The sequence below is a fragment of the Chenopodium album genome, chromosome 13 (genome assembly GCF_948465745.1).
Source record: "Chenopodium album chromosome 13, dcCheAlbu1.1, whole genome shotgun sequence".
Lineage (NCBI taxonomy): Eukaryota > Viridiplantae > Streptophyta > Magnoliopsida > Caryophyllales > Amaranthaceae > Chenopodium > Chenopodium album.
Genome location: NC_137846.1, coordinates 2,963,731 through 3,079,549, shown reverse-complemented (window position 1 = coordinate 3,079,549; position 115,819 = coordinate 2,963,731). Strand labels below are relative to the sequence as shown.

The following is a 115,819-nucleotide window of genomic DNA, read 5'->3' as shown; positions in this document are numbered from 1 at the left end:
AAGAATTCGTCAGGGTTGCCAAATTTTCATAACCCAACCACCTTCATCAGAAAAAAAATAAATAAATAAATAAATAAATGGAGACCTAAAAGACTCTTCTTGTCATTAAACTATAGTCTTCCATTTTCTGCTACTATCAAATGTAACTACGCTTTTTTTTTCTTTTTTTTTTTTTTAATTAAACAATATGATTTTGCAATTGCATTATTTTGTCTTAAGAGGATGTGACATGATTTTCCAAATTTTTATGAGTAAAAAGAATAAAAGATTATGAGTAGAAATTTAATCTAATAATTACATTGTTGTAAATAATTAAATCGAAACTCAAAAACATTACGGAATTTCATCTCTTATGTCTTATTTTCGTTCTCTCTTAGCTTTTCTTAAATTACCTTGATGTGTAACCATTATTTTTTTTTCTTTAAAAAATATAAATAAATAAAAAAAGAAAAAAAAAAAAAACCTTTACCATGTATATACAAAATCGCTATCACATGTTATTATTATCTATCTCTTCATTAAGCATATTCGTAAAATCAAAGTATATTATTATCTAAGAGTATTATGAAAGTTGATCTATCAATTCAATTTCGAATTTTTTAGTATCAATATATTATTCATAAACGTGCTTACGTGACTATTAATTTCGAACGAATACGTATGCATGGGAGTTAAGTGGGGGGTGAAGCTAAGGCTGAACAAATAAAACAAGGGAGTAGGAGTTATAAGAGTATAGAGCGCATGCTAGGGGAAATGCGTCATCTACCAAATTGTAAGGATGGATGGATCATTTCAATGGAGAGCATTTAAAGGGGGGCAATTTGTCATCATTACTTCTAGTACGTCATCATTATTAGTCTTTTTATTTTGATAATATAAAATGTTTTAATTTGTATGTGAATTTATTTTGACTACGTCTTGAATGACAGGATATCAGTTCGATAGTCGAAGTGTTATACTACTACTATTGTGTACTGTTTTGCCTTTATAACCCTTGTCTTTAACTGTCCTATGTAATATTACTATCAATAATAACATAACTTATTTAGAGCAACTTCAATGGTTGTAGCTAGGGACTTGCTTGCAATTTCAATAATTTCCTAGCTATTAGCTTGACCATTGGAGCTAGAAAACTCAATTAGCTTTGCTAAGCAAATTAGCTTTGCCAATCTAATTTGCTTGGGAATTAAACTTGCAAAAATAAAATGCTCATTGCACCAATTAAGCTCTTTTCATGTATTTTCTATCCAACAACTACAACTAAGCTAATAGCTAGCCATTGGAGCAAAAATTAGGTAAAATGATAATTAGCTTAAAAGATTATGTGACATGGCAAGTTAATTGTCAAATTAGTTTGCCATTGAAGTTGCTCTTAGTTTTAAAATATTAATTAGAGACATAAATTTACTTGCTTTAATCTATATCAAAATAGCCTATTTAATAACCTATAAAATGTCAATTATAATATAACAAAGGTGCACCATTATTATTATTATTATTATTTTTTTTTTTTTTTGACAATCAGGTGCACCATTCATGCATGCAAGTAATATATACTCGTACTTAATTAAGTAGACATTGATAGATTTTTGTGGATCAAAACTTTATGTCAAAGGTTGTGTTTGGTGAAGAACTTTTTAAAGAGCTTTTAGCTTATTTTGTCCAATTAAATGTTTGACCAATTAAAAAAGCTAATTTGGGTTTGGTAAATAGTTGATTAAAAGAGCTTTTGGGGCTCAAAAAGCTTTTTTAGAAAAAGCTCATCATAAGAGCTTTTTAAAATTAGCCGTACAATTAGTTTTTTGTCTCTTAAATATATTAAAACAGCTATTTACCAAACATTTTTACACAATCAGCTAATCATAATCAGCTAGTCAAACCAACTAATATAATCAGCTAGTCAAACCAGCTAATACAATCAACTATGTCAATCAGTTACCAGCTAATTACCAAACAGGCCCAAGGAGCGCATTGGAGCGAACATTCTCTTACTAATGAGCTAGTGTTACGGTTGTTACCCTTAACCCACTCCCTCAAGACCTTGTCTAGCTACCACACCACAAAGTTTCGGACCATTAGAGCACTTGTTGTTACCTCTTTAAAAAAATCAGGCACATTATAATGTTAATATACAATACACATATGCTCGGGTGTATAAGTGTATAACCATATTGTCTCTGAACAAAACCTACTCCGTAATAACCTACGGAGTATAATAATAATAATAATAATAATAATAATAATAATACAAGTACATCTGTACATGGTATATATATAAAAGGAAGAAAGTAGGTTATTATACAAAATGAATCGTCCTAGTAGTAGCTTCTGAGTTAAATAAGAGTCATTGGAATTTGAATGAGAGCATTACAGAGCATTGCAGTATTGAGTCATAAATGCAATCCCTTGCTTTCTCTCTCTTTCTTCTGCAACGGTCTGTCATTGCCTCTCCCTAATGAAAAGGAACTCTATTTAATTCTTCCTCTTTTCTTTTCCATCCTTTTTTCAATTCTCCTCTTTTTATAACTCTGTGTTTTTATGTTTAATCTTTTTATACTAGTATTAAAACTTCCTATTTTTAGGAGAATTTTGTTGTTTTTGTAAGTGATGATCAAAATGGCATGTTATTATTACCTTTTCTAGTAAAGTTTAGTCTTACATTTTACTCTCCATTCTCAAATTTTTTTTTTCTTGAATGGGTCGACATCGAATCCATCATTTGATTCAATATACATGTTTAAAATAAATTTATTACGACATAAAAAATTTATGAGCTACACCCTGTCCTAAATATGTACGAATATAAGATAAGTACGTATTTTATCAACGTATAAGTTTAATTTCTTTGAAACTTTGAAAACTTATGACCTGTGTGATTTCCGCTCTCTATAAAAGTTTAGTTCGTGTGAATTACATTAAATCAGGTTTCTATTCTATTCAACGTAACAAAAATAAAAGTGAGCTTGATAAGGCAAATTTGTCCTCATTTACTATGTGTGTAGTGTTATTTTTAGTCGTGCATGCATTTCAATTCATGTAATAATAAACACATACTACTTGACATTCATTCAAACTTAAATGTGGTGAAGAATTGAAATTGCATTAAATTAAAGGCATCCATATATATCATTCATATAAATCAAGCTTTGAATTGAAATGAAATAACATACTCCCTCCGTCCCATATTGATAGTCCCTTATGGTCAAATTTAAGTCCCAACATGATAGTCTCATTTGCTTTTTTCAAGTACCATTAATATTAATTTTACACAAAATTCTCTCCAATTTACAACAATATTTGTGTAAATTTAACTTTTTCATGTAAATTTTGTTTTTCCATATACTTTTTATTACTTTCTCTCTCTACTTTTTTGCATACCCAATATAAATTTACCTTTTCAATGTACTTTACTACTTTTTATTTATGTTTATTAATTTCCCTAAAAATTGCCCATAAGGACTATCAATAAGGGACGGAGGGAGTAATAAGTAGAAGAGGATAGCATTGAATATAAAGATCTTTGTCCTGGACACTAAAAAATCATCATCATGGCCCTGAAATCAACTAACACAGCTATAGCAATAGGCTAAAGCTAGCAGTATACATTAATTAATGTGTACAATATAAATACATAATGCTTTCTACCATCAACTTGAATGAAATTATTAATATAGATGCTCCTTTTTTGGTAATCTTCAACGTATGCATGGATCTATGAATTTTAAGTAAACATGAAATCATTATTTCATCAGAACCCTTTTCTAGCTTAGCTTCTTCTTTTTTCTTTTTGTTGTTTATAAAGTATTTCATTTTATATACGTATGATACAAGTGCAATTTCCATTTATTATACAACGATGCTAAGAGCTACCAAATTTTTTTATATGCATGCAGTGTCCTATAATATGAAGTATATCTTTTAAATTAAACGAAGGAAATGTATATATTTTGAAACGAAGAAAATGTTAATTGGCATATGAATGGATTTTTTTTTTTTTTTTTTTTTTTGGTGAAAGTAGTAAAATATTTGTGGACTCTTCAATGTTCCTTTAGAACACATTTGGTCTTGGATTCAAATTAGGATCACAGTGTGCTATTATTGGATTATTTTCCTAAAATAACACTTTGTAATAATTTAGATCTGTGGACTTTCGTTAACGGGGATAAGGGATAGAAAGATAGGTTTTGTTACAACAATTTTAGGCCTGATTTACTTACAAAATAGTGTATATCGAACCCTGTATTATATTACTACATTTATAGTGTGACCTTGGAAAATTATTTGTAAGCCAAGGAAATATTGAGATAGATTTCTTGAGCACCTGAGGTAATAAGTCATGAATTTGGTAGACTTGATAGGGGTCTCTCTCTTATTCATCAAGAAATGAATTTTGGAGTACAATAATCTAGGTGAAACAAAATTTATAACAATCCTTTTTCCAGAAAAAAAAAAAGAAAAAAAAATTATAATAATCCTAGTAGGCATTACTTATACAAGTATCACCTTAAAACGAGTAAATTAATTTTAAATACAGTGTCAACTACTCAACAATGCTCCTTTATCGACTTTCAAAACATCTTGTTATTTTTTGACAATACTCCGTATCTTTTGTTGATCCTATAAAGTATCATATGCATATATACGTTATACGAGTACATACAACTTTATTTCACACTGCACGTACAAACATATATATGTATGCGCATGCACACTAATTACATGCATGCGATGTATAATTAAGTAATCATATACACTCTAGATGGGAAAAACACAGCTTTGTGGCTGTTCAAAAAAAAACGATGGGAAAAACACAAGTACTATCTATCATTGCAATTAAGCATTGTACGTACATACACAGATCCTTTTCCAAATAAACTTTTAACTGTTTTGTAGTTTGTACTAAATAATCAATTCTTTTTTGTAGAGATCAAGTCCGGCTACATACTCAATTAGAAATTCCTAAATAAATGAACCCGGCAATATCAACTTGAACTTTGTAAAATGTCAGTGGGAAATAATTTTGGCACACCCTTAATTGATGTTGGCACACCCCTATGTGAGAGCACAGTTTTATATGCTCTTCTTACATAGGGGTGTGCCAAAATCAATAAAAGGTATGCCAAAATCAATTTCCAATGTCAGTGATCGATCATATAAGTATATATGTATATCTAGAAGTGATCGAGAAAAATATACTTGTATGAAAAAGGGTCATGAGAAATCTTGAACAAAATGACAAGATCAACTAAAAATACCAGAACGCATGCATGTATTTGTCCCATAAAATATGACAGAATTTAGAGTTCTTAGAAGAAAAAAAAAGGGAAAAAAAAGAGATAAAATAGGTACACATATATGGCAAAAAATTTCAATGTAAAGATGTTAATAATATGGATATATGAGGACATCAACTTCCTCTATCTCATTTGTCTTGCTCATTTTGATCATTTCTATCTTGCTTGGTCTCTCATTTTCTCCTTTCAAAATAGTGAATTTCATTAGATCTTCCATGTTTACGAGCCTGTGTAACACATAAAAAGTACTTCGTTAAAACAAACTAGTAACTTCATCTTGATAAAAAGAAGAATCAATTAACTGATTAACCTCTGTTAAAACAATATTTATCACGTCAAGTCAAGATATCAAAGAGTACGTAAATATTTACAATTTCAATTCTTATCATGTCTGTTCAACATTATGGACAGAAAAACTGGTGCAACAGTTTATTACAAACCAATACATCGATTTTAACTTAAAAAATCTACATTTATCATATAATTTAGAATCTATCCCGAAATATGAATATTCGCAAATATATATAATTATTATGACAACGGTCTTTAAAAAAATTATTAAAAAAAAAAAAAAAAAAAAAAGACAACGAGTATATAATTTCAATTTATTTGTAAAATAAAAATGAAAAAGAAAAATGATAACTGCTGGGGACTACACCAGCTAATGACCAAGTGACAAAAGGCACATACATAGCAAAGATGCAAAGTACAATGTCATATAATGTACATATATTGGTGTATTGCAATTTTTTTTTTTTTTTTTTTACGTGGTCGAGCGTATTATTTGCTGTCTAATATTAGTATTGTCAGTACAAAAAAGGACACTTAATATACCATGCATGACCTCATCATCGCTAAATTATTATGGCTTCTTCTTTGTTCATCTTGCTCTTTTAATTTTGTTTTTATCTTTTCAAATTAAACCCTAATCATTCTCATCTTGATTTATATTGAAACCCTAACTTGTGTGCTAGTACATGTTCTTTTCAATGAAACTAAATCTTTTTTAGGAGGCACGAGTAAATTATAGGCAATTCAAATTCGGATCCTCTCAAACATCAACCTTTCCCATGACGCGAATTAAAGTTTATATAATTACATGTTAAAAATATTAAATTTTCAATTTTACTCCGTACTATTTATTAAAACAGGTGATTTATCATTAATTAATTGAAATGTTACCTTTTAAACAAGAAATTTTTTGAAGAATTATGGTCAACAAAAACCTAATTTTAAAAATCAATTGTACATCAATAAATCATCCGAGGAAATATTATTATCATTTTTTTTTTCTGAGTAACAAGAAATATAATTTGTGATCATCTAAAATAACTAATTTTCGAAAATGATTTATAGGATTTTAGAAAGGATTGGAAATGAATAAATTAAAGAGCAAACATACAGCACTTTCTTAAAATAGCTTACATCTGACCTTATATATTTCTTAAAAAAAAAAAAAAATCTACTGTAGTAATGAAACTCTTACTGTATATTGAGGCAATTAAGCCACAAAAGTTTTAAATTTGACTATTTGTTATAAGGCCAGGATAATAGTGTTTGGATAACATTATTATGTATCATAATTGATGAATTTGATTTTATGTTGCTGTTCTTTGAGCAATTTTATTAGACACACCATGTGATGATAACTATGTTTTCGTAAAATTAGAGGAAAAAGAGGAAAATTTAGTAAATGAGTTCATAGTTTTATGAAATTCTCGGTTATTTATTGAAGCATAATTTAATAATTCCCACACCCAAAAAAAAAAAATGATGAAATTTTTCATTAACGTGGACCAACTTATAATAAATAGGTGAAACATAAAAAAAAAAAAAAAAAAAAAAAAAAAAAAAAAAGAAAAAATAGAAATATGAATAATTACCTATGGTAGGGTTTGAGAAGAAGCCATGGCATGAAACCCTAAGGAGATTAAGACGGATCAATACTACGGCGGTCATCGCCACCGGCAGTCCTAGCAGTAGGCTGTTGATGGAGCTGACTTAGCTGTCCGATACCGGCTGCGGCTGAGACATTCATGTTCATGGCTAGAAGTCCAGCATCATAACCATGACTTCCACTACCACCGGCCGCCATATCGAACCCTCTTATACTATTAATCCCAAGTCCAGCACCCGCTTGGTGGTTACTTGGGAAAAATTGGTGGTGGGAGTATAAGTGCTGCTGGTGTTGGTCCCTCGCACCAGCAGAAAACCCACCACCACCACCTATTCCAAGAAGGCCAATTCCGAGGGACTGGGAATGGTGGTGGTGGTGGTTGGCGGCCGTGGATGTGGCCGGCGTGCTTGTCATAGCAGAGGCCGCTATGACCCCACCACCCCCGCTACAGCCTCCTGTAGCGGGGGTGGGGAAAGCAAAGTTCTGGTACTTAGACAGCTCGGTCCTAGCACAAGACAAGTCCACTTGGAGCTGTCGAAGCTGGTGCTGAAGCAAGGAAATGACACCCACACAACCGTAGACAGGATCACGAAGGCGCATGTCCGCTTCGTAAGCCAACGAGTTGACCGCATCCTCCCTTTGATGTGGGTGGAGCTCATTGAGAAGCTTAGTAACATTACTAGCACCAAACACTTTGTGCACGTTGGCGAACTTTTGAGGTTGGTCTGGTGGAAAATAGGGCGCAAAAACACATTCTGGTTGACATTTTCTCCTTAGAAACTTGCACGCTGCACACGGCGAATTCGACGACGACGCCATTTCCTTTATCTTCTTCTTGATCTCTATGTCAACTTCAAGCTTACCTATATTTTAAAAGAAATACGTATATCGATCAAATGACGAATATAGAAGTAAAAAAAAAATACTAAAAAAAAGTATTTTGTAAAAATAATGAAAAAAGGAAGAAGAAGATCTACCCTTAAAGAGAAGATATGATGTGAAAAAAAAAGGGCAAAGATATTCTCTCACTTAGAAAAACAGTTGAGAAGGATTTTCTCCTTTTTGAGTAGAGCAGCTAAAGCGAAGGCAGGTATGTAGCTGTGTTTTTTAGTGATTTATCAGCAGCTTTCACCAGATTTGAACTGTCAAACCCAAAGTCAACAAATTATACTACTACCCCTTTGCTCAGACTTTCCTTAATTATAAATTAAAATACAATAAAATAGGTTACAAATTCATGAAGGTAAAAAAAATACAAGTGCTTATATGGTTCTTTCACATGATTAGAAAAAATGAAAACCTATAACCGACTGTAGACACCTGATTGTTATGTATCTAAATTTGCGACTGATAAATAATTCAGTCGCGGAAAAGAAAGATTATAAGTGATCGTATCGTATTGTGTAACGAAGTGTGTAAATTTATGTGAAGGACGGGTTTAGGGAAGGGAGAAAATGTATGTAATGAAGAGGTTGATATACCGTGGGGAAATTAAAGGGGTGATTGAAGCAAAGGGGAGGAGTACCGTGTTTGGATCTCGTGTAGGGAAAGTAAAAGGGAAGAGAGATTTACACCAATTTCAAAGTGAAAGAAATAATGTATCAAATTAAACGAGATCTTGCTTGAAATTCATAGATATTATCAAACTTTTATAATAATTATTGCTTACTACTACTGCTAATAATAATTAATCATAATTCTTCATTCTTCACATACACTTGCTAATTCTCATAAATTTGACCTGTAAAAAGCTAAGAGTTTTAGACTTTTTATGAGGGGAAGAAGATGATTTTATAATATATAGTCTTGGGATTACATAAATTTCCCTAAAACCATGTAATAATATACAAATTTATATAGTACTAGCAGCTAGGTAGTCATAGAATTGTACGTAGTACTAATGGGAGTACTATATATTACTCTTATTATAGTTGTAATTAATTTAAGTAAGAGTGAAGTTGCAATAATAATAATAATAATTAAACAAAGTGAAACTAGTACTTTACTCTAGTATAAGGTATTATTAAGGTCCTAACAAAGAGAAATCTTATCACACTCTTTTGACTATTGAAAGATTGGGAGTAGTGAAGTTAGTTCCTTCTTAATTCTCTAATTCTTCCTCGGGATTGCAAAATAAAATCCCTAATTAACATTTTTTTTTTTTTATTTAATCAAAAGTTATAACAATTCTCCATCTCTCTTAAACAGTTAATGTGAAATAGAAGAAGAAGCAGTTATAATAAGCTAAGTCATGATGAATTTTTTCTCGGTTCATTCAGTCAAACCTTAATTTACTTAAATTATTTTTATTACATAATCTTCCTCCTTTTTCAACCTCGATTTGCAAACTTTTTGATGAAAACTATGAAGAAAAAGACCCTTCCAAAATTATTTTTATAACAACATCAAAAAAATAAATTAAACAAATAAACAAAATTAAATAAAAAAAAATGTATACCTTAAAATTAGTAGTTGTAGTAGCAAAGCTCAAAGCTTTTGTTTTGGTGAAGAGGAGAAAGAAAGAGAGAAGATCATGCAAGTTTGTGGGGTGTGTTTGGTGGAGCAAAAAAATCTCTAACTTCCAAAAATTTCGCCGTGAAATTATCTTACTCACCGGAAACCTTTGCAAGAAGATAAAGATGATGATAATGATGAAAATGATATTAATATTATTAAAAATGGGAATTATTTATTTTCTTTTTTTTTCTAGAGAGAGAAAGCAAGAGCGAGTTTTAGAGAGAGAAAGAGAATAAGATGGATGCACCCCCAAGAGCAAAGGCTAAGGAGGCGTGGAGAAAGTGAAGTGAAGATTTATAGTGAGTGAGTGAGTGAGTGAAGTGAAGTGAAGTGAGTGAGTGAGTGAGAGTGAGTGAGTGTAATGTAGACAGCTAGCTATTGTTAGGGCATAGCAGAAGGGGTTTTTTTTGTTTTTGAAAAATTAAAAGAAATAAATAAATAAATTATGTGGTATTTTTTTTATAAGGATGACAAAGAAATTTAATGATGATGATGATGGATTGATGGGGAGTAGCAATAATAATATTATGGAGAGAGATAAAAGCTTCATTTTAATTTTGTGGTGTGGTGCATTTAATTTTTTTGATGTACTATTATTAGTTTTATTTGTACACGTAATTAATCATCATATCATGTGTGTTATAAATTTCATGGGTTTTATACTTTTGGCATGTACCACTATTTATTCATTCATTCTCAAATTATAAGTAATTGAGAGGAAGTATTAGAGTGTGTGATTAAGGAAGGAACAAATAAAAGCTTAGTATATGAAGTGCTCGTTGATCTCATCGTGTACTTAGACAAGATATTAGGTCACGGAAATTGAAGTGGGTGGAAAGGCAGAGAGAAATAAAGGAGGGTGAGAAGATGGTGTACATATATGGCAATAATATGAGAAGATCGGGTACACCGCACACTGTTAAATACTCTTTCCATTTTAATAAATGCTTATTAAGATTATGCATCCAAGTATCAATCCAACTATTAGTTACTGTATTGGATCTTAGAATCGATGAATAACATGTTATGTAGCATGTAAAATTTTAAACCCACATATAAAAGTTACTATAATATACTTTAAAAATAAGAAGAAAAAAAAAAAGGATGTTAGATATATGAGTGGACATCATATAAGTCATCAAAATGGATGAGATATTCTAATTTTGATCAATTTATCGTACATAAATAATACAGTTACGTACCCACAAATAAGATTATTTATATCTGAACCTAAGTGATATTACGAAAACGATCAATACAAAAGATGATATTGATGGGTGCAGCTAGAAAGGGAGAGTTGAGGGTAAGAAGCTAAGTAGGAGGAGATAAGCAACAGGGTTGGGTCGTACTTGTCGGCTGTCCGACTGTCCCTAGCTGCTTGCCTCCTAGTCCGGCGTGGGGTGGGGGCTATTGCCTTTTCCCCCGCCTTTTTATCTTAATAATCATATTCTTGTACATACTTACAAATTGTTATCGATCATTGAGACTCTAATATAATTAATGCAAGCTAATATTATGCTACTTGTATCAATTATATTATTTGTGATCATCATGATTTTTAAGCTCCTAAATTCTAGCTCCACTTACATCAAAGTACAAACTTAAATCATGAACATGGTACATACTTTTTTTGTTAAGTCATTTTTATCGATAAAATAAAAGCGAGTTAATTTAATTACAAAGTAAAATTAAATAAGAGGTAGAGTTGTACGTGCGAGTGATCTTATGTATGTACAATAAATTGTTTTTTTTTTTTTTTTTTTTTTTTTTTTGAGGAAATGTACAATTAATTGTTCTTGATCAACATAATTAATCTAAAACTCTATTGGTTATTGATTACTTGATTAGTGTGTTGATAAGTTGTACATGTTAGTTTATATTCTACTTATAACACTATTTATAAAGTTTCTATAACCTCGCTCGCTCGTAATTTTAATCGTTGAAATTGTGCGTTGGGTAAATTTGATTAAAAAAATTTGCCAAATAAAAATGAACGGAAAACGTAACATTATTAGACAAGATTTCATTGTCGTTATGTTAGTCTAATAGCATGCATTGATACATAACGTATCACTAACGATAGAATGCAACAAAGGACTCCGTGGCCCAATGGATAAGGCGCTGGTCTACGAAACCAGAGATTCTGGGTTCGATCCCCAGCGGAGTCGTTTTTTTTTTTAATTTTTTTTTTTTTTTTTTTTTTTTTTTTGTACAATCTCCATTTATACAAGTATGTGTATCATAAATTGGTTCTCGTAAGTGATCAAATTTATATTTGGGCCAGCAGATTATGATCGTCTCTTGGTGGGTCAGCCCAAAACCACATACTCGTTTACTTTTCTCCTTTTCACTTTGTCATCTTACATCTTTTAGTTTTCGATTCGAAGCTAACTCTTTTTACAATTAGATTTGGATTAAGTGTTGAATAAACTTCATCTATGTCGTAGTTGGTGCATGATCTCTATTGTAGTTGAAAATATTGCTAATCACAATTTTGAGATCGTCAAGACGTTAATGTCAAAAGCTCGATGCAATTCATGAGTTCAGTAATGTTATGTTGATGCTATACAGGAGTGGTTTTAAGCATGTGTAGGGTGCTTGATCGCACAGGGCCCCTAAGTGAAAATATTATAAAAGGGCCTCGGTATATGAAATTTACTTATACAAAGTAAGGAGAAAATTTGTTAATCAATAATTTATTCTTCAATTTTACCATAAATTTTATAATTTAGAAAAATATTTTTCCGTAAAAAAATGATTTTAGGGTTCAATTTAACAAAATTACAGCGGGCCATTTTCAGTGATAACATTTATACCCCCAGCCTCTGATACTATATAAAAGCTTACATAGAAGAATTTTTCCTTTCTTTTTTTTATTTTTTTTTTATTTTTTTTTTATTTTTCTTTGTGATCGTTTTAAGTAGAGGTGATCCAAAAATCGGGTCGGGCCAGGCGTTAACACAATATGTCATGCCCAAACCCACAAAGGGCTTAACGGGTTTTTTTCGGACCAATTTCAAGCTTTTAAATAAAAATGCGTTTTTAGGTTTGCTCAAACCCGTCCTATTTTCAGGTCGAATCGGACCAATGTTGATGACCTTTAGCATTAAGGGATTACACTTTCATAAGGGACTCATCACCACCAACCTACGTATTAACGTATGCGTCGTATTTTGGGCTTAATGTTGGGCCTTATAATAGTTCAGCCCAGTCAACCATGCAAACGGTATCGAAAGATGTATGTGCTAATTTTTTTAAACGTAATCCCTATAGTGTGAAGACCTTGATACTAGTTAGCTTCTAATAATCATATAATTCATATTGTAGTTAAGAACACATGCTAGCCTCAATTCTTTCTATCTTATTGTCTTTAATTCTTTTTCTTCTTTTTTGTTTTCCTCCATTTTGGAAGAGTTAATCTCTTTTTTTTTTAATCTGATGAGAACAGGGGCTAAATTATAAAAGTTTCCATCATAATCTAAAACTTCACTAAGCTTGTAGAACAATATTTGGTAAAGTAGTAGTGTTTTTTAAGTTACTTTTAGTACTAAAGCTATAATTAGGAAAACTTTTATAAGATACTAGGAGCTTTTGTATGTAGAGGCAACTTTTACAACTTGTAAATAACTCCTTTTTTGTTTTTTTTTTAATTTCAATACTTGGTAATAATCCAATCAATTGTCTAGTCAGAAACTACTTCTACCTAGTCTATTACTACATACTACCAATATTCTAATAACAATTATGCTAAAAATACAAGTAATTTTTTTTATAGATGTCAACTATTTTAATGAATTAAATTATAAAGCCAGTATTCAAAACACGTGATCAATCCTTTTCTTATGGAAAACACCTCACTAACATATTAACAATAATATGTTGATGCTTTTGTCTAGGATAACTTTGACTCGTTTATTGGGATGTCGAGTGGTACTTGAACACTCCAATAACCAAAATAATTGTCTAGTCTTTATAAAAATCAAGCATATATAGCAAGTGCACTTAATTATTATAGGAATGCTCTCCTCATGTGCAACAATTTTAATTCATGATTATTAAATTTCAATCAAGAAAAAGGGCAGAGAGATGTGAACTTCAAGCCTTGGGCACAAAGGACGACTCCAATAATGCCTTTGTGTATATATAATGATGATTTGCCCATTAATCTCAAACTATTGGAATCATAATTATAATAGTACATGCTTTTATTTTAATTTTACTTTTTAGGTACTTAATAAAGAAAAAAAAATCCATTTTAAAACTTAAACCCCTCACCCTTTTCTCTTAATTCCCTTCCTTTGTTTATATTATTATCTCCTTCTTTCTTGATAACTAAAAAATCAAAAAAAATTAAAGCATGATTCCTTTCTCAATTTGTAATTTTGCATCTAAACATCAACCTTTGTTGCTTGTCTTATTGTATATAGTACGTTTTTTGCAATAAACAAGTATATGATCAACAAAAGAGTCAAGTTTAAGTGCATATCATATCATATCATATGAAATATGAAATCCAATACAGAGTAATAAATACATGGTACGTTCCATATGTAGTTAACCACTTGATCGACCAATAGTCATGTGAGATGTAACACAATTGTTCAATGTACACCACTTCAACAAATTCAAGCTAGTGTATTCGCATGTAATAAGAGTTTGAAAATAATGGAAATCTCTCTTTTTTATCCCTTTTTTTTTTTTTTTGAAAGGGTGAATCAAGGTCAGATGTTTGGTTGATTGACTCCCACATGTTTGGAGTTCTTTATCTAGCTTATTTCAATTATTCAATACTCACAAGAGCTTGGTTAACAAAATACCAAGTGGTAGTATGAATCATTGGTATTATGAATCATAATTTTTTTTTTCTTTTTTTTTATATATATATGTTTAGAGAGTCACGAGGGTAAGTTGATGAGAATCGATCCCAAAATCGTCTAGAATTAAGAGGGGAGTTCTAACCACTTGAGCTATCCCTCCCTCTCATGAATCATATTTGTTGATTTGCAATGATTTTTCTTTACATACATAATGTCATAATATCATTGTCATCACAAATGATTTTTTGAGGAAACATAGTACAAAATATATAGTACTCTGTAATATTAGACATACAAAATGCGCGATCTACAGAGTATTATACATTTACGGAGTAAATTGACAAGATATTTAACATCATTTAAAAGGAACAAAATAAATTAAGGAAAATAATAAACATAACCCTTAGGGCTATGTATAAGAAACTTAAAGAGAAAATATTGAGGATAAATTAACATTGATTACACCGATGTGCGCGTGATTTTATTCTCAACTTATTTTCATTTTAAGAAGTATATTTAATGCTTATTTATAGCCCTAATGGCTACATAAATTAATATCAGCAATCAATTGTGATACATTTTCTTACCCACAAAAAAGTCAAAAGAAGCAAGGAATGCAAATAATTTGTTTCCATTAATTTACAGCCAGCATTTGGGGTGTCAATCGGGTTTTCGGTTCAGTTTTGGGTTCGATTTATCGGTTTATAACGGGTCGGTTTTTAACGGGCTGGAATTATTAACGGGTCAGTTTTAAATAATTTCCGGTCAGTTCGGTTTGGTTTATTTTTATTGCAGTTTCTTTTCGGGTCGGATTCTAATCGGATCAAGTTATAATTGGTTCGGGTCATAATCGGTTCGGGTTAAATTCGGTCGGTTTAAAAACGGGGTTTGTTAGTTTAAAGCGGGTTTTGGGTCAACACATATTGGGTCCTAATCGGGTCGGGTTGTAATCGGTTCGAGTTGAACTCAGTCGGTTTGACAACTGGTTTTGCCAGTTTTAAACAGGTTTCGTTAACGTATATCTTCTAGTATATCCTCAATATTCTTTAATTAGTTATTCCAGTAGATCATACGGAGTATTAATTAGTTGTTTATGTCCCTTTTTTGTATAATGATTTAAGTATCAAATAATAATAACAAATCTAGAGTTAGTTTTTGATTTAGATTTTTAATTTTTTTTAATACAATATAGTGTTCCTTAAGCCATTACTCGTTAGAGGACGATAATATTTTAGCATAAGAGTTTCAATGACTTCAAAATTCCAAACCTTTTCAATATAAATACTTTGTAATTCAAATTAAACCCTTTTGTTTTACTATTGATAAAATATACCCAAAAAAAGGGAAAAAAAAACTCTACGGTCATAACAGGTTACGGACTTACGGATTATAAACAATTCGGTTATAACCGATTACGGGTTGTAATCGGTTCGGTCATAACTTATTATAGGTTATAAACGGTTCAATCCTAATTAACCAGTTACAGGTTGTAAACGATTTGGGTTTATCGGGTTTAAACGATTTCGTTTTACAATAGGTCAGATTGCTATCGGGTTCGGAAGTACTCGGTTCGGGTTGTATCACTTCGGCTTGATAACGGATACGGTTCATTAACGGTTCTCAAACATTCGGATCGGTTCAGTTTCAGGTTTTAAAAAATCAGATCGGGTCGGTTTACGGTTTTAAAATAACAGGTTTTTAGCGGTTCGGTTCCTTTTCAAAACAGTTCGGATTCACCAATTCAGGTCGGTTTTTACAACTCTAGCTAGCATCAGAAATTACTGTCAATGATGAACCAAATATAGCCTTTATTACAATGATTACGTTGATTATGATACTTTGATTTAAACCCGCATTAAATGTCACAAATTGCGGTCCAGATTAAAAGAATTATACTGTAAGTCTGTAATAGTATCCTATTATGTCGATTACATCCTCTCAAAATCAACTCATTATCAAATTTCCAATTACATTAAACCAACATTATTACAATTATTTCCTCATAAAATCATATCATCCAATCATAATCTAACCACATGAAATCCAATGTTCCTTTTTATATATCACATCAATTCATAAACCCATTACATTTAACACAATTTTACTACAACTAAAATTAAATAAAAAAAAAAAAGCCAAAAAGGGGCCCACCTACTCTAAACTCCTACTAATAAAATTAAAATACTCTTAAGCATGCCTTAAGATCCTCAGCTTTTTTAAAAAAAAAAATAAAAATTCCTACCAATCAGAAACTAAAGTTTTCTTTTTTTTTTTTAAAGTTAACTTTAATTAAAAAAATAAAAATACCCAAAATAAAATTAGTTGTCATCACAAGAATTTACCCCCTTTTTTTTTTTTCCTTTTTCTTTAACTTTTTTTTTTTTTTTTAGTCTAGAGATTCAAAAGGCATGTAAAAACAAACACAACTACACCATCATTATCATCATCACCATTTTTCCTCCTCAGAACAAATTTACAATTCTACCCCAACCAAACCCTACGAAATTACCGTTATACCCCTCAAGACTTCCTCGGACGACCTCTACCCCTCTTCACACCACCAATCCCGGCCCCACCACCAGTAACACTACTCACACTAACTTCCGAAGGATTCTTCCTGGGCCTGCCACGTGGCCTACCAGAAGAAGGCGGCTTAATGGGCTGAGTCACAGGAGCAAGTGGGTCCCTCTCCTTAGGTGGCCTACCCCTGGGCCTAACAGGCTGGTTTGGGCCCGGCCCAGTTGGAGTGTTTCCCTTGGGCTTTGGTGGGCGCCCACGTCCTCTCTTAATGGGCTCACCAAGCCCATTAGATGGGTCATCATCAGCTAATTCCTCATCCTCTTGTTGCTCATCATTGAGAATATAAGTGTCATCTTTCAACATCATGAGTTGACCTGTTTGTCTCAGCTTTTCCAACGTGTACCCCACATGCGTCGCGTGAGTCGGTGGCAGATCTGCATAGTTTGACTCTATGTAGTTGGTTATTGCCTCTTTACTCGCACCTTCCTTCTCGTTTAACCCTTCTATTGCCCCCATTATCATCTACAACAACAAAATCAACACCAAATTAATCAACAAAAAATACCAAAATTATAATAAAAAAAAATACATAAAATTGAATTGTTTTTACCTGGGGGTAATCTGGGAAAGAAGGGTGATGATCTTCGAAAGCCATGATTTAGGAGGAGAGAGAAAGTATGGAGGAGAAAGAAAGTGGAGTGAGAGAGTGAGTGGGTGAGGAAATAAAGGGGGTGAATAATATTTATATTTATAATAAGGGTATTTTGTTTGTAAGAAGATTAGATGGATGAGGATGGGAGATCGGACGGTTAGGGGGAGAAGAAAGGGAGGGCGATCGGACGGTGGAGAAGAGGGGGGATATGGTTGACACAGATTGATGACATGGCATTGGAGGGTAAAGAAAAAGTTGTCCAGGTGGTTGTTAAAGGGGGGAGTTTTTGAAATTGAAAAATGAAATGAGATGAGAATATGAGATGGTCATGTGCAATGTGGGGTCATTGATTTTATGAAAACTGGTTATTCATGCTATTATGGGTTGTTTTTTACTCTTCTTTGTCTTTTTCGATTTTATTCAAGTTTTTTGCTTTTTTTTTTTTTTTAATTAATTACTTCAATAGTCTCTTGTTTATTAATACGTGGTCGTTTTTCGTTGTTTTACGGAAATTAAGAAAATTGATAAGGTTATAAAATTATGTGTGAAGTAAATTCAGAATCATTATATGGAGTAAAATATACTGTATTTTGTTTTCTATTTGACTCGATAATGTGTAGTAAAAATGCACTTAATTGACCTTGTTGATTTGTGCACTTATTACATGTGGATATCGACTTTAAAAGGATGATTATGGAATTTTAGTTTGAATATAAGGAAATTTTGCATGAAACAAGATTTGAAATAAGCACAATGTTTTGGCCCTTTTGGGTCACCAAATAAAGAATGCAGACACCGGTAAAATGATAAAGTGAGTAGTATTTACGTTATTGGGTTTTGTCTAAAACTTGTTTTAAAAATATTTATTTAAAAAACAGCATTGACTCATGTCAAATTTGCATGCAATTGGGTTGGTAGTGCCCTGGCTACTCGGCATGTTGATTGTGGGTTGTTTATTGTCGCATGTTCAAATGGATTCCTCGTGCCTGTATATGGTTTATTGGCCAATTGTCATGTATATAGTGAGTTTGCTTTGATTAATTTCAGTTGGTGTGTCTGTTGTGCCTTTCCAATAAAAACAACAAAGGAAAAAATTATTTAACACGCTACACAAGTACACAATAATATGTGGTGATATGCACTTACGTATTAAATCAAATACTCAAGCTGGCTTGGTGTTTTTGATCGACGACTTAATTGATTTGATTAGGGTTGCATAAGGAATGTTATGCATTTGCAATAACTAATAATTGACACAGGTAACACATAGTTAGCTAAAATTATTTAACACGCTACACAATAATATGTGGTGATATGTACTTCCATATCGAATCAAATACTCAAGTTGATCTGGTGTTTTTGATCGCCGACTTAATTGATTTGACTAGGGTTGCATAAGGAATGCTACGCATTTGCAATAACTAATAATTGACACAGTTAACACATAGCCAGCTTTAGCTAGATGAAGATAGGTCAATTAATTGTCAAATTATCCTCTTAAATTTGGAAAAGAATTTACGGTGAATCAGGTTAGTCAGCTGTGATGATTTTGTTAGGTAAATAGGTTAAAAGGTGCCCCTAAACATATCTATAAGGCAGACAGCTTTAGATTGGTTAATTTGACTGGAACTGAGTCCAGATTGTATCTCATGCAGGGTGGCCAAATCTATGCTCGATTGTATCTCATGCACGGTGGCCAAATATATGCTAAACAAGGCTATTTGTTATACTTGTAGGTTTTTACTCATTCAGGGAGATCAATGTGATGGATTCGAGGCTAAGCTAATTTAATACCTTAAGCTACATTCCACGTTTATTTTTCTATTAGTAAGGAGCTAATGTGATCTATTGACATTGTTTTTCTTTTAGTAATAATCATTATTGGACAATATTATAGATACGCATTAATTAATAAAAACATACTCTGGTACTCTAAAAAGAGTATAATCTATCAATAAAGTGGTACTATATATTATGTCCTTACTTGCATCTCTGTTAATTTAATTACAGCCATGTTAAAATTCATTAAAATTTGTCAAGTGGTTCGTTTTAGATTGCAAACTTCAAACACCACTATTAAGTACATACATCATCAAACTCATTGACATATCTGTACACAATCCAATTGAGAATTTAATTATGTTACATTCAACTATCATATATAAATCAACTCATTAGGCGCGCAAAAAATAATCATCAACTACCAACATAAGCTAGCCAAATAGTTAATGCCTTTGAGATTTATATATCAATTACAATTATCCAGATAACTCATCTAGTCATTTTAACACATATAGTAAGATATTAGGTCGTAAAAGTCATGTAACTAGAGTAAGAATGAACTATTGTCTCCAACAAGGTCTCTTTTGTTATGTACGAGTCATATATATTAGTCCAATAGCATCCTTTTAATTCTTCTTTCTTTCCAAAATGATGGGTTTAATGAGCTAGCTATTCACTTTGATCAATCTAGGTCTAAGATGAGCTATTCAACCCTAAGTTGAATCCTTTTTTTTTTTTTTTTTTTGCTGAATGATCCTTTTCGTAGGCTAAATGACTACATCACCATTAGGATATTAGATGGTTGCTTTCATTTAAGTTTATTTTGCTAATCTTAACTTAACTTTATTAAATTTGACTTTTTTATATTGATTATTACTTCAGAACATTACATAGCTACAATTTTTTTCAAGATTCATAAGTCATGACACGTCATGAGAAAACCGGCACGAGTCATTAAGCCAATCCTCAAGTCCACAATGTAGTTCAAAGTTTCAAACTCCAAAACCCTTCTACCCCATGGGTGGCTACTGGCTAGCCAAGCGCGCTAGACCATATCTTTACACAATCACCCAGCAGCAGGCTAACCCCTTAACCCCTGCTAAAACCCCCAAATCAACCGCAAACACCATAGTCGGGGGAGAGCGATGCAAGGCCATAACCTCCGCCGAGCAGTCCACACTCTAACCTCTTCACTCTCTCTCCTCCACTGTCTTCGCCGTCGACCCCTTCTTTCTCTCTCCTCTTTCTCCATTCAAAAACCTTACTCATTTTCCTCTTCTTCAAACCCCACTTCATTTGTCAAAGATAATTGCTTAAATTTCCCCAAATGTGATGTTACTGGGGCAATTAATAATACCCATGTTCCCAATTTGTGCAAAAATGATGAGAATAATGATGAATTGGATGATCATGAAGTGGGGTTTGAAGAAGAAGAAGTTTCTGGGCATAAATTGACGGAGACGGATGTTTATGCTGCAGTTGAATTAGCTCTTGATTCTGTGATTAAGATTTTTACTGTTGCTAGTAGTCCTAATTATTTTCTTCCTTGGCAAAATAAATTGCAGCGCGAAACTATGGGTTCTGGTAAATTTACCCTCTTTTTCATTGAATTGTTACTCCAATTTATGTTTATTTATTCATTTTTTTGTTATATAATTGTGGATTCCATTTATATTTATGTTTGAATTTTGGTAAAGTTATTAGGTAATGTAATGGTAATTGTTATGATTGTTAAATGTCAATAGAAGTTGGGTTGTAGTAATTGATTAAATCTCTTAGAGCTGAAAAGGGTAGATAATTTGTAATTGGAAGTGAAATGTGGTCTCTTTGCAATGATAATCTGATCGGACAGAAGACATGTTAACTCGTAGTTTCGCCGAGTGAGGGGGGGGGGGGGGGGGATGTCAAGTCTGTTGGCAGTGAAAAGTAAAATGGGAAAGATTTGACAGTTGTGTAAAGTAAATGATCACTCTTGTTCAATGAGAATTTTAAAAAATATTGTCTCATGTTCGAATGCTATCGAGGTTTTAGGGTAAACTCAATCTGATTGCTTGATTGCTAGTATTTATTTGAAATTCTGTCATATATAGAGAAATAAACTTTGTTTATGATTTTGTTTTCTTTTAGGGTTTGTAATCTCTGGAAGAAAGATCCTGACTAATGCTCATGTGGTGGCGGATCACACGTTTGTCCTCGTTAGGAAACATGGATGCCCTACTAAGTATAGAGCAGAAGTATTGGCAGTTGGACATGAATGTGATTTGGCTGTCCTAGTTGTTGAGAATGAAGAGTTCTGGCAGGGTGTGAACCATTTGGAACTTGGAGATATTCCGTTTTTGCAAGAAGCTGTTGCTGTTGTCGGATATCCCCAAGGTAATGCTACATGGTAAATCTATTTGTATTTTCATATTATGGAGTATTGTACTAAATAAATGTCTGTTGCATTCTTCAATCTCATCGAATACATATTAACCGTGTCTTCCATACAAAGTCACAAAGACACAAAGTATTAGTGCACGTGCAATCTATGGTCTGGGATGAAGACTTGGACTTCTCTTGTTTATTTATAACTGTTAAGGCTTACAAGCAATGAGGAGAACTGAGCTATAGCTTGCATACATGTTGAATTTTTAAATGATTTATTATATTTGCTTGACCTTGGCAGCTGATAGCATTTTATACTCATCTGCAGGAGGTGATAATATATCTGTAACAAAAGGTGTTGTTTCCAGAGTTGAGCCAACGCAATATGTTCATGGAGCTACTCAACTCTTGGCAATACAAATTGATGCAGCAATTAATCCGGGTAATAGTGGAGGCCCGGCAATCATGGGAGATAAAGTTGCTGGAGTAGCTTTCCAGAACCTTTCAGGTGCAGAAAATATCGGGTGAGTATGCTGTGTGATTTCAATACGTATCTAGCTCTTGGACAAAGGAAAATCACTTCAGCTAGGTGAGAGTGCTGATGTGGGAAATTGTTCTTTCTTTTGCCCCTTGCCTAGCACTTGTTACTACCTCTGTTCTTACTTAAGTATTGCTTCAGCAAATCAATTTATTGACAAGTTGAATTATTCTATAATTTTCAATGGTTAAATATCCGTAGTTACTATGTTTTGTTTTACTTATTATATAGATAGGGGTAATGTAGCTGATTGGCTTAAATAATTAGTTCTTGTTCATGACACACACACATGTAAGTAGATGGGTTACAAAGTGAAAACTTTCTTTCGGCTTCATCCGTACATAAATATCCACACTATTATTAATGCATGATTTTACAGTCATAGTCTTCATACGTGTCATAAACAAGTGGGGTTCTGATGGTATCTTGGGTAGCTTAAAACACAATCTTCTAATATTTTGAGAATGCTATAATCTTCCAGAGCATTTCAAATAAATATGTCGTATATGTGATTATTACTGGATAGATAGAGTAGTATCCTAACCAAAGCATATATAATGAAAGCACATAGATAATGTAAGCATCTCCTATGTTGTTCTTTTTCTTATATGTGCATAATCTGTTGCAGTTACATAATTCCCGTGCCTGTGATAAAGCATTTTATAGCTGGTATAGAAGAACGTGGTAAGTATGTGGGATTCTGTTCTTTAGGTTTGTCGTGCCAAGCAATGGAAAATCAGCAGCTCCGAGAGCACTTTGGGATGGACACTGGAATGACTGGGGTGCTTGTGAGTAAAATTAACCCAATATCGGAAGCTCACAAGATTTTGAAGAGAGATGATGTGATTCTTGCGTTTGATGGTGTGGCTATTGCCAATGATGGGACAGGTACTTGTTCTCTGCAACTTTGTGATATTGTAAATCAAGAAAGCTTGTGCTTTGACTATTTATGTGTGATAGCCAGCAAAGAACTTATTGTATAAGGGATTCTCCATAAAAGTAGTGAAGTATTACATAAATATTTTTTTTACTTATATTGGTGAATGAGATATCAATTTGTTTCAGCATGTTGTGTAATTACGAGTGAAAAGGAAGGTGTGTATATAACTTCTTGCCTGTTTCCTATTAACAAGTCTTTTGAAAACTTTATTATTTTCTTTTGTGCTGGCATGTAGAGTGCTTGCTGTTTTTCCTTTTCTGATATCCTGAAGTGATTACTACAATGGTAGTCCCTTTCAGGAATAGAGAGCGAATAACTTTTGATCATCTGGTCTCCATGAAGAAACCAAATGAGAAAGCTGAGCTGAAGGTGTTAAGGGACGGCAAAGAGTGCAACTTCTTGATAAATGTTCATCCTGTAAGTCAGAACCTTTTTTGTATTTTAACTTTTTTAATGATATGCTCTTAATATATGAATGACCACACCTATGAAGAGCAGAACCTCACACAAATTCATGCAATTGTATACATGCACACTTGAACTCAAAGGGGATAGATCAGTCACTACTGGATACTTATGATCTAGTTGGGTTGCTTTAATGACCTAACAAAAATATTATGATGGAGCAGGCCCTGAACCTCATGAACCCAAAGGGTGCCATATACCTTTATTTAGAGAACTAGTGATTGGGTTGTGGTTTTGGTATTGTGCCTCTGGTGTTTTTGTGAACTTGTTTGAATTTATACGTTTATTGCATCTATCATGGCAACAACTCTCTACAGATAATATTTACATTGGCTTAAAATTCTCTTGCAGTTGCAACCATTGGTTCCTGTCCATCAATTCGATAAGCTGCCTAGTTACTACATATTTGCTGGTCTACTTTTCATCCCTCTGTCCCAGCCATACCTCCATGAGTATGGAGAAGAATGGTATAATGCCTCGCCACGTAGATTGTGTGAACGTGCACTCAGAGAACAACCCAAGAAGGCTGGTGAACAGCTTGTCATATTATCGCAGGTATTTTTTTACAAGAGACAAATTTCATATGTAAACATCAAACTGTTTTTGAATGTGTCAGAGAGCCCTTCTTGGATACACTACAGTTTTCTTATTCATCTCTGCATTCCTCCCCCTTTCTTCTGTCTTCCAGCAAGATCTTTTTGAAGTTGGGCGGGTTTAGGCCTAATTATATCTATTACCTGAATATACATCGGCAGATTGCGCTACTGCAAAATCCACCATTTACCTAGTATTGTTTGAAGGCAAAATTCAATATTCTAGGTAAGTGAGATTGAGAATCGGTGAGGAAACTGTGTATCTGACCTTGAAGATAAACTTGTGATAGCTTTTCTGAAGAAATTATCTAGCTTTTTTAGTGGTATTTAGAAGAGACTGCTGGTATCGCATGCCCTTTGTTCTTGCTGTATCTCATCTTTCAGTCATTGCAAAATCTAGCTTTCTGACAAGTTGACCATTCAAATCTTTCTGGTTATCTCATAGTAAATCAAAGGAAACCAAACTAAAACACAATTGGTCAAGCTTTCACAAAAACTGTGAGCTACCCAACTCACTCTTTTCCTCGTGCCCCCCTCTTTTGTATCTACATTGGTTTCTGCTGTAAATTTTCTACTTTGAGTAACTATTAATCAATGGTTTGCTGCTGATACTGACCTTCTATTTCAGGTTCTGATGGATGATATTAATGCAGGATATGAGCGTCTTGCAGAATTGCAGGTACTGTGAGAAACTTTTTATGAAAAGATTTATCTTATATTTGATGCTTCTAGCCTGCAATTCCCAAAATGATTGTGAACTTTCTCTGACATGATGTTAGTGATTTCTCCTTACATTTTCACCTTTCGTGTAAAACCTCGTTGATTTTTACTAGCTTGAAACATGTCTAATACTCTAATACTGTCTTCGTTCCAGATTAAGTGGGAATTCTGACTAGAAATTTATCTCTCTATTAGCCACTCCATGACATGGGAGTTGCATTCTGTAGTCCTTATAAAGTTGACATCATTGAAGTCAGCTAAAAGGAGTTAAGGCTAGTATTAGATGACTGAAGACCACGTATATACATTTCACTTCACACTAGTGACCAACTAAATGTGCCTTGTGCGACCCCCAAGGTTTCGATTGGCCATTAAGGGGCATTCATTCTTGGAACTTTATAGGCCTATTGATAGGCTTCGTATCCAACCAACTTATGTGACATTAGAGGACACCCAACACACTCACTTCAATTATGGAAAAATTTTCCAAAACTGCCCGAAAGCGTGGACGTGGATTATAGCCTTTAATTTTGGACGATTTTTGGAAACAAGTTCGGGTGCTTCTCACAGACCCCAAGACCCCCCCCCCCCCCAGGAATCCATTTGGGTGGTTGAAAGCGTCCACTTTGCCTTTAAAAATGCCAATTTACCCGTTTACAACTTATGCTCCCTTTATTTGCTGAAGGCCACGACAAAACTTTATATGACCTAGTAGTGGTCATATATGGTTTCCAACAATATAATATGACCCCAATATCTATCCCATACAATCTTGACATTTTTCGACATCGGGTCCCAAAACCTCTAAAATTGGTCCAAAAATGTGGATTATAGCCTTCAATTTTGGACAATTTTAGATTTTATCGGACTCGGAAAGAAAAGTGGTTGAGGTGAGGTTCTTTTCATAGATCCCCCGACATTCTAGGAGGCCATTAGGGTGGTTGAAGTTATCCACTTTGCCTTTAAACCGTCAATTTAGCCATTTTCATACACGCCTCCTTTAATTAACTAAAGGCTACCACGACCTTTATATGGCCAATTACTAGGCATATATGGTTTCAAACAACATTATATGACTATGGGATGCGTTCGCTACAATCCTGAGATTTTTCAACGCCGGGTGGCGGGTCCCGAACCCCCAAAATTGGTCCAAAAGCGTTAATTAGTCTTTAGTTTTGAAAAATTTTGGACTTTTTTTTAGGATCTAGAAATGAAACAAGCGGGGGTATTTCCCATGGACCTCACAACACCTCGGGAGGTTTTCAAACTGTACGTTTTAGCTGATGTCATTTGAGTGATATCACATATGCTTAGATCTACTTTAGTTCAGCTTTAACTTTTGTGGGGATATTGAAATGAAGAAGGCAAGGAGAAATAAACTTGTTGAATGCTTGGGCATTATTTTTTCCTTCTGTTGACCATAAATAAAGGTTAGTTTTACATGCTAAAAGAACATAGCCACCTTCCCAAACTATGTTTTTCTTAGTTGATTGCTCTTTTGTTCTTGTACATGCTACGGTGTACATGCAATACCTTTGATTCCTCTCTGTTTCAGTGTCTGACAAAGATGTATGTTGAGCAGGTGAAAAAAGTAAATGGAGTGGAGATTGATAATCTAAAACACTTATGCCAGCTTGTAGAGGAGTGTAAAGAAAAGAACTTGAGGATTGATTTGGATGATGATAGAGTTGTTGTATTGGACTACCATAAAGCTAAGCTTGCAACTTCTCGTATTTTGAAGCGACATAGGATCCCTTCTGCTGCATCTAGTGATCTCATTGAGAGTGAAGAGGAAGAAAATGTTGCTACATCTCAGAACTGATACATTCTTTCCAGTTTTGGTCTATAGGTTTTGTAATTCTATGTAATTCAAGAACTCGATAATTCAAATTATTGTACCAATGATATTCATCCTTTCCTAATGAGCTAATGGTGAGGGAACTTGCAGAAATATTGGTGAAGCGCCTTGTTTCCTATAAGGTGCTTAATCAAATTTTTGAGGCAGTCAAGGTAATGTATCTTATGCTTACCTGTATACTACAGTACTACTCCGTATACAGAGTACTATTCTGTCAAGCTTATAACTTCATTTTTGGCGAACAGTGAAATTAATATTTCATTTCTTAATACATGCAACAAATTGACTTTATTATACATTCATTAACAGTCAACATATTACTTATATTGAGATGCGGAGGAAAATTATGAACATAATCCAATTTACAACCTGAATATTACATGGGAAAATGCCAACAGTAGCAAGGTTTTTGGAAGTTCAACTATGACTTAAATCCTAATAGTAGATATACCAATAATCAGAAAAATAAAAACATTAAATTTAATCGAATCATTATTTAATTTATACATCAATATATATAATACTGTACATTTTTTTGCTATGTTGGTGTATATAATTTTGATACTAAGCCATACGTTCAAAAGACTACAATAATACTCTGTAAACTTCTTCTTCCTCTTTTTTTTTTATTTTTTTTATTTTTGAATAGCTGTAATACTTCATTTAAGATGATTTTTTTTTTTTTTTTTTTTTATTTCTTTATAATCCTTAACTTATAAAAGACTTAATTTCTGATTTTAGAAGTGCAGTGGGGGGAGATTGTTGTTGACCATGTCAATTCAAGGTAGTTTGAAATTCCACAACCAAATTACCATAATTGCACATAAAATACAGTACTAAATATAGATTAACAAAAAAATGTCAATCTTCCATTTAAAGACAAAAGAAATTGAGAGGCTTTAGGACAATACAACCGCAAAATTAGAAAAAGGAAAAAAAGAGAAAAAGAACAAATGTACTAATCTTAGATTATTAACCATACTTGGAACTTTGATGATGAGAAAATCCAAAATTAGGAAGAATTTGGAAGGCTACCCTTATTATTAGGAATATCTCCATCTTCAATACCTTTAGTATAAAGAAGGTTAATGGCGATATTGAAGCTTGAGCTAACAAGCCTCGAGCAGGCTAATCCTCTTAAATAACATACTAAGCATTATAAAGAAGAAAATTTCATTTCAAAGAATATAATTTAAGGGAGGCCTTAAGATTAATTTATCTTGTTAGCTCTGTTATATATATGTATAATAATATGGGAAAGAGTATAACCACCTTGTCTTTGTTACCATGGTTACTTTCCATGGTTGTGATGATCGTTCGAGCTGAGGATCCTTACCTGTTCTTCGATTGGAAGGTTACCTATGGTACTCGTTCTCCCCTCGGAGTTCCTCAACAGGTTGTTCTCATTAATGGAGAATTCCCCGGTCCTAATCTTAACACAACCACCAACAACAACATCGTTGTCAATGTGTTCAACCACCTCGATGAGCCTCTCCTATTCCACTGGTTTGTATAGTCTTGTTGCTCATTTGGTTTGCACAATTCACATTGTTTTTCCTAAGACCATATTCATATTCACCTCTGTCAAGGCAAATACCGCGAATTAATATTATACAAGAATGAATGATACCATAACATCTATATATGTAAGATCCAAATTGAAAATTTTACAAAAAATATTTTTTTGACTTATTTTTCATCTTGTTAAATTTTTTTTGGTAGGAGCGGTATTCAACAGAGGAAGAACTCATGGCAAGACGGTACACCCGGAACCATGTGCCCGATTCTACCGGGGACAAACTACACGTACCGGTTCCAGGTTAAGGATCAGATTGGAAGCTACTTCTACTTCCCAACAACCGGCTTTTTGAGGGCAGCTGGAGGATTTGGTGGGCTAAGAGTGAACAGCCGTCTGTTGATTCCTGTCCCATTTGCTGATCCTGAGGATGACTACACCGTCCTTGTAGGAGACTGGTACCAGGACAGCCACACCGCGTTGAGGAAACGCCTTGACAGTGGCAAGTCTCTTGCTAGGCCTGATGGTGTGTTGATGAATGGTAGGCAAGGCAAGGTAGGTGATGCTAAGGAGGAGCCTCTCTTTACCATGAGGCCCGGGAAGACTTATAGGTACCGAATTTGCAATGTTGGAATGAAGAATTCTATCAACTTTAGGTTCCAAGGTCACAACATGAAGCTCGTCGAGGTTGAAGGGTCTCACACTGCTCAAAATGACTACGACTCCCTCGATATCCACCTTGGACAGTGTTACTCTGTGCTTGTCACTGCTGATAAAGACCCTAAGGACTACTACATGATTGCATCCACCAGGTTCAACTTTATAAATTATAACCAACTAACAACTTAGACATTTAACACAGTGTACAATAAAATTTTCAAACTATTTAAGGGATGCGACGACAGAAAAGTAAGGACATTGCAACCTTACAATATCACGGTGTTAGATAGATGTCTAGCTTGACTCTTAATGTCTCGGTCACTTCAATTTTGGGCCAAGCACGCAAAGTTGTTATAAAATGTGACATGCTAACATTGTTACGTGACCTTAATTTTTGTAGGTTCACCAAGTACCACCTTCAAGCTACAGGCATTGTGCGTTACGAAGGTGGAAAGGGTGCACCCTCAACAGCCCTTCCCGAGGCACCCGTGGGCTGGGCCTGGTCCTTGAACCAGTTCCGATCCTTGAGATGGAACTTGACCGCTAGCGCAGCCAGACCCAACCCACAAGGGTCTTACCACTATGGCCAAATCAACATCACTAGAACCATCAAGTTGGCTACCACTGCTGGCACCGTTGATGGGAAGCTTCGCTATGCCATCAACGGTCACTCCCACACTGACGCCGACACCCCATTAAAGCTCCTCGAGTACTACCAAGTCGCGAACAAGGAGTTCAAATACGATGTCATCAAGGACGAGCCACCATCCAACATCGATTCCTTGGAGAAGTTCGCCACAGGGCCTAATGTACTAAACGCCACCTTTAGGAACTTTGTTGAGATCATTTTCGAAAACCACGAGAAGAGCATCCAGGCCTTCCACTTGAACGGCTACTCCTTTTTCCCGGTCGCGTAAGTATACATACATACATATATACATATATATATATATATATATATATATATCAACCACAATAATTCGTACACTACTAACCTTCTAACAACGAACAATTTTAATAAAGCCTAATAACAATATTCGTACACTCTAGGAAAGCCTAGTAATATATATTTGTTGTCATACATGTTATATTATGCTAACAATTAACAATTGTAACATACTATTTTGTAACAAAATGTGCAAAAACAGGATTGAAGTGGGCGAATGGACCCCGGAGAAAAGAAAGAACTACAACCTCCTAGACGCGGTGAGCAGGTACACGGTCCAAGTGTACCCGAAGTCATGGGCAGCCATCATGCTAACATTCGACAATGCCGGTATGTGGCAGCTAAGGAACGAGTCCCCGGAGAGGGCATACTTGGGGCAGCAGATGTACGTGAGTGTTTTGTCCCCGGAACGATCGCTAAGGGACGAATACAACCTCCCGGACAACTCCTTATTATGTGGTGTTGTCAAGAACTTGCCAAAGCCTCCACCTTACAGCATCTAAGTTGACAATTTAATAATTCGAATCGTACACAAAAATAGCAATTTTTTTTCCTACAATTTTTTTTTTTTGCTTAAGAATTTGTTATGGGGTTCAAAATTTTTTCATGGAAGAATTTGTCATTATTAAGATTTTAGTAGAGAAAATTGAAAAAGGAGGTGCCATTATTGGCATCAACTGAGTGAGGCATTCTGTTGTATCTGTATTAGTCTTGGAGTTATTATAACATTGTATCCAAGCAATGTTTTATTTCAATGCCAAAAACACAAAAAAATTTGTTCAATACTTTTATCTTCCATGAATAAATGCTAAACTTTTGCAATAATTTGTGATATATATAAATATATAATTTTATTTTCTATTGATTGGAAATGATCATGGATGTATAAAGTACTCAATTACTCATCATAGCTATATAGTGCTATTTTATTTAATAAAAAAAGTATATCACAAAAACAAGAATCAATTATCATAAAAATCAACACATATATATTATAACTTTTTTAATAAGAGTTTTTATTGGCCCTTTCGTTTCACTCTTTATACTTACTAGTTTCTTTAATTTATTGAACTTATAAAAAAAAAAAACAAGTGATAATATAAAGAGTGAAACGAAAGGGCTTCTAAAAACTTAGATTATGGGCAGAGTGCACAACAGCACAATGATTATTATGTTCAAAAGTTACAAATGCTTAAGCAACATTAAAGAGCAAAAATGACACATCTCAAGATCTTTTATCACAAATTCACAATGACATGTTCTTTTACATATGCATTTGTTCTCTTTTACATATGAAGTTGATTTATACTTATTACAAAGCATGAAATTTGAGGAGATCAAATTTGTTGTATACAAGTATACAATACACACACTATTTTTATAGAGTCACGAACACTGTTATGTAAACATGTAGTATCTCCGCATTTAATTTTTATATCAATATGTTTGTAGTCTATAAAATTACAAACCCCAAATGTTTTCCTTAATTTTTTTTTTTTTTTTGTTTTTTTTTTTTTTTGTTTTTTTTTTTTTGTTTTGGAATAAACCACTCTTTTTTCACTTCTCTAACCAATTCGTTTGTCTTTGAATGATAAAATCTCTCTCTTTCAATCATCATCTATTGTAATATGATAAAGGTTACAAAATTGATAGCTTACAATATATACATCATCCGAAATAAAATTGTAATTACTGAAAAGTAGGATTCAATCCTAATTGTATTAGCCTCAATCAAATGAAGAAATAAACACTTTCATTGACTCAAAATATTAATGAAGAAGTTTTCTAAATCTAAGCCGTCAACTCAATTAAGCACCATTTGATTTTCGAAAACTTCTCAATTTTTCCAAAACTTATACTTTAATTTCCTCTATCCCAAATTACTTGTTTTATACCCAATTACTTAAAACTTTATGCACGTCAAAAACTAGGGAGATAATAAATACTTGTAGATAGGTGAATGTGAGACCCAACTCGAAAAAAATGTACAAAATAAAGCAAGTAATTTGCGATACCCAAAAAAAAAAAAAAAACGACAAAGTCTATTGGGTGAAGACTACTAATCTCAAACAAGAGACTAAGGAAATACTACATACTTGTATATATAATCGGAGTGATTACTACGTAGTATTATTTATATGTTAATGATTTTATAAGTTTATTTATAAGTTTTTGGTCAAATTATAATGTATGATCATATGACTATATGAAGCCTTATTATCATGGACAACATTACTTGCGATTAATTTTAATTTGAGTTTTTCGTCAAATTTTAATTTTATCTATGATCGATTGTATGATAATTAAGATGGTATTTCATGTAAACTCGGTTGTAATTTTGCAGACTAATACAGTTTTAGACAACTGTAGAAATTCTATGATTATTAATGGACAGATTAAAAGTTTGAAAAACCCCAAAATAGAAGAAATATTGGAAGGGAGAACGTAATATTAGGAACATTACTAAATGAAATGCATGGAGTTAAAAACAGACATTATCAAGTTAACGAATATATTGTTGTCATCACAAATCAAATTACCATTTTTCATATTTATAAATAAGTCAACAATCGAAGAAGTTTAATTAAAATTCAAAATTATTATCCTAGAGTGATCATCTAGATCTCTCGAAATTTTAAAGATGGGTAAAATAGCGATAATTTTCTCATCTTTACCATTTCTATTATGTACGATATTCATGGTAGCACAAGCTGAGGATCCATACTTGTACTTCGATTGGAAAGTTACGTATGGTACACTTTCTCCCCTAGGCGTTCCTCAACAAGTTATTCTTATTAACGGGAAATTTCCAGGACCGAACTTGAATACCACCACCAACAACAACATCGTTGTCAATGTTTTTAACCAACTCGACGAGCCATTATTGTTTACATGGTATGTATGATGTATCTTCTTTAATTTGGCTCATTTTTCTTTTGTATGTAATTCCATCTTAGCAATTCGAATTGATTTAACTTGATCAATTAAATCTAAAATTGATCAAATATGACTCGAATTGATTTAAGTTTAATTTGGCCGGCCTAAACACTAAATTAAATAATTTTCTAACTAACATGTATGTTTCTCCTTTGAAATTGTTATAGGGCTGGGATCCAACAAAGAAAGAACTCATGGCAAGACGGTACACCAGGTACAATGTGCCCTATCCAACCGGGCACAAACTACACATACCGTTTCCAAGTGAAGGATCAAATTGGTTCCTACTACTACTACCCAACCACCGGCTTCCTAAAGGCAGCCGGTGGGTATGGTGGGCTACGAGTGAACAGCCGTCTTCTCATCCCTGTTCCTTATGCTGATCCCGAGGATGACTACACAGTACTAATCGGTGATTGGTACAAACAAAGCCACAAAGCTCTTAGAAAGACCTTGGATCAAGGTAAGTCTATAGGCAGGCCAGATGGTGTCCTTATAAATGGGAAGCAAGGCAAGGTGGGTGACGAAAAAGAGGAGCCACTCTTCACAATGAAGCCAGGAAAAACATACAAATATAGAATTTGCAATGTAGGGTTGAAGAATTCCCTTAACTTTAGAATTCAAGGTCACAAAATGAAGCTTGTTGAATTAGAGGGATCACACACGGTCCAAAATGAATATGACTCTCTCGATGTTCATCTAGGCCAATGTTTCGGTGTTCTTGTCACTGCTAACCAAGACCCCAAGGACTACTACATGGTTGCATCCGTCAGGTAAACTAATTACCATTATTAAGATAAATTTAGGACCGCGCTAGGTATAAGAGTCACATTCATTCAACCTTATATTTACATGCAATATGCTATAGTTCAAAGATTGTTTGCTTAAACCCTTGATTTATCTATATACACAACTAATTTTGGTAACATGATAAATAAGAAGTGTATAGTGTATAATACAAAGTCCTTCATTTTATACGTGCCATAAATTATGGGACAGAAGATTTTGAGTCCAAAATTTAATACATATATGTAACAAGTAACATTGTGGGGATACATAATAGGATTTCATATGCATAAAAATCTTAATATTTACACTTGTGTCTTTCTTTGTCCCTAGGTTTACTAAGTACCACCTCCAAGCCACGGGAAAAATTCGATACACCAACGGTAAAGGTCCCGCTTCCAACGCCCTACCGGAAGCACCCACCGGTTGGGCTTGGTCCTTGAACCAATTCCGGTCCTTCAGGTGGAACCTAACCGCGAGTGCAGCTAGGCCCAACCCTCAAGGATCATTTCATTATGGTCAAATCAACATCACTCGTACGGTTAAGCTCGCAACCAAGGCCAACACTGTCGATGGCAAACTTAGATACGCTGTCAACGGTGTCTCCCACATTGATACCGTGACACCCTTGAAGTTGGCGGAGTACTACGAAGCCGCTGATAAGGTGTTTAAGTATGATAACATTGGCGACGATCCACCAGCAAATGTTGACCAACTTGACAAGATTACCCTTGCACCAATTGTGCTCAACTTCAAACATAGGGATTTTATCGAGGTCATCTTTGAGAATCATGAGAAGAGTGTTCAGACTTTTCACTTGGCTGGATATTCCTTTTTCCCTGTCGCGTAAGTTTTCATATCACATATATTTCCTCCGTCTCATAATACACTGCATTTAAAACACATGCACAAACATATTTAAAAATCTACATAGAATATTACATACAAATACTCTTTATAATTCTCTTAAAATGACTTGTATTCATTACTTTCATTATTATTCTTAAAAGTTCGACTCACTTGTTTTATTATGCATGGTCTCCAATGCGCATCTCTGCATGTGCCACGTGGTATTACATTATATTCCCGAGTATTTTCTATCAATAAACCATACGTAATGACGCAATACTATTGAAATGATTACAGGATTGAAGTAGGAACATGGACTCCAGAGAAAAGGAAGAACTACAACTTATTGGATGCAGTAAGCAAATACAACATACAAGTATACCCAAAATCATGGGCAGCAATATTGTTGACATTCGACAACGTAGGGATGTGGAACGTAAGGAACGAGTGTATGGAGAGGGCATACTTAGGGCAACAACTCTACATTAGTGTTCCTACACCCGAACGTGTACTCAGGGATGAATACAACATCCCTGATAATGCTGTTCTTTGTGGCATTGTCAAAGATATGCCTAAGCCTAAACCTTACACGCCGTAAACCTCTACTTAATTCGTTTTAATCTCATTCGTCAATCTTTTGTAGAAATTATTTTTCCTGTTACAGTAACACCAACGTACATGATGACAGACATACCCTCTTTCACATTGCTGTTTAATTTTGGAGGCGAAGGTTTAAGTGACACTAAATCATGATCGAACAATGTTACTGTGAGGATAAAAAAAATTCTAAATCTTTTGTATCGATAGATTTTAATTTTTTTTTTTTTTTTTCCCCTAATTCGAAGATAGTAATATAGTTAGACCGATTAACATGGGAGGTGCAATGGTACAATTACGTCCGGAAAAGGTTGTTAAACGGGTTAAAAGCAGAAGATACAATGAAGAATAAGTGAGGGTAGAGGCAGCATAATCATCATCTTGTATTTCTTGTGTTGATTATGCATTTATTTGTATCATTCCTTCCCAAAAAAATGCATGTACTCCGTAATTAAAAGTAGATATTTACTTTGCATATCTTTCATTCTTTCTCTTGATTATTTATCATCAATACTGTGCAACTTAATTTTGTAACTATCCTTTTGTAACTAAGAGATGTACAAGTACAATAATTTCGATCTTTAGCTCGATTATATATATTTGAGACTCCTCATTCAAAGTTTGTCTACAGTCAAACGTGTTGTTATTTGTTTGGATTTAATACTCTAATAAGACTATAAGAGGATCGAAGTTTAGTGTTGGAACTTTTCGATTAATTTTCACAAAAACATATACGCAAACAAGTAAACTCGAGATGCTATGGCTTGAATTAATAATAGGACACTCAATCAAGACTACTAGTCCTATATTGTTACTTCAAGCCACAACTCAAGTTCGACTATAAGCTCAAATTCCCTAAAAATTTGCCCTCAGCTCAAACAGTTCTAGCTCATCAAACTACTATTAAACCTTCTCTTTTAACAGCCTTAACTCGAAGCCTAAATACATATAATAAAGATGTACTAAAACTTTACTCCGAATCTCTAAGTTCACACACTAAAAATTAATCATGGAACTCTAGAATGCAAAATTCGAGAATGATTAGCGTAAGAACTAACTAGGATCATATGGAACCAAACTTATGCAATGCAAATATCACTTTAATTAGTCAGATGCCTTGAACAAACTAGACTTTATTTTGCTTTCATAGACCATTTCAGCCACTATATTTTATGTTATATATTAGTATGAATTTCACTTATGACCACTACTTTGTCATCACGCATCCTTGTGGCTCTCTAAACACCAAAAAAAAATTATAAACAGTAAGATTATGGCGAAGCTATTCAGTAAACTCAGCAGGGATGCATAAGGGCATGGATCTTCTCACATAAAGCTCATTAACCAAAAAGAGAATCATTTAATACATCAACATGACAACATATACTCCAGAACTCTCTGATTGTGCAAAATAACCTACACCAGTACATCAATCACCAAAAGCTCCTGCAAATTTTTTTACCAGACTATATCTCAGCTTCACTGAAATTGCAGGGGTTGTCATCACCATCAGTCACCAGAGTATTTGCTAGCAAAACACGGCAGCTCTAGTAGCCCGATGCTCATTGCAAAGCATACTATTCTGTTTCCTGTTGGGACTGTAAGATTACTGCTGCCAACCATGCGGCTGATTATGTTTCCTGCCCATCATGTTTGATCCTCGGCCACCACCAGAACCATCATAAGGACCACCTTGCTGGTAATTTCGTCCACCATCATAACCACCTGCAGCACCACCTCGTGGGCCGGCAACTGGCATGCTACTTGGACCATATCCTTGGCCTCGTCCATGTTGCATGTACGGGCCACTGCCATAGCCTCTATCACCACCTTGATTTCCACGGTTAGGACGATTACGTCCCCCACTAGGGTTTCCTCCCTGCGCATATCTAGAGGGTCCTCGTGGCTTCCCATGATGGCCAGGCCCAGAAGGAACAGAATGTTGCAAGCCATGCATGGGCTGATTAGGACCAGCTTGCATCTGACCATGGGTTTGACCAGACTGAATGGGCGCACGAGTATACAGAGGGGGATGCTGCAGTTTCTGACGTTTTGCGGCTTCCTCGTGCTGTCTTTGCTTTTGACGTTTCTGCTTTGTCTGGTATTCATGTGATGATTCATATTTTGGTAAACTGTTTCACCAAAGAGTTGTGCTTAGTGAGGAACTAAAATAGCACGGAGTAGAACCCATTTTAGCATATGTTTTACATGCAAATGCTGAAAATTTTCATACGAAGGAGGAAAGGAACCTCTTAGGATCACAAGGCAAAGGATCAGTCCAAAAATACTCAGCATCAAGTGCATCTCTGGTAGAGATCCTCTGTATCAACATCAACTAGAGAGTTAAAAATGTGAAATAAAAATAAATGATTGTCTTGTTAATTGTTGTAAAGCAAGCTCGAAACCATGAAATGAAGTTAAAAAAAAACAGATTACAAACAAATGATAATAAATAATACAAGGTCATTGTAGCCAGCTATTATCAGGTTTCAATTCCTTCTACAAGGGGAAAATCATAAAAAGCAATAACCAACTTGCCCACGGCATGGCAAATATTGGCAGGATGCAAGATGAACCTCTTGTCTATCATTTCTTCTCTCCCCCTGGCCTGACTCAATGCTACACTAACGAGCTCGCCAACTGCATTGCCATGTTGGATGGCAACTGATCACTACTTGGGGGGTGCTCAAGAGCAGCTGATCTGCTCCAACACTACTATCTACTGCACTAATTTTATTTCAGCTATTTTCTTTATGTTCATTTCGGTTTTAGTAGGTTTCATGGCAGCAATTTTCACTGCTACGTGTGCCATGGCAGCCATCTTTTGTCCACAAACAATGCTCTTCCTAGATGTTTTTAATCTAGTTGTAATATAAGCTCTTCTGTTCTTGTTAAAAAAAAAAACCTATTGTTAATGAAAGTAACCCGCATTTTCATACCTGTGCAGGATCAAGAATCAGCATTTTCTCCAGCAATTCCAAAGCATGCCGATCAAGGCTACCAGAAAGAAAATTAGTTTTATATTTATCTTAACAAGTTTATTCACAATTTTACAGCACCCAAACTTACAGTCTAAAATGATCCCGAAGGCGCTTCTTCAATGGCCTGTTTGGTTTGAAATTGGGATACCAAGGTAGTTTTGTGACCCCAGGCCAGTTGGAGTCATCTGGCGCTCCACACAGCTCAAAGATCTTACTTATTTGCTCTGGCTAAAATATCCCAAAGCACAAAATAACAAAAACATAGAATTCAATGATTAGCAAATATTAAAAGGAAGCAGGCCCCCAAATATCATAGGTTTGCATCTCAGGACTAAAAGTACCACATTACATGGTAGGAAAAGCATGGTGCGCGCATCATAATGCTGCAGTGCACGCAGTCATAATGCTGTAGTGCACTCAAGTTAAAGTTTGTCCTTGCAGTCAAGAATAGCTCCTTAACAAAGCAAGAGACTAACCTAAATATCTAGGTATAGAAATACTCTATTTCAATCCTCAAGCTCTCTCTATTTCTGGTAAGTGATAGATTTTACTTATATATATTCATTTGTAAGTGAGAGAGGGCTTCTTTACCTCATCTTTCCCAGAAAATAAAGGTTTCCCATCCAGAAGCTCTGCAAAGATACAGCCTACTGACCACATATCAACAGCAGGACCATACTTAGTACTGCCAAGTAGCAGCTCAGGAGGTCTGCAACAGTTAATATACATCAGCAATTGATCTAGAATAGAATTCTGAAAGAAACCACATATGAATTTTGACTTTGTATATAAACAAAATTTACTAAGAGATACAATCATTATTCAACGAATCAAATAAATACCTATACCACAGGGTAATGACACGATTGGTAAGATTTCCATTATGCTCATTTGCAAAAAACCGAGCAAGGCCAAAATCTGCAAGCTTCAAAGTTCCCTTGTTATCTATAAGAAGATTTGCACCTGGCATTACAAACAAAACAGCATATATATCAATATTAATCCACGTATACGTGCGGTGCCAATCAGGAAAACGGAGAATATCTGCTTCATTGAAACCTTTTATATCACGATGCAGTACTTTGTTCACATGACAATAGTGAAGTCCCATCAAAAGCTGTCTCATATAGCACTGAAGTTCAAAAAAAAAAAAAAAAAAAAAAAAAAAAAAAAAAAAAACACATCACTAGATAGTTGTTTAAAAAATCACTCTTTTAATTAATATTTTGAGAAGGATCCCTAACCTTGATCTGTGGAACAGAAAATATCGAAGCACAACGCGCAAGGCCAGCTAAATCATGATCCATGTACTCAAAGACCATGTAAATGCCACCTTTACATAGATAGTTAACAGAGGAAGCACACAAATTCCATTTAGACAAAAACAATGAATAATGTTATAATGTGGGCGCCAAAATATGAAAAATACAAGGCACTGCCACAGTGCCACATATACTTGCCTGGCCTCCCTTGCTCATCTTTCTCTTGACCTGAGAAAAAACATACCATGAGAAAATGATCGATCCACGTATAAATAATAATTATCCAACATATATTTAGGTGACAGCAATACTGTTGACAGCCAACATATCTCACCTGGAGAAGCCACAATCTCTTTTAATTTGACTACATTTTCATGTTGCAGCTTCTGCAGAATTTTGATTTCACGAATGGCAGTGATCGGAAACTGGAAACCAATAAAATGAATTACACATCTTGTAGACTAAGCACTGAGCATTGCTTCTTAATGCATAATGATATTTAAAATTTATTAAGTTTGACAGTCAACATAGATTGTTTGTTGCCGGAATGCATACCCCTTCCTTTTCATTCTCCATTCTAATTTTCTTTAAAGCAACAGTTTCCCCAGTTTGAATTTCTGTAGCCTTGTACACTTGCCTGCAAGTAGAAGAAAAAGAAAAAACATAGGAAGTTCGTTCATACATTGTTTATACACTGATACAGGAAGGAGAAAGCAAATAAATTAATACTGGCTTCAATGCAAATTAGAACCATGATAGTGAGTAAGAGTAATAGAGAAGATATGATGTAAGACAAAAAATCATCTATGGTTCCTGGAGAAGCTACAGAAAAGGTAGGCTAATATCAGGTAGTTACCATACACATACACATGAAAAGTATCAAACGAAAATTGAAAAGCCTGTCCAACCCAGTTGATCAAACCGGATGCCATCCATATCAACATACAATTGCAACTTCTTTTGTCTGTCTTACATTTACAATAATGAAGGAATTCTTTAACCACAGTTTCTACCAATACATTTGACTATTTTAGTGTGACCAAAAAGTATTGCCACAAAGCCTGCAATAATTATAATCTCCATCCTGTCAAGACAGAAAAAGCTAAAAAAAACTGATCCTAGAGCACATTACATGTGGATATTTCAACAAAATGATTAGGAATTTGGGATAGATATGTATAAGCTCTCTAAATTCTGAACAAAGCCCATGAATAGGCCTGACAAATGTAATAGGTTTCAGGTGCTATGTCAGGGTAAAGGAAATGTACTCTATTCTACCACTACCCCAGTCACACTGCAAAACGGTTGACCAGCCAATTCAGAAGTTACTAACATAACATCTTATTAGTTTCCTTTAAATTTGTTTAGGAAAATTTTCTAGTGCAAAATTAATTAGCCAACATAGAAATGTTACAAATCTCAAAAAAAAAAAAAAAAAAAAAAGGGGAGAAAAGTAAACAAGCAACTGTTTCACTTAGAATGAAATCTCAGTAATACCTGGAATCTACACCTAATTACAGTTGCTTCTTGTGTTTTAGAACATACCTAAACACCCTACATTCAATTATCATAGAATAAGATGAACATCTAAAAGCTTCCCCTTTCTCTAGCCATCTAAGCCGCCAATCCCCATCCCTCCACCTTTTAATTAACCCGTCTCAGCCCGATCCCATATCCACCTATTCCATCTCCTGATCGCCTGCCTCTTTCTAGCTAATTCGCAACCCAACACACCACCACCACTGTTTCTCTTTGAACATACACCACATCCCAAACCCCAGTTCTGGCCAAGGCAAACTCATGCCTCTTTCCCAATCCACAATTCCACACCTTTATAATTTTAAATTAATTCGATAAACCTCAACAAACAAATAATCTAATAAATACCCAGAAATGTTAAAAACGATTCAATATCAAAGCCTAAAATTTAATTTTACCCTAATAATTCAAAATCACACATTTTAATTTTACCCTAATAATTCAAAATCACACATTTTAATTTCATAATAAACTAAAATTTAATTCTAATGAAACCCTACTTTTGTATACCAGATCAAAAATTAGGCAATCAAAACAACTATAAAAAAATCAACCCAGAAATCAACATTCAACAACATGATCAAAACTCAAAACCAAAATCAAAAATTGAAAAATAAAAGGAAGAAGAAGAAAGATGATTACGCGTAAGTGCCTTCTCCAATTTGTTCCAATTTCTGAAAACAATCGACGGTTCGGGAGCCATAGGATGGTAACTCCTGCAAATTGATTTGACCAATAGCAGCAACCGCCATTAAATTAGGGTTTGAGGAAGTAGAAGAGAGGAGAGAGAGTGGAATTGAGGAATTGCTATGGCATGCTGAAACAAGTAGTCTAGCAGAAGTAGTGAAGAAGATGCTAAATTAAAAGGAAAATAAATAAATAAATAAATAAATAAAAAAAGGACCTTGCTATAAATACCTTTTCCCTTATGTTTGATGTTGGCCAAATACCATATGGACCATTGTTAAAACCGGTAAAGCCCGTATGAAAGAGTAACGAAGGCTACGTTTGGCAACGATATCCGATACAATATCCGAAAACGAGGTAAAAAGTGAAACTGATAAGTTAATTGAAATTATTAAGTTTATAGCCGAAATTGATAAGTTAGTTGATTAGTATATTAGACATTTTGAGATGGTATTAAAAATGAAATCTTACTTAAGATCTTCTAAAATTTTATTTCAGGTGTTTTGTCAAAAGTTTTAATTATTTAACATGTCTAAAATGTATTGTCAAATATAGTCGAAGTTAAGTGAATATATAATGGATTTAGGGATAAACGGATCAGCATATCAAATCATGATTATTGTTCCATTAGCTAGAGAGGATCTTCAAAACACCATGATCTGCTATCGAACTCATCCCATTTCGCCAAGTTAGACTGTATCAATATCAATTTCGAGATCTTCAACTTAATCATTCAATGAAGGTACATAATCAATAAATTGTCTTGAAAAGGACTAGAAGTAGATGTCCACACTCTTTTATCACGAGAATTTTGAGTCTCACGTGTTTAGCGTCACTTGTGAAATCCTATTGTAGGTCCAAGTGGAATCTTATACAAATCTTTGATGATCATACTCTCATGCTACTCTCCCACCGCTTTTTTCTAGCAATTTAGCAAAGAGGAATGCAATACAAGTACATTATGATCACCTATTTACTTCTGGAAATCTAATAAGGTGTGATAAAATTAAGACGAAACTGAGCATAGTTATGTAAGTTATGGTACATAAACACATGAAAATATAACAGCATTTCAAGGCAAAATCTTTGCTTGCCTGCTGCTGAGAAGCCGATAATCTATAATGATGCTTACTGCTCATATAGTCAGACCGAATTCAGATGAAAAGGAAGAGTAAAAGAGTAAACAGAATTTCTGACTCAGATTTTTCATACTAAAAATGTTCTGCTATTCAATATCTGTAATGTCTGATCTACAGATAAGCTGGTTATACTATAAGTTAACAAACAAGAAGTTTTTGCGTGGTTGATGAGATTAGACTTCAAATCCGCTGCCTCCTTTGTACCCAATTTCAAGAGCTTAAGCAAATCCCTGTTGCATGGGAAAAATGCTTCTGGTCGAGCACATAAAGTCTTGAAAGCAAAGAACAAACCTTGCATATCAACTATCAATTGTTTAGCTCCCCTATCTGAGAATCGAACATTAAGAGAGAGAAGACTGCGAAATGTGAAATGGTCAAGTCCATCAGCTATACTTCTCCATGTATCCAAGAAATCATTAACATTAAGATTTTCTTTTAGCAGAAGAAGCCGGCTTCTCAAGTAATCTAGCGCTCCCACAAGATGATCAGATATAGTTGTCTCTCCTTCAGTAACTTGCTCAAACTGTTCCACATCATGGAAGTAATAGTACGAGTGATTTTCAAACTGATGAAGAACATGAGTGATTAACTCCATGAGCCAAGTGGTCTCCATCTCAATTAAGTTATCGATCTCTTCTTCAAAGAAGCAACCGCCATTCGCTGCATCAAACTTAGGATTGACATTTAGTCCCTTTTCAGCAAGTCTCAATTCCAAAAGATCAACATCATCACTCCATTCTAGCAATTTGAATTCAGAAAACCTGGCTGCATTGATCAAACGACAGACTTTAACTATACTCTCTTCACCATCATAAGCAGAAAAGTCAGCACTCTTACGCCTCGAAAGCAAAAGTTTAAAGAAGCGCCAAAGGAATTTTCCAGGTGCTGATCGAATGAACTGTATTCGACGTGCAGTACCTGGCAGAGTCTGACAACGCTGGATCATTTCCCAGGCTGTCTTCAGAGCATATTCTGCAGCTAAAGGAGCTTTATGATCTTCTCTTGTAGACAGAAAATACTGATCAATTTCTGTCTTTGCTTTATGATCAGTACACCAAGCTCGCTCATCCTTCAGTTCCGGTTTTAGTTTTTTCCATGCATCCTTTAGCTCTATCTTAGCCCATATATGGACCCAATCAGGTCTATCACAAAATGCAAACAAAGCAGACATATTTCTTAAAGAACCCGGAAAAAGATATGTTTCTGAACTGATGAATGATTGCATTCGGTTATCAAATCTTACAATTTCATCAATCAGGTGAAGCCAAGAAGAAATAGCATCTGATTTAGTATTTTTCTCTTTGTACCTCTCAGCAAGAAGAGGGAACACATTTTTTCCCAAGAATCCAGAGAGAACTTGCACCATTGCCGACACCCAAGCTTCCTTAGCACTACAACTGACTAGCCTTGCCTCATCAATTAAAGGCTGCAAAACATCATCCACTCCTTCAATAAAATCACGTGTAATTTTATAAACAAGAGCAAACATTAGCTCAGGCTGATTAATCCATTTGAGCAGATGATGCTCAATCCTTGATGCTATCGAAGACACCAATTCATCGATGGCCCAAAGCCCTAGAGTCTCTTCTTTCTTTTGTCCCAACAAAATTAGGTGTCGTTCTTCCCTCTGCAACTGCACATGCTGCAATGCACAAAGTGCTAAAAAACTTTGTGAATAACTCTGTTTCTTTTCTCCTTCCATGAGTACTAAAGGATTTGGGATGCCTGTAGCCTCCCCATATTGTGTGTTTGATGCCAAAAATTTGGGAGGCCATCCTAGAGAAGTGAGAAGATTCCGATGATCAGCAATTACCTGAGGCCTAAGCACGCCTAAAGTCTTATCCACTCTGGTATCAACAGCCTTCAAAAGGTTGCACCACTGAGGATGATCTTTCAGTAAACCCAACAGAAGTTCCTCAATATTGCTGATGGCCTTCACGGCCCTCTGAACATTGTCTAACTTTGTGTGAAAATACTGCAATTTCATAAACAGAAGGACATTAATTTGCAGCTGTCCCAGTGCCTCTTTTCTTCATTTTTCCATTTTATTTTGTAAAATATAATGCTTATCATTCCAAGTCTACATGCACATACATGAAAGGAGAGAGTACAGAGCAAAGTCGATCATTACTCCTGGGATTGATGGACTTGGATCAAGTTTTGAGAAAGTATATCCAGTGCGACGATTCAAAGCAGATACAGCATCCTCAAGATCACCAACCAGTGTTTCTAACTTTAGCGCAACCCCTACATTTAGTCATAATTAGCAACAACTTCAGCAGGCATGCAACTAACAAATTGTCTAATTATCCCTTAGTGAGAAAGCAACAAAATCTCAATTGCTGGGGTGCATCTTATACGAGCAAGTCATATAGTTAAAGACGCAGAAAAGATAACAAAGCAAAAATAGAGAGAGAATACAAGCATTACTTTGACCTTTGATATTTCTGAAATGTCCTTGACAAAGCAAGTGGGGCATATATTGCAAAACTAAGTATGACATTGCACACTTGCACCAATATATTACATTTTGACAATAGATAAAAAAAGATAAGCTTCATCGCATCAAATGCAATATAAACAAACATTAGACAGACCACATGAGGAGTTCTTATCTAACACCAAACATACATGAATCGTACACTAATGACTACCTCTGACACAATGGATCACTTGATTTCAAATATTGAGATGTGAAATGCTCAATAATCAAGGCTCCTAATTTCATTACAAGAAAAAGAAACACCACAAAAGAGGGTTAATATAAGTCCAGGTTACCTAACCCAACACATAACCTCCCGATGACCACAGTCTTATCATCCAAAGACAAGCCAGAAATATACTACACATCGACAATACAAGTGAAACGTCCAACAAGACAAATTACTATCACAAAATGAGCAGAAAATACGTACTAGCAAAGCCCAAAAAACAGGATTGCAATTACTAATAAAACTTCACAAGCTAGATACATTACACGTTTACAGTCGTATATAACGTTTTACAGACGATAACAAGCAGGATTAAGCCAGTAATATGTCAATATTGTGAAAAGGGACAAATCGAAACACACCAAAATAGAAAAGGAATATAATCAATGAGCAATTGCCACTCTTATAAGATAGAACTTAACCAAAAATAAACAGGCATTCACATCATCTAAAGCCATCATATCATCAAATTTAGAAAAACAGGAAATCAGAGAAATTAAGAAATCATGTTCACAATTCTAAAAAAAAATCCCACCTTTCAAAATCAAAAATATCTATAAAAAAACAAAAAGACAAAGAAATTACCAAAACCCACCTGCATAATCACGTATGCTATCAATACGCCGCAACTCTCTCGCAATGTATTGCAAATCCTTGCCTACAATCTTCTCAACCCTCCTACTTTCAGCCCTATTTCCACCTATCAAACAAAATTAAAATCTGGGTTAAATCTGAAAATTGATAAGTTCAAATTATTACAACAAAAAATTAATTAAAAGGGAATTTGTGAATTTGAAAATATAACTTACAGTAGGAAGATTTAATGCTGAGATTTTCCAAATTAATGGTGAAATCTTGTAGAGAAGATTTGGCGCGAATTGAGCGAGAACCCCATGAAATTAACAATTTACCGAGAGTATTGTGCAGATTTTGGAGATGAGTTTGAAGATGGGTAGAATTTGTATTGAGTTCAATTGTTAGATCTTCAAAGTTTGAAGGGTTAAATCCTAGATTATTGATAAACCCCAATATATTTTCTGGGATTTCATTGAGTTTGGGAAGAACATCTTCCTCACACAACTTTTCCATTTTTTATTACACTGGATTTTGCTTGTCTTTTCGGTGCTTTTTCAGTGGTGAAATTGTCTTAGAATATGCGCAATGGTGTGACATTTTATTGCACCCAAAAAAGAAAAAAAAAAAAGGAAAGGAACATTCGACGAGTAATATAAAAATTATTAAAGGGGTACCAAATGACAATTTCACCTAAATGCAGAATAAGTTATTTTTTTAAAAAAGATTATATTTCAATTTTGTCCTTGTTTTAACTTAATCCTCCACTTTTTTTTTAAATAATTAAAATTAATCTTGTATACTCCTAACTATATAATCATCCCTATTTCCCACCGTTTAATTTACGACCAAATTCTAACGTATTCAGTCTTGTATCCTATTTAATATTGGATACTATACAAATTCAAAGACAATAATAAAGTGCACTATGACGATTTTTTTAAGGTGCGAAAATTATGTGCCGTAATAGATAAATAATCAAACAAAATAAAATTTCCATCTTGTACGGCTAAGATTTTCGAAGGTCTCCAGCACCCCCCGTATACGATTTTGGGGGTCTCTAGTACCCCCCGGCTAAGATTTCTGGGGGTCTCCAGTACCCCTCGTCTATGATTTCTGGTTGTCTTTAGTACCCACTTGATAAGATTTCCGGGGGTAAACAGTACCCCCCCCCCCCCCCCCCCCGCGAAAAAATAGACGGGGGTACTTATAATGAAAAATTACAACAATTCAACAAAAAAAAATTAAACAAGAAAAACCTTAGACCGGATGGTTTATGAGCAGTGAACGACTTCTTCGTCTCTAAGGCTCAAATTGCAGAATTTTGAGGGAAATGGTGAAATGAAATGAATTGGGAAAAAAAAAATGGTGAATGAAATGGAAAAAATTGGCGAGTGAAATGAATTGCAAAATAAAAAATGTAAAAATTGAAAGCCTGGTGAAATGGCGAATGAGTTTTTTTATTTGAAAAAGACTATTTCAATCTTTTAATTGTTTTCACATCATTAATTAATTTCTGCATTTAGGTTATTTTGTACTGCATTTAGTACTTGCGTTATTAAATCAATTGAGTTCCGCCAAAGTTAAAAAGCTTTGGGCCGGGGGAAATTGTCAAACCATCCAAACATCAACTCACTATAATTATATCTAGCTACAAGATGTGTTAAGGTATTACTCGCTCTATAAATATGACTACATTTAAAAGAAGAAAAACCATACTTCAACCGCTTAACGTCTTTATTATAAATCATCAACGGGGAGTATCATGTAGCCTCTTGTTCAATGTTATTCAAATGGGTATTTTGTTGACAATGAAATGAAAATTTGATGTATTTGGAAGAAAAATACTGGACAACCGCCAAAATAATCCTTTATTATTATTATTGGTCTTGTAGAATGTACATTCAAGTTTGATTCTTGGCAGGATTCAGGTCCATTGTACTTTTTTCTTATCATAAGAAATAAAAGTATAATGGACCTGTACATGATTCATACAAAATCGTAGAAATTACGTGTTTAATTGAATGAGGAATTAAAGTTCTCCTACTAATGTTAAAACCATGACGACTTCTGCTCCTAAGATCATTGGATCATTGATGATTTGCTCTACAGATATGCAAGGTTGTTGAAGAAGAGTGTTACACTATAGTTGCAATGTGGATCCACTATACGGAGTAATATATCAATTGAGAGAGGAGTATTAAACTTAAAGTTAAAACTTAAGTGCATTTAAGGTGTTTCATGTGCACAACACAAATTCACCATTTTAATTATTACCTTCGTTCCACATTGCATTAATTCATTTAGGTGATTGATGACACGTCGAGAAAAGAACATTGAGAGTTTGAAGGCTTTTTAAGGCTTAAGGTTTGTTTTGTTTAAATTATTTTCACTCATTTCAAATGTAATAAGTTTACATAAGTTCAAACAAGTTAAATTTAAGAAGAAAAAAAGTTCGAATAAGGGTCATCCAAGTACAAATTACAACTAAAATAAGTTATATTTCGGAATAAGGTATAATAAGACATATAAGTTCTAAAAAAATGCAGGTAAGTTGTGATAAGTTTAGATGACTAGATAAGTTTAGATAAGTAAAAATCAGGTGAATAGAACACACTTACACACCCTTATACATCTTACTCGAGACCCTCGGGTCACTATTTTTTAATCAATACATTCTTTTTTTTTTTTTCTCTCTCTCATATCATATGAGTCCTTTTTGTTTCTATATATCTCTATCATCTTAAAAAAAAAGATTTTTTTTGGTAAATAACCACCCTAAAATGTACCATGTATTGAAATAACTACCTGTTTTTTTCGAAATTAAAAATACCACCCATTAATGTAAAAACCAGTAGATTTCATCACCCTTTTCCAATTCCGGCCAATTTTCTGACTAGTTCGGCCAGTTTTCCGACCTAGGGGCTCACAAAATTATAAAAAAAAAGAAAAAAAAAACCAAACCCACCACTACCACCTCTGGAAGGCGGTAGCTCTGCTACCCCGGCACCCCTCCCCTTCCCCGTTTTCATTTTCGGCATTTACTCCCTTCCCCGTACATGTTCCTGCAATCTCCTCCACTCCTCAATCTCACCACCACCTTCACAACTACCATAACCCATCTCTTCTATAGTTCTATCCATAGTCACAAACTCACCACTGTCAACCCATATCTCCAGAATAACCAACAACTCTCTAAATCTCCTCCTCTTCCTCTTTCTTCTTTAATCAATTACAAAACTCACTCAACAATCTTAATTATCAAGCCAACAAATCAAAACCCTAAAAAACAGAAAATTAAATTAAAAAACAAATTGAAGAGTGCAACCTTGGAATGAGCAGAGGAAGCGGCGACGTGGGTAGGGGTATTTTGAGGAAGCGACAAAGTGGGTGGGGTTTGGTGGTGAAGCGGCGATGTGAGTAGGGATTAGGGGTGGGGGCTAGGTGGTTGGGGCTTGGTGAGGTTCGCCGGCAGGAGTGGTGGTTGGTTAGGGTGAGGGTGGTGCGGTAGGTGGTGATTTGAGTGGGGTGGCAGGAGATGGGGGAGCTGCCAAGGGCCGGGGTTAAGGGTTTTTTTTTTTTTTTTAATTATGTCGTTTTTTTGTTTTTAGCAATTATGTGGTGACACGTATACTTCAAGTCGGAAAACTGGCCGGAATTGAAGAAGGGTGGTGAAATCTACTAGTTTTGATATTAATGGGTGATATTTATTAATTTTGAAAAAAAGGGTGGTTAATTCAATACAAGGTACATATTGGGTGGTTATTTACAAAAAAATCCTAAAAAAGAGTCAGTGTTTTTACACATCCAAATAAAAACGGGTTAAAAAAAAACCTTCACAAAAACCAAGTGACAATTGGATCGTTCTTGGATTCGAGTCCGGCTCGGAATCTCTTTAGATCGCATCGAGTAATAAAGTCATACAGTAGGTCCAAATATGTTGAACAGAACTTACTCCTCCGACCTCTTATTACATCCACCCAATTTATTTATTCTTCCTATTTTCAGAGAAAAGAAGAATTTCAATTTTACTAGTTTGATACTCTATTCCATTTTGCTTTACTTACAAATTCCAATTCATTTGATTTGGTAGGAACTTAAGAACTTCAAACTTCGATTATCCACATTTTTCCTGCAAATCAATTCAGCAACAATTTTTAGGTAATTTCTGCTCTATCTCATTTTTAAATTTTGTAATATTACAATTTACAGATAATTATTTTGATTTGTGTAATAATTTTGTAGAGTTAGTTAGAAGGTGGAAATTTTGTTGTTAATTACCGAGATTAATGTGGTTAATCTCATTGATTCTTTTCACTGGATGTTCGAGTTGTTGAATATATATGAAATATTTTGTTGATGATTTCGTTATGTTGATTGATGATTTAATTATGTTATATATGAAAAGATTGTATCATTTTATGCCTTTTTGTTTCCAATCTGAATCATAGCTATAATATTACATTGATGTTTGCAAGAAATTTTACATTTTGATAATCATTTAGGGATTAAAATGTTCAATAAACATTTGGTGTGATCATGTTACTCTAATGGCTAAAGTAATGCGCGTTATTCTGGTTGTAAATTGAAGTAAAATAGTGTAAACATCTGAAAATAATGAGGGTGTTTGATTGAGGTTGACAAAAATGTTTAAATCGAGGATGTTGCTTACCTAGTTCGATTCCCCTTAGGTAATTGAAATTTCTCATAAGAAACCGAACACATTGAGGTCTACCATGGAGTATACCTGACATCTAAACAGGATTGCATTATCGTGTTTGTGTTTTGTGTATTGAGCTTTGAACCTTAGCATAAGCATTAAATCTTGGGATCTGCCATAGTTTTTCTTTCATTTTTGGTTCTTCTAAAGAGTAAAGAGCCCCATTAGAGCCACTGGTTGAATTCACGATATGGATGTTAGGCTTGGTAGCTTCTTCAATTGGTCGTATAGCAGAGATTATAGTTCAGCAGTATCTCTCTGCTTGATTTTGCAATGTGATATTGAATTCTGCTATTTATTTGATCAGGTCTATTCAATAGCATTTTACCTCTGAACTGAACAACTTATACTTATCCTGTATTGACTTGAGATTCTGACACTCTGAGAGTCGCTAAGATATTATCCTTGAAGTGCCTGGCACTGCCTGCTTATGCAAATTTTTATTGTAATGCTAGATTGTCTACATCTATGTGGCTATGCCCTTTTAAATGGAGGGCGTGATGGATGAAAATATAGAACGTGACATCTATCCATCTAGCAATTCCTTGGAATGGAGCCTATGGCAACTTCTCGATTCCATATTACCAACAGGTGGTTTTGCACATTCATTTGGCCTCGAGGCTGCAATACAATCTCGGTTAGTCAATAACCCTGAGGATCTCCAGACTTTTGTGATCCAAGTTTTGCAAAATATCGGGAGCTTACTACTTCCTTTTGTACATGCAACTACTGTATCACATGACATAGAAACTTGGCATAAACTTGACAAAATGTTGGATGCTATGCTAACCAATGAGTTAGCTCGTAAAGCATCAACTACTCAAGGTTCAGCTCTTCTGAGGATTGCTGCATCCATGTTTACAGAAGTACCTTCTTTGAAAATCGTGAGAGAACAATCTCTGGGTGCTAAGGCTATTTCCTTCCACCATGCTCCCATATTTGGACTTGTTTGTGGGCTTCTTGGAATTTCTCCTGATATTTCTCAACGGGCTTACTTGTTTATCACACTAAGAGACGTAATCTCTGCTGCAACAAGGCTGAATTTGATTGGGCCTCAGGGTGGTGCTGTTCTGCAGCACAGGGTGGTTTGTACTGCAGAGAAGATTTTGATGAAATGGAAAAATTGTGATGTTGAGAATGCATGCCAAACTGCACCCTTGATTGATGTTGTGCAGGGCTGCCATAGCTACCTGTTTGCTAGAATGTTCTGCTCATAGGAGAGTATATTTTATTTGCCCGAGTTGATATTAATATGTAAGTGATTGTTTGGTTGAACATAAGATGATAGTCTAACACGTTAATTTTTTGCTTGATGAAGTTCCTGGTAACTTCGTTATCATCTAACCTGTCTCGTAAATTTATTGGCCATTTGTTATTGATTGTCCACCTTTCTGTTGTGTGCTGATGCTGGGTTGTTCCAACATTTACTCTTCATGTCAAAATGTAACTTAATTGTGCTGTAATGTAGACAATGTAAAATATGGATCAATGAGCCAAAAGCCTGAAATTTGGCTTCCTTTGTGTTGGGTATGGCCCAAATTTTATAAGCCCATTATTTTGGTGGAGTATTGTACATATTCTAGATGCTTCCGGAATTATCAAGGAAGACAATTGCTCATGATTTCTCTAGAACAATAACATACTTGAATGTTCAAAAGCATTATTGACATTGGAAGCTATTGGCTAGAATATAATACATGGTTCGTGAATTTTCTAAAACATTATGAATAGAACATTACGAATACAAGAATGATGGGGGCATTTCTAGAATATTCCGGCCATTTCTTCTAAGCTGTATCTACACCTATAAATATAGGTCATGGGCATTCATTGAATACAACACAACACAACAAGTCATACCATACACAAGCCTTTCTACATACTACACCTCGTTATACAATTTACCTTTACAAATCCACTATTCCTACTTTGTAATACTCCTTATACAATTTACCTTTACAAATCCACTATTCCTACTTTGTAATACTCCTTAGAGAATAATATAGAGAGAGTCATATTGTAATATAAACCCTTAAAAGGATACTTTACTCTCCTATTTTCAAATAGTGGAATAAAAGTGCTCGTCGTTACATAAAATCGTGTGTTCATTTATATTAATTATCTTACCAATTACCAATTCAATTTATATATCTCAATCAAACATATCTTCACTTTCGTTGTGCACTCACCAACCATAACACTTTGCATTTCCTCTAAACCATCATTTGTATTTATCTTCATGCCATACAAGTGCAATTATATGCATGGACTTGCAGCTATGAGAGTATGAGATGTATCAGCATGATTAATCTTTGAAATTGGTTTGATTTGCCGTAGTTCCAGTTCAGTAAAATTTTGAATCATAGTCAATTTAATTACTTAAAACGTAACACTTTTAAAGGACGGAGGGAGTATATAGTAATCAGTAATCACTTAAAAGTTAAATCACAACACACTATTTTTGTCTAGTCCTCAAATAAAAATCTCTATTCATCTAACTAAATAAAATTTCATTAATCAAAGATCAAACCTCACCATGTTTTTTATTTAATTTACTTTGAACCAACAGAAATTCATTTTGTTTTTTTTTATTTTTTTTTATTTTGAACAAACAGAAATTCATTGTCTTAGATAAGACTTTGGCCCTGTTCGACAATAGCATTTTACGTAGCAGTTATCGTTTTGATACGAGTATTTGGTAAGATAGCGCTTCATATAGCAATTGGTGGTTGAGGTAACTTTTCTCAAATGTTAAAATTGTTAGCAGTCGAAATATAATGTGGAGTGTATGACTTTTATTGTATTTTACTCTGACAGCTACCCACTACTCGACCACTAAAAGCTATCCGCTACGCTGGTTTCACCAAATTGGGCCTTTAACTTGGGAATAAACAAAGTAATACTTCCTCCGTTTCTTTTTACTTGCAACACAGCCTTGTGGCACGTGTTTTGAGGTCGGGTTTATGTAATGTAAACGGATAAATTATTCGTTAAAATTTTTACAAATGATACTTAACCCTATTCTAATCTTCGTGTAAAAATTATATTGATAAAATCGCTCGTTTACCCTCACTAATCATCTCCTAAAACCGCGTGCCTAAAAGGTGTGTTGCAAGTAAAAGAAAACGGAGGAAGTAAGTTTTACTCCATCCGTCTCTTATTAATAGTCACTTATGGCTAAATTTTAATACCAAAATGTTCACCCCATTTGTATTTTCCAAAAACCATTAATATTAATTTTTTTTACCAAAATTCTCTTCAATTTGCAACAATAATTGTACAAGTTTAACTTTTCCATCTAAATTTTGTTTTACCGTGTACTTTTATTACTATCTCTCTACTTTTTTGCATACCTAATGTAAATTTATCTTTTCAATGTACTTTTACTACTTCTTATTCATATTATTAATTCCTGTGAAAATTGCCCATAAAGGACTATTATTAAGAGACGGAGGTAGGGAGTAATATAAAAGCAATTTAATAAAAATAATTTTATTTTCACAAATTCTTTTACGTGGTTGGTCACACCGTGTGGCCAGCCATCATGGGATTATTTCATTTTATAGGGGTTACTCGTCAGTATTAACATGGGTTATTCGTTCAATGTTACAGGGGTTACTCGGTCAATGTTACAAGAGTTACTTTGTTTTTTTACAAGCGGACACATGGTGTAGCCACTGGTTAGCCGCACACAAATCGTGTTTTTTTTATTTCAGCAAAAATAATTCAATATCAGTAAATATCAGGCATGAAATTGTGAATAAACTCTAAACTATTAGGTGTGAATAAATCCTAAACTAAGGATGGGTTTAGTTCACATTTATGATCTTATCACTTATTTTAGATCAGATCAATTAATATAAGAATTTATCATTTATTTTGTTATCGAAATTTTTAATTCCATAGTGAATAAAATAGTGATAACTACGTGCTTAGAAAATAAAAATTAATACAAATTTAATAGCACCTCATTTATATATTGTTTTCAGTATAGATTGACATACGTATAAGGTTAAGATTTAGTCAAATCTAGCAATTTAGGTCAGAAATATAAGTTTTGGTCACATCCTATCAAATAACAAATAAAACATAGTCGATAATATAGAGTTTTTTTTTTTTTTTTTTTCAACCGATAATATAGAGTTTTGATGAATAGTCATTTAGATTTTCTATACTACGTTTGGGTTTTATTTGCTACATACTAAACATTTAGTGCTTATGTAAATTAAATTATATAACATATTTTATTTTCATAGATTTTATCGCTTGATTGCAAGCTGTATTCAGGCCCGTTTCTGAGATTTCGGAGGCCTAGGGGCGGATGAAAAATTGGGGCCCTAGTTAGCTAACTATTGAATTTAATAAGAGAAAAATTGGGTATGCAAAAAAATAAAATAAAATACGCGATATTTTATTTGAAGTTAAGAAATTTTATTGGTACAATAACGCTTATACAAAATGTTTCCTTCTAGCATTTCTAGATGCAAAGTCATTAATAATAGTTTCTACATCAATATGCTCTAACATAGTTCTCTCGATACATAAAGTAGCTAAACCATTCAACCTTTCTTGAGACATTGATGATCTCAAGTAGGTTTTCAATAATTTCAACTTTGAAAACACAATAAAACACAATAAATAACACAATAAAAGTTAAAGAATGATATCACCGAATCTCGCAAGATGCTAGTAGTATAGCCGAAAAGTCCAAAAGACCAAAAGTCGTCAAATAACAATGAGCAACACCTACAATAACAAAAAAATCCATAATTAAAATCTATCAATCAACAATTTGACAAAATTTGATACTGATAAGTGATAATTCATAAATCATAAATTTATAGTTAAAAATTTATCAATTGACAATTTGATAATTCATAATCAATAATCAAATATCATATTCATGATTCAAGAAAACTGATACATTGAGAATTAACTGGAAAAATTAATTCGTATAGCATCTTATTTAATATTTCAGAAATACTAATGTAAAATTGAATAATTCATAAATTAAAATAAATTAATTGCTGGAAAAAAGTTAAATTTAAGAACTTACCAATACTCGTATGATTTCTGATTTCATCTTCGATCATCGACGCCAAACTCCATAATTATGGTGAAAATATAATAAATACAAATAGAAAAAAGTGATTAAGAAAATTGATATGTGCAGAACAATTGAAAGAGTATAATGTATAGGAAAAATCTTAGATTTTAATCCCGTTGAAAATTGATTGCAAAGATGAACGTTTATGGGGGAAATCATCTGTTTAGAATTAATTTGGGAAGGAAGATGAAAAATCAGAAAAATATAGGTAATGATACAAATAATTGATTTCATGAATGAAAATTGAAGATTATACGGTTGTATTTGGTTAGATTATAGGAATTAATTTGGCAAATTCAACTTCCCAAAGATGAAGGGGCTATTTTCTAGGAGGAATTAATTTGAGGGGATTAATAAGGGAATAATTTGCTTGATTAACTGACTCTTACTTCGTTATTCTCAGTATAATTTATTTTTTCTTTTTTTTTTTTTTAAAAAAAAATATACGAATATGGATTTAAAATTTTGGGGCCCTGGGCGGGTGCCCCGGCTGCCCCGGCCCAGATACGGCCCTGGCTGTATTGATTATTCATGGTTATTCTTGAAGATTAATTTGAATTCCAAACAATAACAATTTTTTTTGAGCACCTTAGGTTTAGATTTAAGTACAAATTAAATTTATGTTGTACACTTGTACTTAGACAACATATCAAACATAAATAAGTACACACAATAATTAGACATCCGGTTTAAATTTTGCACAAAGACTTCAAATGGGTTTTTTTAAAACAAAATGTGATAAATTTCAAAATTTAAAATACAAAAATGAGATCTAAATCTATTTGACTCATTCTAAATTCAATCCCATAAATATCTACATCAATTTTTAAATTTCTTTTTTAAATAAAAAAGCACACGAGTCTAACAAAGTACAAACACTTTATCATACATTAGAGGGCTAGTACTACTCACTACTATTATTAAACAATAAAAAAGATCCCTTCTAATAAAGGCAAACTTCTCCTTCTATACTAGGAAAATCATTATGTCAAAAAGGAAATAATTAAGTCAAAACATTACATTGTACAATAATATCATACTCATTAATTATGCTTTAATTATTCTCTTAATTTCATGTGATTATTAATCAATTAATAAAAGTAACTTATAATATTGGGCCTACTATATGTCAAACATATTTTAATAAATTGACCCAATATTAAAAAAAACAAAATTTAGGTCTAATATATTTTTTTTCTATAAAAACCGCAGAAAAAATAATTTGAAGAGAGAGAAAGAGGGGGAATGAGGAAGAAGAAGAAAAGCAACAACACTTGGGAGAAGTAGCAAAGCTGTGTGTACTCTCGCCCTAAGCTTTCTCCCCTACTTTTACTCTAATTCCGCCATTTTTACTCTCTCTCTAAAACTTTACCTTTCTCTCTCTAAAAAAAAATACACTTGCGTTTCTCACTCTACTTTCTCTCCTTATTTTCTCTTCTTCTATACTCAATCAACTCATTTCCTTTTGATCGCTCTTTATGTCGTCTTCTTTCTTCAATTACGGCTAGTTTGAATTCCAGATTTTTCCTTTTTTTTTTTTTTTTTTTTTGATTTTAGTTTTCTCCTCATTTCTTCTGTTTTTCAATTTTTTTTTTTTGTTTTTGAATTTTTTCTGGATCTGATTGGGTTTCTGGTGTTGTGGGTTTTCTGAAATTGATGATGGTCGATATGGGTTTGCGCTGATTTTTCGAATTTTGAGTTGAATTTTTTTTGGGTATTTTTTTTTAGATTTTTTTTTTTTTTTATATAAAAATTTGTACTCTGATTTGATCTGAAAAATCGTGAATTTTTAAGTGTATTTTTCCCTTAATTTTTTTTGGGAATTTTGGGATTTTGTTTTTGATCTGAATTCTGTGAATTAAGTTTCAGTCAAGGCTGATTTTTTCTTCTATCCGATCAAAAGCATTGTAATTCCTAAATTTTTTTGCTACCAATTTTTCATATTTTTTTTTTATAAAAAAATTCAGTTGATAAGCTTAATTAGGCTCCAATTGGTCTGAATTAGGGCATCAGATTGTGGTAGTTATCTGGGTGGTTGTTGAAGATTGATCACTATTGCAGTTCAACTGTTTCAGGTAAAGTGTTTATTTTTTCCTCTGTTTATTAAATTAGTTCAATTATTTTGTTGTTAAAAACTAGTTTATTCATGAAAATGCAGAAATGATTCAGATTTTACTGTGATTTGTTTCAATTGATGGTAGTTGTGACTGGATTACCATGTGAAACTATGGAATTTTGAGCAGAAAGTAGCATATATTCTGTCTACTTAAGTATGATTTATGAAATTGAGAATGATGAAATCCAATCTGTTTCATGACATTGTTATGATGAGTTATCGTCGTATTGGTATCTCATCTGTTTCATTGTTATTGGTGTCCGTTGATGCTGTTTTAAGTTTCCAATTGACCTTTTCGAGCTGCTAGAAATGATCCTTAAGAGCGCGCAAATGTGAGTGAAGATGGCTCTTTTATCCATGGTTTTCTGCTTTGGTTGAGTTTGCATTGTAGAAAGACATTTGGTTACTCTATAGAGATGTTTGATTGTTGTGCCTTGTCTGTCTTGTTAAATGAGGACTCGAAGAGGTATATTCACGAGGTTCATAGAATAGAATGAATGCTAGAGTGTACTGTTAATTGCAAAAAATTAAGCCTAATTCGGCATCTGTCAAGTGGAGTTTGTTCTGTTTTTTTGCTCCCTTTGTGAAACTAGCTTAAACACTGATTTTTTTTGGCATATGCACTCATTTTTTTTTCCTGCTTTTGAAATGCAAATTTACCTTGTTGTTGCTTTACCATGACAACAATGTTGCTAAATCTATTTGCATAGTTTTTTGTATTTCTTGTTTTTTGTCTTTAGGATGATCTAGTTGCTAAGCTACATCATTGTTTCAACATTCTGATGGATTGCTGACAACTTTAGGCAATCTAGTGCAATGATTGAAATGACAAGTGACAGTGACAAAAGGAAGGCTGCAAGATGTCGTAAAAATTCCCCTGGTGCTGAAGAGGTTTCGAGTGGTGGGAACTCTTCTGGGGGAAGCTGTCTAAAGAAAGGTCCGTGGACATCAGCTGAGGACGCAATATTGATGGAATATGTCACAAAGCATGGAGAGGGAAATTGGAATGCAGTCCAAAAACATTCAGGACTTTCACGATGTGGAAAAAGCTGTCGTTTGAGATGGGCAAATCACTTGAGACCTGATTTGAAAAAAGGATCATTTACCCCTGAAGAAGAAAACCGTATCATAGAACTCCATGCTAAGATGGGTAATAAGTGGGCTCGTATGGCTGCAGAGGTACATTTTTAGCATCTCTCTTTAAAAATTTGTCATGCTTGTTGCGTTGAACTTATGGGTTCCCTTAAGCTTTTTTTATTAGCTGTTCTTAATATCATTTCGTTGACTACATGTTTTAATCACATTTAAACATTGAAATTGTGTCATATTTCAACAGTTCTCACATTGCGCTGAATATTTTCCTGCATCTGAAAGTCAAAAATCAATGTTTGTTTTTACTCCCTTTTGGAAGTGAATCATTTTATCAGTCTGTAATAGACACTTGGTAGAAATCATTTTTTTTTTTCATTCAGAATAAGCTAAAGGCATTTATTATTTGTTTAGGTTGCTTCTCATGTCATGACACTGGTCGATTATTCAATCCTGGTCTCTTGGGGGAAGGGGGGGGGGGGGGGGGGGGGGGGGAGGGGAGGGGTTGCATTAGGCTATTACCTTTGAAAACAGAACTCAGAGTCTTAACTTGTTTATTATTATCCTGTTATGTAAGTTTCTGATTGCATCAAAGGAAAAATATGACGGTTGCTTGTAAGGCTTTTTGTGTGCTATAGGTAAAATTTAATGTCTGGCTAAATTGCTCTGATGTTGCTATGTCATCTGTTGGACTCAGTTCTCTAGTGGGAATAGTATCTCACTTTTCGCAGAGTGAAATGTGGTTTGGTTTATTTTTCTGTGCACTCAACTTCCTGTTTATCTTGCTTGCAATTTTTATTTAGTTTTGAATAATACTTTAATTGCATCCTGTGTCCTGTCTGTAGCTCATTTCTAGCTGTTCATGCATATCATGTGATGTCTTCTGCTAGACCTTCATCACATATATCCAGCAATTCTTCTTTTTTATATTTTTCCATTTCTTTTTACCTTATTCTCCGATTCCTCTATTTCCCCATATCCTAGTTGCCCTATATTTGTCCTAGCTTCCAATATGTTAATGCTTATTTACTTCCTTCCAGTTGCCTGGGCGTACAGATAATGAGATAAAGAACTACTGGAATACAAGAATTAAGAGGCTGCTACGAGCTGGCTTACCCATATATCCTCCTAGTGTTAGTAGGCAAGCAAGGAATGATAGTCAACAAAGTGACGAGATGATGACATGCCAGAGTGGAGACATACACCATTCCGAATCCTCAGATACAAATAGTTTTCAGATTCCTGATGTAGAGTTCAAGAATTTTGGACTTGATCCTGCTTTACTTGATCTTGCTCCTGCAAGTCTCCTCCCAAAAGGTGTGAGCTCATCTAATAGTTATAATTTCATGTTTTCATCATTGAATCCTCAGAAACGCCTTCGAGAGGTGGATAGCCAGTTCCATGTTACTGTCCCAAGTACCAGCAATACTTTTCCTAAATTTGAACAGCATGAAGATGATCCTTTTGGAAGGCTTGTCCCTGTGCAGCCTCTTTGGTCACCTCCTATATATGATCCGGATTTGAATATCAATGGAACCTCCGCGATTGATGTTCTTGGCAGCCATGCCCCTATTAATGGCAATTCCTCTTCTTCTGAGCCTGTTTCCGAGGCCATGAAGCTGGAGCTCCCTTCACTCCAATACTCAGCATCTCAAGTAGGTAGCTGGGCTACTCCATCTTCCCCGCTGCCTTCCCTTGAGTCTGTTGATACTTTAATCCAATCCCCCTTGAGTGAGCACACTCAATCAAATTGCCCTTCGCCACGCAGCAGTGGCCTGTTGGAGGCAATTGTGTATGAATCACAGTCTTTGAAGTGCTCAAATTATAATTCACACCAGCAGGGTTTAGACACTTCTGTCATGGCTGGTGATGTTGTTGAATCTTCATCGCGAAATGTATGTGAGCCAAAATGGGATGCTTGTGGTGATCCAATATCACCACTTAGTCATTCTGCTGCTTCTGTTTTTGTCGAGTTCACTCCTGTTAGTGGTGGAAGTTCATCAGATGAACCCCAGTCAGCTGAGCCTGAGACTATACCAGGTTAGTAAATTGTTTCTTGCATTAACCTCAGTTGTAAAACTTTTATCATGTTAGATATGCAATTTCAATCAATGGTCTTCAATCTTCCAAATACCTTTTATAGCCATTGAGTAAATTTGCCTTTGTGGTCTCACAGAGTCACAGGACAAAGCTTGACGTGAGGGACATAAGGAAATTGTTATTAGTTGAGAAATAAAGATGGGTAGTTTTCTGCTTAATAATTGGACACAGGACTATTTACTTCCGCAGAGGGGCGTAGGGAAGCAGTTCTTTCATTTTGATTCCAACCAAGATCATCAATTTTTTATTAACAATTTTTTTTATAAAAAAAAACTGCTTGAATTAGAGTAGATTAATCCTCAAGACAACTTAATCTTATCTCTACTGTTCTTTGTAGTTACTTTTAGCCATTTAATTCTGTTCTTTCTAGTGCTATGTAATTCTAGTAGTCTATCCTTAATATAGGGTAGTCTATATCTTTGATTTACATTTAAAAAATTAATCTAATTCTTATCGTTCATGCAGGCAAATTTGACTGGATATCAGCAGAATTAGATGGGAAGAAGGACGTTTCATGTCCGTTAGAGTATTTAAGGCCTGATGCGTTGCTGGACTCATATTGGTTTAGCCATCGCATTGGGCGCAGCAAGGACGAATCAATCACAGGAGATTTTGGGGCACTTCTGGGTGATGATTTCAACTATGAACACAAACAAGGCAGTGCTCTGCCTTGTGATGAATCAAATCAAAGTTCTGGGCTGGGTACTTCTACATGGGATACCATCTGTGGAGTCTACCCGTTCTCAAAGAACAATTGATTGTGCGTGCTTTGATGCATTCATTTCAGACCTTGAATTTCTTGTGTTAATATTTGGATTTGATTGGCTGAATTTCGTTGGAAAAACAAGTTCACTGTGATAATACTTAGCTCATGCTTTGTATGTTGTTGATGTAAGAATCTTGGTTTTTGGAAGACCAGTTTTTGTTGTTGTGAAAAGAAGAAAATTTAAAAACTAGTGGTACCGTTGTAGATGACGAGTACCGCTTGTTTTTTTGGTTTCGATAACTGTTATCGTCGTCTCTGATCATCTCTTGATGAAACTGTCGAGTGTGAGAATCATTAAGGGTTGCATGCAAGCATTGTCATGAGGTTTATGTCAAATGGCATTCAATCTTTTGTAAATTTTATGTAAACTATATCTTTCCGTGCTAGTGTGCTAGTAATTGTAATGTAAAAAATTTATCTTTCTGTGCTCGATAATCTTCTTTTGGTATTATGCTTATTATAGTGAATTTAGCAATCAGGCATTTAGGTCAAAACAAGTTCTATTACTGTTAACAGAGAAGAACAAAAATTGGAGAATATGATGCTGCTGCTAAAAGTACCCACCTCCCAGCGCAAGCAAAAAAACTAAGGTTATGACCTCGCTATAATAGGGAAGGATTAAGTCAAAACATAGATAAAACTGCAAATTTCACGTGTACACGGTGCACACTATACGTCAAAATAATACGTAAAATGGCAAATTTCATGTATACACGTTGCACACTAAAAGTCAAAACATTACGGAGTAGATCAAATGACGACAAATAAACATTGCGGAGTAGATCAAATGACGACAAATTTCATCCGTACACGGTGCACACTAAATTCATTGTTGTGCACAATGATCATGGGCGTGACCGTGTGAGATATCCCTTCTGCAAGTAGATTCACTGGCTTGTTGTTTCATTGTTTGTTGCACTGGTATGCTATTGGTAACTTTGACTACTAAAGTATTCTCATGGGCTATGTATAGGAAAAAAATGTATATAACATAAGGAAAAGACCTATAAACGTGTCTTTTACATTAAGGTAACAATTAATTTTATGTATCAAAAGGTTGGTGATTTGAACTATAAATGTAAAGTTACTTAACTTCACGCCAATCAATGAAAGAATGATGGTAGTTTCGTGTGCAACGTACCAAGTACGAGCAGTTGTTATCGACCAGGCCAAGGCACAAACCTGGATGATGATCGATCCTAGACTTCCTAGTAGTTGTAAAAAGTGTACTACGTATAAGAAATTAGCAGGTGATCTTCCTTTTGATGTCTATTTACCCTTTCTCCAAGTACGATTGATTGCGCTTCCAAAATCATGTTATCATTATTGCCTTGAATTTTTTCTACTGCCCTAGTTCAAATTTTCAATATACATTACGTGATCATATGAAATACTTCTTCTGTTTTTTTATACTTGCAACACATCTTTTATCACGTTTATCGATGAGGTGATTAAACTAGGTAAACGAATGAATTAAGCTATGAAATTTAAACCGTAGGAACTTATCCCTTTCTTCTTATAGGTATTAAAATTTTGTAAATTAATTTATCCGTTTAGCTAGTCTAATATCTTCCTTAACATGCGTACCAAAGGAGTGTGTTGCAACTAAATAAAAATGGAGGAAGTATATATTTGGATCATGCTTTGAGTGATTGTCAATCTGTCATTATCATCCGATGACACATTTCCATATTAAACTATAACTAGATGTAGCTAATATCTTGCTAGTGGACAAATCCTAGACTCGCAACCTTGCATTAGTTGCATTTTAACCCCTTACTCTAAAAATTGGACTCTTTGTTATATAAGTCAATTAACTAAGAGCTCATTCAAACAAAATGAAAAAAAAAAAAAGGTGCAAGTGATTTTCTACTTATTTCTTGATAATTTTTTCTTTGTAAATTTAAAAGATTAAATTGATTAATAAAATTGGACTCTATCGTATAAAAAGGGTTAAAGTGGAGATAAATATGGTTAAGTTATTGATGAACTTTATCCTATCACTATACATATAATTATCCTAAGCTACTCTGTATATTCATTGTCATCTCAATTCTCAAATAGCCTAGCTTACGTTATCCTCAAGAATGTGACTACCAAAAGTATCTTTATTTTTTATTTCTTTTTTTCATCAAGTTCACCAAAACAAAATATATAAACCCACAAAATTGAAAAAAAAGAGTAAGAGAACTAATGAACTATCACACATTCACACGGTATATATCAATGTGAGAACTGATTAATTAGTTGTGTATTCTAAATTTCGAATTGAACATTTTTCATGAAATAAGTGAAAGAGTAAGGCCTAATTTAACCTTGTTGTACATAGTTAATTAGTTATAGTGTTATACGTAATACGTTTTATATTAGTCGATTGAACAACAAATCGAACAAATACAGGACTTAGGGTGCAAAACATATATTTACTCCCTATTTTTTTATTGCAATTTTTGAAATGTTACACTATTACGAATTTATGAGTAAAATTTATGCATATTTCTTTTACCATATTTTATGATTTATACGTTAAGTACTTGTAATTGAAATTAAATAATGTTTAATTTTATTAGAGATATTAATGATATAAATGTGCATTAGCAATTATAGCAAATGTGAAACTCTCGTATAGTTACAATTAATAAATAACAGAGGAAGTTAGTAATAAGATACAACTAATACTTCGTATGTTAGTTGCATAACTACAAGTTTAGGACATGATAAAAAAGTGACCACTAGTGTATCCTTATTATTGAAACTTATTGTTGTCATGTTATATGTTAACTACTACGGGTCTATTCACATTTACTGAACTGAGTTGAACTAAACTAATTGAAGCTAAATTGAACTGAACTGAACTGAATAGAACTGAACTGATTGGAGCTGAACTGAACTGAATTGAGCTGAAATGAATATTTTATGAGAGAAGGAAATTAGGAGTTGAACTGAACTTAACTGATTAGAGCTGAACTGAACTGAAATTAAGCTGAAATGAACAGGCCTTACGTACTGTTAAACTCAAGAGAGATTGGAGGAAATGGCTTACATTGATAATTACGACAATTAAATATATATATATATATATATATATATATATATATATATATATATATATATATACACAATACAAGAGACCTAACTTGCCTAAAAATTAACAAGATAAACTTGACAAACATACAATATTACGAGTAACATATATAAAACCAACCGACTTCTAATAAGTACTTTAGTTGGTTTGCACCCTGGAAAAAATATTTATAGGTCATTGAATATTAGAATGTCATAAATCCCTTTTTTTCTTTTTTTTTTTTTTTTTTTTTTTTTTTGTAGAGTATAAATTTATTTTAACTATTAACTTATTATACTAGTACTTTATCCTAATAAATTTTGAGTACGGATGTTATTATGAAATAAAGTGAGTAACAAAATAAATTTATTAGAAGTGTCTAAACTCTAAAGGACGTAATTTCAACTTTCAAGTAACTATGCATCCCGAGAGACGTGAGATAAGGGATAAGGAGTGCTGGATAAAGACATAGGTCAAATAGCCAAAATATATATAGATCGATTAAAGTAATAAATTTATAATGACCCGGGGCATCGCCCGGGCCAATAACTAGTTCAGTAATTCAAACACAAGAAGATGTCTTCCTTTTCAATTAATTTTGCTATTACTCTCAATTTAATGCAAAGTCACAAGAAATTTGTATTTTAGGAAATAAATCAAAAAATTATTACTAGTATCTAAAAGTTTAGGAAATAAATAAAAAATCTCCAATCAAAATCTTATCTTTGATATGAAATAAAACCATAATCTTATTTGAACCCTAAAATAAGGAAAATAAAATAATACAGGTGTAAAATCTTGCAAGTGGCACCTAAAAATAAAAAAGGTAAGTATTCCAACAAATAATAGCATTGTGTAAATTGCTGATAAACGTTTTCAAAGAACATGAAAAGCTTGGATCGGAGTAAGGAGGTTCAAATTGCAAGAAACCGAAAAGGCCGGCTGCGGTTGTAACAGATCATTATTAAGTTCATTTGGATGTTTATTTTAAAAGTTGGTTTTGCTATCCTCGGCTTATTTTCACTTGTGGTGGAAACTTCTATAAATTTAATTGAACTTATTGAATATAATTTTTATTTTACTTAACTTTTATTATTTTTGCTAAATTTAAATTTTTTTTTTACTAAATTTAAATGATTTTTACTACAATTGTATTATTAATATGGATCAAAACTTGTTATTACTACGGAATTTTTTTTTTTTTTTGTCACACACTAAAGGCCCTGTGTAGTATTGGTATTAAGTAAAGATAATTTCAGTTACTCGTAAAGTCGTAAGTAAAAGTAAGTTCAGTTCAGTAAAAGTAAGTTCAGTTCGATAAAAATAATTTCAGTTCTGAAAAAATTAATTTCAATTCAATAAAAAATAAGTTCAGTTCAGTAAAATTCAGTAACGTTAAAGAAAAAAATATAATAGACAATTAGTAAAAATAATTTCAGTTTAGCAAAATTAATTTCAGTTCAGTAAAAAAAATCAGTTCAGTAAAAATAATTTAAGTTAAGTAAAAATAATTTCAGTTCAGTAAAATTAATTTCAGTTCAATAAAAATAGGGTGAAGTGAAAGAGACATAAACTTCAAACTAGATTAATTATAAAATAAGTAGGTTTCATACATCATTTAAAGCTAAACTTATTATTACCGATATATGTTATACTATTTGTTATTTAAAATTTGAATTTTAGTTATTAAAACTTAATTCACTTAGCTTAAATTATTTTTACTTAACTTAACTAACATTATCGAATAGAAATTATTTTTTACTAGACTTATTTTTTTTAGCTTAAGAAAAAGAAAGTTTAAATAAATTGAATTTTAGAAAAATAAGGGTTATACGATTTGATTAGCAAGTACAATAAGTTCAGAATAGTTCATTTAAGAGATACTAAGTTCAAATGTATTAGTACAAAATCAAATGCAGTGAAATCAAGTGATTAAAACACACCTTAGAATTGCAATCTTAACTTAAATTTTGCCACCAAAAGTTGATAAATTGGAGTTTCCTTCCTTAAAAAATTATGTTACATTAAGCTTCCTTCCTCGATCTATTTCTAGGTATTTGACCTAACGCTGAGCTAATTTAAGTTTGGAAAAACAATTGTCAGATTACCTCAATTCGTTAAAAATAATTTTCAAAATTTCATTTTGGAAAGAAAATTAAGTGCAAATGAATTAAATACAATAGAAACAATTATGAGTTTTAACATTTCAAGATTAAAAAAATTTCATGTTTAACTTAGACGAGTGAAAAAAATTAAAATAAAATGTAAAAATACAAGGCGAAACTTCAACAAAATAGGAAAACAATATTTAGTATTTTCCTACTATAAAAATCAATTTTTTTCTCCTTTATCCGCAAATTCTTTGACATGCATCACGTCCTCAATCCTTGGCCACAAACATTGTCACAATCACAACCGCCATTGTCACAATCACAACCGCCATCACCACCTTGAAACGAGTTCTCTTTTACCGGTTGTTAATCAAGAGTGCCATTTAGCTTGTCAAACAAAATTTTGTAGGTTAAGACTAGAATGAGCTGGATGAAGGGAAAAAAAATGTGCATGTTGAAACCTCGTATGCATGAATCGAGCTTAATTAATCTTGATCAATTCTATATAGTATAATACTCCGTAACATATAGGGCCTGTTCTCATTGACTGAACTCAGCTGAACTGAACTGAACTGAACTCGGCTGAACTGAACTGAACTGAATATTTTATAAGAGAAGGAAATTAGGAGCTGAACTGAACTGAACTGAATTGAGCTAAACTGAACTGAACTGAACTGAACTGAACTCAGCTGAACTGAACTGAACTGAATTTCAACGTAAGAGAACAGGCCCTTAGCTTGTATAATTAATGTTGAAGATAATGAGCTTGTCCTTTAGTAGATTTGATATAATGCTAATATAATCTCATCTATCATCATGCATTGGCCATCAAATATAAGAATTTAACCGATTTTAAAGGTTAGCAATAAAACCCTAATTAGTAAGTAACAATATACTTCATATTATAATAGGAGTATATTATTTGAAAAGAATGAAGCTTAAAGCTTTCACACGAACATATCTTGCATATAAATCATTTTAGAAATATAAAAATATCTAAAATTCAATTGGACTAATCTTTTTTTTTTTTTTTTTTTTTTTTTGACGGGATCAATTGGACTAATCAAATATCTACTCTTTTATTTGCTAGTACTCTTGTAAATTTTAATGTTTTTTGTAAATCGTTATTCTTATTAAGCATATTATTACTCCGTATCAAACTTCACAACAAGTAAAAACCAAACCCCATAAGAAGGAGATCTCCCATTGACAAGTGATGAAGTCACGATCTAGTCATCACTTAACAAACAATCATACAATAAATTAAATAATTAAATATGATAAAGAAAAAGGGTTGAAAATTAAATATCCACAAATAATTGAAACAACAATAAGGAAATTTTATTTAATTCCTTCCCAACTTCTATATAACACTCACCCAATCATAATCCTATGTTTGACCCTCACCCCAAAATTCCATTTTTTTTTTAATAATATCTTACTACCCTTAAAAATCTCTATTTTGTGTCAAAAATTTCCAAAAATAAAAATTAAAAAAAATCAAATAATTAAAAAAATCCGAAAAGTCTTATTTTAATCTATCTTTTTTCTATTTTCCTATCCCACTTAAAATTGAGCTACCCCTCTTTGTTTTCTCTCGTTTAAAAAGCCCTAACTTAGCTTCACTTCTTCATTCAACTCAATTTCTTTCTTCTCTTTTTATTTTCCGCTCTCTTTCTTTGTTTTTTTTCCTCTCTTCAATTCCAATTCAATGGATCCAAATAATCCTGAAAAAAACAAGCTCAAAATCAAGCTCAAATTCCAATCAAAAAAACCTACTACTCCTCCTGTTGATGATGAAAATAAGGCCTTAGACAAAGGCAAGACCCGAGCCGAAGTCGAACATGAAGCCGAACCCGAAGAAGTGTTAAACACGAACAAAAGGGTGTGTCCACATTGTTCAAAAGAGTTCAGTAACGGAAAAGCACTAGGAGGTCATTTACGAATTCACGCGATTGAGAAAGATTATAAGTCGTCGTTGGTGAAGAAGCAAAAGTTCGGAGTCGGGTCAAGTTCGGCTAACCGGGAATTCTTGTGTAATATTTGTCATCGAAGGTATCACTCCGAGAAGGCTCTTTATGGTCATATGAGGTCTCACCCTGAGCGTAAGTACCGTGGTATGGAACCGCCTAACGGGTTCGTTACTGATGATGAGGATGAGGACGAGTATGAGGATAATAATGATGGCGCTGTTAGAGAGTTGAGGTGGAAGGTTACTGGGAAGAGAGGACAGAAAGTAATGGACTCGACAACGGAGGTCGGATCGTCGAGTTTAGAGGCGGCTGCTACTGAGCTGATGTTGTATATGGCTAATTCTGTTGGAGTTAGTAAAGACGAGGATGAGGGTGAATTTATGAAGAAGGTGAAGAGGTTAGTTAAGGAGAAATTGGGTAAGAAAAAAATAGAGGAGAAAAAAAGTGGGATCAAAAAGGAGAAATTGGAAGAAATTGAAGGGATTTTGAAGGAACAAGGGTTAAAAATTGAGGAATTTGATGAAGATGAGTTGTATTTTTTGCAAGATGATTTGGGGATTTCGAGTGTTTTTGCTGATGATTATTACTATAATTCGGATTCGAGTTTAGGTAGCTGGAATAATGATGAGGAGGTTGTTGTTGTTAGTAGTACTAAATCTGATAAGAAAGAGAAGAAGAAGGATAAGAAGAAGAGGAAGAGGGTTTCGAGTTTCGAACCCGGGTTTGAACGACCTAATAAGAAGCATCATAAGAAAGATGATGGTGATGATGATGGTGGTGATAATGATAATGTAGATTCGCCGCAGCCGGTGACGCAACTTGATTGGCCGTGTTATACTTGTGGGAAGGTATTCAACAGTCACCAAGCGTTAGGAGGTCACAGATCAAGTCACAACAAAAAGAATTACTCAAAATCGTCATTAGCCCTAACCCTAGCCCAAGATCCAATTCAAGGGGGTCAAGTTCAGATCGATCAAGGGTCCGGGTTAACTGATGTGGGTCCGGGTAGTAGAAGTGGGAGTGGTGAGGTTAAGAGTGTCATTGAAGTGGGTGAGTCCTCTTCGTGGTCACCACCCGTACCGGCTCAAACTAGCTCACCTTCTTTTGAGTCATCACCGTCTGCTCAAACCAGCTCGGGTCAGAGGGATCGTGCTCCTTATATGATCGATTTAAACGTCTCTTTGATGGATGAGGAGGAAGGTGGTGATGGTGTTATTGATTTGGGATTTTGAAAGTTTTTTTTTCATGCTAATTAGTACAGTACTCCATTTAATTTCAGTTCTTAGTCAGTTGTAATCTTTGGCTTGTTTCATATATATCAAAGTTGTTCTTAGTCAGTTGTAATCTTTGGCTTCTTTCATATATATCAAATTAAATGGCATGAATTTATTAAAGTAAAGAGGGAAAATACATTGGAATTATACATAGTACTATGTATAACAGTAATTATGGGATTCATAATGACTATATAAGCCAAATTAAAGAATTAATTATCACTCCCTCACTTTCAGTTTCTGTATAGTCAAAAAATAAATAAATTTGTATCAATGGTAATCTTTTGGTGAGACCTCAATTTTGGTATGTTCTGGACTTACTACAAATTAGTTGTTTTAGCCTTAAAAAAATAATTCGAATTTGAGCAAGTATTATTTTCTCTTGAAAAAAAAAGCGGGAAAATTCATTTAGTCGTAAGAAGTTAGAACTCTTGCACACGGGAAAATGACCAAATTAAGCGCCTTATTCTTAGGAAGTGCGGATTCAAAATATAAAACTAACTTTTGGACGTGTGCATATATTTAGGCTTTTATGAAACAACGCGGGAAAGTATGTTTATTTGTTATTTAATTTTTAAGTATTTTTTAAAAAGGTATCTGTTATTTAATTTGTTACACTATTCCTGTACAAGTTTTGATCACCAAAAATTTATTTTTATTACTCCGAAATGGGAAGTATGTATTATTAATTCAAATTTTATTTTCTTAAAGTCAATAAACTCTAGCTAGCTCTTTTTTTTTTTACATAGATTGAAAAAAATACATATTCTGTATGATGATTTATGTTAACTCTAACTGATAGACTTTTCTCACACGTAAGTAAATATTCTCTACACATAGTGCTTAATTATGATTCGTCTATTTATGTAAAGATAAATATACAGTTAGTATTATCAAAAAAAAAAAAAAAAAAAAAAAAGATAAGAATTGGAATAGGTGTATATGATAATATGAACTTCTTAATTAACCTCGATAGAGATGAAATTAGACTATTTGCTATTTGCTATGAACTTGGATAGTATTGGGTTAATCAAAATGTGACTAAATTAATTAAATAAACACTTTTGCACTATTTTTTTTTTCCTAGTGTGAAAAGCTTAGTTGCAATTTCTACCGTTCACTTTTACGTTTGACCAAGTATTTTGATGAATAATGCAACTTATATGGTAAATATAATTAATGATAATTATAAAAGTGGTAAATTTTGGTTATAAATCTCGATTTACTATCTCAAATTGATACTCTATGATTTTTGAGTTTTTGGCAGCTACCTTGGTGCAACTTTTGCTGAACTGACTGGAGTTGAATTGAACTGATTGGAATTGAGCTGAACTGAACTTAATATAGCTAAAATGAATTGTTTATAAGAGAAGGAAATTAGGAGCTGAACTGAACTAAACTAAGGGTCTGTTCATATTTACTGAATTGAGCTGAACTGAACTGAACTGAACTGATTGGAGCTGAACTGAACTGAACTGAACTGATTGGAACTGAACTGAACTGAATTGAGCTGAAATGAATATTTTATGTGAGAGGGAAATTAAGAGCTGAACTGAACTGATTGGAACTGAACTGATTGGAACTGAACTGAGCTGAACTGAACTGAAATTAAGTAAATATGAACAGGCCCTAACTCGTAGAATTATAATTTTACTCGTATAATTTACCAAGGGATTGGAAAATGAGGTTCACTTATCTTTTGAAATGATTACTACTATATTGTATTTATTAGAAGATTATATGCCATATATATTTTAAGATTTGGTATCATAAATATACTTAAAAAGCGTGGTTGTGAATGACAACTTGGCATGAATTACTCCGTATTATTTTTAATAATACTAGTTGGTGCGTGTTTTTTTGTTGTACATTTCTTTTAATAATGCGATTAAAATTTTTATTAAAAGGATCTTGCTAACGAGCGCCTCGGGGCGTTAGTTAAGGAATAATTTTATTGGTTGAAAGAGTATTAAGTTAGGAATGCATGACAAAATCACGCGTCGTTCGGTGTAATTAATGTTAGTTTTACTCTAATATTTTCACTTTTAATTCTCTTATCTAACGCCCCGGGACGCTCATTAGCTTTTGCCAATACAAAATTTTAATGTTTTCACTATGTAGATTAACTTTAATCCAACAACATGGTTTATAAGAGTATATGGAGTAACCTTTATTTTTTTTTTTAAAAAAAAAAAAAAAAAAAAAAAAATAAAAACTTGTGGTCAATATAAATTAGTACATAAATAGTGCAATTAAATTGTAAAATAATACTGCGTACATAAAAAGAAAAAATTGATAAAAATAATCCCAATTTTTGTCCATTTACTCAAAATAATCCGTTTTTGGATTATTTTTTTTTAAATAATCAAACTTATGGGTCATTTGCTAAAAAAAATTTCAACATGTCACCCAACCTACTGTAGCAGGTTAGAATGACACATGTTACTATGTGATTGTTAAAAAAAATGAAAATAAAATAAAAATAAAAACTTGAAAAAACAGAAAAACTTTTTAAAAAAAATAAATAAAAAAAAAAGGAAAGAAAAGGAAAAAGGGAAGGAATTGAAAAAACTTACAAAAATTAAGAACAACCCTAGCCACACTGACCACCCTCCTTACCACCCCTCTTCATCCTGTCACCCCCGCCGCACCCAAACCCCCTTCCCTACGCCGGCAACGCCGCCCTTCCCCTTCCACCGTTCGCTTGTCCTAGGAAACCTAGTTGGGCTGGGTGGCCGGGAAGGCTGCCGGAATGTGGTCGGGATTGCGTGGGTAAGCTGTTTATTTTTTTGGGGTTTTTTTTTTAAGTTTTCCTTCTTTTTTTCATTTTCAACTAATCTCGTTGTGACACGTGTTACTTAACCCTATAAAAAAATTGCTCTTTAACAGGTTACCGGCCGCTTGAGATCATTTAAAGTGAATGACCCCCAAAAATAATTCAAAGTTGAGATTATTTTGAGCGAACGAGTAAAAGTTGGGATTATTTTTACCAAATTTTCCAAATAAAAATAGATGGTCTAACTTTTTAATAGAGATTGCTAAGCTACTTGACCGAGGATTCCGTTGTTTTTTAAACTACTTTCTCAATTTCTCGTCTTTTCTAAAATTGATTTTTTTATTTATTTTTTTTTTTTTTTTTGGAGGATTGCAAGAATGAAGTAGAGGATGAATGAGTAATTTGAAATCATATACGCCAACGACAAATTTCGAAATGAGATATTCACTTCAATTCCATAAATTCGATCTTTCTGTATGTATGCTCACACTTGTATATCAAAATTTCTAGCTACAATTCATCAATCTTTAGTTTTATTTATTTATTTAGTTGTATAAAAAAAATCTTTATTTTGATATTATTAAAAATAAATTAACGTATGAAAAATACACATTAAAACGAATTTAGTCACGTGTTAATAGAACTAGACCAGATCAATTCATTCTGATTCAAAAACCTCTAAACAAAACAATTCAAGTATTAAATCAAAAGTTCTATCCCTATATTTTGGTGTGCCCAATTAACCTAAGCAAATTGTGACCATGTGCAATAGTTCAACATAAATATACGTTAACCACACCTAAGAGCTGAGCGAGACTAGCACACAATTGTCACAACCTCACAATAATCACTAAGCGCATGAATCATTGATTCAAGCCCTTAAAAATGATGCAAACACAAGCACACGAAGATGTTAATTAGGGTTTTGGCGGGTGTGCAACTTTAGATACTTTCATAAGTCAAGGTATAACCCTTCATTATTCACCAGGGCCGTCTCCGACAATTTGGTGGCCCTGTTTTAACTATTAAAATTAGGCCCTTCAATTTTAGAGGACTATTTTAAAAGGTTAAAATTATTATTATTATTATAAAATGGTTTTTTTTTTTTTTAGAACTGTACTATAAATTATTATAGAGCTAAAATATTCATATTACTAAGTTTAATAGTAATTCAATAAAACAACAAACAAAAACTTTTTATTTAAAAAGTGTCCTAATAATTTTTTGAAGCAAAATCCTCAATTATATCTTCATAATCAATTTAAATTTATTTTGGAAATTAAAAGGCAAAGTCAAAGATTTAGGATGAATTTTTAAGTTTTAATTTGGAAATGGTGGTATTTTATGGGGAAGAAGGTAAATATGTAAGGTTATGATTTTTTTAAAAAATTATGGGCCCCTGATTTTTGGGGGCCTTGTTCTGTGTGTGAGAAAAAACATGTCCAAAGACGGGCCTGTTATTCACTGATCTTGTTTATATATTGTGTTGGGTTGGTGCGGCCCAAAATCCATAAGCCAAATTAATTATGTCTCAAGGTATCTTAAAACTTCTAGAAAATTCTCGTATATTGAGAAATTGATGGAGTATTGTAAAAACTCTAGAACTGGTTAATGCATGCGATTTTAGATTTATGTGGCAATTTGAAGAGCATGTATGTAGAATTTTCCACGCACTTCTTCCACCTCCATACATCACTTATAAATAGTGTCATGGTGTTGAGCATCATTTGGAATAGTGGTGTTGAGCATCTTCAATACTCCAATACTATACACTCTATTTCTTGTACTTTCAAAGGGTATTGTAATATCCTATTGTTGAATTATTTCGGTACTTGTCGTTGTGGGTTTTTAATAATTTTCCCACGTTAAATTTTGTGTGTCTATTTATTTACTACATAATATGTATCTTTAATTTGTTTCTATTGTGCACTCACCAACTCTAACAATTATATTGCAAATAAACAATATACTCTGTATTTCAGAAATCTATACACCAGTATATAATTAAGTATGGTGTTTAGCAATATTTGATAATAATTAATTAAATGAGTGCTTGATTAGCTAGATTGTGATGATTATGCATAGGATTGATGGAATATGAAATTTCACAATATTGTTCGATTAAGTAAGTAATTAAATCTTTGTTTGTCATATTTGACTTTTCACAGTCTTTTTACGCAATACTCCCTTTACACTATTGAATATTATCTATTGAAAAATGTCAAATATGGACTGGTCAACATTCCACGTATGGACTTCCAATTTGTACACTATTTCATCTTCGCCACCACTTGTAACATTTGTATTAAGTGTATTCATTCAAAACGAGTTTTACGTGGTCATATGCGTGTAATCCCCCATAATTTTATATAAATTTATAATCATATGTTATTATATTCATATAAATATATTTATAATTATGTATTTATACATGCATTTTTTTTAATTAAAGATTATGTATTTATATTTTATGAAAGTTAGTCCAATAAAATTTTAAGAAAAATTAATTATTTTAGTTTATTATCTTTATTTCGGACTAAATACTCCTACATTCTCCTAACCCATTATATTGTAGCCTAGCCCGAATGAAATTTCAATCACAGCTTATTAAGCCCAAATAAGATTCATTAAAATTCCTAACCCCACTAAGATTAGGAGAAGTAAAAGCCCACTTTTTATTATGTAAACCCTTACCCTTTTATTTATATGTACAAGCAGAAAAAAGGAAAAAAAAAAAAAACCTCAACTCTTTTCCTCCTCCCTGTTTCACGACTCAGAACAAAAAAAAAAAAAAAAAAAAAAAAAAAAAAAAAAAAAAAACAACATCAAGCTTCAAACTTGTAGCTGCTGCCGCCGAGTACACCCCCGACGCACCACCTCCGTGCTGCACAGCCGCCCCTACAGTCCGCCCTTTTTCCTCATTTCTTTTGCTTTGTTATTTTTGATTTAAAGTTTCAATTCTTATTTGATTTTGATTCTAAATTATTGTTATTATGGTTTGATTTTATATATAAGTTATAAAAGATTATGAATTTATGGGTTTTAGCATGTTTAATCTATGATACAAAATTTCAGATTTTATGTTATGTATAATTTAGGGTTTAAATGTTAATTTTTCATGTTTTAGGGTTTGAAAACGTGTTAAGCAAGTTAATTATCAATATTATGATTTCATAATGATAAAACCCACAATTTTATACTTAAAATTAATTTTCAGATTATATATTTTATGAGATTGGAGTTTTATGATGTTTATTTGAAGGGTTTTAAGGTTTAATGTGTAATACACTATTCTAACTATTGAATTATGAATGGAGATCTTCAAAAGTTTGAAATTTATAATTTAAATTATTTTTCAGATTTTATATAATCTGATTTTTATTAGTTTGGAGCCAAAAATAAAGTTTTAGAATGCTTCTATATGTTTTAAACAACTATTTATGCAATATGATAAGTATAAATTGTTTGAATTGCAAAAACTATTAATAAAACAAATTTTCAGCATATGTTAGTAAGTTAAACTTGCTGTAATTTTGTATTATATGCTATATTTTCATGATTTTAACATATAAACTTATAGTTGGGATGTAATACCATTATTATTGATTAATGGGAACAATTTAAAAGCTTTATTTTGATGATTTAAGAGGTTTTAAAGTAGTCTAGTATTGCTGTAAATTTATTTGCTTGGGTATTGATTTATTCTCATTGTTTGGTTTAGGAGAGGACTTTGTAGAAGGCGACTTCTAGTTTTAAAGTGGCCAATCGAATTGTTTACACAAGGTACGTACAAGTTACGAAACCTTGCTTTTAGGTGCATGTTTAAGGACGGATCGAGAACTTAGTATCATATATAGGGATGACTGGGTTAAATTGTTTGGTTATACATTGTAATTTCCGTATGTTGTGCACTATTCTATATTTCAAGTGTTGTTTATGCTCTAATTATGCAAGGTGCGCTTAGAGGCAAAGGTATGTGTTTGGTGAAATGATTTATTTATTACTCGTTTTGATCATGGAGATAGAATGAGTAAAGGAGGAAATTTAAGTCTTATATGACAAGGTTAAGTTTGTGGGGTGCCTTATGCACTCAAGGTGTTTATACACCAAGATAGTTAAAAGATTAAATAATAAATGTTGTTTGTCATTAATAAATCAAGAATTGAAATTGGAAACTTGCCTTGCTTGATTGAATTGATATTGGAATGTTTGTATTGTTATGCATATGAGTCATCACCAAGTCTAAACTTGTAAATCATGTAAAGTGCAAAATGGATGAGCAATAAAACTCTGGATTTGTGCACATCTGGAGTAATGACAATCAGGGGTTGGGGTACACGGGGTATTAGCCGTGCACTTTTCTCGAGGCCGTCTGATCTACGAGTCTCTTATTTCAAATAATTTTCAAAAACTAGGAGTTAGGTGAGATCTCATACTAACTACGGTCACGGAGTTGCGCCCGTGGTCGTTGGATGTTAATTGATGTTTCCGAAAGGAGGCATGGGGTTTTTATTTTATTGATGTTCCAAATGGAGCTGGGTTGGAAAACCTTGTCTATTGCTTAATCCAACGAATAAAAATAATGATTTACCTATTATTAATTAATGGAGTCTTAGTAATATAAATAGTTGAGTCATGTGTCGAGTCTATAAACTAATGGTGCGTGACGATTGATTATTAGTAGCATGTTAGGGATTCCTTTTATGTTTTACAGCTTGTATGTACTCAGCTTTGCTGATTGCGTGCTTTGTGTGACTTCCTTTGGTCATGGCCTTCGCCTTTCAATGACCCTGTGACGATCCAATTTTTACACTTGTAATATTGGAGAGCAAATTAACCACAGGTTCTTACACATGCAGCATCCGTATCTAGGTGGTGGGATCTTGAGTGAAGTGTTGGTTGCTTTTCTTATTTTTATTGTTATTTACTTTTAAAGTTATTTAAACTCAACTTTACTTTCGTACTATTTCTATTAGTTTGAGTTTTGAATAAGGGCCTTAATGATTCCAACTTGTAAGATTTAGTTTGGTTTTGGTTATTGGCTTTGAAACTTATATATAATTGATTTAATTTTTCCGCTGCTATTTTCTGAAAAGCCTTAACGTATGAACTCGTGGCGGTAGCACACCAGTAATTCTCTTGAATATTGTTCAGGGTCCTCACAGATTTAAAGAGAGAATTATTGGGGTGTTACAATGCATCTTCTTTCGAGTCATTACGGCATGCGTTCATCGTCCTTAATTATATGATTGATTTAAATGTCGCATAACTTGATGAAGGATGAAGATGATGCTATGGTATTATTAATAGAGATGAAAAATAGAATGTAAGGAATGAGGAATAATTATATATTGCAAGTTATATGGTACCAATAATTATAATAACAATAAATATAAAAGTGGTAAATTTTGGTTATAAATCTGGATTTACCATCTAGAAGTGATAATTTTTAATTACTCAAAAGCATAATTTTTTAATTTACTAAGGAAGCGGAAAAATGAGGTTCAGATCACTTATCTTTTGAAATGATTATATTGCAATTATTAGAAGATTATATGCCATATACATTTAAAAATTTGGTATCATATACTTAAAAGCTTTTATGTGGTTGCGCTTGACATCAGGAACGGAAACAAAGTAGCTCATAAATTGTTTTTTGTTTGTGTATTTCTTTTCATAATACCATTAAAAATTTATTAAGATTACAAAATTTTAATATTTTCACATTAACTTTAATCAACAACATGATACGAAGTAACCTTCATTTATCATATATCTTGTACGCCAAAAAAATTATAAATAGATTGTTTTTTTTTTTTTGTTTTTTTTTAAAAAAAAACAAACATAAATAGATTGTTAAGCTACTGTACTTGATTGATGAACTTTTCACTTTTCTCCTTCTCTTTAAAACAAACTCATCCATACATTATTTAAATTTAAAAAGGATTGCAAGGAAGTAGAGGATGGATGAGTAATTTAAAATCACATAACACCCAACGAAAAATTAAATTCTATATCCGATCTTACCATATGTATGTTTAGCAATAATGTTTGGTATAATTATGAATTTATAATGAAAAATCATAGAATTAGGCAAAAAAAAAAAAAAAAAATAGTTATATACTTATATTTTGTCACTTAATTATCCCTAAAAAGTGATTAGCATAAGTGTACAAAAAATTTAATCTAAGAAGGCTAGCTAGTTATTATGAATGTTGCCATGTTGGGGCATATATCGAGAAGCGAAAAAGAAGCTGCTCCTACATCATGGTGCTAGTACAGACCATGAGAGCTCTGATGAAGCTGTGTTCGGTAAGCTAGGGAGTGGGTTGGCCTGGGTGTTGTCGTTCGAGACCATGAAGGGGGTAGAAGGGCACGCAGCCTGCTTAATTAGCTTGTAGGTAATGCATTTGTGGCTGGTCGAGACTGCTGAAGAGGCTAAAACTATTGTCCTTGGTGTTCATGCAAATATGCAATGGACAAATTGTAAACCTATGTGACCTACCAAAACAAACTTAATAGCTACGTACTATTATTTAGGTTAATTTAAAAGAAAATGTACATGGCTTATTATTTAGGGGCATACAACGTATGATTTATGGATAGGAGAAAATATTTTGACTTTGATTGTAACAACTTCAAGATATCCAAAATTTGTTTGAAAGGATTGCAACAAGGATTATATGTATCATATAAACCTTCTAAAGATTTTGGGATTGTATAATTAAATATATACTCCGTATATATATATTTGGGAGTTGTAAAGGAAAATATTGAAACAACTTAATTTGTAAATACTACAAGTACATCTTAATAATTTATAGTAGGATTGGACTAAACGACTGCTTGATTAGCTAGGACGAGATCGGATATGATATATTATCGCAATATGGTTCAAACATTACACAAACTTTAAAAAAAATCGGGTGTACAATAATTATTGTATATCTATTATAAAGATACCTTAAAGTGATTAAAAATTACCCCTGAAATGTATTGAAGTTACCCTAATATGCATAAAAGTAATTTAATACAAATAAAAATTATCTACACCTTATTAGTAAAGAACCACATTTTAAATGACTAATAATCAATTATTAGTGATTGAATATAATTAAATTACCTTTATAAAACTTTTCTTGTTGTTTATTTATAAAAAAATTGTATTATGTTTAAAGTTATCCAAAAAAAAGCCAAAAAGTCACCCTAAAATTAGCTAAAAGTTACCCTTATACTGATCGATGTACATTAATATTAATGTAAAACGAGTTTATACAAAAGTTTTTACAAACATTAAGCAAATACTTGGTGCATTGTAAAGATGATAAGTAATTATATCCTTGTGATATACTTTTTTTTTTTACACGAATTACTATATTTAACTATTTACGTGTGATATCCCTACGTAGCAGTTATATATCTTTCACACTGATTGAATTTAATCCAGTGAAAATTGTCAAACTTGGACAGGGGACTTGTAATTTTTTCTTTATTTCATTGACTAAACCAAAAACTACTAGCGTTGTCAAGAACAAAATGAATTGACAAAATATTTGTTACGATATGAGATACTCCATAATACAATAATAAGCTTAGCAATTAGCATTTACTGCTAATATAAACACATAGGGTTGTACACCGGTCCAAAATCGGATCAGATTTAAATCCTTGATTTTAAAGGATCGGAGACCGGAGTTGAATCAACAGGCCCAGTTTCGGTTCAGACCTGAAAGATCATATCCGGGCCGGGTTTGGACCTAAATAGACGTGATTATTAATTTGTTCCCTTTTTTTGTGAATAAAAAAATTGTTGGACCTGTATATGGACCTGTTTAGACCTAATATGGACCTGTTTAGACCTAATATGATATGGACCTATTTGGACCTGATTAGACCTATTTGGACCTGTTAAATTAAAAAAACGCAGTTTCATCGATTTCAGATCAGAACCTGAAAATTCGGGGTTTTACCCAGACTGGACGTAAAATATGGCATCATAAAGACCGAGATCGGACCTGAATTTTATTTTATACACACATATTAGTGCTTCATATCATCATATGTCTAACATATGCATTTTATTTTATAGAGAAAATAAAGCCCATGTTCTAAGTAATGGATGTCATAGGTCTAATAGAAAAGAGGTTATTATACATAAATAAGCCCAAATAATCCAGAGAGTCAAGCCCAATTGACCTATGACAAACAAATCACAGGATCAAGCGTCAAATTCCAATGATGTTTGTGAGTCAAGTCAATTAATCTACTAATTTCATTGCATTTTTTTTCTTTGCGACATGCTAAAGTTGGGTGAGCAGCAAAAACATATACTCCCTCCGTCCCTAATTTACATTCCTACTTCTCTCTATTATGTGAGAAATAAATGTTAGAATTAGGAATATAATTTAGGAACGGAGGAAGTACTACGTAATTGAGGTGGGCTCTAAGCCCTCTAGCTATGCAAATCTAGAAGAAAACCTTGGAGCCTTGGAGGTGTTTGGTTTTTAAAGGTTAGGACTAAAGAGAGAGGCTTGAGGCAAAATTGAAGTTAGATGAACCCAAACCTATAATGATTGTGCTTGGTTGAAAAAGGTCGGATTGAGAGAGAGTTTTGAGTTTAATAGAGTGACGAATTATAATAGTTGAAGGGAACTAAATATTCTACTTATCCATTTCGTTTTTTTAAAGTGTATCACTTCCTTTCTAACAAATTATTAACCCACAATCTCCTTTCTTTCTTTCTTTCTTTCTTTTTTTTTTATTTATTTTTTTGTTTTAAAATATTCCAAAAAATTGACTTACACATTAAAGTCCATAAACCCTTGCCATGAGAAGAGCAATAGCAAGAAAAAAAAGTGAACTATCATAAAATAATAGTTATTACTCGTAAAATATCAGAGAAACACATTATGTATTTTATTCCATTTAGCTTGCTTTCTACAGAGTATAATCATATGTGGTCAAACCGATGCACTTAGAAAAAACGAATGAATTGAACTGAACATAACCAAACTGAACATAACCAAACTACTAAAGTACAAGTACTTATGTAGTTGTGTAAGATATTTACTTGTCAAGAAAAAAAAATTTAAAAAAAAAAATAAGGAAAGAAGTGGGGGAAGTTTAACAAAGGAAAGAGGTTTAGAGCACTTACAATGGGAGTACTCTACCCCCATATTTCTCCAATTTGGGAGGATACTCCCATTGTGGTAAATTTACCCAAAGTACTCCATATAGGAGTATTTGGAAGCATACTCCAAATATGGAGTAGTACTCCCATGGTACTCTTGTATAGTGGACCCCCCAACTATCCTATTAATGTTTGACACTTGTACATTGTTGGCCCACTTCTTTTCTTCTTTTTTTTTTCTAATTTGTAGTACAACAACAATAATGCAGTACTTTAAAAAAAATAAACAACATTGCAATACTCTACCCAGTCAACAATGCAAACGGAACTTTATCAAAATATACATATATATATTTTAAAATAAAAAAAAAAAAAAAAAATTTGAAACGGCTAGTTTCTAGGGGATTTCAAACAAGAAGAATTTGTAGTAATTTTTATATGTTGTTGTAAGTTTGTAACGGTAAAAAAATTTTACATTATATATTTGTCACAACTAATTAACTTTCATTCATCTATTCCTACATATTCCATATTTCTCACAACTAATTAACTTTTTTCCTTTAATTATTCTCAACTAAGAAAATCCCATATGGATAATAATAGTGCAAACTCACAAAATACACCAAATAATTTCCAATTTGATCCTAATCTTCTTAATAATCCTCAATTTCAAGCTATGGTACAATTATTTACTACTCAATCTAACCTTAATAATCCAAATAACACTTCACAAAATCCAAATTTTGTTTTTCCAATGTCTCAACATTTTCAACAAATGGAATGTTCTCCGGGAGGAGATGCTAGTAGCAATGCAACTCCAACTTCCGAAATTAGGACGGCACGCCACCTTGAAGAAATTGAAGATGTTGCCGTCGAATTGTTTCCCGAAGAACCAAATGTCATCGTTAACAATAAAAAAACGCAAAAGCAAGCAAAGAAGACGTCACAAGCAAAAGTGTCGCAACAAACGAATGAGTTGCAACAACCTAAGGTATGATAGTTTTTAAAAATATTATTAGCAATAACCTAAGGTGTGATAGTTTTTTAAAAATTATTATTAGCAATAACCTAAGGTATGATTGTTTTTTAAAAATTATTATTAGCAATAACCTAAGGTATGATTGTTTTTTAAAAATTATTATTAGCAATAACCTAAGGTATGATTGTTTTTTTAAAATTATTATTAGCAATAACGAACATTATTATAGATAATTTAATTACAACCCATCAAACAATATACTATTCTCACTTGTACACATAAATTTTTGTAAATGATAATAATAAAAAGAATTTTTGTAAATGATAATAATAAAAAGAATCTTTAGCAAAACTTACAGTAGTGTAGCATTCTTGTAAAGATTAGATGATCTAAGATTTATTTTAAGAGATATATTATTACATTATATAGTGCATATAATCAATTAATATTATTATGGCTAACTAGTTTTATTATTACTTTATGTATTGTATTGTTTTAATTAGTTTGAATATTATTGTATGATCAAAGGGGTGGTCCATAAAGGACGATGAAGCGCTAGTATCCGGGTATATTAATGCCGGAGGAGATGTCGGAGAGAGTACTTATCAAACAAAAGTTAATTTGTGGGATAACATTGAAGCTCTCTACAACAAATCAAGAGAAGAAAATCCCGATTGGAAAATTAGTAAAAGGACCAAGAAAGCTTTGCAAGTTAGGTGGAATCATATTAATGAATTGGTTGGAAAATGGGTTGGATGTTACTCATTAATCCGACGTAACCCACCACAAAGTGGAGAATCGGAGGAAGATATTGAAATGCATGCTCACGAGAGTTTTCACAAACAATATGGTAAACATTTTGTGTTGACACATTGTTGGCAAATTATGAGGAAAAAAAAGAAATGGGGTGCCGGAACTATGCTACTACCTTCTGATAGTCGAGGAAGTAAAAGATCAGAGTCCGAGTATTTAATAGGTGATAGTGAAGAAAATCGACCTTATGGGGTTAAGAAGATGAAAAATAAAGGTAAGGAGAAGGCTACTTCTTCTTTTGTCAACATTGATAGTTTGACCTCTACTCTTGATGAGTCTAACCTTAAGAGACATGAACAAGGAGAAAGGATGTATTCTTTAATCAAAGAGCGAAGTGAAGATAGAAAACGACAAAAGGAGGAGGAGGCAAAAATTAGAATTTTCAGCATACTAGCGACAAATCCTAATCGTGATAGCGATGATGAAGAATTGTATCGGAAGTTGAAAAATGAGTTTAGGGGTAGATTTATTTAGTGTTAGTTATAAAAAGTTGAATAATTATATCCTAATTGTTACAATTTTATTGTTTAAATGATATTGTATTGTAATATATTCCATTGTTGTTATTGTAATATATATTTAGTTAATTTATATAATGTTGTTTAGTTCAAATTAAGATTCTTTGTAATATATTGCTCTAATTAATTTATGTGAAATATATTAATTTTTATATTAATTAAAAACAAAATAAAAAAAAATCTTGTAAGCTTTACCATTACAATATGTCATGTCCTATCATATAATTGCTGACATATCATGATGATGTACCTAACGTTACTTGTACTAGTCTTATTGTTTCATATAATTGAAATCCAACATATTTGGATAAGATATCTTCACTCTTATCTTCAGAAGATATCTAGTAATTCTCAACCATTAACTTTTACTTTCTTATCTTCTATATCCAACAATATCTTATCCGTGATTTTATGTTCACTTGATAAATTATAAGTTTACTTCACAATATAAGTTCACTTCACATTATACTCCATATATATATTTACTCTCCTTCTGTGAAAATATCATTGTTTTTTGCACAAATTGTAAAAACACTCAAAGTTTCACAAAAAAAAAATGAACTTTGACTTTGGTTCAGGTTCATCAAGTTCTAGTGATGAAATATATGATTGGATGTTGATGGATTTCATTCAGGAGAGTGAACGTATACAAGAGGTGGAGGATGTAATAAGAGAAGTGGTTACCTCTGCTGTTCAACAACCCACAACTGATAGTTCACGACCAAGATCGAGGGACTATGTGCCAAGAGATCGTGAAGGGGCTCACAAACGTTTGGTAGATGATTACTTTAGTACCACGCCACTCTATAATGATGTAAAATTTCGACAAAGATTTCGCATGCGAAAGCCAGTTTTTATGCGCATTGTGAATACTTTAACCGAAGTTGACGATTTCTTTAAGCAAAATGCAGATGCCACTGGGAAACTTGGTGCTTCAAACTTGCAGAAGTGCACCGCGGCAATAAGAATGTTAGCATATGGCACCTCGGCTGATCATGTTGATGAGTACCTCAAGTTGGGTGCAAGTACGGCAAGAGAGTGTCTTACTCATTTTGTTGACGGAATTATTACTAGCTTTTCTGCAGTTTACTTGAGGAAGCCAAATTCTGATGATGTGTATCGTCTCCTTTGTGAAGGAGAAAGTCGTGGTTTTCCTGGCATGCTTGGGAGCATTGATTGTATGCATTGGCAATGGAAAAATTGTCCAGCAGGGTGGAGAGGCATGTATCAAGGAAGATCTCGAGAGGCAACTGTAATCTTAGAAGCCGTTGCTTCTTGGGATACATGGATTTGGCATGCATTTTTCGGGACACCTGGGTCAAATAATGATATCAATGTCTTGCAGCGATCACCGGTATTTGATGACTTACTAACTGGACGAGCTCCAGAAGTTCAATACAACGTAAATGGAAAAACGTACAATATGGGTTACTATCTAACGGATGGTATCTATCCGAAATGGGCTGGTTTCATTGATGCCATAACTGCTCCCCAGACTGCTAAACATAAACTTTTTACTATGAAACAAGAAAGTGCTAGAAAGGATGTGGAGCGGGCATTTGGAGTACTTCAAGCTCGATTTGCAATAATAAGATATCCTGCTTTGGCATGGCACCCTGAATTATTATGGAAAATTATGATGGCATGTATTATAATGCACAACATGATTGTAGAAGATGAACGTCATATGTATCGAAATTATCAAGATCCGTGTATTGATTTTGCGGAAGAACAACCCGAGACACTAGCTAGTTCATCAAGTGAAAACGCTAATCGCGGGCCCATCCTTGTTAGTCGCGGAAGATACGAGTACATGGATCGAGATTTAAGCAGATTTATGGGCAAAAGGGAAGAGCTTCACAACAAACAAATACATGTGTCGTTGAAAAACGATTTGGTTGAACATGTTTGGAGAAAGTTTCAAGGACCAAATTAAACTTAAACAATGTGTGTAAGAAAAGGAGATTGGTATTGTTATCATTATTTTTATTTTTATGTTAATTTTAATTTAATGTCGTTATTTTCTAGTTATTGTTGTTTTTAGTTTCATGTTGGTTTGTTATTATTTCAGCTATTAATGAATGTTATTATTAATGCAAATTAAGCGTACTATTTGATTATACTATTTTACAAATATTTACTATTTTATTATCTTAGAAAGTTAACTATATGTTTACGTTTTACTAACAAATATTTTTACTATAATTAAAATTTAAACAAAATTAATTTAATACTAAATAATAATAGGTACAATAATGTAGTGATATATATAATAATAGGTACAATAATGTAGTGACAAATATATATATATATATATATATATATATATATATATATATATATATATATATATATATATTAAAGAGATAGAGAATAAAAGAGTATGACAAGAGGATCCTCTTGTTGTGGGAAATTATGGAGGAGGAGGAAGATGAAGAGTATTATGATAGTGGAAAGTGGGGTATAGGAAAAAGTAGATGATGTGTCAAAAGGAGAATGGGAGAGAGAGGGAAAAAGTATGGAAGTAGAGTACTCCCATTGGAGATGCTCTTATGCGAAGTTGGAATATTCGGAGTTTTCCAAAATCTCTAGGGTTTTGTCATATAAAAAGAAATTCAGCCATCAATTCTTCTTCCTTTTCTCTCCGCCTCACTCTCTTCTTTAACTCTCTCGAACTCATCTCTGTTCTTCTCTCTCCTCAAATTTCATCCTTAATAATGGCAGTTTTCAAGGATTTGCACACTGAGACTGGTCTCAAATCTCTCGAAGATCACCTTTCTGGCAAATCCTACGTTTCTGGGTAATTTTTTCCAGATTTTAATTTCCTCAATTTTTGATCCAATTTTATTATTGTTTAATTTTTTTGATTTGTAGCACTGTTATTGATTTTGTAGCTGAATTGTATTGAATTAGTAACAATCTGATTGATATGCTTGTTTATCGATTTCAATTGATTTATTTGCCGCTTCGATTTGAACTTTGTTGAATGTAACTGATGATGATTGAACTTGTGTAAAATTATATGGTAATGTTGAATTAATGTTTTACAATGTGATTTTTTGTGTGACGATTGTTGAAAATTTAAAGTGACTTAGAAATTGCGATGGGTTCCATTGAAAGATTTCCATGCGTTTACATTGTTGATTTATTGACATTCTGTTGATTAAAAGATGCCAACTTTTGAAACCGTTTTGATTTTTGTGGATTTTTGCTAATTCAATTGGATCCATAATATATTATTGTATAAGTTAATGCAACATAATATCATTGTATGTCATTGTGTGTAAGCAATATAACATTGTTGATTGATAGTATAATTTAATTAGATCCTTAATATGTGTCAAAATTTACTGAAACCCGATTATATTTTGGATTGGAAGAGTACTGCCCTTATTTTTTTTCTATTCATTGGACTTATGTTTGTAAGCTTCATTACTATTGTAAAGGGATGAGCTGACCAAGGATGACATCAAGGTGTACTCTGCAGTATTGGAGAAGCCAAGTGATTCTTTCCCAAATGCAAGCAAGTGGTACGAGAGCGTTTCCCAACAGCTCGCCGCAAGGTTTGTGACTGATTTTCACCACTTCCCAATCTTTCCTAATTCACATTTAGCTTTAGGAATTGTCAACCACTTATCGGTGATGATAAAACCTGGATGTGTGGAAGCTGTTTAACAGCAGCAATCTAAGTTTGGTTTAGGCCTAAGATTTACAAGTGCCTATAAGGTTACTGCATTAGGTCGTGTAGTAATTAAAGATAACTAAGAGTTGCTGCTCTTGAATGATGATTTAAATATTCAATTTTTATCCATGCACAGAAAATAGGAGATGGTCCTTGAGTTATTTAACCAACAATTAGAGCTTATTTTGTTGTCTTTGGTTGGGATTTATTGTCTAGATCATTAGAAGTCGTATATCATTTGCTGCAGCTAGAGATCCTTGAGAGGTTTATTACTTATATGTGCTTTTTGGAGTTTCATCTGACAAACAAATGGTCAAATGAGGATTTTTTTTTTTTAGATTTTTCCATGTCAAGGTGTTATAATGGTTTTCCTGTCAACAAACCGTTACGAAAATGCATCACAATATTAAAGCATCTATACTCTCTTAGTTCTTGATTTATAGGACACATATGATTTGAGATCACTTAAACTGAACTGGGTTATTATCCGACAAGTATCCATCACTAATTTGAGTTTTACATTTCAATCATGGAGGTAGTATGGATGTATGGGTAGATCCAAAATTTAACAAGTTTTAAGTAGTCAGTGGCTTGTTATGTTGGGAGGTGTAAATCTGAAAGTTTACCCTGCTTGCCCATCTTTTTGCGGTAGAGATAATTTTATTTTGTCAGTTTGTTTCTTCTAGAATAGAAATTCTCCAAGATTTTTTTTTGTTCTTAAGAGTGGGTTCAACATCTGATCATTTATTATTTTTTTATGATGACAGTTTCCCTGGCCAAGCTGCCGGTGTGAGATTTGCTTCCCAGGGAGCTCCTGCTGCATCTGCTCCTGCTGAGGAAAAGAAGGTTTGTTCTTATATTTAATTGCGCTTCTTTAGTTGTCTTCTGATACAAAGATGGTTATAACTTGTGATGTACTAAGGTTAGAAATGGTACTGCTTACACTTGCTAAGGCTGTTGACAAAAACAAATAACTTTGTATAATTTACTGTTTTACTCATCAAAATCCAGTGATATTCAATTAGTCTCTAATTAAAGGACCTTTATGATTTATAGAACTCAAATAATAACAAATGAGCAATATGAATGAGATTGAACATATGATTTTGTAGTAATAGTATATGTAATAGAAGAAAGTAAAAAAAAATGATTTGAATTTATATTGTTTATGAGATGATCTGAAAGCGCTGCGATCTCAATGTCAATTTATTTTTTATAAATACAGCCTATGATTTTTCTTCTCCTTCTGTCACTGTTTGATAGTATATGGTTCTCTTATGCAATTTTTTTTCTGTAAATTTGCAGGAAGCAACTGCTGAAGATGATGACGATGATATGGATCTCTTTGGTGATGAGACTGAGGAAGAGAAGAAGGCTGCAGAAGAGAGAGAGGCAGCTAAGAAGGCATCTGGAAAGAAGAAAGAAAGTAAGATTTGTGTTTTGAATTATGCCTAAATTTTCTTAGTTTTCTTTGCTTTGGGTGGGGTGAGCTAGTCAAAGATATTATTCTGAAACTTATGTGATCTCAATGTTGGTTGAGTGAAATTGCTGAAGAGACAACTTATGTGCATTCTGTCAGCGTTAAATTTTCGAGCATTACACCTGGATAATGGGTGCTATGCATGAACTAACGCTAAAGTAATATCCTTCTCCAGAGACTTTTATCCTATAACGGAAGTACTATAGTCTTTCCCTTTGGAGATGGGAAAATTGTTTGTTTTAATGTCATATATATTTGGAAATAATCTGTAGATAATGCTTCATAACACAGAGGTTGATTCATCAATCTTTTAATATGGAAATACTGTGATCGGATATCAATTGAATCTAATTGCAGAAGAGAGAGACTATATGTTTTATATCATTGTTTGCAAGCGTTGAATTTCGAGCGTTACACCTGGATAAATGGGTCTTATGCATGAACCAGCGCCAAAGTAATACCCTTCTCCAGAGATTATAGCTATAGCGGAAGAACTATAGTCCTCTTTTACTTTGGAGATGGGGAAATTGTTTATTTTACTGTTGTATATGCTTGGTGTTATCTTAGATAATAATATTTATAATTTGAAAGCACTGTGATCTCAATTTCAAATGAATCTTATTGTGAAAGAGAGTATTATGTGATTCTGTCATTTTTGTCAAGCGTTGAATTTCGAGCGTTACACCTGGATAATGGGTCTTATGCATGAACCATCGCCAAAGTAATACCCTTCTCCAGTTATTTTTTATCCTAAAGCAGAAGAACTATAGTCTTCTTTTCCTTTGGAGATGGGGAAATTTTTATTTCATTGTAATATACTAATATGTGCTTTGTGTAATCTGAGATAATAATTCTTCATATGGATATGCACTCGTTTAGGTATAGTATGACCGGTCCTACATAACTGTTGCTGAATTCATTTCATGACTTGCTGAATTCCTTTCATGTGAAACAGCTCTATAGCCCATGAAACAGCTCTATAGCCCATGAAACTTTTTTGTCTCTGACTGTTCTACCTTTGTAATTAGGTGGAAAATCTTCCATTCTTCTTGATGTGAAGCCATGGGATGATGAAACCGACATGCAGAAGCTTGAAGAGGCTGTTCGCAGTGTCCAGATGGAAGGTCTCACATGGGGAGCATGTATGATCCTATCTGTCTCCATTCTCACCTTTTACAAATTTCAACTTTGCATTTTTATATGATGAGCTAAATGTAAAATGTCCCATGATTTTCCTGCAGCCAAATTGGTCCCAGTTGGTTACGGTATTAAGAAGATGACAATCATGATGACTATTGTTGACGACCTTGTTTCCGTCGACAACCTCATCGAAGACTACCTCACAGCCGAGCCAAGAAACGAATACATCCAGAGCTGTGATATTGTCGCCTTCAACAAGATTTAAGAGGACTACATAGTATAGCTCTATTCCGGGTTTTAGTAGTTCTTAATCTGGGATGCTTTAGTTTGTCTCTAAAGATTTTGTTTTCGTTGCATTGTCTTATAGGTGGTGTGTATGGTTCGAGGGATGAGTGGGGCTGTAAAACTCCAAGATTTATTTTAACGGTAACAGTTTTTATCAAATCGGATTCTTTGTTAGTATTATGGGCACCGATGTGCTGCCAATCTGCAGATTATATCAGTCATTAAGCTTGTTCCGAGGCCAGTGCAAGTATGTATGGGGTATTTTGTTCTCCTACGTTTCGGGGTTTGCAGGGTTGGTGAACCTAAATTCGGTGTTTTTCATGTTTTTTCCAAGCTATCATTTATGAAAGTAACATGACTACGGCATTCTTTTCGCTATTGTGATGATGCAAAGGGTGAAGTCTTTAAAAAAATGCGGACTATGTAACGAAAAAGACCTGGACTTTTGACCTTTTCAAATGTAGTTTAATAAGCCAATAATTAACAATATACGAGGTTCTTATTTCGTAAATATCAATGACAAGTTCAAATTGATTTTCTTATTAATAATGCGTTTTAGAATATTAGAAGTACAAGTTGATTGTTGTTACGTGTTATAATAATATTTATCATAAAAAAATTAGTGCTATACACGGTATTGACTATAAGTAAGTCATGACGATTCTTAGATTAAGATTCGATGTGTACATGAGTATGAAATTATAAATGTAAGATAAAATTGTCTAATATCTTTTTAATACAGCTAAGCTTAGTTTAGGTGGAAGATTATTGATTGCACAATATTGATTGTAAGTGATTCATAACGATTACTTAGATTATGATTTGACGTCTACACAACTATGTATAAATGTATGATAAAATTGTCCAATATATATTGTAATTAAACCAAGCTAAGCTTAGTTTGTTATAAGATTATTGATTACACTGATTTTTTTCATTATTATTTATAAATATTGTCAATACTATTTGTTTATTGGCTCATACTTCCAACTAATAAAAATCAATTTACACCCTTTGAATTTAAAAATAAGAAATAATGTTTTTTTTTTGAAAGAAAAAATAAGAAATAGTTATTGTTTACACAATTACACCTTTTGAATTTGAAAATAAAAATTATTCATATCAATTAACAAAAAACATTACAAATGGTAAACTCAAAAAAAAAAAAAAAAAAAAAAAGTTGATAAAAATCGTCAAAAAACAATCTATTCATTTTAAACCCATATTTTTTTTATACTTCCTATGTTTTTTTAGTTGCCACACTTTTACTTTCACGGTCTGTTAGACAATTTTTTAAGAGAGAGATAGAGAGAAAAATAAGAGTCTGTTCACTTCAGCTTAATTTGAGTTCAGTTCAATTCAATTCAGCTCCAATTGGTTCAGTTCAGTTTACTTTAGCTCCTAATTTCATTCTCTCATTTCATCTCTATTCAGTTCAACTCTAATCAGTTCAGTTCAATCCTAAGAGAGACCCTATTAGAAGAAATATCAAAAATAAAAAGTATTGTAACTAATATACAATTTCTAAAATAAAAAAAAAATGTAGAAACTAAAAAGAAATAAAATACAGTACTCCGAATAATTATCCAAAGTCATTATAGGTCAATATTTTATCAACAAAAATAAAAGTGTGCGGAAAAAACAAAGTCAACCCACGAGACAAGGCAAAGGCACGATAATTTCCACATTCCAAAACCGCTGACCTCATCATTAGCGTTTCCTAAAGGTAGGCGTAGTGCGCACCCTAGCGCATTTTAGCGTTTTCACCCAACCAACCCCATCAATCATCTATCAAAATTAATTTCCAATGGCTCTTATCAGATTCTAGAATTTCTTATTCCTCTCTTTCTCTCTCTAAAAAAAACACATTTTGCAAAAAACACTCTTTCTCTCTCTCTTCTCGTCACTTCAGTTTCCATGGTTGTCTCTGGTAAATCACTCTTTCTCTCTCTTCATTATTTATTTTTCTTTGATGGGTTTGGATTTTTTTCATCTGGGAGTGATTTATTTTTGGTTATTATTAATGGGTTTTATGTAAAGTTATGTTCTTTAATTTTAAACTTGATGTTTTTGTCAGCATCTTGTTGTATAATTGGGTTAATTAGATGTGGGTTTTGTGTTTTGAGCATTTATTAATTTGCATGATTAGATTGATTTTGTTCTTTGAATCTGCTTTTGATTTTGTGATTTTGGTCAATTTTAGATCTTACTCTTAATTTGGGATTTTATGGATGATTGAATTGGTAAATTTGGTTTGAATATGAAGTGATTGTTTGTAAATTGAATTGGGTATTTGGGATTTTGTTTGGTGACTTTGGTGTAACATTTGTAACTGAAGTGTGAATTTCATCTTCCTGATAAAATTTGCAATTTGTTGTGATGAATTTGTTTGAAAAGTATGATTGAACATTAGAGTTACAAATTTTGATGCAGGGTGATTCTTGGTTGTTGAAGTTAGTAGATTTGGGGGATATTTGAGGGGGGAGATTTTGATCAAGGGGAAAGAAGTGAAAGGAGAGGGATTGTTTTTACGATGTCGAGTGGTGGAAATACACACTGGTGTTATCAATGCAGGCAGCCAATTCGCCCTCGAAGCCGAGGCACAATTTGCCCTTATTGTGATGGAGGGTTTGTGCAAGAGTTAGAGGAGTTAGGTGGTGGTCCTGGTCCTGGCCCTGGTCCTGGTGGATATACTACGGCTACGACTCATCCATATGGAATGAGAGATGGTCCAGATCAATTACATGGAATTATGGAAGCTTTAGACTCTTTGATGATCCGGAATAATCCCGAGCATAGGTTAGGGTTGATTGAAGCTTTGGATGCATTTATGGGGCAAAGGAGGAGATATGGTTTAGACGCTGATCGTAGCCCTTGGTTGATTTTTCAAGGGCAAATGCCCGGAAGGATGCCAATGCCTAGAAGTGGTGGGTTTGAGATGTTCTTCAATGGAAACCCGGGAATTGGATTAAGCCGGGGAAATAATGGTGATCTGTTTGTGGGGCCTGGCCTTCAAGAGTTGATCGAGCAGCTAATGGTTGACAGGCAGGGGCCACCACCAGCCCCTCGAACAGCAATTGATGCAATGCCCATAGTCAAGATCACTCGGGCACATATCCAGACTGATTCACATTGCCCTGTTTGTAAAGATCAATTCGAGTTGGGCACTGAAGCTAGGCAAATGCCTTGCAATCACATGTACCATTCCGATTGCATTGTCCCATGGTTGGTCCAGCATAACTCATGCCCTGTTTGTCGCCATGAGTTAGGCTCGAGTACTTCAAGTGACAGACAAAGCACTAGTAGTGTGAGCAGAAGAAGTTCCAGTAACAACTCAAGAGAGAGAGGAAGTAGTGACCAGCATACAAGCAGGAGGAATCCATTCTCTTTCCTGTGGCCTTTTCGTTCATCAAACAGTAGCAGCACCCGTGAGTATGTTCCAACTAGCGCAAGCAATCCATCTCCACCCCCACCACCCCCACCTCCAACCACTCATGAGAATCATGAGATGAATTACAGCGGGTGGCCTTTTGATTACTAGGTTATGTATGTGTGTAATCAGCATTGCTTGAATTACTTGCTGTCTTTGCTTGCATGCCTTTGAGATCAATTTGGCTATTTTAACTGAAATTTCGTAAATATGTTGAAATGGAACAAAGTTGCCTCAGACAATGACAATGTTTTGGTCCTGGTCCCAAGAATTTTACAGGTTCTGCCTTTTTTTTTTTCTATAAATATTTTCTATTTCTGGGGGTAATGCCTCATGTAGATGTGTTCATATGTATTATTCAGTTTCTTTTGCTGGTGCCATCTATTTCTGTTATTTTCTCTCAGTTTCCCTCCTTCTATGCTTTCCAATGAGAACTCAGCTGGTGTCTTCTGAGTACATATTCTCCATTACTTGAGCCTCTTTATAGAGGTATAGGGTTTATTTCACTGTGGAGTTTCTTGAGAACTCATCTTGATTATATTCACTGTTGTATACGGTATTTTAGGCTGTTATTGTGGTGGTTTTGACAGCCGCCTCTAGCTGGTATGAATATTCTATCCTAGTAATGTATTAGCATACGAATCCCATCCCTTTTAGAATCAGTATGAGAATCAATTCTAGAACGTGAGACTATTTTATTGAGTTGACGCACATTGGAGGGAAGGGCAGGGGAATAAGCTCGCCGTATGGAGTATGTCAAGTTAGCAGTGGGAACCATTGGAAGCCTTAGGTTAGCTTGTTGGCAGAGGAATTATTTTGGTGACTGAGACGTTGGTGTACAAAATCTACCCTAAAGTTTACATACAGCTTTACTCCATTTCATCATTGATAGGGACTTTATCTGGTGACTGAGACGGTTGTGTATGTTTGGCTACAAACTTAAAGAGATGTCCATGTACAAAATCTACCCTGAAGTAGGACATGCTTTCATGTGCTTCTAGTTATTGTTAGTGTTGCATGCGACTGGCTACAAAGCGACCGAGCAGTGTTTTTTATGGACTGTTAGTACTCTTTGAGTCCCCGTGGCATTTCCTATGCTTCTCTTTTCACATATCCTTGGCGCAGGGGAATGTGCATCCAAGATGATTGTAATGTGTATGGTTCAGTGTTGAGAAAAGACTTACCTTAATGTATTTCTTTCCAAAAAAAAAAAAAAAATTTCTTAGTTTATTTTCATTCGACATTATCATTTTTTTTTTTTTCATCATGCAAATATTGAATAGCTGGTGAATCATGATTGTGAATTTCTTTGATTGTTTGCCAGCTGTAGGTTGATAACGTGAGATAAGATGAGATTTTTGAAAATTTGTTGGATTAGGAACTACTGTACATTGTTTGCAAATTATCTTAATTTACCTTTTTAGCTCAATTCGTTACTTTTCTTGACTTAAATCTGGATATATCTTCACTAAGAAAAAGATTTATGAAGACTATGCCTTTTAAATTTAACAGTGTAAAATATTTATAAACTCCTCTAGATTAATAATTGTAACAAATTTTACTCACCGTTGTATAATGAGGAATTTACTGAGTATAATAATGTCAAAGAATATTGTTTTGATCGTTGTAACAAATTTTGTTGGTAACTTGGTATTGTATTGATTTAATTTGTTTGTTTTTCATCTTCTTCATTTTTATAAAAGTTTAGTGTAAATTTCCTAATTAAAACACTATAAAGGAATTGATTAGTATAACAAACAAGTTAAATTGATGATATTATAAACCCCGATTTTCCTTTAATTTACATCAAATATATCCATCATTTCAATGAAATGAAAATTGTGCATACCAACAGGCTCAAAGAGCAAAACATTATTGCAGAAATATTAACCTTAATCAACATGATTATTACGGAGTATAATGGTAAAATCTTCGTTAATTACATGTCGATACTGATGAAGGGTTAGTATGTGCGGTTTTTACTGACGGACAATCTGAGTTCTAAACATTCTCTACTTCAAACAGCTTCTTGTTATTCTAGCCTAAGTCTCAAAGCCTTTTGTTTCAATTTCTGTCCTCGCTTTCTTTTATTGGAGCATGTCACAAACTTCTCAAGAGTGATTGAAAGTCTTGAGTATTTCTGATGAAATGACCCATGCAGCGCCACCTATCACTAGGGAAAGTGTAACCTTTCCTCCGGGAACCTGCTGGGGCACTTTTGGGAGCTCTGGTGAAGTCAAGTATCGGTCTGACCAAGACATTGCTGCAGGAAGAATTCCGAAAAGCACCAATACTGCAAGATTACAGAAATTGTTAACAACTAGACATGTACACTCTTCATCCCTAGATGTTATGTTACTATTGTATTTAAGACCATCCTAAAAATATAAGCAAAGAATTCAAATGTACTTCGTAGTACAATAGAAACGTATCCTCCTATAGACTTCTCCCATATTAGCTTCAACGACACCCTTGACAAGAGTAGTAAAATTCCAAAGGCAACAATGGGAAGGCGACATAAAACTATGAACAGTGGATGGGTATGGTATTACTAAGCCGTTTGTTAAAAATGCTCCCCTAAACAAATGTGGCTTATTGTCTAGACATGGCAGGAGTAATCATACTAGAATTTACGTAGTCGGACAACTGAAAGACCAAGACATATGCTTACCACCATATGTTCCAGCAAAATCCAAAGCCTTGAAAAATATTTCGGGGTCTAACAGTGCAAGCACCAATGGTGGGAGCAAAGTAATCAGATATGGAAGTGGTTTGCTTTGTCCAGCTGGGAGTTTCAGCACTGCAATAACGGTTGGGAAACCTCAGTCTTCAATTAGGTACCAATCAAAAGATGCATAAGATATCAACTATTTATACTTCAATCAATTGGAACATAAATTTCTAAAATTTGCACTTTCTTTCACAAGAGCAGAAGAATTGTTTTTCAAAACATGTGCCAGAGTAAATGAAGCCAAAACCAATATAATTACAAGTTTCTTGAAACTGTTAGAACTTTTTCACAAAAATCTTAATTTGCAAAATAAAAATCTTCAGCCAATGCGAATTATATAATACAGCCATAACAACAATGCAAGTATCATAAACGATTCTATAGCAGGAAAAGGAGAAGTGCTTACAATCAGCTAAAAAGTCGGCAAGTCCCAGAACAAATCCAATGTATGATGTTCCAATAGCAAAAATTGAAAAGGTATCAACTATTGGCTGCATTGCATAAATTCCAAAAAAACAGAAGCAATGTGTAGAATTGGTCAATCTGCTTCCAGAGTCAACAACACCAAAACTATAAAGAAAACTCAAAATACAATTACCCCAACAACTCCATTGCTTGATCTCAGTTCTTGTAATGGATCAAGAATCTTCCCAACATCTGAATCTAGATTAGTGAAGGTACCAAGAATTACTCCATTCCAAACAAGAAATAGAAGCAGGGGAATAGCGGTTCCTACGACAACTGCTGTCCTGCAAGAGAACAGATATTCTCATAATATACCAGAAACAAGAGCTTAAGTTGTCATAAAATCATATGGCAAGCTGGAGTATCAGATTATGCTGCTTATATGTAAACCTTGACAAAGTATGTTCACTTCAGTACCATGCAAGAGGATTAGATCATTACCTGTCTTTGATCAACAATATGTTAAAACATACAATTGGTGCAATAACCTTTATGATAACATTTCTTAATGTGCCAATGATGAAGAGAGGATAGGAATGGTCCGGTTATTATGAAGGTTTTTTTCTGTAAAAAGAAAGTCATTTCCGGGATTATGAATAGTTGGAACAGCATAACAATGCTAATTATGGATGGAAGAATACTATCGAGTTTAACCATTTCTTTGTCTATATTGACTCTAGCATTTGGTCTTAGATAACACCATAATGCAAAAAAATGTACTTCACAATTTGTCCTAAGATAATGAAATGCAGCAATGATAACAATGCTAATCAAAGATTCACCTTACTTTTGACAGATCACCCTCCAAGTTTGTGCAAAGGACAGGCACCACGTTCTGAACAAACCAAAGAAAAGATATGCTTCATAAACAAAATTAATGAGCTAAAACAAATTGTGAGATGTGTATCAAGATTTACCTTCGATTAATATTATTTCAATTATACATTGAAAATAATTAATGACTGATTGGTGAAGTTAGACAAGAAAAAAAGAACGAGACAGGAGACACACTTTAAGGGGCATAGGGATTAGCTTACTTACATGATAGACATACGCAAGTGCTATGACAGGTATACTTGAAGGCACAGCTTCAAAATTGGCCTTCAAAAGAGCATCAAGATGTAGGTCTGCACTAGCAACGACCTGGAGATAACGAAATCATATTCTATTAAAAAAAGTGAAGTGAAAATCTGGTCTTAAGCACAAAAAATCATGGTTCTGCCCAGTATAAACATGGCCAATATGAAGCAGCTCTAGCAAATTTCATAGTACAAAGAATAAACTTAAATAGATAAAGAAAGAAGAGGGGCAATGGGAGAAGGATCACTCAGCTCATAAAGAGGATGTCTCACCACTAAAGCTGTAAATGCAGTAATGATCCCCAACACTAACAGTCCATTAACAGCACCAATGAAACGTTGGCTGCAGGATTAAAGTAAAAACAAATTTCATCCTGGCAGAACAAACTCACGCAACAATAGTGCGAAGCTTATCAAATACGAGTAACAGAGAAATAGAGTTACGAGTGCTACTCTGTCACTATGTTTCAAAATCAATGTCTCAAATCTTATGATGCAGCATTCAAGAAAGACAATGAATAAACGATACAAGAAATAAATAACTATCATCACACTAAACATGAAGGAGCATCTTCACTCTTCAGTGAACTAAAAAAGTAAGCACATGGCAAAAGGGAAATAAAAAAACCAGAGTTGGTTGATTATGGAAAATATGTTCCTTCCATTCCTGAGTAAAAGTTCATCTTCAAAAGAACATATTTTGGGCCCACATATCCCACTCACATTTTTTTTTTTCTATTACAGTTTCTGATTTTCACTATCCTTAAATTCCTTTCACAATAATGTTGAGCAGGATGCAGTAAAATTGAGCAAAAGGCGTACACATACCTTCCAAAGTAACATAATCCTCCAAAAGCCAGTGAAAACAATGCTGCACTTTCCCATCTGTCATAACAATTAAATTCATCAAAATCTGTACACTAGACCCACTGCATAAAATACATGAGTTTTGATTGTGTTACAACTTGCAACCATTAAACATGAGCGCAGCTACAATGGCTAATTCAATTCAAAAGGTAATTATAAAATACAGATACAGTGATACACAATAAGTCCAGACCAAGTCAAGAATTACAGAAGGCTCAAATACATCATGAACTACAAGCTGAGAGACTTGCATATCGATGCCTTAAAGTCAGCTATGTCAACTCTACCCATAAGTGTCGTTTCTATTTTCTAATCCAGGATATGCCTACGGGTAAAATACACCACCCAAGCTTACCTGACACTTCTAACCTTTTTATAGGACACGGAAACACAGGGCTAAATCATTTATGTATACTCAGAATAAATTCAACACAAACTAGAAGCTAAATATTCACATATGCAGGATGACAACATCACTATTATTTCAATTGCCTATGAGCACTCAGAAAATAACTAATACCAACAATAGATGCACTTATGCTTTACCAAATTCAAAGGAAAGGAGATTGCTTGAAGCATAGCTCATACAGTGGAATTCCAAGGTAATTTGTCAATATATCTGACGACCGTGCAACGTAGGCAACAAGGAGAGCATAATGTATAAAAATGTATGACCAGCTGCAGTACAAGGAAACACAGTCGTTAGTTAATATACAAACAACAATCCTCAATAGATTCATCAAGCACAATGCATTAGGTAATGAATTTGAGATTCATGTTCTGTAATGCACAAAAAAGTAAAAGAAGAAATGTTTGCTGCAAGATTTAGTTAGAATATTTTGAGCATTTTCAAGACAAGCTAATGCAATATGCAACTCAATTAAAAATGTCATGCTGGACATACAACCAAAATCAATTGCTCAGGCACAAGGAAGTTTATTTCACCCTAATGTGTTCCTTTTTTCAAATACATCTTCTCCAATAAGCCAGAAATTATTTTATTTTATTTTTCTATGCCAGACACCCCAACAAACAAGCACTTGTAGTATGAGGGTTACAGGTTCTTTAACAGTTACTCTTTCACTTAGCCTTAACTGTCTATAGATCACTGCATAGAAATGTAATGAGGATAGACTCTTAAAACCTACCCTTATTTTCTGGAGCTAAGCTGAACCACTATTTTGGTGAAGGCTCTGCTGTCCATCCAACTATTTAAGTTAAATAAGATGTGCATTCTGAAGTTGAAGTAACATAAATCAGTTTAACTTTTAGGTTCAAGGATTTACAAGGGGCAATAGTCCTTGTAAAATAGTTCTAACAAATCAAATGTTAAGATCCTAGACAAAGGTAAGTAGAAAATTTATTCTCTTCTAAAATCTTCAGATATAGGAGACACTAGAAGTTTCTTATGTACATACTCATAATTCAAACAAAATGTCTTACCAAGCGACTTGGACTCCCACTGAACCTACCGTTCTCTTTGCCATTGACACCTGAAAACAATTTCCAATTAATAACATGTCTGCGTAATCAATCAATTTCATATGAGCAAAGAAATATTGGTCACAATTTTGAGGGAAGGATAAAGCGACATATAGGTCATATACTGATTAAAGATGTCCAAAGTGTGATAGTGATACTTGATAGTTGTTGTAATGAACAAATGATGCATGACATTCCTAAAAAAACACGTATGTAGCTTTATCAAGTGATGCATGACATTTCTGATTTTCACTATCCTTAAATTCCAATCATGACTTGCATATGTTCTAAACAAAATCCAACTCAAGGCTCCAAAAAGAAAAGGACACAATACATGATTTGATCACTATGATGATATGATAGTGTTGCTTAACACAAGAGGGAGTGAAATGAAACTTGCAAATTAAATGGAACTAATTCATTCATGGCCTGATTTGGGTTTCTCAAAGGAGCAAGGGAGCTGTATCTTCTTGTCCATTCAAAATATTAACAATCCTGAAGATAATGATAGGGCATGAATTACCAAAGAGACACCCCCAGAACCCAACTCGCACATCGTATTTACATTAACTTCAGCAATTAGCAAGCCAGTTGCAACCTGCAAATGTTCAAAAATATTGTTTAGATCATCCACCAGTGCATCAGTACATGATCACTATTCAGCCATGACAATCAAATTAACGAGTCCACTGCAAATCCCCACCATGTATACCCAACAACCAATGCACGCCACCGCAGAGGCAAGAAACCCTGATTCTTGTGTCACAGCAGGAATTGCTAAAATCCCTGCACCAATCTGTAAAGTTCTCGGAAAACAACAAAAATGAGTTAAACAAAACAGCAAGGTAAACTTGGTAAAATTGAGTAATCAACTAATCATATGAAGTCCACGTAATAGTTGAAGATATATATACACCATAAAAAGAAACAATTGAACATGTAACAGCAACAGTATAAGGCAATTAAAGTCCCACTATCAATGTATGTAAGCACAATGCACTCAAAAGCTTCTATATTATCATCATCATCATAGTTTTAGGCAACTTTAGTTTGAAAGGAGCATCAGTTATCAGACCTCCTCCCCCCAACCACTGAACCACACACACACACACACTCAACCACAGCCATAACTCAAAACACGTAACACAATATATTTCTTCTAGGCGCGCAACATAGTGCTTTTACATGCATTAATTTAGGGTCTGTTCTGATTGACTGAACTGAGCCGAACTGAACTGAACTTATTGGAGCTGAGCTGAGCTAAACTCAATATTTTATGAGAGAAGGACGTTAAGAACTGAACTGAACTCAATATTTTATGAGAGAAGGAAATTAAGAACTGAAGTGAACTCAATATTTTATGAGAGAAGGAAATTAAGAACTGAACTTATTAGAGCTTAACTGAACTGAATTGAACTGAAAATAATCTGAAGAGAACAGGCCCTTATCCTCCTAACTAGGAGATGGGCACATATAATATAAGCCAGAAATCAATAATGTACACTCAAACACTCAAATTTTATGCACTAAGCTAAATTAGGAGGTGGGGATACCGTAGTTCCTGCCACAAGGAAGATTGAACTGCTAAGGCTACCTGCCAACAGAATATAAGAAAGGAATGGTCATTGATCAATAAAACAATCAAACTTCAAAAATAAGAATTTAATTAATTATAATTTCAAGCAAAATGAGCAAAAAATAAGCTAGAATTCTAACCAGGTTCATGCTTCAAAGTGGCTTGATTAAGATTTGAGAACAACCTCTCAAATTCATACTTTTCAACTTCTTTTCCCAATTCTTCTTCTTCCTCTTTGAGTGATTTTTGGGTGGGTTGGCTTTGTTTTTGAGAAAAACATCTTAAGCTGGGATTTCTGAGGTGATTAGACAAATGGGTATTGGGAAATTGAGGAAATTGAACAGAATTTAAGGGTTTAATTTGATGAAGATGATGGTGAAACAGAATTTGGCGGGTTTTGGGGTTGAAGAAGGAAGTGTTAAGCAACGCCATTTTTCTTTCATCAATCAAGTCAAGACATGAAATTTTTGCAATAAAGTTGTACTTGGTTCATGTTGTATGAATTGTGAGCATTGGAAGAAGCATCGGAAGGGTCCACGTTATCAGCTAGTAGATCAGTAGATGTTCGTTTTACTTTCTTGGTTTTGTTATCTTTGCATTATTTCATCATGGTACATTTGGTTTAATGAAGTGAGTTTTAGTTGCTAATTATGATGGTTGAAGCCCAGGAATATGTTTTATAATCTATCATTCCCCCTCACATGAAAGGCCCTTTGGGCTTGAAATGTGGATGCAACACAGGCCCATCCATACCTGGTGCGAATTAATTCCACTTTGAAGGAGGGGCAGATGAGATTCGAACCCGTGACCTTTGTGTCACGCTGGCTCTGATACCATGTTAGTGGACCAATTCAACCAAAAGCTTAAGCTGATGGTTGAAGCCCAGGAATATGTTTTATACTCTATCAGAAGTATTACTTTGTAGGAAATTTTGTATAGAACTACCTAAACATAGGATTATTTGTGAACAACTATCCATTTTTTTTTATTTGTCTAGAACTATTCGCAAGTTTGACAATGTTTGGGTAGCACTATCCAAAAACGTTTTCCGTCCAATTAAAATGTTACTTTGATCCAATTTTTTAATGCTAAAATAAGCAAAAATCCGAAGTCAATTAAATCCCCAAACCTTAGAAATCAAAATCCCCAAATAATACTAAACTCATGAACCCTAAAATGAACCCTAATTAAAACTCTAATTAGGTTAATTAGCGTAAATTAAAAACTTTAAACAAATTGGGGAAATTAATTGGGTGGCAAAAGTGAAAAAAGTAGGCTCTAATAATGTCTTAATTGGACGAAAAATGTTAGTGGATAGTGCTACTCAAACGTTTTCAAACTTGTGGGTAGTTCTAAACAAATAAAAAAAAAGGATAGTTGTTCACAAATGACCCTATCTTTAGGGTAGTTCTACACAAAATTTCCTACTTTGTATTTTGGAAAGTGAGTTCAAAGACTTATGGATTAAATACAAACTCAACTTACACATCAATTGTTATTGAGGTCGCCCCAATTAAACTCCGTGATAAACAAAGCGATTTTATCCATTTTCACGCAAAAATTACATTAACGGAGATAAACTTGTATTTCTCATTGTTATTTTACCCTCTCTAATTAGGCAATTTAGAATATCTTCAACATTATAAGTACCCATTAAACACCAACAATAGGTGTATACAATATACCTCTTAAAAATTGCAGATGGATATAATTTTGCGAATTTTGCCTAAATTTCAATTGGAGTTGGGTATGGGTATGACTTTAATGATTATTGGGTATGGATATCAAAAGTTATACTTGTCATAGGTGGTAGGTAAGTCATGGATTTGAAATTATGTCCGCCTCATATATTGTCGTATAAGCCCTGCATCCACTCACCAATACTCTTAATATCCATCCATTTGTCTAATCCTTATGGAGAACTTTGTATTCACAACCATTTATGTGTTTTCTAAAAATAACCAAATAGTTTCAATTGGGTGCAATTGTGTAAGTAAGGGTGGGTATGAGTACAAGTGAGACGCAACACTCATTAATCATCCTTAAGACTTCTTAAAAAGCTTCAACTTTATTATGATATTTTTTTATTATGGTTATTTTATATTATCAGTACTTTTTTTTTTTTTTTTTTTTTGACAAATAGTATTTTTTTATGGAAAAAAGATATAAGAGCTGCATATAAAAAGCTAAAAATGAAAAGAATTGACAATTAATAAACATTTATTACACCAATTTACTCGTGAATTGTCGATAAATTCCTAACTTAATATTAAAAAAGGAAGTATATTAAATGCTTATATGCAGCCCTTGTAGCCCTTAGGGCTGCATATAGCATTACCCTTTTTTTATATCCATAAACAAGATTTGAATGTCATTTTTTAATTTTTTTTTTATCATCATCCTACTTTTAATAATGTAACTAAATTGATTAGTAGGTAAGTTAACATCCATGTTATTATTATTATTATTATTATTATTATTATTATTATTACACTATTTATCTAATTTTTCATTAACATCATTGTTTAATAATTGAATAAAATTTAATCATGCAAATATTGCATTGTCGAGTGTATCTTGTTGGAAAAGAAAAGTAAAAAGGAAAAATCAAAAATAGAAGCGAGTAGGTACATTAAGGTCATTAACATTACATTACGATCTAGCCTTGTAAAACCCTAAACCTCGATTACAGGCTACCCACTCGCCCACATCTCTCTTTTCTCTCTCACTCAATCGCAGGCGCCATCCAAGTAATTTCTCTCTTCCCCTTTCTCTCTCTTTTTCATATCATTTTGTTCTGATTTCAACTCTCAATTTGTCAATTCTCGATTTTCAATTATCCAATTTTGCTCACAATTATGCTTGATTAATCGATTTAGGTCTGAAATGTTTAGTCTTTCTGGGGTTTTTGTTGCTAATTTTTCTGGGGTTGTAGCTAATTTTTCTGGGGTTTTTGTTGCTTATTTTTCTTGGGTTGCAGCTAATTTTTTCTGGGGGTTTTTGTAGCTAATGTGTTGCAGGCTTTTGTTTATACAATACCTTTACTGTTAGGACTGAACTATAAAAATGGAATTTTTATTCATTTAAGTATATCTTTGTTGGGGGTTTGTGTGTTCAAAGTGAGGTGCGAAATGGAGATTGATTTGTGTATTTTGATGATATTGTATAGTATTTACAATCAACTACAAAGGAGAATTGCTTAGACAAATCGTTATTGGTGCAACAAGAATTTGATGTTCTTTAGGTTTGAGGTTACTCGGTATTTTCATCTTTAGCTATTATTGTATTTGAAAGATGGTAACTTTGATCCTGTAGGTTTGATTCATGCGATACCATAGATGGGTTTGTGCTTGTTATGTCAGGGTATGAAATGGCCCCATTCTGTGTAACTTGGTGCTCAGGTTTTGTGTAGGATGGATGGGTTTGTGCTTGTTATGTCAGGGTGTGAAATGGCCCTATTTTGTTGGTGCTCTGGTTTTGTGTTTATGGTCAGCTACTTTACTGCTTATACAGAGTGTAATTGATGCAACTAAGAATCATTATTTGAGATAGTTGACGCTTTTGTAATGATTATCTCTAATCTTTGTTTGGGGCATGGGTTGTTAATATTTTCAGGTTGAAATATGAATTTCCAAAATGTTAAGGTTCCAAAAATGCCTGGCGGTGGTGGTGCAGCATCTGCTCTAATTAAGGTCGGAGTTGTCGGAGCTGTTGGCCTTGGACTTTATGGAATCACTCATAGTATGTACAATGTTGAAGGTGGTCATCGTGCTATTGTCTTCAACCGCATCTCTGGTATCAAGAACAAGGTTAATATTGAAATCAGCATTGCTTTAATTGTATTTTCTTATATTCCAGATTCAGTTGCTATTGTATACTAATTGTACCGTTTCTGTTGTATACGCCTAAACATGGTACCTTATTCTTTGCAGTTAATTGTATCACGGCACAGTTCTTATTTATGTGAATTCTGGGCCTTATTTTTCTTGATAGATTTCAAAAATTATATATTATATTCATACAATTTATTTTGTTTTGTCTTGCAATATTGCATGACACCTGTAGTGAGAAATTTATGTCTGCTTGATTAAAAAATGGTTATGACTTGAAATTTTTTGGTACACATAATCGTATAAGGTAATATCTTTGTGAGTGACATGGGAAGCAATTCCATTTCATATACATGATTAATAGTGTGCCATGTTAAAAAAATATTGCTAATATACTTTAGGGTCTTTCCTAGAAAACTGCTTTTTCCAGATTTGTGTATTTGTTGAATATTTTGATAGATTTTTTTTTTTTTTTTCTCTCCCAAATAGGTTTACCCTGAAGGAACACATCTCATGATTCCATGGCTTGAAAGACCAATCATTTATGATGTTCGTGCACGACCTCACCTAGTAGAAAGTACATCTGGAAGTCGCGATCTCCAAATGGTGAGTTGATGCTTTATTTACTAGTGTGTGTTAATGTAACTATTTGTGGTATGCCTATAATATATATGCTTGGACAATTGCTTGATAGTATCTTATTATTTTCCATTTTTCTTTATGGACATGTGTGGGCATGTATGTGTGCATTTCTTGGCTATAGATGTCCACTTTCCATCCATGTTGATGTATAATTGCTGTACTCTGATTTATCTTTAATATATGGTCACTCCTGTAAATAGGGCCTGCCTTGAGTCACATAAAAATTTGAGGGGTATTGTATTCAGTGACAAGTCGTTTGGTGTAAAGGATAATGTTCTTCCTAATTGCCTGCGTCACAAGAGTAAACCAAGTTGCTTCCCACACTCATGTTTATCAATGTCAATAGTCTACTTCTGTCATATTTTAAATTTTTCATGAGCTAGAAAGAGGATTTCTATCTTGCAAGAGAATAATCTTTTTTGCCCCAAGGAACCTTTTTATAGCTGTAGCAAACATTCTTCTACTTTTCTGATCATCTTTTGGGTCGCCTACACTGTTCAAGTAGAAACGTATAAGCAGATAGAAAAGAAACACGAATTGTGCTTTCAAGTGATAGCTTTCACATGATATATGCACAAAGTAGAAGTGCCAAAAATAGCTATCATTTTGCATAGTTTGTACGCATCTGCTAATTCATTAGTTCTCATACATCAAGCTCTGCATGGTTTCAGAGTTCTTACTCCCTGTGTACCATGTCGTTGTATTGAGTACTTCATAACCTTGTGTTAGCTGAACTACATAATTGTGGATTTCAGGTCAAGATCGGTCTTCGAGTTCTTACTCGTCCTTTACCAGACACTTTGCCTACAATTTACCGTACACTTGGTGAAAATTACAGTGAAAGAGTTTTGCCATCCATAGTCCATGAGACCCTGAAATCCGTGGTTGCCCAATACAATGCCAGTCAGCTACTTACTCAACGTGAGGTAATTCCTTATTTCCTATTTGTTGAGTTGATAAATATCCATTTGTATAAAACTATTTTGTTTTCAAGGATTTTGCTATATTATATGAAGGTAACATTGATTAACGAATGGCTTCTAAACTATCACACAAGTTCTCAACTAAACTGTAAGGAAGATAAGTAACAAGTTATGTAGATTTACGTGTGTTTTTTTTAAAATCATTTTTCAGGCTGTTAGTAGGGAAATTCGAAAAATATTGACAGAAAGAGCTGCAAACTTCAACATTGCATTGGATGATGTGTCTATCACCACTCTTAACTTCGGTAGAGAGTTCACTGCTGCAATTGAAGCTAAGCAGGTAGCTGCACAAGAAGCTGAAAGAGCCAAGTTTATTGTGGAAAAGGCTGAGCAAGATAAGAAAAGTGCTATCATCAGAGCACAGGTAAGAGCTATATTTGCTTACAAATTGCAAAAACTGTCCAAAAATTGAAGTGTTCCTATGTGTGTTTAGCATTAATCTGGCAGACTGGCAGTGTTCACTGTTTTGTGTCTCAACTCTGGAGTAGTGTCCTTTGAAAATTCTGAAATACACCGTTCAACATGTCAAATGTGCTGAGTGTCCTTTCCTTGTTTAATTTGTAGTTCCTTTTTGTCCAACAGCGACTTGAGACTCTTCCGAGTTGATCTCAGCTGGCCTGATTCAGTAGATGCATAGGAGTAGCATTTAAAAGTCTTTCTTGTTGAATGGTGTATTTTTTAAATTTGGCTCTCCTGGTTTTTTTTGGTATTAATATGTCTACATCTCTTGTGTTTGGTTGCCAGGGAGAAGCCAAGAGTGCTCAACTTATTGGTCAAGCTATTGCCAACAACCCAGCTTTCATTACTTTGAGGAGAATTGAAGCTGCCAGGGAAATTGCCCAGATAATCTCTAATTCATCAAACAAGGTGATGTTGAGTTCAGATGATCTTCTGCTCAATCTTGGGGATATGACACCAGAGGCACCTAAGAAGTAAACACCTGGTCTGCGGTGGAATTGCGCAGCAGCTGGGTTTGGAAGGATTTAATGGAAAGTCAAAGAAGTTTTAGAGATTGAGGAACTTCTGTAAATGTCAAGCCTTGACGACACTCGGATGGTTATTGTTTATCAAACCTTTTGACTGATAATTGCCTTCAGTTTACATGAATTTTGCCTCAATGCTTACAGAATAAGCAGCCACTATCGTAACGAAATTTAAGATCTTTATTTTGGTGGTCATGTAGTGGATGTTGAATTAGAAATTGCTTGTTAGAAATACAGCAGTATTTTCCCTGGATTTTTATTCTACTGTTTATTTAAACCATGGCATCTTCCTGTGCGGGATATCATTTTGCCCACCCCCATCGTGAGAACACAGTTTTTGTTCTATTCTCACAAGATGTGCCCGTTTCCCCCCTTTGCGATATTGAAACAAGGATTTATTATGTGTTGCTGTGCGGATAATATTTTACTGCGTACTACGTAAATAAGATGAAGGTCCATTGATTGTATTCGTACAGCACAAATATGTTGTATGTGTTACAGGACTCATCTTGGGTTTCTATTCCAGTATTCCTTTGCATGGTTTAGCTACATGTGATGCTAATAAACCTTTTAGTTTTCCAATTTCTCTCCGCAAGTGAAAATTCTCTCTGCAAGTAAGTGGATGACATTCCAATGTAATTACAGAACGTATTTCTATCTCAATTCTAAGTAATTTAAGTGAAGTTTACCCAACAATATTGGATATATGGGTACAGAATAACCTAATATTAAACCAATACTTGATATTTGGCTTAGTTTTGGAAGCCTAGAGTAGAGTGTTCTTAGCTATCGTCACTTTCCAATGTGCCACAAATCTTCGTTTGAGACGGACAAAAGAAATGGCTTATGAGAAAGCACTGGAGAGGGAAAGAAGAGCGGCGAGGAAAGTTTCAACTTATCTGCTTTCATTCTCAAGAGTAAAAAAAATCCGGATAGCGGGAAAATCATAGGAGGTGGTTGATTGGCACCCGGGAACAAGGTGATGCGATGGTCTTAGTGACAGAAGGAAGACCAACTAAGTGAAGTGATTAACGCAGCTAATCACATTAACCAGAGAGAATGTGTCAATATGGAGGGAGATAAATATTTTTAGATGGGAGTCTTTACTGACGAAATTAGAAGTATGTTAAGCAACATATTGGTTTTCAGGTGACGCATTTTTTCGATAACCCATAACACATACCATGGCTACACTCACTTCATATGTTTGATCCTTTAAGCTCCAATTTCCTTCAATTCGTACCTATACCTACGTCAAGGAAAAAATTAAAGGCAATACGTAAATATGCTAAATTGAAAATATAGAAGCCATTTTTTCTTTTACTGAGAATTAACCACCAAAGAGCAACATCAGAACGAACACCAACATATGAAATTCAAGCACAATTTTCTGGGGGTCTTTTCTTTTTTCCTTTTTTACTTTATTCACGATACTTCTCCCCCAGCACAACCCTACAGTGAGGGAGAAGATACAAACTGTCTAGGTAAACTAAAGAGATCTTTCCCCTCAAAAGGGGATGTCCACTCCCGAGAACTGGCAGTTGATGAATCAGCCATACCCGCTCCATCCTGCAACCCAACAATAGGTACACCATTCCCATTGGAAGAAGACAGTCTCATAGTCATACTCATGGCAGAGGCTCCTGAATCGTACATGTGAGCTCCACTCCTGGAGAAAGATCCCAACCCATTCCACAACCCATTTTGCTTTGAGGGAACGAAACTTCGATCCAAGCTCCAATCTATATTAGTGTAGTCACATGATGGCATTGTGCCACTAGCATTCCAATCCACCGGAGAATTTGACCCAGATGAGCAGGTTGAACCCACCCCGGAAAAAAGCCCCAGGGAAGAAGCAGCAGCAAGGGTTGGAGACCCACCGATCCTGGTCCACGATGCATTGCTACGTGTAGAACCTGGATTATCCATTGGACTACTACCTGGCATAAACGGCTGATGTTGATGTTGATGTTGATGTTGATGTTGATTTTGATGCTGATGTTGAATTTGATGTTGCTGCTGTTGCTGCTGAAATTGAGCAGGATGATAAAATTGATTCGAGGTCAAGTTGTTTGGACTAAGGCTTCTAGTACTATGAGGCAGTAACCCATTCGGCTTCAAAATCTCCGAATTAGTGGGATACCAACTAGCCGCCGTACCTGGAGGAGAAGAGCTAATGCTTGTTGCAGGGGCGGGTTTGACATTTACAGACTGAGGCCGCTGCATCATTACTACAGGCTCTCTAATTGACCCTGGCTGAAGATTCCTATATTCATTACCAACAGTTGTATACCGTGCCTCTGCCTTGGCCGGTGGAGGTGAAACCTGTAGCGGTGGTGCCAAAGAATACGAAACTGAAGGATTTGACCCTGCTCCGACAGGCCACCTTTTCTCAGCCGGGGTAGCGATTTGCTGAGGTCTAGGCCAATCTAATTTGGGCTGAACTCTGGTAACTGGTTGAACAACTTTAGGCACCGATTTGGGAGCCGGTACTCCTGTAACTGCAGCTTTAGTGTAATTAAAATCTTTTTCATCCCTTCTCTGGGGTAACAAAGTTGCCGAATTGGGTTTTGGTTGCAGCAGTCTCACATCGCTCTGACTTGTTGCTACAGATATCTTACCATTACTAAAAGTAGGAGGATCCCCAATTTCTTCAGGTTTAGGCAAGACAGTTGGTTGATCCTGTTTTAATGATCTCAAATTCTCTTCAGCCTTCTCTAAATCACCTTCACATGTCACTATGGCTCTTTCTACATCTTGCTTTGAGCATTTGAACTTTATTTCCAATTCTGCAATCCGAGCAAGCTCTTCAGATATATCAATCTTCAGATTGCTCCCTGTATCAATATTTTGATCTTTATGCTTATCAGCATCTTCACCTCCTTCAAAGTGCCATGCTACTGCCTCTTCCACTCGGCCTTCATTTAAAATAAGAGCCATAGTTGCCCGTTCATGAGAAAATCCCATGGCCACAAGTTGCTGAGCAAGAGCTTCCAGTTTTCTGGACATAAGATAGCCACTGCAGCGTTCATGCAATTCTTGGGCACGCCTTTCCTTCTGACGCTGATGTTTCCTCTCATTTTTCTGGCGTATCTTCTCACGCTTGTCATTATCAGCGCCTGGGATTACCTCTTGCTTGATTGCAGCATTTGATGCCTTATCTTTGTTATGTTCTTCTGACTCCACAGACCGGCTGTCATTGTTGGAAGCAGAATCATAATCACCTCCACTTCCATGAGTGCTCCCACTATGATCATCAGAATCATCTATGTTACGGAAACGACAATTTGCATGAAGTGTTGGAGCCAAGTATGTAGATGATGCCTCAAGAGTATGAAATGTCCCCAGCAATGGATTATATGCACTTGCTGGAATTCCAGTACCCCCATTTACAGCTGCAGAGGACTTCGAAGAAGTCTTTTGTTCCTTTCCCGCCATTTTGTCCTTTGACTTAGATTTGGAAGCCGATGACATCTTGCAAAGACAGGACAGGTGGATTTATGATCCTGAAAACATGAAAATAACAATTTAATTTTTGATGCTTAACATGTGCACAATTGAGACCAAAGGCTAAAATGCATAAAAATCAGTGAAACAATAAGTGGGATTGAAAAAATTAAAAGAAAAGAGAGAGGTAAAGAGACTTGGCTGCGTCACCATTATTCACACAAGTACCAGAGACTTGGCTCTAATACACGAACAAAAAGTCAAAAGTCATGACTCATACAAAGACATCCCACAATGAACATTCCAACAGATGTGACTCATGTGAGCTATGTGACCCTATGGAAAAGGCAAGCATAGCAAAATACAGCAAAACTTGGAGGGATGCTCAATATAAAACTAATCGGGGAGTACAAGAGTTGGAGGGGGGTAATTTTATTTATATTAAAAGCAGAGACAATTTTAATGCAAAGACAACTAAGATAACCCAAAATATATGCAAAGACATAGTTTGAATCACATGCAGCAATAACTATGCAACAATGATAGGTGCCATTTAAATATCAATTATGGCTTCATGGGATGCAACAGAAAACTTGAGAGCAAGGCAGAAAAGAAAAGGATGAGAAGATATTCATCAAATTTGCAAAAATGGTACCCTATTAGGCAAAGCCACACATCAATCTTTCAATTTTTTAGAGGTGACACCTTAAAATTTCCAACATTAGCACACGTACAATTAAGAAAGTATTATCAAACCACATAAAACTATAAATATACCACAACCAAACCGATTCTTAAAAATCTTCAGCTTCAGAAATTAGCATAAAACATATTCTTCAAACAGTTAAAATATAAATTTGTGTAAAAAAACCCTAATGATGTTACTAACAGTTAAATTCTCTTACAAAGCAATTTATTCTCAACCACAAAATCAAATTCTTATAAAATTTCTAAACCGCCAAAACTGCATATGTTTTCCTACTAAAAACCATGATAAAATACTACCTTAACATTCCTGCCAAACTTTAACTTCAGAAATGCATATACAAAAAATACTTTACCTCCTATTCAGCATGAAACACAGATTCAGACTCCTATACTATCACAATTCTTAAAAAGTGGATCCAACTGTATTCTAAGACACTAAGCAAATATTTTTATCAGATGTCTCTACAGAGACAACAAACTAAACAAAGATTGACAAAACCTACTACTGTAGAATGAGCAAAACTCCAAGAACAACATATCCACCGTTTGATTATATTTTATTTTCAAATTATATGTGCCTAATTAGAAGTCCAGAAATATTTTTTTTTAAAAAAAAAAAAAAAAAAAAAAAAAAAACTCCAGAACATCATTACCTTAAGCGACCACATCCATAGGTTCCACACAGGCACATATTAATAATCAAAGAACGAAACTGAGGAAAAAGGACATAGGGAAGGATAAACGGCCAACAGAAAGACAAACCAATCAATTGGTTATCTACATCAAAAGCCTAAATTTTCAAGTTTTCACCCATCTTGGTCTGTCCTGCTCTATGCACCTTGAAACAAAACATATATCCTAAATGCAATTGTGCTCTACAAAAGCATTTCCCCAAAAACAAACACAAAGCACTAGTCTCTAAAGATTCTCCTCCTTCACTCCTTCACTCGTTACAAGACCTAATTAGCTAACCATTTCTGTCAGTCATCTATAGCTCAACAAGACTATGCTGGCAAAGAAGAGATTACCAAACAAAAACCCAGGGTTTAGCACACGGGGAAAAAAGGCTAATCCATCTTCATACACTATTATGCCCCCTCTAAGTTAATGAAATCCCCGAAACATGTCATCATTATCAGTAAATTACCCGAACTTCCAACTAAATAGTCAAAAGAACTCCCCAATAACACCCTTAACAGAAGACTGTTGTTCACTCTCTCTAAGAAAAGAGTTCAAAATTCCGAATACTTCCGCTACACGTACTCGAATTATCAAATTCAATTACAGCAACAAAACTTAACACCCTGTTCTTTTCCTAGAACAACCTAAAGCAACAAATACAATATATGAACAAATATATGATTAGAAGAAATGGAATGTGTTCAAATTATCAAATTAAAACAGCATTTCGGTTGCAAAAATTAAAAGGTAACTGAACCGACATATGAAATGATTCATGACTATATCAAACTAATTTGTTCATTCAAAATAAAAATTTGAGAACAAATATTTCAATACCAGTAAGTTTATCATATAAGTATATAAACACGTTTAATTTCAAATTCCCCAAAACTTTGCGAATCTAATATGTTGGAATTCCGACAACAGCGCAACCCTAACCCCCAAAACGATCGAAAATCCAACATCCAATAATTTAACACCGGCAACTTCCGACAACAAATGAATCCCCAATTGACGTTCAAAATGCAATTCAATCATAAAATTAGGGCAAAAATTACAGCTCCAACCCAAAAAATTAAAAAAATTAACATTTTCTGGAAAATTCGAAGAGAGAGAAAGAAGAATCACGAACCTGGTTAGGAATTTATGTAAATTCAAGAAATGAACGGATCGATTGATAGATCAGAAGGTTAAGATAATAATTGTCGGAAATAGGAGAGAGAAAATTGGGGAAATTGGAGATGGGAGGAGAGAGAAATTGCGAGGCTGAAACTGAATCGAAACGAATTAGGGTTTTTGATTGACACGACGACGATGATGATGAGGAAAAAGAAGGAAAAAAGGAAAATTAAATTGGGGAAACTATTAAAATTATTTTCGGAAATAAATAAAGGGGAAATGAAATTGTTTTTTTTTTTATTATTATTATTCTATTGGCGACGTGGCTTTTTGAGGAGTTTTTACTTTTATTTTTTTGGGCCAAAAGGAGTTACTGTGTTGAGAAACAGTTGGGGCCCAGCAAAAAAATGTAACTGTAAAAATTCGTTAATTTTTACAGCTTTAATTTCTTTGCATGTCGTGCATGTGTTTCTGTCTCACCACTATTTTGAGAAAAATAAAAAAGAAAAATAAAAATAAAAAATTTAAGATGT

General features: G+C 33.7%; 13 protein-coding genes, 1 non-coding gene and 2 pseudogenes across 16 annotated transcripts; 10 read left to right on the top strand and 6 right to left on the bottom strand.

Annotated features, from left to right (window-relative positions):
• Positions 1 to 5,275: 5,275 nt before the first annotated feature.
• LOC145575971 (protein ASYMMETRIC LEAVES 2-like) lies at positions 5,276 to 9,945 on the bottom strand. The gene is made up of 3 exons (XM_081633753.1): positions 9,650 to 9,945; positions 7,178 to 8,054; positions 5,276 to 5,521 (listed from the first exon to the last, which is right to left on the bottom strand). The coding sequence occupies exon 2, from the start codon at positions 8,008 to 8,010 to the stop codon at positions 7,225 to 7,227; it is 786 nt and encodes a 261-aa protein (XP_081489879.1). The 5' UTR covers positions 8,011 to 8,054; positions 9,650 to 9,945; the 3' UTR covers positions 5,276 to 5,521; positions 7,178 to 7,224.
• Positions 9,946 to 11,803: 1,858 nt separating this feature from the next.
• On the top strand, positions 11,804 to 11,876 carry TRNAR-ACG (transfer RNA arginine (anticodon ACG)). Its single transcript has one exon. It is a non-coding gene; the product is annotated as a tRNA-Arg (tRNA).
• Positions 11,877 to 16,554: 4,678 nt separating this feature from the next.
• LOC145575970 (HMG-Y-related protein A-like) lies at positions 16,555 to 17,762 on the bottom strand. The gene is made up of 2 exons (XM_081633752.1): positions 17,656 to 17,762; positions 16,555 to 17,567 (listed from the first exon to the last, which is right to left on the bottom strand). The coding sequence occupies exons 1-2, from the start codon at positions 17,698 to 17,700 to the stop codon at positions 17,046 to 17,048; spliced, it is 567 nt and encodes a 188-aa protein (XP_081489878.1). The 5' UTR covers positions 17,701 to 17,762; the 3' UTR covers positions 16,555 to 17,045.
• A 2,721-nt stretch (positions 17,763 to 20,483) lies between these two features.
• Positions 20,484 to 27,084, top strand: LOC145575969 (protease Do-like 10, mitochondrial). The gene is made up of 8 exons (XM_081633751.1): positions 20,484 to 21,063; positions 21,607 to 21,852; positions 22,172 to 22,367; positions 23,010 to 23,269; positions 23,611 to 23,738; positions 24,138 to 24,341; positions 25,008 to 25,058; positions 26,682 to 27,084. The coding sequence occupies exons 1-8, from the start codon at positions 20,625 to 20,627 to the stop codon at positions 26,919 to 26,921; spliced, it is 1,764 nt and encodes a 587-aa protein (XP_081489877.1). The 5' UTR covers positions 20,484 to 20,624; the 3' UTR covers positions 26,922 to 27,084.
• Positions 27,085 to 28,209: 1,125 nt separating this feature from the next.
• LOC145575968 (L-ascorbate oxidase homolog) lies at positions 28,210 to 30,678 on the top strand. Its single transcript, XM_081633750.1, has 4 exons — positions 28,210 to 28,463; positions 28,680 to 29,285; positions 29,534 to 30,046; positions 30,282 to 30,678. The coding sequence occupies exons 1-4, from the start codon at positions 28,210 to 28,212 to the stop codon at positions 30,580 to 30,582; spliced, it is 1,674 nt and encodes a 557-aa protein (XP_081489876.1). The 3' UTR covers positions 30,583 to 30,678.
• Positions 30,679 to 32,720: 2,042 nt separating this feature from the next.
• Positions 32,721 to 35,249, top strand: LOC145577072 (L-ascorbate oxidase homolog). Its single transcript, XM_081634752.1, has 4 exons — positions 32,721 to 32,974; positions 33,184 to 33,789; positions 34,136 to 34,648; positions 34,949 to 35,249. The coding sequence occupies exons 1-4, from the start codon at positions 32,721 to 32,723 to the stop codon at positions 35,247 to 35,249; spliced, it is 1,674 nt and encodes a 557-aa protein (XP_081490878.1).
• A 1,318-nt stretch (positions 35,250 to 36,567) lies between these two features.
• Positions 36,568 to 41,899, bottom strand: LOC145575967 (cyclin-dependent kinase C-1-like). The gene is made up of 12 exons (XM_081633749.1): positions 41,673 to 41,899; positions 40,047 to 40,128; positions 39,826 to 39,916; positions 39,690 to 39,719; positions 39,474 to 39,562; positions 39,289 to 39,361; positions 39,072 to 39,192; positions 38,821 to 38,938; positions 38,318 to 38,457; positions 38,188 to 38,245; positions 37,498 to 37,568; positions 36,568 to 37,380 (listed from the first exon to the last, which is right to left on the bottom strand). The coding sequence occupies exons 1-12, from the start codon at positions 41,780 to 41,782 to the stop codon at positions 36,855 to 36,857; spliced, it is 1,509 nt and encodes a 502-aa protein (XP_081489875.1). The 5' UTR covers positions 41,783 to 41,899; the 3' UTR covers positions 36,568 to 36,854.
• Positions 41,900 to 42,811: 912 nt separating this feature from the next.
• On the bottom strand, positions 42,812 to 46,697 carry LOC145575966 (RINT1-like protein MAG2L). Its single transcript, XM_081633747.1, has 4 exons — positions 46,377 to 46,697; positions 46,163 to 46,267; positions 44,988 to 45,103; positions 42,812 to 44,831 (listed from the first exon to the last, which is right to left on the bottom strand). The coding sequence occupies exons 1-4, from the start codon at positions 46,654 to 46,656 to the stop codon at positions 42,924 to 42,926; spliced, it is 2,409 nt and encodes an 802-aa protein (XP_081489873.1). The 5' UTR covers positions 46,657 to 46,697; the 3' UTR covers positions 42,812 to 42,923.
• Positions 46,698 to 49,611: 2,914 nt separating this feature from the next.
• Positions 49,612 to 52,177, top strand: LOC145575965 (urease accessory protein F pseudogene; annotated as a pseudogene). The gene is made up of 2 exons (XR_014098301.1): positions 49,612 to 50,301; positions 51,316 to 52,177. The product of XR_014098301.1 is annotated as an urease accessory protein F pseudogene (transcript).
• Positions 52,178 to 58,895: 6,718 nt separating this feature from the next.
• On the top strand, positions 58,896 to 62,416 carry LOC145575964 (transcription factor GAMYB-like). Its single transcript, XM_081633746.1, has 3 exons — positions 58,896 to 59,262; positions 60,213 to 61,212; positions 61,738 to 62,416. Exons 1-3 carry the CDS (start codon positions 58,900 to 58,902, stop codon positions 62,028 to 62,030), a joined length of 1,656 nt encoding a protein of 551 aa, XP_081489872.1. The 5' UTR covers positions 58,896 to 58,899; the 3' UTR covers positions 62,031 to 62,416.
• A 20,557-nt stretch (positions 62,417 to 82,973) lies between these two features.
• LOC145575962 (glutathione S-transferase T3-like) lies at positions 82,974 to 84,669 on the top strand. Its single transcript, XM_081633745.1, has 2 exons — positions 82,974 to 83,357; positions 83,874 to 84,669. The coding sequence occupies exons 1-2, from the start codon at positions 83,043 to 83,045 to the stop codon at positions 84,630 to 84,632; spliced, it is 1,074 nt and encodes a 357-aa protein (XP_081489871.1). The 5' UTR covers positions 82,974 to 83,042; the 3' UTR covers positions 84,633 to 84,669.
• A 2,640-nt stretch (positions 84,670 to 87,309) lies between these two features.
• Positions 87,310 to 91,440, top strand: LOC145574248 (elongation factor 1-beta 2-like). Its single transcript, XM_081631995.1, has 6 exons — positions 87,310 to 87,476; positions 88,123 to 88,239; positions 89,126 to 89,204; positions 89,664 to 89,784; positions 90,867 to 90,980; positions 91,080 to 91,440. Exons 1-6 carry the CDS (start codon positions 87,394 to 87,396, stop codon positions 91,241 to 91,243), a joined length of 678 nt encoding a protein of 225 aa, XP_081488121.1. The 5' UTR covers positions 87,310 to 87,393; the 3' UTR covers positions 91,244 to 91,440.
• Positions 91,441 to 93,038: 1,598 nt separating this feature from the next.
• Positions 93,039 to 95,031, top strand: LOC145574247 (putative E3 ubiquitin-protein ligase RHC1A pseudogene; annotated as a pseudogene). Its single transcript, XR_014098029.1, has 2 exons — positions 93,039 to 93,193; positions 93,697 to 95,031. The product of XR_014098029.1 is annotated as a putative E3 ubiquitin-protein ligase RHC1A pseudogene (transcript).
• Positions 95,032 to 96,532: 1,501 nt separating this feature from the next.
• Positions 96,533 to 103,415, bottom strand: LOC145575961 (uncharacterized). The gene is made up of 14 exons (XM_081633744.1): positions 103,034 to 103,415; positions 102,871 to 102,911; positions 102,021 to 102,113; positions 101,841 to 101,915; positions 101,279 to 101,328; positions 100,424 to 100,513; positions 99,797 to 99,853; positions 99,242 to 99,311; positions 98,931 to 99,032; positions 98,672 to 98,724; positions 98,023 to 98,173; positions 97,831 to 97,915; positions 97,365 to 97,493; positions 96,533 to 96,986 (listed from the first exon to the last, which is right to left on the bottom strand). Exons 1-14 carry the CDS (start codon positions 103,323 to 103,325, stop codon positions 96,805 to 96,807), a joined length of 1,470 nt encoding a protein of 489 aa, XP_081489870.1. The 5' UTR covers positions 103,326 to 103,415; the 3' UTR covers positions 96,533 to 96,804.
• Positions 103,416 to 105,539: 2,124 nt separating this feature from the next.
• LOC145575960 (prohibitin-1, mitochondrial-like) lies at positions 105,540 to 109,611 on the top strand. The gene is made up of 6 exons (XM_081633743.1): positions 105,540 to 105,643; positions 106,509 to 106,702; positions 107,213 to 107,329; positions 108,121 to 108,291; positions 108,500 to 108,712; positions 109,093 to 109,611. The coding sequence occupies exons 2-6, from the start codon at positions 106,517 to 106,519 to the stop codon at positions 109,282 to 109,284; spliced, it is 879 nt and encodes a 292-aa protein (XP_081489869.1). The 5' UTR covers positions 105,540 to 105,643; positions 106,509 to 106,516; the 3' UTR covers positions 109,285 to 109,611.
• Positions 109,612 to 110,631: 1,020 nt separating this feature from the next.
• LOC145574246 (uncharacterized) lies at positions 110,632 to 115,505 on the bottom strand. Its single transcript, XM_081631994.1, has 2 exons — positions 115,300 to 115,505; positions 110,632 to 112,837 (listed from the first exon to the last, which is right to left on the bottom strand). The coding sequence occupies exon 2, from the start codon at positions 112,803 to 112,805 to the stop codon at positions 110,784 to 110,786; it is 2,022 nt and encodes a 673-aa protein (XP_081488120.1). The 5' UTR covers positions 112,806 to 112,837; positions 115,300 to 115,505; the 3' UTR covers positions 110,632 to 110,783.
• Between the last annotated feature and the right edge of the window lie 314 nt (positions 115,506 to 115,819).

Coding starts and splice junctions, on each gene's coding strand:
- LOC145574246 (XM_081631994.1), bottom strand. CDS start 112,805: ATGTCATCGGCTTCCAAATCTAAGTCAAAGGACAAAATGGCGGGAAAG.
- LOC145575968 (XM_081633750.1), top strand. CDS start 28,210: ATGGGAAAGAGTATAACCACCTTGTCTTTGTTACCATGGTTACTTTCC. Junction 29,286..29,533: donor TACATGATTGCATCCACCAG/GTTCAACTTTAT, acceptor TAATTTTTGTAG/GTTCACCAAGTACCACCTTC. Junction 30,047..30,281: donor TACTCCTTTTTCCCGGTCGC/GTAAGTATACAT, acceptor GTGCAAAAACAG/GATTGAAGTGGGCGAATGGA.
- LOC145574248 (XM_081631995.1), top strand. CDS start 87,394: ATGGCAGTTTTCAAGGATTTGCACACTGAGACTGGTCTCAAATCTCTC. Junction 89,785..90,866: donor ATCTGGAAAGAAGAAAGAAA/GTAAGATTTGTG, acceptor CTTTGTAATTAG/GTGGAAAATCTTCCATTCTT. Junction 90,981..91,079: donor AGGTCTCACATGGGGAGCAT/GTATGATCCTAT, acceptor ATTTTCCTGCAG/CCAAATTGGTCCCAGTTGGT.
- LOC145575969 (XM_081633751.1), top strand. CDS start 20,625: ATGCAAGGCCATAACCTCCGCCGAGCAGTCCACACTCTAACCTCTTCA. Junction 22,368..23,009: donor TCAGGTGCAGAAAATATCGG/GTGAGTATGCTG, acceptor AATCTGTTGCAG/TTACATAATTCCCGTGCCTG. Junction 24,342..25,007: donor AGCTTGTCATATTATCGCAG/GTATTTTTTTAC, acceptor CTTCTATTTCAG/GTTCTGATGGATGATATTAA.
- LOC145575971 (XM_081633753.1), bottom strand. CDS start 8,010: ATGGCGTCGTCGTCGAATTCGCCGTGTGCAGCGTGCAAGTTTCTAAGG.
- LOC145575970 (XM_081633752.1), bottom strand. CDS start 17,700: ATGGCTTTCGAAGATCATCACCCTTCTTTCCCAGATTACCCCCAG. Junction 17,568..17,655: donor CTTTCCCAGATTACCCCCAG/GTAAAAACAATT, acceptor TTGTTGTTGTAG/ATGATAATGGGGGCAATAGA.
- LOC145575967 (XM_081633749.1), bottom strand. CDS start 41,782: ATGGCGGTTGCTGCTATTGGTCAAATCAATTTGCAGGAGTTACCATCC. Junction 39,563..39,689: donor AGATGAGCAAGGGAGGCCAG/GCAAGTATATGT, acceptor ATCTATGTAAAG/GTGGCATTTACATGGTCTTT. Junction 39,193..39,288: donor ACTGCATCGTGATATAAAAG/GTTTCAATGAAG, acceptor TTGTAATGCCAG/GTGCAAATCTTCTTATAGAT.
- LOC145577072 (XM_081634752.1), top strand. CDS start 32,721: ATGGGTAAAATAGCGATAATTTTCTCATCTTTACCATTTCTATTATGT. Junction 32,975..33,183: donor GAGCCATTATTGTTTACATG/GTATGTATGATG, acceptor AAATTGTTATAG/GGCTGGGATCCAACAAAGAA. Junction 33,790..34,135: donor TACATGGTTGCATCCGTCAG/GTAAACTAATTA, acceptor CTTTGTCCCTAG/GTTTACTAAGTACCACCTCC.
- LOC145575966 (XM_081633747.1), bottom strand. CDS start 46,656: ATGGAAAAGTTGTGTGAGGAAGATGTTCTTCCCAAACTCAATGAAATC. Junction 46,268..46,376: donor CAGCATTAAATCTTCCTACT/GTAAGTTATATT, acceptor TTTGTTTGATAG/GTGGAAATAGGGCTGAAAGT. Junction 45,104..46,162: donor TAGCATACGTGATTATGCAG/GTGGGTTTTGGT, acceptor GACTAAATGTAG/GGGTTGCGCTAAAGTTAGAA.
- LOC145575960 (XM_081633743.1), top strand. CDS start 106,517: ATGAATTTCCAAAATGTTAAGGTTCCAAAAATGCCTGGCGGTGGTGGT. Junction 106,703..107,212: donor TCTCTGGTATCAAGAACAAG/GTTAATATTGAA, acceptor TCTCCCAAATAG/GTTTACCCTGAAGGAACACA. Junction 108,713..109,092: donor GTGCTATCATCAGAGCACAG/GTAAGAGCTATA, acceptor TTTGGTTGCCAG/GGAGAAGCCAAGAGTGCTCA.
- LOC145575961 (XM_081633744.1), bottom strand. CDS start 103,325: ATGGCGTTGCTTAACACTTCCTTCTTCAACCCCAAAACCCGCCAAATT. Junction 98,174..98,671: donor GGTGATCTGTCAAAAGTAAG/GTGAATCTTTGA, acceptor GTTCTCTTGCAG/GACAGCAGTTGTCGTAGGAA. Junction 97,916..98,022: donor CAAGCAATGGAGTTGTTGGG/GTAATTGTATTT, acceptor TATGCAATGCAG/CCAATAGTTGATACCTTTTC.
- LOC145575964 (XM_081633746.1), top strand. CDS start 58,900: ATGATTGAAATGACAAGTGACAGTGACAAAAGGAAGGCTGCAAGATGT. Junction 59,263..60,212: donor GGGCTCGTATGGCTGCAGAG/GTACATTTTTAG, acceptor ACTTCCTTCCAG/TTGCCTGGGCGTACAGATAA. Junction 61,213..61,737: donor TGAGCCTGAGACTATACCAG/GTTAGTAAATTG, acceptor TCGTTCATGCAG/GCAAATTTGACTGGATATCA.
- LOC145575962 (XM_081633745.1), top strand. CDS start 83,043: ATGGTACAATTATTTACTACTCAATCTAACCTTAATAATCCAAATAAC. Junction 83,358..83,873: donor ATGAGTTGCAACAACCTAAG/GTATGATAGTTT, acceptor GTATGATCAAAG/GGGTGGTCCATAAAGGACGA.